Raw genomic sequence first — 109,277 nt, forward strand, 5'->3', positions numbered from 1 at the left:
GCAGCATCTTTTAGTATTTAAATTGGTCTTACCATATACGCAAAATTTCGCATGCATGAAAACGGAAGAACATACGAAGATTTCTGACCAGAGATTTCTGACTCTTGCCGAGGCCTTGCCGAAGTATTTAGTGGACAATCAGAGGGAGATCCGACACCATAAAATGGCAGGAAATGAAAAGAGCAACTTTTGTTAAAACAGGTTTTTTCGTGGATTTTTTGTGAAAAATATTGAGAAATGGCGAGCAAAGGAAACGAACACGGAAAATGAATTCTGAATACACTATAATACGACGTACATGACTGCATACCTGATGGCGCGATGGATTACGTCATGTTGCTCGGCAAAACCGTGGGCTCAGCCAATACTCGGAGACGGACATTTTACACGTCGTTTTACGAGACTTACACGAACTTGCTACGATTGTCCATCGATACTAACAAACAAAATGGCGGTCGACAGTCCAAGACCAGGCGAAATTCTTCGCCATTTAGCCTGCTCTTTGGCAGCTTTAAATCCAGCACCTTGGGAAAAGGTAAGAAGTATTGATTAGTGGGAAACAAACTCGACGGTTTTATAAAATTAGTTTGCTGTAATGCGGAATGCTGAAACGAGTAACCCCAAATTACGTCAAGCATTTTTTGGGACTCAGTAAGCTTAATTTTGTCAACTCCTTGCTATAAATTTCTTACGTGCATCGAACTTAGCAGATTAGTTTAAACATTGACATTTACTCGAATGGAACAACAGTTTTCTCAATTTGTTATGTTGCCTGAATAATTTACCTGTATCAAATTTAAGTTGAAAAGCAATTTTTAGTGTATCACAACCCAGGCTGCATTTGTGTTGGTTATGCTGAAGATCTTTGTGTGGATTTTATTAGCTAGTGTACTGTAGCATACTGGATTCATCATCACTGACATATGATCATCACTGCTAGCTGTACATGTATTTTTTTACACAATAGCATTTTGTTGTAGATCCTGCGGGGGGGGGGGAGGGGGGGGGTATTTTGCAGAATGCAGGATGCAGAATGATGGTCAGCGGTCTGCTTATGGTTAGCTTTCTCTCCAGTTTGCTTGCAGCTAGCTTCACCGACCCAGCCTAGTTTACTTGCGGCTAGCTTTCTCTCCAGTATTGCTTGCAGCTAGCTTTCTCTCCATTATTGCTTGTGGTTAGCTTTTATTTGTTGCTTAGGCCATTATACTCTTGCTGTTCGGTCATTCTGCCATTCCATTATTCTGCATTCTGCATTCTGCAAAATACCCTTGCCTTTGTAGATGATTTTGTTTGAAAACATTGATTCCTTTACATTACATGTAGCTGAGATTTACAATGTAGTACTCTACTGATAGACAGTGTCGCAACGCTGTACGTTAAATTTGTCAGTTTAGATGCAGTTAAACTTGGGCGTGGGCCTGTTTTCACTTCAAACTGTCTGAAGAGTCATAAAAGCAGGGTGTTCATTAGGCATCGGAGATCGGAGAATTCTCCCGCTACTACGTAGAATTCTCCGGCTAAATTCCAAAGGCCTGTACCTATTTTTTATTAAGATGCGAAACCTTTAGAAATCATTCTCCGGCTGAAAAACACTATTCTCCTGCTATTACAATTCTTAATGAAAACCCTGTAAAAGTGACATCATCGTGGAGACCTCTACAATGCTCTCTAATGCAGACGTTTTGCTCTGTCCCGTCAGTGTCCGTATTAGAGAGATTCAAATGTACTAACTTACTTACAATAATATTATGTTTTGGACGAAACAATTTTCATGTGTAAAATGGAGTACCAGAAGATATGGCGGTTTAATTTTATATTTGGTTTAAAGTTTTTCAAACCAGTTTGAATTTATTTCCCTTTGTTTCAGATTATGATAATGAATATAGGACAATAAAAAATAAAAATCAAACTGATTTGAAAAACTTTAAACCAAATATAAAATTAAACCACAATATATACATGTATGTTTTTACATGATTATATGTGTTGTGGTTTAAATTTATCTTTGGTCTAAAATTTTCAAACCAGTTTGATATTTATTTCCCTTTGCTTTAGATTATGATAATGAATTAGATTATGATAATGAATTAATTAATCAGAGACAATGAAAAATAAAAAAATCATACTGGTTTCAAAAATTTTAAACCAAATTTTTAAATTTTAAAAAATTTAAACCACAACATATAGAAACCTAGTCAGCTAAATATACAATGTTGTGTTTATTAGGTCAAGAAGCTAAGTCGTCTGTGCCCAGCCAATCCTTCTTCGTCCACTGATACGTTTATTCTTGATCAACGAGGCACCGATGGAATTCTTGCGCTGGGCTTGTTTGAACTCCACTCAAATTTACAATACCAGAAAAAGATAATGCCCTATTTGGTAGATGTACTGAAGGGTCTTCCAAATGCTAAATGGCTGGAAGCCAGGGAACCTGTATCTATAACGAAGAGTCCACTGGCAGGAGAATTTGCATTTTGTTTTGTGACACTTATGAGTGGACTGGCAGCTAAAGATAACAGTTTGGATGGGGACATCATCAAAATGCAACTTAGCTTGTTTAACACTCTAATTGAACAATGCTGTGCTTATCATGAGCTTGTAGAGCAGAAAAGAGGTGAGAGACCTTGTGTAAAATCTATTAAATTGCATTTACCGTACCAGCCTGAAGACGATGCTTCCTACATGTATCTTGTTCCATACCTAACTACCTTGCTTACCTGCTTATCTAATGTACATAGTACATTGTATGTGCCCATGTACCTGTACATGTACAAGTTTAGCCCTTTCAATTCCAAATTTCTCCAAAACTGCCTTGTTTTACCGTTAACTGATTTTTTGTCTGTGCTGTCTGTCTGTGTACATTTGTATATTTAATTGCCCACCTATCGGTCTTTTTTCTGTCTAAAATAAAATATTTTTTTTCAATTTTTTTTTTTCTTTTTTTTTTTTTTTTCTTTTTTTTTTTTTTTCAAAAACTCTTTTTTACGATTCTGTGTCTGTCTGTTTGTCTGTCTGTCTGTCTGTCTGTCTATCTGTATGTCTATTTATACCATGCCATAGAAAATACATCCAATCAATACAATACGTCTTTTTTTTTTATATACACACTCCCCTAAAGGCTGTATATATACAAAAAAAAAAAAATTCGGATATAAAAAAAAAAAAAAATGTACATTTGTATATTTAATTGCCCACCTATCTGTCTGTCTGTCTGTCTAAAATAAAATAAACTTTTTGCACATACATTGTATGTGGCCATGTACCTATACATGTACAAGTTTAGCCCTTTCGATTCCAAATTTCTCCAAAACCTGTGTTGTTTTACCGTCAAACTGATTTTTTGGTGCTACGATTCTGTCTGTCTGTCTGTCTGTCTGTCTGTCTGTCTGTGTATATTTAATTCCCCACCTATCTTAATCTATCTGTTTGTCTGTCTGTCTGTCTAAAAATAAAATAAACTTTTTGTTTCTTACATTATATAAACCAGTTCAGTTCTGGACTAAAATATTTAATTTTCATCCTGGTAGATTTATAATTTGAGTTAAGTACTAATAAACATTCTATATGTAAATTAAATATTGTTCTCTGATCTCTCGTCTTCCAGTAAATTTTTGTCGCACAACTGTCCCTCTCGTTCTTGGTGTGGCACAAGCCCTTGGTGTTTCCAGTGTGTACGTATCCGACCCCTCCCTGATCACCCAGTTATTGTTCCCTAACCACTCTGGCCATGCTACACCTGAGGAGCCTCAGCTACCAAAAGCATTGAGTCGATCTGCCCCAAGACGATTCTTGAGCTATCCACAGGGCAAGAGAGATGACAGTTATCATTTAACTGATTCACAGCTGAATAACCTCATTACTAAGGTTAGTACTAAGAGTGCACTGATTATGAGAGACAAGCAAGAGTGTTTTTGAGCAATTTTTGTCCACTGTTGTGCTGTTTTGAGCAATCTGTTCCAAACTATGAGATCCAGGGTGCCCAGCATAAAGTTTATATGAAAGAAATAAGATTACCTATCTGTTGCTCAAAGACAAAAGTTAGTCGCCTGAGGCACCCAGGCACCCTAAGAGCCCAGCTGTGCATTTAAGGTCAAACTTTCACTGAAAAAACTGATAACTGTGCAAATGTATGTTATTATGGACATGTTTAAGGACGGTGCCTCCTATTGCTACTGCGCACTTGTTCTGCGCATCACGCAATGAATTGATCACACTGGGCGCGCGCGCTTTTAATTAATTTGCTCGCTCAAAATGACGAATTCAACTACGCGAACAAGCGCGTGACTAAAAATCAAGAAAGTTTTCTCTGCGACGAAATCCAGTTTAAGGACATATCCTAAGCCAGGAACAGCGGAAAAGCAACATATCAGTAACAATTGACCGCTAACCACTGAAAATGGCTCACATTAACAGTTAAAAACAAATTGCTAAGCGCTTAACTTTACCCGCAATATAGCCGCAAACTGCTAACCGTGACAAATGGCGTAGTGCACGCGCGAGATGCAAATATCCAACTCGCTAGGGAGGGGATAGGAAAAATGTTACAGACCCCAAAAGCGATTTCATAGAACCTGAAAACAACTGGTATAACTTTTAAAAACGCGTGGTGACCCCTTCTTTTTATTTTATAAAATGTAAGTGGTAAGTCTATAGAGCACATATTTAATTTTTCATTAAGAGAAAAAAATTTAGGCCAATTTTCAGGCCGTGCAAGTGAGAGCTGCTAGAGTCAAAAATGGCTCAAACACAATTATTTTGTTAATAAAAACGTGGATCACGCAGTTCCGAAGACATTATTTGTTAGTTATTTTAAATATTGTTATATTTAATGTTGATTTTGTTCATGAAAAGCCAATTTCAAATGGAATTTGCAAGGAAATTGTATTTAGTTTTACTTTATTTTAAATGCCACGTCAGCACTTTTTTCCAGATTTCAAACCTAATTATCTCGAAAATTTGCGTGGCTACCCCCAGTTTTCTTTTCGAATTTTAGTAGCTCTTGGTAACATCTACATTTCTTGCAAAGTCATCGGCCGGGCAAAAATACTTTGTTATTAGTAGGCACCGTCCTTAAGTCAAACAATCTAGCTGAGGGGGCATTGGGGTTTGTGGTGCAGTATTTGCCAATGATGTTTCATGCAGTACAATGTATTGAATCAGTAATAATATTTTAATCTTGAATTTAATGCAGTATTGAGGAATTCTCTAAACCTGTGAGGCGTGTTTTCTTGGTATTTTGGTGGACAATAGTTTGAATACAAACTTCTACACTTTTTCCAACCATTTTAATCAATGGAAACATGCTGAAACAGTCTTTTTCTGTCACCGAATTTAACTATAACAGACTCTTTCAACAACCAGTTAAATGTCATGTCATCGTTTCTGCAGTCTATCCAGCTCGTTTTTTGCCTACATTATACTTGTACATGTTGAATGCCATACCAATTTTTGTTTTGAACAGGTTGAGCAATTGATTAGTACTCAAGTTCTCCAAGGCCTAGACAATGTCTTGTCAGACTGCATTCAGGTAATGCACTTATTGTAGAAAGTGATATGACGTTAAACTTTCAATACTTTGTATGTGACATTTTTTTTTTTGAAATGACTCTACCAATGTGCCAGCAGAGTTTGGTAGTGTGTTAGAGGTCAGACCCTCGTGGAAACTATACACAGGAATTAATCCTAGGAGGCAAGCGTGGCCGAGTGGTTTATGGGCGCTTGTGTCATAATCTGGAGGTCCCTGGTTCAAGACCTGCCCCTGTCACTAGCTGAATTTGTTTCTTGGTTAATAATGTCCCGAGTTCAAACCCTCGATCATGCTTTGTACATGGCTAACTTGTCTGCCTCCTGCCAGTTGGGATTTTTAACCTTGTTATGTTCATTTAAAATGTTTGTTTCCTGTTTCAGTGGCATAGCTTCATATCTCGAAGAGATATACATACATAGATACATACATACTTTATTGTATAGCTCCCCCTTGGGGGCTCTTCCACCATACAGAAATTAAAAAGTTAAAAAAATATATTTACAATAAAGAAGAAAAAAATAATCAGAAAAAGGGGTATAGTTGAAATAAAATTTGCAATTAAATTTCGTATTAACAATGATTTAGTTATACATAGACAAGTAAAAACGAACGATATAATTTCCCAACGTTTCGGCGACATCATGATGCAACAAATTCGATTGTCTTGTCAACGAGATGCTTTACATCAAGCAATTAACACTGAGTTTGAACGTGCAAACGGATTCTATCTGTTCCAAAGTATTTGTGTAGCCACCTCCGCTATGTAAATTTAAGTTATAACTCTTGAACTCGCATTTAGTTAATTTTCATTTGACCCTTGAAAATGGCGTCATGATGTCGCCGAAACGTCGGGAAATTATATCGTTCGTTTTTACTTGTCTAAGTATGCAATTAAAATTATGTACATTACAATTATAAAAGGGTATTTACAAATTTAAGGATATGAAGCATGCATGACCACTAGAAACATTTTTTTTTTAGTGTTGAGATCCTAAAATGGGATTGTGGTCAGGATTGTACAGGATCTTGTAGGATCCCAAGTATGATCCTAGTACATTTACATTAGCATCCTAGCAAGTAAGATCACATGAATTCCCATCTAGGATCATTTATGATCATATAAAATCCTGCATGAACTGGAGAGGATTTCAACTGGGGGAATTCTGACAAGGTCACACCCTATCAGTAATGAAGTTGATCTATAGTGAACTAATATTTTATTTGTTTCTATTCTCTGTACCAAGGCTGGAGCAGTACTGAACAAATTTCCATATCAGTCATTCAGCGAAGCTATAATGCTATCCATGGTCACGTTGTTGAGGGATCTTTGCCAGAACACACCAGGTACATGTACATGTATAATGCAGCTTAGAGCGGTTTTCACTTGAGTGTCAAAAGTAAATTGCGTTTGCTTTGGTTTTTCATATTACTACGTTTAGTGATTGGCTTAAAAATCTCGCACAACTTTCTCAGCCAATCAGGAGTAAAACCAAAACCAATCGTGACTCGCTCGCGAACAATTTCCTGCGCTTCGGGCCACCTATATGTATTTGCTTTGAGTTTTGATTGGTTCACTGGATTGTCTGTGTCCTTTGTGATTGGCCAGAGTAATTACTTTGGTTTTGGTTTTATGACACTCAGTTGAAAACTGCTCTAATAGGATAGCTGTTATTTTGCTGATCAAAGTCAAATTTAAAAGTGGCAGGAAGATTCCTTTGCTGGGAATTTTTAATTTTGAGAAATGATTCATAAACTGCCAGCGATAAAAATCAGAAGTTGAAAGTCATAGCTTTTGAAAGTCATCTGAGTTTCTTTTTCAATGTGGAGAGACTCGTACTGACTATTTATGACGCGTAATAATAATATATATTTTGCAGTTAATTTTTTATCTCAGTTAATTTTAAATTTTACCTAGTTAGTTTTTTTCTAACTAGTTAATTTTTTTTACTAGGTAAATAATAGGGTTAGAGTTAGGGTATGGGTTGGAGTCATATATTTTTAAAAAATAGTGGTTCATCCAACATTTCCTATGTGGCAAAGTGGTAAGGGGTTGGACAGCAAATCCAGAGGTCAAGAGTTCAAATCCAGTACAGGTTAGTAAAAAAAAAAAAAAAATAGATGGTAGTACTAAGGGGAGAGGGATAATATTAATAGCAGATAGTAAGGGGGGGGGGAGTGTTAGTAAAGATGGGGGGTAATGAGACATCAAGGGAGGGGAGGTGTATTACTTTTTCTACTTATTAAACTAGTATATAAAAAATAACTAGTTAGAAAAAAAAATAACTAGATAAAAAAAATTAACTGAGATCAAAAATTAACTGCAACATATACAACTGTAGTATAGCCTTGTAAACTATTTTTTTTGACTAGCATAATTGGTTAACCAGGTCAACTTGATTTTTACCACTGAAAGTTTAGGTATCATTAACATACTCAAAGCTCAATTTTATACTTACCAGCTAGGGCTGCAAATAATTTATTATTTTTTTTACTTGAAAGGACATGTAGGACATGTCCTACTAAGACACCATCTAGGTCGGACAAAACAAAATTGTGGTCGGACAGATTTGTATCATCGTTGCCATAAAATGATTTACAATCAAAAAATTGTCCGGACATCATGTCCGACCACACTTGGGATTTCGTCTGACATGAGCAAATTTTGGTTGGCCAATGTCCGATGAACGACTGTTATTTGCAGCCCTGCTTACACTGAATTATTAAATAAATATTTAATTAGTGACACCGTCACTTGAATTGGTGATCATCTATAATTCTTACTTTTAGGTATTTCTGTGAGTGTTGCAAGAAGAGCCCATGATGTTGGAAAAATGGTATTCACGACAGTGAAAGCAGAATTTCAGAAGAAATTTGAAAATACTGCTTCATCATTGCCATGGAAACTTCAAACTGTGTCAGCTAGTGTTGATTTGATGGTGTGGACAGCAGCTTTACAAGATGAGCAAGGTACTACATGAGCGTAGTATTATTTTGTACAGTAGATCTTTGTTGCTACAAAAAAAGGCTGATTTGTTTGATCACTAACTGAAAACTGATACCAACCATGCATTCAATAGATACTTCTCCCTTTATTATGAACTTTTGCTTAGCTTAATGGGGTATTGTACCTGGATTTGAATGAAATTTTAAGAGGTTTAAAGAAGGGATTGCAGAAAGAAAGAATGTTTTGAAACACCACCAGACAATTGACCCCTACGCAAGAGTAATCCAAACTTAATAATTCAGTTGGAGCAGTCCAGGTTCGATCCCTGCCTGGTGTCAGTGTGTTGCGTTCTTGGGCACGACACTTTTAATTACTTTCATTGTGTCTCTCTCCACCCAGGTGTATAAATGGGTACTGGTAAATTTACTGCTGGGGGTACCCTGCGATGGACTAGCATCCCATCCAGGGGGGAGTAGAAATACCCCTAGTTGCTTAATGCTACAGAAACTGGGATAAGCTCTGGCAAATGGGTCCCTTGGCTTGACTAAAGTACCTATCTTTTACCTGATCTTTTACCTGATATTAAGTCTGAATTTATTAAAGGCTGTCATGTGTGGTTTCTTTTGCAGATGGTGACACTCTTTGTCAGAATATTTCCGAGTTTTTGAGCTCCAATTTAGCAGTTTCTTTGTCCCAAAAAGGCAGTTGTCTCTTTGTATTATGTTGTTTGGAAGGCCTTGCTACATTGGCTGAGAAAATACCCTCCTTAACCAGGTAAGGACAAAGTATCATGTAAATCACAAAGTAAATAAATACAAACTATCACTGAACATCAATGATACTATCATGGTACCTTACACATTTACCTTACACATTTACCTTATACATTTGTGCTACAGTCAGTTGTTGAAGATAAATGTATGTAGTTTGAAAAGATCTTTGCCAAAATCCTTTATGATCTTTAAAAGAAGCTCAAAGATCTTGGAGGATCTTTACAAGAATATTGAAAATCCTTAAAGATCTTTGGCAAGATCCTGTCAAGAATACTGACTGAAGATTTTTTTAGGAACTTTGTTAAGTTCCTTAATAGGATCCTCGAAGTTCCTCATGAAGATCTAAAAGGATCCTTGAAAAACCACCTTGGATCTCCATGGATCATTTACAGCAATCAACATTGGACCTGTTCTTTAATGTACTTTCCTCCTGAAGTTATTTTCTACTCAAGTTGCAAAAAGACGTGTCAAGGCTGAAGAAGCCAACTTGAAAATCAGCTTCCAAATATTCAAATGTTAACATGTACATGTAATGTTCTGGCAAGCTTTTCATCAACTGATGGTTGATTTTTTGATGATTTTTGTAGGCCTGTACTAAACTCCCTAAAAGATTTTCTCCTTCAACCTGCTCCTTTGCTTGTCAAGTTATCTGAAACTGCAAAGAAGCCGACAGCAGCAAACATCGTGATGACAGTGTCATCTGATACTAATGACAAGTCTGTGACAGTTGGTCATTCATCTGGCTGGAAGAAAGATTCAGAAGATTCTCCTTATCATAAAGTTAGAAAGGTTGCTCTGGATAGTATCTGCAGGTGTGTTAAGATTTGATTCTCAGGTCATTAGTGCACTGTATACCAGTGATTTGATTTGGGAGGCACGGTGGCTTAATGGTTAGCACACCAAACTCCAGATCCAACCGTCCAGGTTTGAGTTCCGACTGGGGTCACTGTGTTGTGTTCTTGGGCAAGACACTTGACTCTCATAACGCCTCTCTCCACCCACTGCAGGTGTATAAATAGATACCAGCAAAATATTGCTGGCGGGGTACCCTGTGATGTACCAGCATCCAAAACAGGAGGGAGTAGAAATGCTCCTAGCCGCTTGATGCTATCGAAACCAGGATAAGCTTCAGCAGTATGGGCCACTTAGCTCAAGGCTTCCCATTTTATAATTTTATTTGGAAGGCATGGTGGCCTAATGGTTAGCGCACCGGTCTCCAGATCCAGGGGTCAAGATTTGAGGCCTGGCTCAGGTCATTGTGTTGTGTTCTTGCACAACTTTACTCTTACAGTACCTCCCTTCACCCAGGTGTATATCAGTAGCAGCCAATTTAATGCTGGGGGTGCGGGGGGGGGGGTAACCCTGTGATGGACTAGCATCCCATCCAGGGGGGAGTAGAAACACTTCTAGTTGCTAAATGCTGCAGAAACCGGGATAAGCTCCACCCCTGATGAGCTGCTTGGCTCAACAGCAGGCTATACCTTTGACCTTGACATGTACATTGTACTTTGGAGAGTTAGGAATTCAAAGACACAAGTATTACTTCTATTGTTTTATTAATTAACATTAGCTAGCTTAATTAATGCCATTATCTGTAACTTTATGTTTAAGGGCTCTTAAGTCTGGGCAAACCATTGACGAGAATTGTGTTCAAGCCTTCCTGGCATCTGTAGCCAACAGACTGTACATATCAGAAAGCAGTGATGGTAATTCCACTCTGATATCAACAAGTGCAATCTTGACACTGGGCTATGTGGCATTCATGCTTCATTCTGTGCCAAAGACGACAGAGTCCGTGCTGACGATCCTCCAACAGAGATTCTGTCATCCACCATCATCTCTGGACCCTTTGATTGTGGAGCAGCTGGGATATCTTATTCTTACAGGATCGGTAAAGTTAACCAAACACCTTTATTATGGTTTTAATATGTATCAATGTCTGAAAGTCAGATTGGGGTGCAAAGAAAATGGATTATCAGCGTACACTTCAAGCAAATTGGAACCATTGCGTTTATATGTGTACTAGCTACAGGGCTCGAGACTAGCAGTAGCCAACTAGCCAAAGGCTAGTAGAAATGCTGTTTTGGCTAGTAGATTTTGGGCTTTCACTAGCCAAAATGGCTAGTGGAAATTTCAGGCATTTCTGTGAAAAAAAAAAACACAAATTATAAACAGCTCTGAGAGAACAGAACTGACAAGTACAAGCTTACGGTTCTGAAAAGCGAACAAACAGTAACTTTTTTGGACTTTCCAGTGACAAAATGGACAAGTGAAAGAAAACTGTTTCTGCTAATTATTAGCCAGCCTGGGAAATCGAGGTTGTAATGTTAATCAGTGATTGGGTAAGGTTGCATGAATAACCAGGATGAGAGGTCAAGTATGATTCAAAAAAGGTTTCCTATACACATGTAAAATGCGGTTCCAATGGATATCCAATACTATTCAGCAGTGGGTAGGAGCAAAAAAAGCGAGGAAAACCAATTTTGTCTGATTTCTCATTGGCTTTAGTCCCAGGTGGCTTCAGGTAAAAAAAAAAAATCGTGCTTGAAAGTTCTGGCTAGTAGAATATTTGTTTTGGCTAGTGAAACCATGGCTGTCACTAGCCACTAGGCTAGTTAGCAATAAAGTTAGTCTCGAGCCCTGAGCTAGCCTGAAGGCCTCTCTCAGTGGTCTTTAAATTCATCTGCCAAGTGAAAAGTCTAAAAGTGTAACTTGCCCATAGGGCAAGTGATGGATAAAATCCACTAGCTTAAGATCATTGCCCTGTATGGCATTGCGCATCCTTACTGGGCAGAATTTTACGCATAATTTGCGCACGCACATAAACAAAATGGCGGCCTTTTTCTATGCGGCTTAGTACTTGAGAGAAGTAAATTGTTGCTTTCTCGTTAACGAGTATGGTGATCTATCAATTTTTTCTTATATTTTGGATGAGGCGATCAAATTCTTTCTGTAAAATGAAAACAGATCAATTCCTATGCTTGAAAAATAATTTATTGTTTAAAATGTGTACTTTGCCAGTACTCACAGAGGAATTATAAAGGAATTACACTGTATATGGAATATACAAGGTCTTCCTGCTCCTAAGTAAACGAATATGGTGAGCACCCTTTTTTATTTCAAAATTTAAGTTCCCTTAAAGTAATAAAACAGTAGGCAAAGTTTGGTTAAAAATCTTTGTTCAGTTCTATTTCAGGATAATGACCTTAACAGGGACATCCAGTAGCTCTGAGTTATTGGAAAGGACTTTCTTTGCATACTGCAGTGAGTCTATCTTTAGTGACCCACATTTTGACAAAGAAAATGTGACAAAAAAAAAAAAAAAAAACATTACGTTTTTGACTGGAAATAGTGAGTTTTTATAAGTTCTGACCTGGTTGCCCCACTAGGCTCGAACACAGACTTTTCTTAGACTGTTCTTTTTCCTATCCAGGGCTTTTTTACTAGATATAAACTTGTTTTTGAATTGCAGGAACAATGTTATCAACAGATCATGAACATGTTTATGAAGATCTCTATAGATGCAGGTTCAATGGCTTACTCGCCTGAACCATCCATTAACGATAAAACAGAGGGCTACAGGTGAGACTCAATACCATGGTAACCCTGTTGATGCAGTCCTTAAGAAAACAGTCCTGGTAGGCAGCTGGCACGCTGAGGACATGATGGGTTGACATCAGCTGATCCAGACAAAGCCATTTAGCTCTGTGCATGTCAGCTTTTCATTCAGCAAACCCGCAGTTCAAGATTTACCAACAAAACTGCTGCATTTTCACAACCAGCTAAATGACATTACCTAAATTAAATTGGCACATGTGTAATCCAGTAGCTCACTAAATATTGGCAAACTATTAATTTTGTTAAACAGATACCTACAGTATAATCAGTGTTTAAAATAGTGACACAAAGATCAATAACAAGCTTGTTGTTCTATCACATGACTAAACACGCCGGAGCCAAGTCTGCAAACAGGGTGTAATGGTACATGCTTTAGCTACATATTTGCTTTCCCTGGTTTCAAAAGTTCCCTTACAGTAAATCTTCATCTTGATATTGTACATGCATTTCTGAAATCCAAAGAGTTACCTAGTCATAATGTACATGTAAGCAGGCAGTCCAGGTTCGAGCCCTGGCCTGGGTCATTGTGTTGTGTTCTTGCCAAAACACTTTTAATTACTCTCATAGTGCCTTTCTCCACCCAGGTGAATAAATGGGTACTGGTGAACTACTGTAATGCTGGGGATATCCCTGCAAACTAGCATCCCATCCAGGGGAGTAGAAATACTCCTAGTCGCTTTCTGCTACAGAAACAGTGATACTGAGCGCCGGCCTGATGAGCCACGAGGCTTGAGCAGACTTTAGTAAGCAACATTCTGACCAAATAGGTAGCTAAATCCCCCATGTGCATGTAAATTTCATGCTTTGTTTCTATTCTAGGCACTGTGGTCTTGCTGTGATCAATGCCTTTTCCAATGTAGCTGCAAATCTTGAGGGAGAGGCACAGTTGCAAGACTACTTAGTGCGACTACTGGAGCTGTTTGTACAGTTGGGATTAGAGAGCAAAAGAGTCAGTGAAAAGGCTCCAGTTGCTTTTAAGGTAATACCATTTGCTGTGATTTTGTACATTGTTTACACCTCGTCAAAAAGTTTTAATGTGGAAATGTTGAGACAAGGCACTTTCAAGAGACGCAGACAAAATGTGAGTGTAATGTGATTTTTAAAAGTCAGTCTGAAGTGAAATCTCTTCTTGCAGTCTAGAGCTAGAGCAGAGACTTTTCACACAATACATAGCAAACTGTTTTGATACTAGTTGTCAAGGGCCAAGTACATGTACGTTCATGTAACTCTAACAAGAGAGAACATTTTACGATTTTAAAACTACTAATAAAACTAAACATAAAATAACAAGAACATAGAGTGTATGTGGTGAATATGTTCATTAAGAAAAAAAAAAACTTAACTTAACCAGTCCATTTTAACTTTAGGTTGTTATAATTTCTTAAAAAGACTGGGGTAAAGATTTAGCCTAAAATGCTAAAAAATTGCTTTCAACGAAAGCTTAATTCGCTCCCCACAAGAAAAATATTAATTTTAAGATCTGACCCAAAAAATTCATACTGATGACGTAGCTCTACATAGATCTGTGCAGTGTCTTTGATTAATTGATACTCAGTTTTGAATTTGCATACAAGCAACCAAAATACCTGTACCTTATTATAGGAAATTAATGCTTGTGTTAATTAAAGGGACTGTGTCACGTATTTAGCCAGATTTTTGAACAGCCAGAATTTATATTTGTGTCGTAGGAAACCTACAAATAATGGTCCATTTTTATCAAAAATTGCTATATTAGAGCACTGAAACTGTTAACAAACGTCTTTGGCTGCGGATGGCTTGGATGGAAATGGATTGCAGTTTGAAAAATTAAGGCTTAATTTTTCAAGTTGTTTCCACGCGTCTTCAAAATATCGATATTTAAAGCGGTAGCTTGATTTCTATCTGCAAATTAAGATTATATCTTCCTTTAAATGTTCAAAGGAGATGTTTTTCATGGGTTAAATTGCCTACCACTAAATATTCCAGAACAGTTTAGACAAAAATCTGTGAAATTCCCGTGACGTAGCCCCTTTAAGGTAATGCGAAGTACACAACAGGAACAAGTTTATTTTACACTTGTAGATGTTTACATGTACAATCTAAACCCAAAACAACGTTCGTGGTACTTTTCCCAAACAAGCATTCTTCACAGTATCAGTGACACCGGCAGATTTCTGCCCTGTTAAAATAAGGCTTTTACCCAGGAGTCAAGAACTACTGGACTGTATTGAGAAATTGAGACCGAAATAATGAAAATTAAGGTCATGGTCGTGGAATTAACGTTAACAAAAATTAGCGCGACTTAAATTAAGTAAACACTAATATTTGAAATTCGCGTTAATTTCATGAAGTGTTAATTTCCTATAATATGTTGAGACAATACAATAAAGCATTATGGGTAATTATGTGCCCTTATCATAAATGTAGGCCTCATCAAGTGCTGGAAACCTTGGTGTGCTTATACCTGTCATATCAATCGTCATGCAGCGTCTCCCGGTAATCAGTGACCCCAAACCACGCCTTCACAAGCTGTTCCGTGACTTTTGGCTTTACTGTGTTGTGATGGGTTTTGGAGTGGAAGGATCTGGTATTTGGCCACATGAGTGGTATGAGGGAGTTTGCCAGATTGCGTCAAAGTCTCCTTTACTGCTTGGCACAGGTCATCTAAGATCAGAGCTGATGTACAACTCGGCATTGAGAAATGATTCTGTGGCTCCAGTAAGTGATAAGTTTTATTTTCTAATGCTTTACATGTACCTTTGTGGAGGCACGGTGGTCTAAGGTTTAGCACTTTGGGTCCAGTTGTTCAAAGGATGAGTGGTGTTTCCCGCTGGCTGAGGAACGATTTAAGCAAAAAACGTTTTTCTCACACACGTCTGGGAGTCTGGGTGCTAGTGTGCGGGGCGTCTAGGTCACATAGTTTGACAGGGTTTTCAGTTTTTTTGTTGCCGTTCACCATTACCTGACTCCCCGCCCACCCTCCCCTTTTTGCAGTGTTGATAGCTGTATTGCCAGAGAGTCATTGGTTCTTTTTTCCTTTCTATTGTGTGAGGCGCTTGTTTGGGTTTGTCGTTTTTTTATTGACATTCAGTCATAGGACTTGTTTTTTAAGTTGAACATTTCTTCACAGTTGCTGGACAGTTGTCAATTTTTCAACCTAATTTTTAGGCGAGGACGTAGTCGAGCCTTATGTTGTAAAGCGATTTCGGATCACGGCTTCGTGTTAAGATGTGATGATTCGAACCGAGGAGGATTGGTAACAAAGACCATGGTTTGAGAGTTGTTTGCGTCCGCCATCTTGCTTGTTCGGTCGTGCATGTGAGAGTATTTCGCAGCCTTGACTCGAAGTAAGAGTAGTAGCTGATATTTTTTGCGCTCACTTACAAACATTCTTGTGATATCAAAGTACACAAAAAACTCATCGACACGCCGATAAGTCGAGGGACTAAACTAACTGATTGTGGTTTACGAGCTGGTGAGTGCTGTTTCGGCCGACCTTTGCCTTTCAAAACTAAAGTTGAACTGAATACAGAGCATCGAAAGAACTATAAGCACCATCAAAATTGAAATATTTGTGATTTGAACTACTGCCTGGCGACACTGTAAGACGAGAAGTGCAGAAGAAGTATATACTGCGACAACTGCAGCTGAGGTGAGCTTTCTTGCTTTTTAAAGTTTATATTTGCTTGTACTTTATTGAATACCGTAGTGATGAATAACATAATTGTCAAAGTATTTAAGGAATCGCAACAACGATTTTAAAAGTGAAATATCTGCCAGATGTTGTTATAGTTAAAATTTGCTGAAATTTATAGATCACCAAGCATTGAGAGAGCTCATTCGCGATCCCTTCTGTCAACAGAACGTTAATTTTCATATACTACAAGGTCAGATTTCAACAATGACATTGATTTTAATAATGTTGTACAAAGCAGCAGTAAATTTATATAAACAAATGATTGTAAAATATGGATACAAACAAACTTATTTCAGGATTTACTACTGATAACAGAACTACAATTGATCATATTTGGGTGTCTCGAAAACACAGACCTCGAAAACCACGACCCCAGACCCCAGACCTCGAAAACCCAGACCTCGAAAACACAGACCTCGAAAACCCAGACCTCGAAAACACAGACCTCGAAAACGCAGACCTCGAAAACACAGACCTACTAAAAACCACTAACGTGTCAAAAATACTGTAAACAATGTTTTTATTAAAATCCCCTAGTTTGTCGTTTCTATTTCTCTTGTTTAAAAACTGTTTGTTGCTAGTTACCGCGATATCCAAAAGTCGATATGAAAATGAGATGTATTAATCGGGCCTAATATAAACAGAAGTCGATCAGTCAAAGTACAAAATACAAAGGCACCCGAAAGCGATTGAAACTCACTGGCCTATCATAACAGATGATAATTATAAAATCGATGAGCAGATTAGCCTTCTTCGCAGACGTTTTTTGGGCTCGTCACGCGTTTCTCATTGCGAAGGAGGCTATGAGCAGATGTCACGCAATGGTAATCAGGTAACGGAAATCGACATTCGATAAAAACAAATTGAAATAAATGAATTTGAAAGAAATCAATGTGGTTCGCCAATGACTTCTCCAATTTCACTTCCAGGTGGCCCTTTTTGTAATAGCTGAGAAAGCTTAAACTTTCGAAAAACCGACATAGCTGAAAATTTTACCCCTCAATCTGAACATGTCTTAGCACTCATCGCACATGATTGCGTAGAAAAACGAAGCCAAGAGCCGAAAGGAGTGATGACTGAAGAAAGACCAAGAAAACACTACGCGCGAAGTGTCTCACATATCATGAAAGCTATAAACAACAGTTTCGGAAACAGTTACTGGTACATGGTGCTCATTGTACGTCTACAATAGTTATTTCAATGGTTTTTCTGATTTCAATATATCTTAGTTTTCGTAACACCCACGGCAAACTAGGGGATTTACAAATTTTTATTTCAGCCATAATTCCCTCTTCGTAAAGGCTGTCATTGTTTACAGTATTTTTGACCAATAGTGGTTTTTAGTAGGTCTGTGTTTTCGAGGTCGACTGCGTTTTCGAGGTCTGTGTTTTCGAGGTCTGGGTTTTCGAGGTCTGGGGTCTGGGGTCTTGGTTTTCGAGGTCTGTGTTTTCGAGACACCCATCATATTTATACAAATCTAAATAAATCAAGAGTCCAAACTGGTGTTATCGAGACACACCTCAGTGACCTTAAAGCTGTGTGGTTAACAACCAAAAAAGAGTAGATACTGTTTTGTAGGCTACGATCACTAGTAAATGATTTAAGAAGCATATAATGTACATGTAGAAAAAAGAAAATTTTAAGTGAATTCAGTGACTACTTATTTTGCATTAAATTGTTGAAGTTATTAATTTTGGTTTTGGTGTCTAAACAAATATGTGTTACACAATTATTAAATTTTTTAACTATTGATTCTTTCTTTTATTATGCTTACAGAACAGAAATAAAAACAACAACAACAAAAACATCTAAGATACAGTTTTCAAAGAATCCACTGACTGCTGTGTTTTGTCCTAATTGCTTCAATATGTTTTATCTGCACTTTGTCAAGAAGCACCATGAATGTGTGAATGAGGCTATTGCATTATTTTTGGAACTGGTTATTGGCCTCTACTCTGCCTCTGTGCAATATCTACATAATAAAAAAGCCCAATCATCACTATGGATGACAGATATATTTAAGCAAAACACAGTGAAAACCATGCATGTGGCAATAACACCAAAGTTTAACGGTGTAAAACATCTCTGGATTTACTACTGAAAGACCCTCAATACAAATTCATCACTGGCAAACCACTGTTTCAACTCTACTTCCTAGACTCCACTTGTACTGTATCAAAATTTTGGACTTATTGGACTTGCTTGCATCACAGATTGTACAAATAGTGCAAACAACTTTCAGCCTCATTTAAATTTAACAAGAGTTAATCAAGATACTATATCAACTTTACTTCCTGGAAACTTGTACTTTCTTGCACTGTGCCTTTTACCTGTAAATGATATTAAGTTTTTGGACTTACTCGACAAAGTGTACTTTACAGATTGTACAGTCATTGCAGACAACTGTCAGCTACATTTAAATAAGAGGCAATCCAGATACATTATTGCAAGACATTATTTTAAAGCCAAAGTCGTGGAAGTTTCCTTGCTCTCTAGTTCAGTTACAAAATATGTTGCAGTCCATTGTCAAAAGTCGTATAAAAGACATCTTATTAGAATTGCACAAATTAAATTGCCAATTTTGTGATCATAGCAGCTTATCATTTGCCTTTTATTAATTAACGTTAGTTAGAAACTAACCTTACCTTGAAATGCACAACTAAAAACACCACTGGTAAACAAAGTGCTGTATTTTTAATTTTTTTTTTTAACCTATCAAACCCATTTCCCCCCTTTATAGCAAATAACTCGGTGTCTCAACTTTCGACTTACAGCAGGGTGACCACTTTAAATGTATTCACATTATTTCTTGCAGAATTTATCCAATCAGAAGCTCTTCACAGCTTCTTATTGGAAAACGACTGCATGAAAGAATGCGAATTAATTAAAAGTGGTTACACATTTGGGCTCCTTGCTGTAAATCACACTTCAATCAACGATATCAATTTTGGCGTTCAACTACTTGGATATCTTTTGGACTCACAATTTTACTCAATAGACATTTTTGGCTTTGTCCGTGTAGATTGCCCATTTTAAACCACCTGATGCTGCCCAGAGAACTAAAAAAAAAAAACTAAAACAACTTAAACTATCTGAGTACCAAGAGCATTTGTTTGAATTTGAAAGAAATGATTCGCGAGAGTGATGCCACATAGTCTGAAAAGGAAGAACAGACAAACAAGCCCCAAAGGTCTACTGGCAGTTCTTTGTCTGGAATTCTTAACAAACTGACTTGGTTAACTGGAACGTCCTCGCCTTAGTATGCATTGCATACCGGTTATTTTCTAGTGTTGTTTACCAGTCGAGAGCTTTTTTCTAGTGTTGTTATGTGAGCTATAGTTCCGTTTTGTTATGACTTAAATAAAGGTCAGGCTGCGTGGTTCGGCTTGGCATTGCTCTTGTTGTGTGGTTTTGGCTTGGCATTGCTCCCAGTTGTGTGTGAGAAATAAGGTTATCCACCAAATAACACACTATCCAGCGGATAGCGTAGTATGTTTTGCCAACACTTATCCGCTGGATAGTGATTTATCCAGTGGATAGTGCTATCCACCCTTTTGACAATTGGGCCCTGGACTCTAGATGAGGCAGTCATGGTTCCAGGCCATAGCCAGGGCCATGCAGGGTTTGTACAGGTCATGGAAAACCTGGAAAGTCATGGAATTTTAGAATCTCATTTTCCAGGCCTGGAAAGTCATGGAATTTAAGTGTGGGTCATGGAAAGTCATGGAAAATGGAATTGATTGTACAAAATAAATTAAGGAAGGTTATGTTTTCTTGGAAAGGGTAAAAAGGTACCTGAAATCAAGATGATTTTTTTTTAAATTTTCAAGAAAAATGGTCAGATTTAGGTCATGGAAAACTTTGAAAAGTCATGGAAAAGGTCATGGAAAGTCATGGAATTTCAAAAGCTCAAAAGAGTACGAACCCTGTCCACAGCATTTTGTTTATGAGCAAGACACTTTACTCTTGTGGTGCCTCTCTTAACCCAGGTCTATGATTGTGTGCAAGCAAATATAATGCTGGTGATAACATACCAGTCCTTTCGATATAGTTTAAATATTTTATTAAGAAGTACCCTTCCCCTGGGATAACCCCTCCTACTTCAAGCACTTTGATTTGCTTAAGAATGAACAGTACACATCTATCGTTAGTCAATAAAAACATCAATTCTTCATGCCTTGAACCATTTGCTAGAAATATTTCTGTATCCGTAAAGGGAAAAAAAAACTTAAATTAAGACTTTGTACAGTAGTCTTTTTAGTAGTCTCCTTTGCAGCCATTATTTGGAGGCATTCTGTGATGACCCAAAATGGCTGCAGAAGAGACTACCACTTTAGACACTTAATTCTGTTATTTTTTTATACTTAACCAGGTCGAACTAAATGAAGTTCGTACAACTCTTTTGGAGACTGTGGGAAATCCTCCTGAGATTGTCACACTTGTTAACAAATTAAATTTTGGACAATGCACCTACTTACTGTCAGTGTACAGACTGGAATCACTCAGGGTTTCTTCAGATTCTGGAAATTTTTACTCCATCTTTGACTACTTAGAAGACAGGGCTATTGAAAAGGATAAGGCAGGTAAGACTATTGCTATCTTCAGTAGTAAATCATTGTCCTTACAACAGACATCTGTCTTTCAAGCTGGCAAATAGGCGCCGGTCATTGAACATTTGTCCAGTAAATATGAGGTTTTGACTGGCTTAAGGCTCAGTCTGACCGGACACACTGACTGTGGTCTTTTGTTACAATGTAAAATATACCAATCGCAAAGTTAGTTAATAATGGCTGCAATGCATAACGGCTAAGTTTCATCTGATTTTTTTCATTCGCAGTACCGATAGGTTGATATCCATACCTTAATATTTGATACCACGATACCAAGAAAATTCGAAAAAAAAAAACGATACTTTAGAGAAATATCTATGCTTTCCATATGTTATTGATACTGCACATGACCTGAGCCTGCGGTCTTCTGGTCAGCGCCTTATACTACCTCCACCAATTCCCTATATATTGGCTATTTTTTGCCAAAGGTCATGTTACATCTCATTTGACTCACTAATTTAAAATGTAGAGGACATTAAAACAAGAGATCCAGGGGCAGTTGTCAATTTTCGGGTTTAGGGTTAGGGTATCCAAGGTTTTTCAGGGTTTCCTTTGTACGTCCATCTGCATAGAATCTTGGCCTGCCATTTCTGAGGGCTCCGAATGGGTCTATTACCTCGAGCTTCCTGCGTTTCACCACAAAGGATTTCGCGTTAGTGCTTTGCATTGCTTTGCGGCATTATCCGGATTTTGAACAATTACTACAAATAGAAGCAGGCCAAAACAACAGTACTTCTTGTGTTCTCGCTCTCCTCGCGTGGGGAAGCTTGCCACCTATAACGTCTCAAGATCTATTTTCAACAATTTCCCCATGTTTCCCCGAACCATTCCGTTTGTGAAGCAAAGATAGGTGGTTTTTGTAACGTTGAATATCTTTTTTTTTCTAACGTTGAATATCGTTTTGACCAAATCAACATCGGGATTTGTTTTCTCCTAACCCATGACACGTAAGTACAGGGCTCGACGTTGCAACCTGTGGGGTCGCCAATGCGACTAGATTTGATCCAGTGGCGACTAACTTTCTACGCTTGGTCGCCAATCTGGCCACTAAAATTTTTAGATTTTTGTAATTTTTTTACACCCTGATGAACAGAGTGAATGTTCATTCAAACCAGCAAAGAATTTCTTTACACATTTTACGTAGAAAGCTGTTGAAACTGCTCTTACACAAAGTGAAATCCACATCTTTCCTCTCCTTGAGTACAGGAAGTCAGCCTGTTTCAAATAAATTAGTTTCTAAAATGAAATGTTCTGCTAGAAAAAAAAAAAGAAAACATTTACCGTTCGAAGTGTAAACGATGGTCTTTGTGGATTCAAGAATTCTACATTCGACAAGCTTTCCGTAAGTTGTTGAACAAGATTCCCGGCGTATCCAATTGAACGTTCGGTAATCGAACCCAATCGAACACAAATTGTTCGATTGGGTTCAGTAATCGAACGTAATCGAACTCACAATAAAATTTGGTCAATCAAACAAAATCGAACGTTCGATTACCGAGCAGTTGACAATCGAACAAAATCGAACGTTCGATTACCGAACAGTCGACAATCTTACTCAATCGAACATTCGATTACCGAACTCCTGTTTGTTTATATTGTGGACATTTTGTATGGTGCACCATCCCCCTGATTAGTCCTGCGTGATTTTCTTATCAAGAGACGGATTCAGAACAAAATCGAATCGGATTGAGTTCGATTGTGTTCGATTGTGTTCGATTGGTTCGAAAATCAAACTCACAGCAAACTAGATGTTCGATTTTGTTCGATTACCGAACCCAATCGATATCGGATTTTGCCTTGTGTGGCCCGAAGGCGAATAAGAGAGAATATTTTTATGTTTTCCATGTTCAGGATATTAAAGGTCAATTGATGTAAAGATTAAAGTTAAATTTTGTCTTTCATGACCTTTTATGCAATGCATTTCAATTTCGAATGAAAACAACCCGCTTCAGTTTTGAGACATTCCCGTGGTCATGGTGGTTTTCACGCATCGCTGGCTGTTCATTTAGGGCCTTTCCGCACTAGCAGACAAAATTGGAATTGTCCGTGACAAAACTAAAGGACAAATTTTGTCGCGACAATTTTTTGTCAGATAACTTGTGTCCGCACTCAAACTACTGATGCTTTACAAACCTATCAAATCTGACAGCTCTTGCGCGTCCTTGCTTTGCAGTTGGACATGTTTTTTGGCTTACAAATAAAAGAAAAACTTACTAGTGTCCTTCGTGAGTTTATTGTTTGCGAGGATTGTGACAATTCAGCATAGTTTGTTTCTTCAGAACGTGAATCCGGCCGGTGTCCGCTTGAAGGTCAAGCCGCCTTCGAGCGAGTGTTATCGGTAAACAAACTTTCCAGCGTTCTGCAGATTTAGGTCTTACAGAAACGGCCGGCTAGTGAAATTACAAGAGTAGTTTGAGTCCTAAATTCATCACGAAAATCAAATTAATGCAATTGCTGATGGCTGCATGACAGATGACTGGCAAGAATAACGCATTCTTGTTTATTTTGTCGATTTTGTCCAGTGTTTACGCGGGACAAATTTTGTCGGCGGTGCGTTTGAAGATTTGTCCGCTTCGGCCAAAATTTTTCAGGTCGCGACAAACCGTCTGCACTTGTAAAACGTTGGTGATGACAGAAAATTTGTCTGAATAAACAACTTTTTTGCCAGTGCGGATAGGCCCTTAGGCCGATGGCATACTGTATTTCGAGGACTGGGCTGGACTGGACTGGACTAGTAAAACGCGGACTAATAAAACGCGGACTAGTAAAACGCGGACTAGTAAAGCGCGGACTAGTAAAACGTGGACTAGTAAAACACGGACTAGTAAAACGCGGACTAGTAAAACGCGGACTAGTAAAACACGGACTAGTAAAACACGGACTAGTAAAACGCGGACTAGTAAAACGCGGACTAGTAAAACGCGGACTAGTAAAACGTGGACTAGTAAAACGCGAACTAGTAAAACACAGACTAGTAAAACGCGGACTAGTAAAACGCGGACTAGTAAAACGCGGACTAGTAAAACGCGGACTAGTAAAACGCGGACTAGTAAAACACGGTCTAGTAAAACGCGGACTTGTAAAACAAGCGTTTGTAAATCGGATAAAACTAAACGGTAACAGACATAAAAAAGAAAAACAATTTTATACGAAGGCGACAGTGCAATACTATATGTATATGTCTAGCAACGTTAAAAAAAAAAAATTGCCATTTATTTCTATGCTGTTTTATTCCGACGGTTTAGCGAGCGAAACAATTCCTGTTTAACCTAGCTTTTAGCTGCACCAGTTACAATCAAATTAAAAATTTTTGGCAGCGAAATAACATTTATTTATCACTAATTCATAGTCGTAATTTTGTTTCATCGAATCTTTTCGGATAGCGCCTGCTTTCTGTCACGCAACATGTCCAATGGTTAGCTTGTTCCCTTAAATTCGTTTATAAACATTCTGATAAAGGAACAATTTCCTTCCCAGCAAAAAGTGCAAAACGTTACTTTTTTCTAGCTTCAAAGCTAGATGCCCCGGAGTAGATAACAATTGTATTAAGCTTAACGTACGTGACGGTCATACGTACGCGACGGAAATGGGTCTGTTGACCTTTGATGTCGTCGAGGATTCGCGCCAAAATTCGACATAAATTTGCATTGTAATTGTCGCGCAAAGATGGCAGCTTCTTTCAAGCCGCCGTCTCTCGTTAAAAAACGAAAAACTCCTGTTAATTTTCCGCATTTCGAATGGAGGGACATATTTAAGTATAAAAGAAGAGCTTAGAAGTGGGATGTTTGGTTCAGTGTATCTGGTGAACTACGTAAAAGAAGAGCAAAATGTTATCGTAAAGAAAATGAAAGGAGAAGCGGCCGAGGCTAAACGAAGATTTGAGAAAGAGGCTGCAATACTTAACACGGTAAAGGGCCACAGAAATGTGTGTAAATTCCTAAAATTTTGCCAAGAACCGTACGCCATTATGATGGAGTACTCGTGTTTTGACTTCAATTTTCTTGAAGTTGACAAGAAAGTGAGTTCTCTTGAGGGTTTCATTCATTTCATTGATGCCGAGTTCGAGTTTGAGTCTTTCTCAGATGTGTTGCTGTTATGCGCAAGGGATGTTGTAACTGGACTAGACTATCTACATAGCCACAACATAGCCCATAGAAACCTTAAACGGAACCATACCCGATCCGCCTGATGACCTTGTACTGACTACCAGACTTCACCGACAATATCACAAGGCAGGTCAACAACAAACATCACCGGATATTTCAAATGTGTACTACCACGTCAACCCATTCTGCATCAGGGCGACCTTTCCTTCCTTCGAGCCAAATGTATGCCGAATACCGGCTGATCTTCAACCCTTTCTTCTACAAGAACACAAACAGATGATCGTACAAAGGCTTGGTGTAAGTTTCTAGTTGCATTGTGGTCTGTTATGATCATGTCACCATATCATGTCCCCAAACCTTCCAACATCTACAACAAACAAATCTTGAGACTTGAAACACCGACAGGAGAGTATTCGATGCGACGTCACGTTCCGCGATCTTGAACACATGAAACAAAACCTTCGAGCTGTGATTGGACATCAGAACGAGGTTTAAAAATAGCAAGGTCCAGATTCTCCAGTGAAAAGAAACGCAAACATTACAACAGTTTTTTAAGGAGCTGATCCTCTAATCGAGGTTGTAATTAATCGTGGAAAACCGTGAGATTTCGAGGTTAAATCGTGAGACCGTGAGATGTGTCCTGAAATCGTTAGCCTCACGACCAAATCGTGAGAGTTGGAAGGACTGTGTCCCGAGTATTTGAAAGCACCAGACATTGAAAACTAAAACTTTTGTATTCGTTATTGACGACTCTGAACTGTAAAAAGGACTGTGTAGCATCTGGGATCGTTTGTTTACAATATTATATAATACAGATTACAATGACGTTTAATTAGATTATGAACCTTATTTGTAGATTTATTTGTATTGCATACGTTACTGTTTGGAGTTATGATACCTCTTATTTCGAGGTAAACTTTTTCATTGTTATTGACGACATTGAACTGTAAAGAGAGCCGTTTAGCATCTGGGATTGTTAGTTTAGCGAAATAGTCCTAATTCAGTTGCATTACAAAACGGAAATTGAATGCCCTAGTTTTCAAAGTTATGCAGTGCTACAAATTATATTTTATAAATTAAAATGTTGCAAGATTGATATTGCTATTTAACACAATGATGTTCATTTCTAGATACAACTATTACTTACATGTAACAAAATTATATGATCTGATTACAATGAGTCACGCTAAATTAGATTGTGAATCGTATTTGTAGATTCATTTGTATTGTATACATTAATGTTAGGAATTATGATACAGTACCTCATTTCATTTTTTAAGTTCTTTGAATAGTAGGTGATCGTGTTAATAAAGTGAACAGTTTTGTTGTGTTTTACTAGTCCGCGTTTTACTAGTCCGTGTTTTACTAGTCCGTGTTTTACTAGTCCGTGTTTTACTAGTCCGCGTTTTAATAGTCCGCGTTTTACTAGTCCGCGTTTTACTAGTCCGTGTTTTACTAGTCCGCGTTTTACTAGTCCGTGTTTTACTAGTCCGTGTTTTACTAGTCCGCGTTTTACTAGTCCGCGTATTACAAGTCGGCGTTTTACTAGTCCTCATTTTACTAATCCAGTCCAGTCCAGTCCAGTCCGCGAAATACAGTATGCCTAGGCCGATGTACATGCTGTGATATTTTCAGGCTGGCCCGGCTCATGAAAAGCTATCGGACTGCTCGGATTTCTAGCTCAATGAAACTGCTTTATCGATAACACAAATTTGTAGCGTGTAAAAATGATCAAACAAATCAGAGAAAACCTCCAATTCCCATGGCATGCAAACTGAATAAGTTTCACACACAAACTCAGGCGTGCAGTTGTTACACATGAATGAGCACAAAAACCCTGTGACGCACGTACGTTCTTCCGGTATTTCCTCTTATATATTTATTTTCTAAAGCTAGTTTCAGTAGTTTTAATGACAAAAAATGACTCAAAGCTTACACAATAAACAATTTTTCTCTTATACACTGAAGATATATATTTTTTTTGATTAAAAAAGAAATCTAACGGAACACGGCAAAGTGATAACCTTTATCTGCCCTTGAAATAATACTGCTTTTATTATTGAAAAAATTTGGCGACTAGAAAATTTTTGCTGGCGACCAAATCTGAAAACTTAGGCACCAGCTGGCCCCAAGGTTTTTTTCTGAAAGTCGAGCCCTGAAGTAACGTGTTTTATTCACATTTACACCTGCTTTGGCTTAGCAAACAGTAGCTGCTAACGTGGAGAACAACAGATTTACCAAGTTTCCCTGACAACCAACAAAGTTGAAATCTAGATTTTTTTTGTGTACCTTCCCAACACTAATGTCTTGGTTGCTAGAGAAATTTGGTATGTTGTCCTTTGTCTTACATATGAACAATATAGCTAAGCGTTTCACATGCGCTGCCAATCAAAACGTTTGGTTTTCTGTGTGCGTCGCTCCCCGCACCCTCATACCCAGGGTCTTTATTTTCCCACGACCAGCGGTCAGGAAACGAGCTTGTTTTGTCAAGCCTGCACAGCAGGTAGGGGGCTAGCAGCGAGGCCTGGAACCGAGTTTCGATGATTGCCCCGGTAAAGAAATTTGGCCGAGTGAGACTAAGTACTGGTTTAGTTGAAAATGAAGATGGCCCACACAAATGGCGGACTAGACTTTCTGAAGGCCCGTTTCCAGTCATAAACATTTTGAGAACTGTTTCGGGTATTTCATGTTCGAACATCAAAGGGAAGGAGGGGGGTGAATAGGGGCGTGCAAATCCACCGATTCTATTTTTGTTCAGATCCGAATCTGCATCACTTGAAAACTTTGTGTGGGATAGTTTCACTGCATCGGACAGTATAGATGTTGTTTTTTGTGCCAAATTTTAAAAAAGTTTCGTTTCATTGCTTGTTTTTGGGACAAAAGTGATCCGAACTTCATCTGGTATCCACAATCTGAACATTCCGACATGAAGAGTCCGAAATCTGGGTGAAAATTCTCAGTTAATCTGCGATCCGCTGTGTTTTAGAAATCTGCGAATCAGTTCAATATATCGCAAAAATCCACAATCCATTCGCTTTTTGAGGCCAAATCCGTCGATCCACGAACCTCTTTACCCCCCTCGGGAAGGTTTGGCCATTTTCTGTCGGAATTCTCGGTTATTACGAATCATCGTAGATTAAATTTCTGCTGCAAACCTGCGAGCGGGAACACCATAAGATTGCCTTTTTATCCTTGTGTATGAATGAATGAAATGAATGAAAACCTTCTTTACCCTCGGTATTATGAAGCGTGTTAGGCCTCTAGCAAGTAATGCTAATTAAACCGAGTAAATAAATACATGGAAAAAAAAAATGAAAATAGATTTCAAAGTTCTTAAGTACTGTATTACAGCAAAATATCACACCAGCTTATTTGTAATTGTGTTATGTGCTGGACAAGCTGAAAATCCTCATTTCTGTGTTCTTGGACTTAATGCCACGATGGTAAGGGTAGCCATTTTCAAACTACTGAATACTGAAGAAAATTACTATTAAGGTCTTACCCCCATCCCACTTTACCTGAACCTTCCTTATTGTCTTGAGTTCTATTTCTTTACAGAAACTTGACCCACTAGGTCTAACTTGGTTCCAAGGCTTAGAGAAATAAAAAAGGAGTTATTTTTCCATCTCCTCAATATGACTTGGTTTTGTATAATTATATGGAATTAAAATACAGTATACTGAAATAAATATATCAAATCTACCAGTGTTTTTTATTTTGTTTTGCACAAGTTACATTTTTCCTTGTCGAGTAGTGGTGTAAGCATGCACATGAATGTTTTCAACAATTTGCCCTACAAAGCCGCATATATTTACTTTTGAATTAAGTATGTATTCCTGATAATGGACTTCATTAAAGAAGGAGGTAAGGTGACCTTTCAGGTGAGATTTGAAACTTGCAGACTAGGAGGTTGGTTGTTTCGCAGCACAATACTCCAGTCAGCCACCTAAACCTTAGTGACCTAGATGCTAGACAGATGGGCTGAGGACTTCAACAGTGTGCTCAAACCGCCCTGCAGCGATCAATGACCAAGCGATTGCACACCTCCCTAAATTGACAATTAACACAGAGCTGGACACCCCACCTACATACGAAGACGTCAACAAAGCCATCAAGCAGATGACCACTGGGAAAGCTCCAGGCCCTGATGCTATTCCTGCTGAGGTATACAAGACAGGTGGCAGAACCATTCGCAGTCAGCTGACAAGCCTGTTCCAGTCTATGTGATACCAAACGCACCTGCTACAAGAATTCAGGGATGCCACAATCGTGCACATCTATAAACGGAAGGGTAATCGCCAGTCCTGCGATAACCACAGAGGAATATCCCTCCTGTCCATAGCAGGCAAGATCCTGGCCCGTGTTCTGCTCAACCGTTTGCTGGAGTACCTGGAGCAAGGACTCCTTCCTGAGAGCCAATACGGCTTCCGTGCGGGTCGAGGGACCAATGACATGATCTTTGCTGCCCGTCAGCTCCAAGAGAAGTGCATGGAACAGCATCGTGACCTCTACACGACCTTCGTTGACCTAACTAAGGCCTTTGATACAGTCAGCCGGGAAGGCCTTTGGAAGATCATGGAGAAATTCGGCTGCCCGAGCACATTCATCACAATCGTCCGCCAATTCCATGACGGCATGATGGCCAGAGTTCTCGATGATGGTGAACTATCCGAAGCCTTCCCAGTGACCAACAGAGTCAAACAGGGTTGTGTTCTGTCCCCGACGCTGTTCAGCTTGATGTTTCTCGGCAATGCTGTCTGACGCCTTCAGGGACTGTGATCCTGGCCTCAACATCAGGTACCGGTGCAACGGAGAACTGTTTAACCCCAGGAGGTTGCACGAAGGTGAAGGAGACTGTTCTCAGAGACTTTCCCTTTGCTGACGACTGTGCCCTCAATGCCAGCAATGAGCAAGAAATGCAAGCGGAGATGGACAGCTTTTCCACAGCCTGCAACAACTTTGGCCTCTCAATCAGCACCAAGAAGACGGAAGTAATGTACCAGCCAGCCCCGAACAAGCAGTACCACGAGCCACAGATAACGGTGAACGGACAGACACTACATGCAGTAGAGACTTTCACATACCTAGGCAGCACACTCTCTTGCAATGCGAACATTGACGCTGAGATCAACAACAGAATCTCCAAGACATGCGGCGCCTTTGGGAGGCTACGGGAGAAAGTCTGGGAGAGAAGTGGAATCAGCCTTAATACCAAGCTTAAAGTCTACCATGCTGTGGTCCTCACCACCCTACTCTATGGCTGCGAAACCTGGACTGCATACAGACGGCATGAGAAGCTGATCAACCGCTTCCATCTGAGGTGCCTCCGAAACATTCTCCACATTCACTGGCAGGGCAAAGTCCCGGGCACAGAAGTCCTGAAGCAGGCAGACCTTCCCAGCGCCATAACCATCATGCGCAAGGCCCAGCTGAGATGGGCAGGCCACGTCTCTCGCATGCCAGACGACCGCATTCCAAAGCAGCTCTTCTACGGAGAACTCTGCTCTGGCAAGCGTACAGTTGGAGAGCAACGAAAGCGCTACAAGGACAGTCTGAAAGTCTCCCTAAAAGACTTTGACATCAGCACTGAGTCCGCCAATGCATCACCAAAGGAGTCCAGGCAGCAGAGAAACGCAGGTCCCATCAAGCCGAGGAGAAGCGAGCAGTACGCAAGGGAAGAGCCGTCAGAGGACGAAGGACGAAGGAGACTGTTCTCAGAGACTTTCCCTTTGCTGACGACTGTGCCCTCAATGCCAGCAATGAGCAAGAAATGCAAGTGGAGATGGACAGCTTTTCCACAGCCTGCAACAACTTTGGCCTCTCAATCAGCACCATACAAAGGACGAACAACATACAAAGGACGAACAACACAGTGACCATTGTTTGATACATTTTCAGTGAAAAAATTGATGGGTTCTAAATGGGGTTAAAATGTTACTGGCAGTGCCTTATTATTACTGCATTTCTGTTTCCCCCAACCCCACAAATGATCTGTAACTGTTTCCTGGTCAGCAGCAAAATTATCTGAAAGTTGATTTTTCTTCGAACAAGTAGTGCAGTTTAGAAACAAAGGTTTCTGTGCACTTCAGGCGGTTTCAAAGGAATCAGAAAAATGGCTTAATACACCGCGACATTGCTCCTTCAACCCCATTGAATCCCCTCAATAAAGTCATTGAATTTTGCCCATTTCATTCTGCGTGTTTTGTCTCATTTAAATCCCCAGCTTGGCATAGCCAAGTGATTGAAAGATGTGTGGCTGTCTCCTCTGAACTTAACTCTAACCAACGGCTACCTTTTTCGCCCTTCTAACTATCAGAGTCATATCCTCAATAACCCCCTTGCAGGTTTTTCTGCAGAGGCCCGCTTGAAAGTCTATTAACATTTTGAAGGATAAGACAATTGATGAATGGAAGACTCTGCACAGCTCCCGCTCGGGCTCTGCTATTACTCCTGCGTTGTCTGGGGTACAACTTACGTGGAGTCCCATGTGGGTTAAGGCAACAAGGTCACTGTCCTATATTACGTGAAGTTAGCCGATATTCTTTGCGGGGGTTCCCCTTTTGATTCATTGTCTTCAAAGAATTCGGGCGCCTCCGTTTCCGCAAGTTTATGTGCGGATCTTAATCCTTTTAAAGTCTGTCACGCTACGTTTCCTCATTCCTAATTTCTGTTTTTGTTAGGATGGGGTTTTAGTATGGGGTTCTTCTCTTTTTGAGGATGGGCATTTTTGTGCGGGTTTTGTGGTCTCTTTCATGGTATTTTAGGGTTATCCTCAACACGAGACTGTTGGTGCCCATACTCAACAATAGGTGTGAGGGAGACAGGTGAGAATAAAGAAATGATTGGTTCCTTGATTTTTTTTTAGCAAAGGGGGTGGGTCATTTAATTTTTAACCCCCTATCAGGGGTGGGTCAGTCAGTTTTGAGCCAGGAGGAAGGGGTGGGTCACAAATTTTCGAGCCACCACTTTTTCAATTGCTCCGGCCCACCCCCCCTGGTACTTATTGACCAGTCCCTTATGAGTGAAGTGAATTTTCAGGTTTCTGTTGGTTTGAAAAGATCGGCCACAGATTGAACAGGTAGTGTCAGATGGATTTTGGAATATCCAGAAAACAAGTCGTTTCTTGCATTCAACACGTTCCTGGTAAATTTCACGACTTGTACACGCTCCATGCCAAACGCCTGAATAACACAAAAATAAATATTTCACACAAGCAAAGCGCAGAGTATTAGTAAATATTTTTAAAAATAGGTACATAGCTACAGGCGAGCGATCGCGTGGGTCCAACGTAGTGGTAGTTTTTTAAAATAGCTTGGACATATCCAAGTGTTATTTGGTTTCGCTATGTGATTATTCAGCCTTCTCTTCTAGTAAAACAAGTTCGAATGAAACAAAATATACATTTTACTCTAAACAGAGAGCAGAGTGTTCGGGCTAAACGAGTGATGAGTAAACATCAAATCTTGCGTGACCGTGACAACGCCGGAGCCAGCTGGGCCGCGTGGGTCTGGAACGATTTACCGACAAAACGACAACAAAATCTGACACAGATTATGAACCGGCTACGCACGGTTAATTATACATTTCACTCTGAAACAGAGAGCAGAGTGTTCAGATTAAACGAGTGATGAGTAAACATCAAATCTTGCGTGACCGTGACAAACGCCGGAGCCGGCTGGGCCGCGTGGGTCTGGAACGATTTACCGACAAAACGACAAAATCTGACACAGATTACGAACCGGCTGCGCACGGTGAATAAGTATTTAAGACTTAAGTCTTGTTTACGGTGCAAGCGAAACAAGACCGAACAGCCAAAAAAAAATTCGGTCTTTATACAGACTAAGACTCAAAAAGCATTCATATAACTGTTTGTTGATTTATCTCTACACCTGAACATATCAGGTAAATAAAAAACATACTTGTCTCAGCTGGTACAGATATTAACAGGCTTGATTACTTGCTGGCAATTTGCGATATATGTGGCAGGAACAGTCTGCCATATTGGAATTGCCGACAATTTACGAAAAGTGCTCGAGTCGGAAACTCGTTCCTAGTACTGCTCGGCTGTCCTGAGCGGTAGGATTTAGGCACAACCCTCAATCTCGAGCCCAGAGTGACCCCCAGCTCCGCGATCCGTCAGCGGTTGGTCAGCGGTAGGGTCGCCGGGACTCACTCTGGGAAACTGAAATGTATTTCTTTGTTTCTATTGGTCCTCACAGAACAATAGAAATCAACACGAAAGTCTGAAAATCTTCACGGAAGTAAACCAAACCGGAAACCCTGGAAAAAATGTTTTGTTTTCCATGGTCAAATGTTTAGAAGTATCACCTTAATTTTGTAAAACACCTAAGTATTTGTGATATGCCGCTAAATAAATGAAGTATTTTCTAATTATAGCCTTCTCATTGAACTCGAAAGATACCATGAATAAAAAATGATAACCTTCAAACGTCAATTCTGAACGGAGTTTTAAAACAACAACGACGGCGTCACCAAGGTAAGGTCGATTGAAAACTCAATTTATAGTTGACTTACAAATTTCGCTAGAACTACTGTTTTCAATCAAATCTCCGTTTCGGTTGAAAAACTGAATATCGCAGACAGTGTTCGATTCAAAATAATAACTTATAACGCAGAATTTGAACATTACGCGTTGTTGGTTTGCTGAAGAAAAAGAATTTATACAATTGTGTGCACGTGAATTGTGGGCACGTGCTGAGTCGCCGAAATGCTAATTACACATTTTGAAAAGCGTTGACCGGTGTGGCCTTCAATATTACCGCCATTCGACGAGGAAAAAATTATTTGCTCGAAAACATGCAATCTATCCTGAAAAGATGCGCTGTCACCGAGAAGCCTCTGAAATATACGAGAGTCGCCAAACAAAAATTTTTACAATAGAACAATAGCTTGCCCATGCGTTGGGCATTATGTAAATTTCTTAGCCGTCACTGCAAAACAACAACGGACACACGCACACAGTCTTCACAGACGGAATTCTGGAAGGCTAACAAGACCTTTGATTTAAAACAAATATAGCAGTATGCTCAAGAAAGAGACTAAAGGAAATCAAAACTCTCTCTTTGTTAACTGCAGAACGTTGTTGTTACTTTTGTTGCTTCGATAAACACCAGTTCTGTCGATACTGTGTTAGAAATAGTTCATCTTTCTCGATTTACTTCCGTTCTGGGAAATTTACTTCCGCTTAGACCTAAAAGCATGCGCAATAAAAACCGGAAGTCCAAGGTTCTACCTGAAATCGACCTGAAATAGACCATATTCACGATAGCCGCCATGATGGTTTTCATATTATAATGCAAATTAGCCACGTTGTCTGCCGGGGGGCAAACATTGAAATGATGCCGTTTCTCGGAAAATCGGCTCGTCAAAAAAGTGAACTGTCTTCACCAAAATCACATTTGAGATCCAGGTTATGGAATAATGATATCATTATTGAGGTACGTTTGAAAAAGTTGCCCGATAACTTGACTTGTTAGCTACGCAAGCCGTTTTATTTTTGTGAAAGCGCCGAAATTGCGTAAAACTTAGAATATTATTACAACAATATTGAAACTAAAGCATGGTATGAAAAAAAATATCGGACATAATAAGAAACCAGCTGAAATTTGTCCATTTAAGCTTGTTTGCCCCCTCAGAAATCACGTGTCTAATTTGCATTATAAAGCGAAAACGAACATGGCGGCTATCGTGAATAAGACCTATTGATCTGATCCATTCCAGTTTCCCAGAGTCTGTCCCGTACCGCTGACCGACTAGACGGACTCTGGGCTCGAGATTGCACAACCCTCTGTCTGTGTTCAAATGAAGCCGAAATGACGCTCTACCCATAACTCTTCGCGGGGTGCTGTCCAACCTCCTCTGACCGCAGCCAATATTATTTCGAGTGATGGCGGGGTTAACATATCCAGTTAAATTACACAAACTGGAACTTTCTGACACGGAAATCGAAGATTTAATTCGTTCAAAAGTGCAAGCCATTTGCAATTCAATTCATCCGCAAATCGATGCAAAACTGAACCAGGCTATCAACCACGTAAAAACGCTGCTTGCGGTAAAAACAAACAAAGGAGACGAGAGCTTGGACCAAAGGCGAAGTACATCGATTTCACATCATCAAGAGTCGGGTGTAATACCAGATAAATCAACAAGCCCGCAAAAAGCAGCTTCACAGGACCCAACATATGTCCCAGACCAGAATGCGGCCTATCACAGAGAACAAGAGATACTATTCAGCCTTTTGATCAAGCACGGGGGATTGGATAATCGACATCTGGGAATAAAAGATGGAATCCTAATACGAAACGGTATTCAACTTACACATCAAGAGTTGTGTAACACAGTGGATGAAGCCACGAAATTCTTTTTGCAGAATTTTGATGTACCGGATGGATCCATCTCAAGTGGCACTATTGTTAGAAACGAAATCAGAGAAATATATGAAAAATGCTTGCTAGTGGTGACCAAGCGGAAAGCTGTATCTGAAACGTTTGCAGATAACATTCTTGACAAGAAGGTTTACAAAAGGTGGGCAAAACACGTCGAAATGATAGCTTCGTTTGGTGCCTTAGCGGCTGCTCTGAAAAAACTCCTGTAAGGAGTACAAGAACGTCATTGTCTGGCAGATTTGATAAAATTATCTTGTCAGGATAAAACAGGCAAACATATTTGTTTATTTCAATAATGCTAATTTCTGTGGCTTTATTAAAACAGAAGTTTAATTTAATGCAAAAGTTAAGTATGTTTTCCCGGGTATATTGATTTAAAGATCCATTTTAGCACCCCGACATAGAGAAAAATCTCTTTTTGACTCAGGGAAATAAACGCAGTTTTCATCCCTTCTAGGAAAGATTTCACAAAGATGTTCATTGCATGATGCACACAGCACGCAGTTTATTGTCAGTAAATAATAACTAAAGAAGGCCTCAGGGCATTTACTGCATTCGAGACAGTGTCTCGAATTTTCTAACAGGGTTGCTGAAAAGTTCGCCACGGTATTTTAGTGCCGAAATGAAAAATGAGCGGATTTTGAATTGTAATTCACGACAACTTACTTGGCTTGTGATACAATAACATCGTAAAAGTACTTGCTTTAACTAGAGAGTTTTATTTAGAATAAAGGTTTCAATTTTCACAGAATTTTAATGTTTACGTGTATCTTAGTTTTTAATTAGTGTTACCAATTAGTGTGTAAAACTCTAGAACGATTGACACTTAAATAAAGTTTACTACCACTACTACTGTTACTTGCTGTACTTGTATAATGTTAGTAAAATTACTGTCCACCAGTATTTTCTACATTTAGTTCCACCTGTCAACGTGGCAAGAAATCCAATTTACTTTTTTCTCAGCGCGCGAGCGGGCGAGATGAACCAAATCCAGCAATCTGATTGGTTCCGGGGGCGGGTGGAATTTTCCGATCTTGACCGCGGTCAACGGAACGGGCGGGATGCAGTTTTGCGTGACGAACTTACCGCGCGAAATTATTTTGTAGCGGTGAAAGTTTTGCTCTCTAAAATCAAAAAAGCTGCTCACCAACCGTTGTTAATGGAAAAGGACTTCATCTTCATACTAGTGGAATTAAAGGTCCTGAAGATCTTCAAAAGGCGAGTATTCATTTCTTTTATCGGCAAAATCGAGTGTTAGTTTACCGTTCGTAGTTTGTCGTTGTTTGCATGTACGTTTCGCAATGATTTTCACGCCACTTCGGTAAACTACACCAGTTCTCATGATCAGACTCCATTTACGAGTTAAACTGCCTTCTTTATCCGTCACTTTTTGCCAAAACAAAACACCGTGACTATTTGCTATCATTCAAGAAAATGAGATTCTTTTTATTAAAAACGGTCAAATTAGTTATCGCATACTACGCATTTTATTCAGTTTCACCGTTCGCACTGTTTATCAGAATAAAATTCTGCTGGGAATCAACGCAGAGATTAATTTTGTTTAAGACATTTAGCTTGAGAAACTGCTTTTGAGAGAAATAGGCTTACACCCGGCGAGCAGTTTCGTCGGGAATTTTTATCGGAAAGCCGAAATCAATTTAAAAGCGTTTAGTTTTGTGCTACATTTATTTATTTATTCATTTGCTTTTCTTAACCCTCTGCAGTGTAAATTAAATATGTTGAACCTTTTTTTAGTACTGTTCATTTTAAGCGAAGATTCTTCACTCTTGCTAAACCCGTTCATCGAGTCGGACTCAACATTGAAATCAAATCCGCGCGTATACAAACAAAGATTTTGCGACACGATTTTTCTCGGTTTCTTTTCCAAACAAATTAAAGTAGGAAAAAAAAAACGTTATGTGCCGGCCTAGGTCGGTTCGTATTGGGAAAAACTGTACCTGAGGTCTTGAGTACGGCCCGAGGCCGCAGGCCAAGGGCCCTGCTCAAGACCTCGGGCCGTACTCAAGACTCGGGTACAGTTTTTCCCAATACGGACCTCCCGGCCGGCAAATAACATATATTTACCTTTCTTTACCAAACTTTCTAGAACCATCCGTTATCCACCCTTTGAACAACTGGGCCCAGGTGTACAGCGTTCAATGTAACGTTCATTAGTTACTTAGTTGCTGCAATAATCGCCTGACCGATAATATAAAAATAGTGACCTTGAAACTGTTATTTCGGTTTACATTGTACACCGATTTACGAAGAGATCAGTTTTGTGTGAGAGCCTTGGTCTGTCTGAATTCCAGTTACCGCCAATTCCCGGTATCCAGAAATTAGTGATGGATTTCTGTCTTCTATCAGCGAAGCGAGTTGCTCAAAAGTTGTATTCATTGCTCCCGTAGACAATCCAGTTTCCCTTAATTTTCCCGTTCCGACGAGTGGAAAAATTTAACGTCTCAGCTTGGCGTCAAAACCTAGTGTCACACAAGCGGCGCGAGAAAGTTCGAATGCTCTAAGTCACGGCTTCTAACCTTCTCAAGAACAGTTAAACCGAAGTTCTCTTCTTTCGCAGGCTCTAAAATGTCTGACTGTCGGTATGTTCTTATGACCTTATAGCACGCATCCTCACACAATTGCTTGTTTCGCGCACGTACTGTTGTTTACATTTTGCACACGTTATTAAATAGATAACATTGGATGTACAGCACATGGTGTTCTCTCTAAGTTTTACTGTTATTCTATTACTTGTGCTGGTAATTTCCTCTGCGAACGTCCCATACGATTTACAACACGCACACCTTGGGTCCGTACCGCAAGGCCAAAATCCTGGCTTTCTACTATGGTCAGGTCTGCGACGTTCACGGTGTTTTTGTGTGAAATGAATCTTAAGGCTGCGGCTGCTCCGAAAGATGCGACCACAAACTCTGCATTTGGTTTCACTGCGGTCAGGTGTTGTGTAAATGTTGGGAAGCTGGGATGCATGAGCAACCAGTTGGGCTGGTTCTCCGCTGCTTGGTGGTGCAATGCGTGTGCTTGTACATGTAAGTATCTGTGTCAGATTTCTGCCTTTGCGGTATGTAATAAGTGGAGGTCTCTCAAAAACGTTCTTGCACCTGAGAGATGCGTTTAGTATTTGATGGTGTTCTTTCAGGATACTCTTTAGCCACGGGAGAGCTGGGTTGTATGTAACAACGAGTGGTACCCGGTTGTTGTTAGGCATCTCAGTGTGTGTTCGCCTTCAACGCTTCTTGTCTCGTTATTCGCGGTGCTCTCGCAATGAAATCCTTGATTAGTCCATTTTAATAACCACTATTTAATAGAGTTCCGTGTAATTCGCGCACTTTCTTCTCAAAGAATTCATTTCTGGAACAGATACGGCGGAGTATCAGGGCCAAGCTGTACGGTATTGCAGTTTTGGTATGCCGTGGATGGCAGCTGGTCCAGTTGAGGTATTGCTGGGTGTCTGTGGGCTTGCTGTAGAGGTCTGTTTGGATTTTGCCGTTTTCTAAGATGACTGTTACATCCAAGAATGGAATAGAATTGGTTGACACTGTCTGTTCGAACTTGATGTGAGGGTCAAAGTTGTTGGTTTAACTTCAGTTTGCCAAATGTCCGGATGAAAAAAATGAAAAATGTCATCAATGAACCTGAACCATACAAGGGGTTTCCGTGTAGTATGTTCAAGTAGTTGTTGTTCTAAATGCCCCATATACAGATTGGCGTACGTCGGAGCCATCTTTGTTCCCATTGCCGTACCAGTTTGTTGTACGTAATGGTTCCCTTGGAATGTAAGATTGTTACATGTGAGCACTAGTTCTATGAAGTTCAAGATGGTGTCAACTTTGTTGTTGTTGTAGTTATTATGACGTGGAAAGTGCTCGCATGCTTTTATTCCATTAGCGTGCGGTATGTTGGTGTATAGGGATTTAACGTCCCATGTTACCAGGAGTGTGTCAGAGGGTAGGGTTTGGTAGGGTTTGTTGATTTCCTGAAGTTTGCATAGAAAATCATTCATCTTTTAAGTAAGAAGGTAATTTCTGGACCAATGGTTGGATTTGGCCATCTACCCATTTCGAAATATTAGTGGTTGCCGATTTGATTGTGTTACAAATAGGTCGGGCAGGCGGAGGGCGTTGTGGCTTATGAATCTTTGGCACATACATATGCCTGGTCGAGCGTTTTCCACTATCAGGAAATTAGCGGTGGTCTGGTCGATAACGTCCTTGGCCAGGGCGCCGTGTACTGCATCTTTAACTTTGTTCACGAAGTCGCTGGTTGAATCAAGTGGTACACGATGGTAGACTTCCTCTCCATTTTGATCTTTCCCGTTAAGCTGTTTGTAGGCTCCGTCAAGATAATCTTTACGGTTTTGCACCACAACTGCAGCTCCTATATCCGCCTGAAAGATTACAATGTTTCTGTCCTGTTTAAGGGTTTTGATTGCGCTGCGTTCTTCCTTAGTTACGTTAGAACGAAGTCGGCTGGTGGGTGGTCGTCCCTCCAGGATGGCTCTCCACCACATTGATAAAGCAGTCTAAGGCTTGGTCCCTACCACCACTCGGAGTCCATGCAGATGGTTTTTTGTAGACGTTTTTCTGCGTTGCACTGGTATGTTCCTCATCCGCAAAGAATTCTCTTAATCGCATGCGATGGCTCCATTTTTTTTACATCTGCTATTATTGCTATTGTTGGAGTGGGTACAAATTTAAGCCCTTTACTCAAAATGCTTACTTCGTGTTCTGTCAAATCACGATCAGAGAGATTAACGACGGTTTTGTGGTTGTTCATATTGGGCCTAACCTCGATTCTGCGCCTACCTCTGTGTTTACGTCTTCGTTGTTTTAATAATAATTATAATAATAATAAATGGGTAGCATATCGACAGGTGTATTTGGTGTAGCATTAATACTGGAGTCAATGCCTCGGGTTTTGGTGGCGGCGAACACACCTGTGGAAGATGCAATTGGTGAGGACGACTGCGCGCCTGTGTAGTTGTTAGCTGCTTGTTCTGGTTGTTTTCTGTTTCAGTGTTAAGGGTTTGTAGGGCATTTGCGATCTTGGCTTTAATTCACAGCTTACCAATTCCGCCTCTTGCAAATCTGAAGTCTTTGAACGAAATCGCTCACTTCAACTGTGTCAGATTGCTTCCCCTTTATAAACTACAATTTGATTGGTTCTTATAGTACCTGAAACCTGATTGGTGTGACAAACAAACATACTTCACTGACTGACTGACTGACTGACTGACTGACTGACTACACGGTCCATCACGCCGGCTAAGAGCTATTTTTGAAAAAATAACTCAAAAACCTATTTGCAGGCTTGGTCTTTACACACTCAATGGGCCCTTTGCAACTAACAGTGACACGGCACAAAATCCGCTATGCCAGAGGGCAAGCTTTACTCTGGGACATTCAAAACAAAGGAAAATCAAGCATGACTGGTTAAAGTTTTGGATATCCCACCGCATTGCTTGCCCTCCAACAAGGTGTTATTTTGTACCATGTGATCATTAGCTGCAAAAATTACATTCATTTCCAGTGGTAGTGACATCTAAAACTGAAAAATTCTATACTAAGGAGGTAGTTCTGCAGCTCAAGATCAGGCCTGTGTCTCTGAATGTTACTCTGTCTTGAATTTTCATGTGCAAGTAACAACACTGACAATAACTATAGTAGTATTGTGCAACAGTTTTTGCAGATAAACTTCAGGTTTTATTATTTTTGCCAACATTTCAGGAATCTGGCAGTGTATTTCCGCCGTTGGGGACAAGGTTTTCTCAGTCTTTCTGAACGTCATGTCCAACAAGCCAAGAACGACTGATAGAGAGACAGAACTGGAGAGACATGCACAGTTTTTGCTTGTCAAATTCAATCACCTTCAAAAAAGAATCAGACGTGTTGCAGACAAGTACCTGTCTTCATTTGTTGACAAGTAAGAAAATGGAGATACATGCAGTCATATTTTATCAATTTGTAGGTAAAAGCCATTTTAAAGCTATTTTATAATGGAAGCCTCCACCCAGAGTTCCAGCCTTTGTCCTTTTTTTAGGCGATGACGTCGCCTATATGTTATCGCCCGGTGGACAGGTCGTGTTACGATTACTCCAACCGAGTAGCACTGGGAACTATGCACTTTTACTCAGTTTCGGTATGCCATCTTTGATTGTTACGAGTACGAATCAACTTAGAGCATCCATCGGCAAAACCATTAAAAAAAAAAAACAGTTAAACAGAGGTTTGGAGTCAGGAGAGAGTGAAGTACTGGATAATTGCGAGCTCGCTTACAGAACTTTTTTTTTGACCGTTGTACGTGTATTTAAAATCGGTATACGTGATAGCAGACTAAGTTGACTAAAGCTTGAATGAATTTGACGAGTGAAGGCCGGTTAGTGTCATAACTTTTGAGACCGTTCTAAAAGGCCAGCCGATGGCAGTATCTTGATTAGATTGCAAAGGTGAGCTATCTGATCTTTGTTTGCTTTGGCGTGCATTGTTATCGATAATATTCAAGTTTAAGTTAATTTATTTCCTTTTTCCTTCGTGACTCGCCATCTTCCTTTTTCTGCTTTTGATAATATTTATCTCAAGCCATTAAAAATGAAACAGTGACGGTATCCGTTTTCCTATTTGTACGAGAAACCAGAATTCTAAAAGAATTTCTACCCAATTGCTGATTTAGCTGAACTAAAATGTTTTGTTTGATAAGTTGCATAAATATATGTTAGTGATTCTAGTAAGCGGTGTTGACTTGATAACATTACAATACGGAAATGTCACACAATCTTCAGTATTGACTTGGTGTGGAAATCAATCCTGGGCCTTTCTTTTGCTTATACTTATTTTATCATACTGTATGTATGTAATGTATTGGAAGTTCGTTTTGTAGTTAAAGCAAATAAAAATTAAAATGAATAACAAATGCAATTTCTGGGATCATTGTAAAACGTCATCGCCTGTGCATGCATGTATGCGTGCCGTTTATTATACCATTTTTGACAGAAAAGGTAACCCCTTTTACATACATAGGGTAGAAATACCAACATGTATGTACCTTTTCTCTCTTCTACATTTTCCCCTTGAATAACCCCTTAAATATTACGATAATTCAACCATTTGACATTATAAGTTGATAATTGTCTAATGTTGCTTTTTCCCTCTGTACTATAAAGGTTTCCACACCTATTGTGGAATGGCAGAGTCCTTCACTTTATGTTGGATCTGCTGCAGGAATTGTCCAAGTGTCTAAACTATCCAGTAAGTTTGCAAAAGTAAACAATGTTGCACATGCATTTGGATGTGATGGATACTGATAGCCTTGTCTTGAGTAAAAAATAACCCTACCTTTTGTTTAAAAGCAGTTCAGCTTAGGATCAACCCTAAACCCTTATGTGGAATCTCAGACGTATCTAGTGGAGAAAGAATTGATTGCGTGAACAGAGACATTTGTTTACAAAGGCTAGACAACCAGCAACAATAATTTATCTAGTATTCTAAGCTTGTGACATCAGTTAAGGGTTATCAAACTATTATAGTTATCACAGACCATACCGTAAAACTGATATTTAGTAATGGCCAGTGATGTATTTTCTCTCTAAAATTACTGTAGAACGAAAACCATCAGACTATTGAGATCAAGGTTCCGAGTTCTGTGCCGTTCAGACTGATTGTTCCTGAAGAGATGGACGGCCGTGAAGGCACAGTCAGTGATTTTGCCGCTCGTTGCAGTGGTATAATATCAGAGGCGATCAAATGGGCGCCAGTGACAACAAGATCATTACTGCAGGTGGGCTGGGTTAATAAATTATGTAGCTGTAAGCTGCTGTATGTTCTAATACCCCCCCCCCCCACAACCCCTTCTTTTTGGTACAGAAACCATTTGTCCGTCAGCTTCGATCCTGGAGCCGCCATCTTGGCCGGACTACTTAGCAAGAGAAATCTGGAGAACAATAATATTCTGTGTACTGGGATGGAGGAAGGGTGTACATGATCCTCTTCCCCAATTTCTCTCGCAAAATGCTGTTGTGAATTGTAATAACGCTCTAAAATATTCACCATTAAAATATTCACCATTAAGCACATACCAAATGCTCCAAAATGGGTTGCCACCAAAAATCATCTTTAGCAATTCCTTAGAAGCTGCTCTAGATCTGTAGTTAAGAAGTACCCCCCTTAAATGACAGAAAAGAATGTGATAATACTGCTTATTACAAAACACGATAATGTGTTATTACTGTACAATTTACGATAGCTCGGACTAATTGCAAAATGCAGCAAAGTATTATTGCAATTTGCGATAGCAACGTTTTTACAATTCACGACAACTGTTATTACAATTTACGACAGGTATAACAATTCATGACAGTACACACCAATGGTGAAATATGATTTCAAAGCAAAAGATGGAACGACTTTTCTACTACTTTAGTCCTAACAGAGCTTGCTACACAGTGTATTTGATTTTAGAGTTCAGTGTCTCTTTTGTGGCAATGTGTGTGTGTGTGTGTTCTCATACAATACACTTACTTCTTACTTCTTTCTAATATACAGGATTATATCATGGAACTTGAGAACTCCTCTCAGGGTGTGTCACATCACACTGGTCTGGCCCTTGCTACAGAGAATGTTCTGCAGTGCGCCGGGTTGAACCCTTCCTCTGTAGCTGTTAGTAATGTGCTCCTTGACAAACGTCCAACCTGTGTTAAACAGGATACTTCTCAGTTGGTGTCAGGACTTACATTGAGGAGTAGATATCTGGGAGAGGTAAACAGAACTTATTGCGGTAAAATCCGTTGTATTGAAAATGGGGCAAACGTAATGCAAAATACGTAGTTTGTGTGAGATTTCAGTCAAGGTTGTTAACAACCGTCGTATAGTTTTGTAATAAAAATTTCATTTTTCTCTCAACTCTACTATAAAAGAACACTAGAGAGCCTTTGCCATTTTCAATGCCATCGAAAATGTTAAAACTGTATGGCGAAGCAAAATCTTATTGCATTGCTGTAAGTTGCCTTAGTGAGTAGCCTTACTGGATGTCTGTTTAGTTACCCTTTAGCAGTTTCACAGTGAACTATTTTGTTTAGACACACTCCGGGTAAAATATAATACCGAAAGTCTCATATGTAAACAAAAGCAAAGGTGTGGCTTTATACTTCAACCTATTACCTGCCGCCTTATCGTGGACAATTTAAACAGTTTTTTCTGCAGAAGAAATTAAAGCAAATTTAAATAGTTGATTTGATGAAATCAACACTTTGCTTAGTCTCCTTCGCAGCCGTTGTTTGGCTCGTCACGCAACGCTCGCTCCCCCACCAGTGGGGAGAAGTGTTGCGCGACAAATCAAATAGTGGTTGAGAAGGAGCCTACACTTTCCACAGGAATTGTAAATCCTAATTTGCATTAGAGCATTTTTTTGATTGAGTGTCATAAAACCAAAACCAAAGTAGTTACTCTGACCAATCACAAAGGACACAGACAATCCAGTAAACCAATCAAAACTCAAAGCAAATACATGTAGCTGGCACAAAGCGCGGGAAAACGTGCGCAAGCGAGTCATGATTGGTTTTGGTTGTAGTTCTGATTGGCTGAGAAAGTGGTGCGAGATTTTTAAGCCAATCACTAAACGTAGTAATGTAAAACCAAAGCAATCGCAGTTAACTTTCACTCAAGTGAAAACTACTCTAAAACACAATTGTTAAGTCTTAATTCACTACGTTAGATAAGCTTTCTTTTTGGTATTTCTCTTTTTGTAGATTTTTGGAATGAGGGAACTCCTAGCCTGTCAGACTTCTAACAATCAAGATGTGAACAGTGCATTATCAGCCAATTTAAACAAGCAGTTAATGGAGGCAAAATCAAGCACAGAAGATGCCTTTGTGGCAGCCATGTTCAGAGCTTCGGCATTTCTTGTCACGTCAGAAGGTACAGTGAACGTTACTAGAGCTGTCACAAAACATAACATTTTTTCTAAGGATGAAAATCACCTAAAAGCAATCTAAAACTTCAAAATTTTGTTTTTCAAAAGGGCTAAAAATCAAATTCTTAAAAGGGGATAAGCATTAGAATTACATACATTTTTTTTTTTTTGGGGGGGGGGGGAGTACAACATTTTTGCATGAGTCACAGGCATACCAACACTTCTCATCTTGTGCTCCAACATGCCCTTGGGAAAACAATCAAAAATATCCTTTTAGGTTTTGTGGAGGAGCTTTAAAAGGGTACTACCTAGCGGCCAAAAAATGTCCCGTCTGCTAGGACAAGTAGGTTTTACTGCCTGGCAAGAAACTTTTCTTGCTGACAAGTTTGCCTTATGGGCAAGGGCTCAGGCAAGCAATCTGTCGACTAGATCATAAAACATAGGCACGCTAAGCGTGCAGGAATTAATTTTTTCAATTTATGGGGTGGCTTGGAGTGAGACTGTGTGAGACTAGGTGATTGTCCTGTTAGGATGGTTTATATCATGATTCTTTAAATCTGCTTTGATCGATGCTTTATGTAATTTTTACTACGGTCAGGAAAGTTATCCTCTTCAAAACAAACGTTCGAATAGCGCGAATAACAATTTTGTGTCGGCCTTTTGCTGACGGCGTGTGCGTTGTAAGCTGGCGATTGTTACGAAAAACATGTTTTAATCCAGGGTTAATTCACAACTCACCAATTCCGCCTCCTATAAAGCTAAAATCTTCAAACGAAATCGCTCACTACAACTGTGTCATACGTACTTCACTGACTGACTGACTGACTGACTGACTGCACGGTCATCACGCCGGCTAAGAGGTTATTTTTGAAAAAATAACCAAAAATGTAAACTATGGCAAGCAATTGTCGCGGGCATGTGGCAGCTGCCTGTAGAAACGATCCAATATCTTTAATCACTGGAAACCTTATGGTCAATAGTGTTTTATTTTCGTTCAGCTGTTGATCGTCAGCTGCTTCACAATGTGTGCTGGGCTCCAGCTGATCTGTTCACCGAGCTGTCCATGTCTACTGCTGTATCCTGCTGGGAGTGGATTATGGGGGCACGACAAGACCTGGAACTGCCGGTAAGTTAAATTAAAACTTGAACGGTCTCGAAGTTAAGGCATACAACCAAGGGCAGGAGAAAGTCAAAGTGGTGCAAAGGGCGGGAAAACGTGAAACAGATGCATAAAACGCAGGAAAACAGGTACCGTTAACCTGTGCCAAGAGCGGGAAAAAAGTCAAACCATTTCTAAGCGTGGGAAAGCGTCGAACCAGTGTAAAGTGCGGGAAAACATTCAACCAGTGCGAAGCGGGGAGAAAGGTGAACCATCTGAAAGCGTAGGAAAGCGTGGAACAAGTATAATGCGCGGGATAACATGCAACCTGTGCCAAGGGGAGGAAATGTGTGTAAGCCAAATTATGATATATTGGTTTTGATTTTACTCCTGATTGGTTGAAAACATGCAGCATGTATGCTGTGCCTTCGTTGGAGCAAATTGCTCAAGATTTTTAACCAGAGTCTAGCATATTAGCATAAAGCCAAAGCAAACATTGTAATACAATCATGCATTTTCAGATTTTAAGTAAAATCAGTGCAGCTTGGCAGTGGACAGTTTGCCGTCGTGTTGGTTTATTTGCCAAAGACTTGAAGGTTGACAGCCCATTAGCAGCCTTTTCTGACAGCAGATCCCCACCCACTCCCCCTAATGTTGCTCCACACGACATCTGGATCAAGTTCCTTGCACGGAGGTTTGAAGTTATCAAGTACTACAGTTATGACCAGGTGAGCTATAGAAGAACTTGGAAGAGGAAGAGGCCTTCTAAAACGTAAATTAAATAATCGTGGCAACGTTGTTAGCCTGCGAGCAGGCTCACCTTGGGGCACGCGCTAGAGCGACACGGGAGCGGCGTTTATTAGCACCTCTCCACCAGTCTCTTCCCCACCGTATTACTTCCCTCGCCACTCGCGAGTGCGGCAAGATATATTCGCGCGTGCCCCAAGGTGAGCCTGCTCGCAGGCTACAACGTTGTTGACAGGTGGTTTTCCATTAAAAACACGAAGAGTGACACAGTTCTGAAAACAGCAAGTCTGGGATAGGGTTGCGATTTTCGGTGTTTAGTCTAGTAAAGGGTCGCGAAATCAGCTGAACAGGATTTAGTATAGGGTAAGGGTTCAGAGCCCCAGCGGCACACCCCCACCCAAAAATATATAGAGTACCCCTCCCCCCGGGTTGCAGCAAGTTATGGTGAAAACATTATTCAGAAAATTACAGAACTTTGTATGGTTTCGCCATATTGGTGTAGACCAATATGACCAAGAATTTTGTGTAGTTAAAGAGCACGGCACGCGATGGTGGGATATTACAAAAATGTTTCTTTGAAAGCAGTTTCTGCAGCTTTCCTCCATTTATAGAGTTGAACCCTCAACCCAACCCCACCCCACTACTCCTTCCCCGTATTATGAACAGATATACATAACTGTTCATGTACTTTCAATTGTACTATTCGTAGGTGGAGATATTTGCCACAATGCTACAGCGATGCCTTCCACTATGTGTTGGTAAAAGGAATATTCTGTCACGTCACATTTCCGCCCTCAGAGCCAGGTTTAGATTGCTTCATCTTGGCCTGTCCATGCTACAAGGAGACTTCTTAACCAACTCAGTCATGAAGAATGTTCTGCGAGAGAGGATATACTGCAATGCTTTGGACTGTTTCAGGTACAATACCTGATCATTTTTTATAATGTCTCACAGATGGTACGCGTGCTATCATTGGTCAATCTTGTGGACCGTATTCTACTGCAAGGCACTTTTTAAGCGCATTTCACTTCAACCGTTTTCCTTTCTCCATAGCGAGAGATATGATAAACATTTTTCTGACCTCATTTCCTTGGACCATACTATAATAAAACCAATCCTTGATTTTTCCATCGATTTATGACCCGCGAGCTTCGCGCTTCTGTGATAAATTGACGGGGAAAACTCGGTCCCCTAATGTTGCAGTACATAGATTATGATTGACCTCCCTGGGAGTGCGTGCAAGTGAAATTGCTGAAATCACAAACCAAAACTTTCAATTACTTTCACTGAACAATTTGTTAAATAGATCGGTCTTTGGGTTACCGGTATGCTAAAATAATAAGACAGCTGCTCTCGGTTCCTATCTGCTTTTGATTGTTGGTGATCAGCTTATTGAAACCTAGGGCTTGTTGTCTAATTTTTAAATAGAAAACAATTAGAGAACTAAACTGATTCGCGGATTTCCAATGGAACACGATTGAGGGTCTCTTCTAGTGGAGTTTATCACAGATTTTTTTTTTGAGTATTTGGTCGTTTCTCGGTTTTGTATTTTCACGCGCACGTAACAGGCAATCATTGACAGTTTACAGATCTATGTAGAGCTACGTGAACAATATGGATTTTTTTTTGGCCGAATCTGAGACGTCTCTTGAGCGAGGGCTGAAGAGAAACACCTATTTACCACTGATCAATTAATATTGTTTTGTCATTGTTGACAGCATTGAACCCATGTGGCCTGTGAGTAAGGATGCAGAGCTGCGGGAAGACATTCAAGTGTTGATAAAGTTCTGGCAGGCCATGCACTCTGACAAAAAATACATGAAGTACTTCATGGTAGCGGCCCCTGTAGATGCTACTCAGCTCTTGCCTCATACCCCCTCAGGAGGGTCCCAGTACACAAGTGGCTCATCTGGCTTAGGGCCTTATCTGCAGGTACGTTAAACATGATCCTGTGGTTGGACTTGTGTAGTCTGTGTAACAGGTACTTCTATAGGTGCAGGTTAAATGCTAAAAGCAAGAGTGAAGTTTTGGGTGAAGTGGAGAGATGGAGAAATAAAAGAAAGAAAACAGGGATGTAAAACCGATAAATGCTACTTATTTGTAATACTGAATTACTGTAATTATTATTACTTAGAAACATACTCACCTTTGTCCCAGGGACATAAGTGAGTACAAGTGAAGAGTTTAATTGAGCCTCTAAATAAGGACCTTTCCTGAAAGAGGACACTGAGTTTAGGTCCCGGTCCCAGGCAAACAGTAACTTACGTCACTCCAGTACCACTTCGACTTCTTTCTAAATGCATGGTTTTCATGATACGTTCAAGTAACGTTCAGCCCTATTGAAGTCAAAGTAATGTTGTATAAATTCTTCCTAGCCTTACGTTGACTTTTGCATTGCATGTGCAATGCATTATTCGCTGCAATGCGACTTTTTACACCTTGTCTGCAACTGCGTATTCTGTTTTGTTCCCTTATTTGTTTCACTTTTCTCTTTGTGTTTTGCTTTGATATTTGACTGCCAATTTTTTTTTCTGTTGCGAGGCAGGCTTTGCGAGGGTCTTGGTAGAACACGAGGTGAATAAGAGTCACGTGCGAAATACACGTGAGTCACTCGTGAGTTACTTGCAAGTCACGTGCGGGTCACATGCAAGTCACGTGCGAGTCACACACACGAGTCACTCCCAAGGCAAGTGTTGCGTTCTACAAAGATCCCCTCAAAATCGTCCGTACTGCCAATACTAATCAACATACAGCTAATATTGCCTAACGACATTGTCACAGGGTCAAGGAAGACGCAACTCATACGGGCTTTTTATGGCAGAAATGGTAATGCATTGCACACCCGAAACTGCACTGATATCTGTAAGATGCATGCTTGCACATAGCTATGCCTGCTTTTTTACGACATTTCTTTATTTTTTTGCTTTGATTTTCTTTGAGTTGAAAACTGTTATTTTGAGGTGGCTTTTCGAATTCGAAGACAAAACAGCACTATTTAACAATCAGACTGCAAGCTTGAGATTTCTATCGGCTGACAGTTGGCGAGGGGCGAAGCCCCCAATCAACTATCAAAGTCAATAAAAACCTAGAGCGGGCAGTGTAATTGTTTTGGCATAACCGAGAGCGACACATTAAACATCAAAAGAACTGATTTGTTCATGATTTTGTTTAATGGTTCGGCCTCAATGCCGGCCACAATGCAGCGCACGCTCCGAGAGCCCACTGTCAATCGATAGTAGCTGCATGTAGCTGCATGTAGGTGCAGATAGCAAGTTTCCAATATTCAGTCACTGGGTAATGCTAAAAGGAACATTGTCTTCAGTTTCACAATTGTCTTCAGGATTAGTTAATTCTGACTATAAATCTAGGTACTATAGCTTATCAGGTGGCACTTTACCTTAGTTTCTCTAGCATGAAGTGACTAGGAGCATTTCCACTCCCCCCTGGATGGGATGCTAGTCCATCACAGGGTTACCCCCCAAGCATTCTATCAGGTTGCCTAAACAATTCACCATTTTTTATTTTGTGGAGAGTAACACTGACAGTTAACAGTCAGGACACCAAAAGCCTGAAGTGTATACGTAATTGCGATTGCGTTTTTTCTGTTCTCGAGCTCAAAATGTGAGTTTAAAGCACAAAATTGTGACTGGTAGCCTTTGGTTTGTGCTTTGCTTTAGGGTAATCGCTGGATGAACACCATACCGCTGTCCAGCAGTCTGTCGTCTCGTCGCTCAGCCACAGGAACCTCAGCTGGCAAAGAAACCACAGGTGGCCAACACGTATTGAAGGATTACTTAAAGCGACGTAACCTCATTCTAGCTCTGGTTCGCCGAGAGATTGAAAGGCTCTCAACCTGGCATAACCCCATGGCTCGCCCAGAGCTAAACTTTACTGGCTTGGTGTCGCTGGTGAACTGGGCCAACCAGACAATTTTTACCGAGAGGATCTGGAGAGACCTAGTGCGGCTGGCGTGGCATATTTCACCGGATATTGCTGTTTTTCTACCAGCAAGGTGCGTTGTCTTTAATTCCTTCAGCTTCAAGAGTGAAAAAAAAAAAACCACACACAATAAACAACTACATGAAAGTACTGCTCAATAGCTTTCATACGAATGGTCACATACTAGGGTTTCATCCAGAGACGTAAAAGTTAGAACCACCTTGTACGGCATAATAAACTGTACCACATGAAAGTACCGCTCAATAGCTTTTATCTGAATGGTCACACATTAGGATTTCATCCACAGACTTAGGGCCTGTTTACATGGAGGGAGGGTGCCCCGGCTAACCGAGTTACCCGGCTAGAAGGGATGAAACATAGCCCGCCTTTACATGCAGAATTCACAGCCCTTCTACCCGAGTTGAGACAGCGTCATTGAAGCGTGTCACGGCGTGGGAAAACAATCTAGCTCCAAATGATTAAAAAACATGGCTTTTTACTAAATAATCAAGGCTAGCCATGTTTAAATAGCACTGTTTGGGTCCAGAATTTATACGTTTTATGCCACTAACTTCAAATTTAATTTGAGAACACGCGTGAAGACTTATCCCGGGAAGCCGGGATAGCCCGGGCATAACCGTTTACATGGCAAAAAGCTAACCCGCCTAGAAGGGTGCCCCGGGCAAGCAGACCGAGTGCCCCGGCAAGGCGGGTTTCCCGTCTTGCATGTAAACGCTTCGATACGTTCTCTTAAGAAACGTATGAAAAGTTGGCTCGCCCAGGGTAGCTTGGTTAGCCGGGGCACCCGCCTTCCATGTAAACAGGCCCTTAAACATTAGAACCACCTTGTACAGCATAAAAACAGTACCACATGAAAGTACTGCTCAGTAGCTTTTATCTGAATGGCCACACACTAGGGTTTCATCCACAGACTTAAAACTAAGAACCACCTTGTACAGCATAATAAACAGTACCACATAAAAGTACTGCTCAATAGCTTTAATTTGTGGTCATACACTTTGGTTTAATCTACATTCTTCCAAGTTAGAACCAACTTGTGCACCATAAACAGTAACACAAAAGAGTACCGCTCAGTAGCTTTCATTTGAATGGTCACACAGTAGGGTTTCATACACAGGCTTAAAAGTTAGAACCACCTTGTACAGCATAATTCAAAGTACTGCTCAGTAGCTTTTACGTTAAGCGGACACGCTCGGGGCGTCGTGTAGTGTCCGTAATAGCGAAAGTCCGTAATAGCGGGAGTCACTTCCAGTCAAACCTCTTTCGCCGGGGATCTGGATTTTGTCCGTAATAGCGAGTGTCCGCAATAGCGGGGTGTCCGCAATGCGAGAGTTGACTGTAATTGAATGGTCACCTACTAAAGTCTAAAGACCTTATTATTTGTCTACCTTTTACTGAAGATAAGATACAGTAACTATTTCGCCACGGTGGCTCCATACATGATTGCTGTTCTAACTAGACGTTGTATAACGTACTCTGTAGGTTCAAAGAAATATCAGCAGTTCACAACGAGGTTAGCCGACTAGTCAGGATCCATCCCACAGCTGTATCAGATTTACTAGAAGCTATCCAGGTGAGGCGGAACTTAGATTCGCAGAACAAGCCTCCTGGAAAGCTTATTAGATGCTTTGGAATCCAATGTACCAACTAACGTATCTTGTTGTTTTGAACCTAAAGGCCTACTCTGGGACCCAAAATCGCCTAAAGTCGCCTTAAGTCGCCCAAAGTTAGGGCGACTTTGGGTCCCAGAGTAGGCCTACCTTAACGCAGCGATCTCTTTAAATAATGAACTCGTGTATCCTCGTTGTTGAACGTTATCGCTCTTTTGACTAGGAAAAATTAAAATAGTCAAAGGTAAAAGGAACGCCTACGTTTTGAGCCTATTGACTCAACAGGCCGGCCTTTATCACCGGGTTACGCAGGATAAGACGGCTAGGAGAATTTCTTCTCTCCCCTGAAGGGGATGCTAGTCTATCGCAGGGTTATCCCCGAGCATTTAAATCGCTGGTTCCCATTTATTCACCTGGGCCCGGTTGTTCAAAGCACGATTAAGCTAATCCAGGATTAGCGTGAAACTTGATTTCAATTTTATAACATTTCGTTGAGACTTTCAGTTAATATTTTCTGTCCCCCAGTTTTAAACGTGGACCATCCTCAAACTTCACAAAACATTAGCTATGGAAAACCCTTTAAAACAAGGGAAATTAAAACCTCGATCATCTTTTAATCCTGGGCTAGCGTTAATCGCCTTTCGAACAACCCGGCCCTGGACACTGTGAAATTAATGTGTCTTACCCAAGAACACGACGCAGGCTAGGACCGGTCAGGGATGAAAGCCTGGCCGTTCGATCTGGAGTCTGGTGCACTCAACATTAGGTCACCGTTTCGTTGTATCATTGTATACTGTTTTCACGAAAATTCTTTGAATATTTCTCTCAGTATCTCGTCACGGAAAAGAACATCAAAGCCGACATTCCAGAGTTGACGCATGTGCTGTGCTGGTCGGCCATTCCTCCTGTCCAGGCCATGGCATACTTCTCGCAACAGTACCCACCCCACCCCCTGACAGCACAGTATGCATTTCGTGTGCTCCAGTCCTTCCCGCCGGACGCCATATTGTTGTACATTCCTCAACTGGTGCAAGCCACTCGGTATGACGCACTTGGGTTCGTTAGTGAATACATATTATGGGCTGCACAACATTCGCAGCTTCTTGCTCATCAGGTAGGGAAGAACTCTTTAAAATATGAATATAAAAAATACCCTGAAAAAATGATAATGGTGTCAATCTGTGTAGGTCACAAACAGAAACGTTTCGGGCGTAGCCCTTCAGCGTGAAACCGTTACATTTTGTTTTTTGCGCTACTGTATATTTTAAAAGATGCAGCGCGCGTAAGGAAGTCAGACCCTCGCCTAGTTTTAATATCAAAAAGCTTTTGTTTATCGGTTTGTTTACAAGTTGGTAGGATTTTTGTTAAATGTTTTCAAAACAACTCCACCTTATGTACAAATAGTTGCAACACCACAGAAACGTAGGCTCTTACCTAGTCTTTCGTTCTTCTTGTCTTCAAGCGGTGCGTGACTAACCATAAAACGGCTGCAAAGAATGATAATGATATATAATGATAATGCATTTATATAGCGCATTTTTCATATGTATATGTTCAAATGCGCTTTACACATATTGTAATTTACTACACAATTGCAAAGGCCGGACCACAACACCGGGAGCTTCGTGCCCTACTCTTTGCGAATAGTGTGTGGCTTCTTTAACGTCCCCTGTTATAAGATTGAAGGTACAGGAGACGGGACCTACGGTTTATCGTCCTTTTCCGAGAAGACTAGAATGTCTAACCATTTGCAGATGAAATTACAAAGGCAGCACATTCTCCTCAGTTATTTTAAGACCCTGAGTGTTGGTCCGGTCTGGGGTTCGAACCCACGACCTCCCGCACAGCAGTCCGGCGCTCTACCAACTGAGCTAACCAGGCGGCGGTTTTTTCTCAAGAAAAGTACATATCTTAAGTTACATAAGAATCTATTAAAAAATACATAACGATAAGAAAACTAGATATTATTATACTTAAAAGTTAACTCTATTTTTTAGATTTTTAGATTTTTTTGAAGACGTTCTTTTGACTGGTCACGCAATATTTCCTAAGATTTCGTGACTAAACTGAAGAACTACGTACGTGGCTACAGAAACTGTAGTCTCCTTCGAGGCCGTTGTTTGGGCTCGTCATGCAACATTCCCTGTCCCCACTGGGCAGAAGCGTTGCGTGACTACCTAAATAACGGCTGCAAAAGAGACTACAGAAACTGAGACAGTTATAGTCTAAGAACACTTGGAATAATGAATTATTGCATTACAATACATCTTACACAAGAATCCTAGTTTTCAAACTTCTTCAAGCTGAGAAAAGGAATATGTAAGATCTTGAAGTTTGAATTTTATCCATTCTTTTGATTTTTTTCTCTCCAGCTAATCTGGAACATGAAAACCAACGTGTTCACTGACGAGGAAGCACTTCACAAAGATCCTGAAATAGGCGTTCACTTAGAAAACCTGATTGACCGGATCACAAACTCGTTATCGGGAACAGCGCTGGATTTCTACAAGAGGGAATTCGACTTCTTCGATAAAGTCACTTCAATATCTGGAACAATAAGGTAGAAACACAGCTTGCAGAAAAACCGGCTTTTGGAGCACAATAAACAGTTCTTTAATCACCGTTAGTAGAAAGTAGGCATGTTTTACTGGAAATACGCGAATCTGATTTTTTTATCTCATCGTTGTCGCGCCCGTTGCCCTCAGAAGGGAAAGCTGTTTTTGATTTACCCTTATACTGATCACTAAAAACTCATAGAAAATTTGGACTTTTTCTCATCTTGCTACAATCCTAGACAAAAGTCCTGGGACACTTAACCACTTCGACGAAAAATTGACATTGTATTGACCTCCCCCTCCCCACCCCCAATTCAATGTTGGTTTCTATCCATCATAGCGTGGGACAATATCTCAACATTGTTTTGGGGGGAAAGGGGGGCTCGGGAAATTAAACAATGCGTTCTTAATGCAAAGGGAATGGTCACTGAGCACTATTTCTTTAAGTGTCCCATGGATTTTTGTCTAGGATTGTATTTGTGTGCGAAAAAATCGGGATTGTCTTTGCGTCCGAAAGAAGGTTGCATAGGTTTAAAATATGTTTGTTCTAGCAGTTATTTGCACAAATGTTTGTGAACAGTTACAGCATGTAACAAGAAAGCTCTATTTGGAGTTCTTTTCGAGCCACAAAGTGTAGCTGATGGAATCCGTTCCTTGGGAGAAATTCACTGTTTTTTCTGTTGCTTTCTTTTGTGAGTCTTTGAGCGCCCAAATACAAGCTTTGCGAACTCTTTTCAGTACAACATGGTACACTAATGTCAGGGATCGTTATTGCTTTCCATCTTTATTATTCTTTGCCAAGAAACAGCGCCTAAGTGTTCAAAACCATCATATTTCCTCTCAGAACTGTAAGTACCCTGAACAGTGCTCGACCGGAAACGCAACAGTACTCGCATGATTCTTTGAGCTAAAATATTTAGAACGTGCTCATTTTCATTGGGATTTCATCTCAGCATATCAAGAATAGTGTATTCAATGCCAGGACGTTCGATAGTTGTAACTGGTTCTTCGTTTAATCACTTTTTTAACAGTACTCACTCGTAAACCAAGAGTAGAATAATTAGCATATATTATTTATCTCAACGCTTGTTCACCGAGTACTGTGAGAAATTGAGCAAAACGTTTAGCATCGTTTATGAATACTTCATAAAGGGTTCCTATTTGAATATTCAATCGGTTTAGCTGCGTTTCACGCATATATTTCTGAGCTAGGGCATAAAAAAGCGGAAAACAGTGGCGAGTACTGTTGTGAGAAATGTTAGCGTATCTCATTATCTCATTACAACAGAACAGTGGCACTTATCTTCGTGTCAAATTTCAGCTGAACAGACATGTTCAATTATTAACAGCCAAAAGAATGGTTTCTTTTCAATGACCAAAAAGAGATTTGCCTGTTTGAGAAGAAAACTCGCTGTAGAAACCCTGTCAAGTTTGTTTTGTTGCGATAAAGATATCGTTTTGGGGGCTTTCCGACATAGTCCTCATGTCTGATGAAGGCGATATATTTATCCCTATTGACTCGAATCTGTTCAAAAAGTGATGAGTTAATCGATTTTGTCTCAAAACACTGTCCTCTTTATACAAAGATACAGTTAGAGCGACCACAAATCCAAATAAGCCCTGTTTCTCTGGCCTTTTTTTAATAATTCACCCACCCCACCCCCCTTATTTTCTGGTGTCACGTGTCACGTCTTTTATGCCGTGGACCTACATTTGCATTAAAAACGTTGATATTTCATTGAAATAATACATGTGCAATCGCGTTATAGCCAAAAATAGCGAGTTCAGTACCGAACTCACAAATACAATCCTAGACAAAAGTCCTGGGACACTTAACCACTTCGACGAAAAATTGACATTGTATTGACCTCCCCCTCCCCACCCCCAATTCAATGTTGGTTTCTATCCATCATAGCGTGGGACAATATCTCAACATTGTTTTGGGGGGAAAGGGGGGCTCGGGAAATTAAACAATGCGTTCTTAATGCAAAGGGAATGGTCACTGAGCACTATTTCTTTAAGTGTCCCATGGATTTTTGTCTAGGATTGTATTTGTGTGCGAAAAAATCGGGATTGTCTTTGCGTCCGAAAGAAGGTTGCATAGGTTTAAAATATGTTTGTTCTAGCAGTTATTTGCACAAATGTTTGTGAACAGTTACAGCATGTAACAAGAAAGCTCTATTTGGAGTTCTTTTCGAGCCACAAAGTGTAGCTGATGGAATCCGTTCCTTGGGAGAAATTCACTGTTTTTTCTGTTGCTTTCTTTTGTGAGTCTTTGAGCGCCCAAATACAAGCTTTGCGAACTCTTTTCAGTACAACATGGTACACTAATGTCAGGGATCGTTATTGCTTTCCATCTTTATTATTCTTTGCCAAGAAACAGCGCCTAAGTGTTCAAAACCATCATATTTCCTCTCAGAACTGTAAGTACCCTGAACAGTGCTCGACCGGAAACGCAACAGTACTCGCATGATTCTTTGAGCTAAAATATTTAGAACGTGCTCATTTTCATTGGGATTTCATCTCAGCATATCAAGAATAGTGTATTCAATGCCAGGACGTTCGATAGTTGTAACTGGTTCTTCGTTTAATCACTTTTTTAACAGTACTCACTCGTAAACCAAGAGTAGAATAATTAGCATATATTATTTATCTCAACGCTTGTTCACCGAGTACTGTGAGAAATTGAGCAAAACGTTTAGCATCGTTTATGAATACTTCATAAAGGGTTCCTATTTGAATATTCAATCGGTTTAGCTGCGTTTCACGCATATATTTCTGAGCTAGGGCATAAAAAAGCGGAAAACAGTGGCGAGTACTGTTGTGAGAAATGTTAGCGTATCTCATTATCTCATTACAACAGAACAGTGGCACTTATCTTCGTGTCAAATTTCAGCTGAACAGACATGTTCAATTATTAACAGCCAAAAGAATGGTTTCTTTTCAATGACCAAAAAGAGATTTGCCTGTTTGAGAAGAAAACTCGCTGTAGAAACCCTGTCAAGTTTGTTTTGTTGCGATAAAGATATCGTTTTGGGGGCTTTCCGACATAGTCCTCATGTCTGATGAAGGCGATATATTTATCCCTATTGACTCGAATCTGTTCAAAAAGTGATGAGTTAATCGATTTTGTCTCAAAACACTGTCCTCTTTATACAAAGATACAGTTAGAGCGACCACAAATCCAAATAAGCCCTGTTTCTCTGGCCTTTTTTTAATAATTCACCCACCCCACCCCCCTTATTTTCTGGTGTCACGTGTCACGTCTTTTATGCCGTGGACCTACATTTGCATTAAAAACGTTGATATTTCATTGAAATAATACATGTGCAATCGCGTTATAGCCAAAAATAGCGAGTTCAGTACCGAACTCACAAATACAATCCTAGACAAAAGTCCTGGGACACTTAACCACTTCGACGAAAAATTGACATTGTATTGACCTCCCCCTCCCCACCCCCAATTCAATGTTGGTTTCTATCCATCATAGCGTGGGACAATATCTCAACATTGTTTTGGGGGGAAAGGGGGGCTCGGGAAATTAAACAATGCGTTCTTAATGCAAAGGGAATGGTCACTGAGCACTATTTCTTTAAGTGTCCCATGGATTTTTGTCTAGGATTGTATTTGTGTGCGAAAAAATCGGGATTGTCTTTGCGTCCGAAAGAAGGTTGCATAGGTTTAAAATATGTTTGTTCTAGCAGTTATTTGCACAAATGTTTGTGAACAGTTACAGCATGTAACAAGAAAGCTCTATTTGGAGTTCTTTTCGAGCCACAAAGTGTAGCTGATGGAATCCGTTCCTTGGGAGAAATTCACTGTTTTTTCTGTTGCTTTCTTTTGTGAGTCTTTGAGCGCCCAAATACAAGCTTTGCGAACTCTTTTCAGTACAACATGGTACACTAATGTCAGGGATCGTTATTGCTTTCCATCTTTATTATTCTTTGCCAAGAAACAGCGCCTAAGTGTTCAAAACCATCATATTTCCTCTCAGAACTGTAAGTACCCTGAACAGTGCTCGACCGGAAACGCAACAGTACTCGCATGATTCTTTGAGCTAAAATATTTAGAACGTGCTCATTTTCATTGGGATTTCATCTCAGCATATCAAGAATAGTGTATTCAATGCCAGGACGTTCGATAGTTGTAACTGGTTCTTCGTTTAATCACTTTTTTAACAGTACTCACTCGTAAACCAAGAGTAGAATAATTAGCATATATTATTTATCTCAACGCTTGTTCACCGAGTACTGTGAGAAATTGAGCAAAACGTTTAGCATCGTTTATGAATACTTCATAAAGGGTTTCTATTTGAATATTCAATCGGTTTAGCTGCGTTTCACGCATATATTTCTGAGCTAGGGCATAAAAAAGCGGAAAACAGTGGCGAGTACTGTTGTGAGAAATGTTAGCGTATCTCATTATCTCATTACAACAGAACAGTGGCACTTATCTTCGTGTCAAATTTCAGCTGAACAGACATGTTCAATTATTAACAGCCAAAAGAATGGTTTCTTTTCAATGACCAAAAAGAGATTTGCCTGTTTGAGAAGAAAACTCGCTGTAGAAACCCTGTCAAGTTTGTTTTGTTGCGATAAAGATATCGTTTTGGGGGCTTTCCGACATAGTCCTCATGTCTGATGAAGGCGATATATTTATCCCTATTGACTCGAATCTGTTCAAAAAGTGATGAGTTAATCGATTTTGTCTCAAAACACTGTCCTCTTTATACAAAGATACAGTTAGAGCGACCACAAATCCAAATAAGCCCTGTTTCTCTGGCCTTTTTTTAATAATTCACCCACCCCACCCCCCTTATTTTCTGGTGTCACGTGTCACGTCTTTTATGCCGTGGACCTACATTTGCATTAAAAACGTTGATATTTCATTGAAATAATACATGTGCAATCGCGTTATAGCCAAAAATAGCGAGTTCAGTACCGAACTCACAAATACAATCCTAGACAAAAGTCCTGGGACACTTAACCACTTCGACGAAAAATTGACATTGTATTGACCTCCCCCTCCCCCACCCCCAATTCAATGTTGGTTTCTATCCATCATAGCGTGGGACAATATCTCAACATTGTTTTGGGGGGAAAGGGGGGCTCGGGAAATTAAACAATGCGTTCTTAATGCAAAGGGAATGGTCACTGAGCACTATTTCTTTAAGTGTCCCATGGATTTTTGTCTAGGATTGTAGTTAGATTCATTTACTATTTCTCCGTTTACTTTACGACAAGTTTAAAAGTCGTTTACAGTCAACTCTCTCTCTTTACGTACACCTCTACAAGACGGACGCCTGGTGTTGGTGCCGTCCCTGCCACTTGTCAGTTATTTTACTTTCACTAAACTAAACTCCACATAAGACAGACACTTCTCTAAGACGGACAGTTGGAACCGGTCCCAACGGCGTCCGTTTTGGAGAGACATGACTGTACTTTAACTCGTTAAGTTTCAAAGAACAGGAAATTTTATGCGTACTGGGCTCGTAGGTAAGGAATTTTCACTGTAAAACTACTTTTTCTTGCCTTCCTTTATGTACCACAGACCGTATCCAAAAGGCCCAGAGCGAAAACAAGCCTGTCTTGAAGCGCTGAGTAAGATCCAGGCCCAGGAAGGCGTGTATCTTCCAAGCAACCCGGAGGCCCTGGTGCTGAATATTGATCACAACTCTGGGACTCCCATGCAGAGTGCAGCCAAGGCCCCATTCCTCGCGCGGTTTAAAGTCAAACACTGTGGCATTCAAGAAATGGAGAACATTAACACTTCAAAAGGTAAACACTAGAACCGTGATATGAACACAAATTCTCTCTACCTTTCGCCGTCCTTTCTTATGAAACGAGTTGGGAGAATTTTATGATGTATTTATTACCCTGGTATAAAAGGTAAAGTCTGCGTTCGAGCCTAGTGGCCCATCAGGCTGGAATTATTACCACTCCCCCCTGGATGAGATGCTAGTCCATCGCAGGGTTACCCCCAGCAGTAAATTCGCCGGTACCCATTTATACACCTGGGTGGAGAGAGGCACCGTGAGAGTAAAGCGTCTTGCCCAAGAACACAACGCGGTGCCCTTGTCAGAGCTCAAACCCGGACCGCTCGATCAGTCAGTTAGTCTAGCACACTAACCATTAGGCCACCGTGCTAATCGTTACCCTGGCATAAGCGGGCGTAAAAACTGACTCGTTAATCTCGAGCTTTTCTTTGATATTCTGCAGATTTTTCGTCGTCAGACAGTGAGGACGAAGCAGACAAAGCCAAGATCTACTGGCAAGCCGCCATATTTAAAGTTGGTGATGATGTTAGACAGGTAATTTTCGAGTTCTAATCCTAGAGATTTCCTGATATCCCTCTCCCCTCCACCTCCATCCTTAAACAAAGAGACGTTTGGTTGAACGTCATGAGGATCGTGGGTTAAAAACTTCCCCAAAAGAGAATCGAAAACTGTGGAGTGCTTTTAGGTCCGGGAAACCTCTCCTTTTCCATTTTAGAGTGTAATACCAGAAATGTTTGTGACACGTGTTTTCACTACCTAGAAGCAATCACAGAGACGTTTTGCGATTGATTTGACTTCCAAACGATTTTTTCCACAATAAAAGCCTCCCTTTCGTTCATCATTTGCAGAAAACTTTGTTTCATTTTGCAACAGTTAAGCTCGTTCAAATGATAAGCATCCCAATTTACACAACTAACAAACGTCCCTTGTTTGTTTTTCAGGATATGCTGGCGTTGCAAGTCATCTCGCTGTTTAAAAACATCTTTGAGCAAGTGGGACTGGATGTTTATCTCAAGCCTTACAGAGTTGTGGCTACTGCACCTGGGGTATGTAAGCAAACAACATAACTTGAATGATGGATTATCAAGTGAAAAAACGGTGTAGGAATTGATTCCTTCCAGCAAAAGCAAGGTTAATGCCAGCTGTTCCACATCAGAATTTTATGAACTTTTGTCTTTGAATTTGGCCTAGATTTTCCAAATGTGTCTTTAACTGTGTCATGTCTTAGTTTAGTCTATTTTATAAAGTTTTATTAAATACTTGGTATAAAACTTAATGTTAGCGAAGAAATTACTTCCATGGATCTAAATGACAAAACCATAGCTTCGTTACAAACAAATATGTCTCCCGGGCATAATAATTTAAACAAACGAGATTAACTTTGAAAACTATTCAGCCTAACAGTTTGTCAGAAATCCATATCGCAATCTATTTTAATGTTTAATTTTGGCCATCCGTACGTTCTGAGGTATTTGCTGTGATGTTGAAAAGTTCCTTTACTGTTTTAAGTGGCTTGTTTTTATATTTCAGTCAATTTGGTGGCCATTTTCTTATGAATAAATTTGGCATGACACATTTCCTTCTACTATCCTTTTTAGTGCAGAATGCACTATTGTGATGGTTTGGTGGGTTGGCGTTTGCTAAACCCCTAAACCACTAAACCACTAAACCACTAAACCACTAAGCCACTAAACCGCTAACGCGGTGTAAACTTTTAATCGCCAATTAATTAATTAATTAATATCAATTAATTAATTATTTCTGTAAAGGGGGGAGGGGATGGAGAGCACCTGACCGTGTGCCCTTGGTAAATCGGGGAGTCCATTACGATACTTACAATTGAAGAACTCAAGGTATATATTTGTTTCAGAAAGCACTATGCTCTCCTTGTGGTACAATTCTTTCTGGAAAAAAATACTTTGTGCTAAACGCATGCGCAGATCAGTCTTCATCACGAACATTGCGTTTTTCTTCTGCAGAAGGATTCGTGTAGACTCCGTGGCCCCAAGTTAAAACCACAAATTAATTGAATTAGACAGTAAGGCGTCATAGCAGATCATGTGAAATAATTCTTGATATGGCAATGCTGTTTTCTTAGAAAAGGTGATCTAGCATCTCATAATTAATTGATAACCTGATAACATCTGTGTTATAATCAATGTCGCCTTCTTTGCAGAAAATAAATCACGTTACCATAGACATCATGTTACATCCGTTTTCGACAAAAACAAAAGTATGTTACATGTTTTTGACAAAAACAAAAGTATCTCGTTTGCTGTTTCAATAACAAACTGAAATTCAAGCTATCGAAAATTAAAATAACAGTGACGTGTTTAGAAATTTTGTATTAAAGCCTAACGTGGTGTGCTTTTCAATGCGGTTGAATTCCTGTAGAATCCGTGGCGTTAATTTAATTAGACTTAAAAGGCATCACAGCGATCTGCGAGAAAAAAACAAGAATATCATGTTACATCCGTCACTTCCTTTCCTTTTATTTGTTCTCCATCAGTTGAACTAACCTCCGTTTTATTTTGTAAAACCTCTGCCGCTTTAGTGTTTGAACATGCTTTCGTGACGGTTCCGACATTTCTTGAAAGAAATCTTCACACTACGTGCTTCTCGGCTTCATGCTTGAGTGAGCGTGTGACGTGTTCACAGCGCTTTCGTAAATCGTAATTAGGTATGCAAAAACTTGCACCGGGATTTTCGGCGTGAACACCTGATAACCAGGAAACAAATATCCTAGCTGTACTGCGTTTTAAAAACCCTTTCGAAAAGATGTTTTTTTAATAGATTTGTTCTTTAGTTTTGAGAATCGTCTTTCGTGCAGTTTAAACCGTAACTTTTAAATTAAACAAATGTCATCGATGTCGCCGTAAAACAAACAAAAAACAAGAGTTTCATGTTACGGCATTTTCAAGGAAAACAAAAGTATTTTGTTACAAACGAACAAAAGTGTCGTGTTACGTTTGCAAAGATTAACGTAAGGAACACCTAGGAAAGAATACAAGTAGCCTGTGAACAGTTTTTCCGAAAGTAAAGTAAAGCAAATAAACACGAACATATATAAAACATCATACTTTCAATTGTTCCATATTGCATTCTGCACTTACCAAATCATCGAGATTTTTTCCTCTCACATTATTGTAATTTCTTTGCTGTATGATTTGATTTGTTTTTAGAACGGCGTTATTGAATGTGTACCCGATTCCAAATCACGTGATCAACTTGGCCGTCAAACCGAGGTGGACTTGTACGAGTATTACCAGAAGACATACGGTGATGAAAGCTCTTCAGCCTTCCAGCAGGTATGACTATGTGAAATATACTAACAAACACACAAAAATCTTCATATGTTAGACTTCGATTCATCACCGACAGTCTTTGGAAGTCTTGCAATCATCTTGCAAATTCTTCTGGTCATCTTCGATGATTTGCACGGTTATTTTGCCGTTGGCGAAAAATGTCTGTCTAGGAAAAGTAGGGTAAATTACTTTTACCGGCCTCATAAAACCTTCACACTTAACCTTGCGGTGTAATGTATCTAGAAGAATACGTTGCCACCCGTTTAATTTCTTTTTTTTTGCGTGTTTCTCTGCGTCATACACGTGTAAGCTAAGCGGACCATTTTTTTTACTTTTTTCGTGTTGATTTTCCAATCTTCCTGACCATTTAAGGAGCCAAACAATCGTGCAACTTTATATGCAAGCAATCGGCTTTGATACCTCTCTACCTTAAACTAAATTAATTGATGTCTTCGTTTTGTTGATGGTTGTTTGGCTGTTTTCAGGCTCGAGCTAACTTTATCAAAAGCATGGCTGCATACTCCATTGTCAGCTTCCTGCTGCAGATCAAAGACAGGCACAATGGAAACTTGATGCTTAACAGAGCTGGACATATCATCCACATAGGTACGCTGTATTCTCTATTCTTTTCCTTTACATACATACATCACTTTTATTTACCCTTGGATTTGCAGAGTAGCTTATACAGCTAATATTTCCGAGCATTTTAACAGTACACACAGTACAACGGGCAAAGACCAGACCACAACACCGGGTACTTCGTGCCCTACTCTTTACGATAAGTGCGGGGGTTCTTTTACGTCCCCTGCTGACTGTCACACTGAATTTGCAGGAGAGAGGGACTACGGTTTATCGTCCTTATCCGAGAAGACTAGAATATCTAACCATTTGCAGGTGTTGTTGCAAAGGCAGCATATTCTCGTCAGTTATTTTAAGACCCTAAGTGTTGGTCCGGTCTGGGATTCGAACCCAAGACCCCCCGCACGGTAGTCCGGCGCTCTACCAACTGAGCTAACCGGTCAAGGAGCCACGTCCTTCATAATCCGTCTCAATCTTGCCTAATCTCAACCATCCCTGTTCCTTTTTGGTTTATTATTACCTCTTTGGTGTTTTTTTTTTTTTTTTACTTTAGAAAACTGTAATGTTGAGTTGTTTCCTTTTTTCTGTACCTTTATAAAACAGATTTCGGGTTCATGTTTGAATCGTCTCCTGGAGGCAATCTTGGTTTTGAACCTGACATGAAGCTGTCTCATGAAATGGTGATGATTATGGGCGGAACAATGGAATCACCTACATTCAGGTAACGAAAAACAGCGAAAAAATATATCTACGGTGGATAAACATGTTCAACGTGCATTCCAAACTTTTTACCTCCAGTTTGTAGTATTAAGCCATTCTTCTCCTGAGAAGTTAAATGAGTTAGAGTCCATTTGGATAAGTAAGTTGCGCACTAGTGAGCCTGATGGCCTTAATAGGGTTGATCCGTGTGCATTACGCACCGGCGTTACTTAATTTTATAAATATCTCGACACACCCTATCTGTACTGTAATATCATGTTACTGGTCGTTGCCATTTCAAATGTTACTACACTGAAGAGGACCGTTACGGTCGAAAGGCCTATGTAGTTTATTAAAATCGTAGCTGTATGGCGATACACAATTTGTTCTTTTTAGTATATTTTTTACCTCCACAGCGGTCAAACGCAAAAATTGACGTCACATCCCGTCTTCGCCGCCTCGAACTTTTGACTCGAAAGTGGGAAAACTTTTGTAAGAAATTGTTAAAGAAATAGTACGGTGAAAGAACATTTCAAGCTGGGACACTCAGTGGAGATGAATTATCAAATTTCCAATCCATAAGCGGCGTATAAATCTTATCTTTCCAGGGACGGCGTAAACGTTTGGCTTTATAGCGAAAGTTTTCGGCATTTAAGATTTGTATGGAAAATTTTTGGCGGGAATTACACAGGAACTGCGCACGCGCGCTGCGTTTGACCGCTGTGTGGAGTTACCCCTTGCCACTGTTTCAAAACGAGTCTACGTGCGAAACCATTCATATGAAAATTAGTTTCACCTACAGGTCCATTTTCATGCTAATTTAAAGTCATTTTCATTTGAATGGTTTCGCACGTAGACTCGTTTTGATACAGAGGCAAAGGGTAACCCGGGAATGGCAAATTGACTGGATTTTGGTGAATATCGAAGCAGTCTTTCCCTTTTGCTTTCTCTTTAAACCTTCTCCTTGTTATCCCTGCTGGCTAACAAGTTAACCCAGGGGTTTACTTTCAGAGCCGCCGACGAAATAACGGTTATGAATACTTGAAATAGGACACTCACAAAAAAGGTAGAAACGTTGATGTGTTGATGTATTTTATTGCAGATGGTTCGTGGATCTGTGTGTTAAATCTTATCTTACAGTCAGGTATGTTAAACAACTGAAGAAAAGTATTATCACCTTTTCTTATTTTTTATAGCATTCTTGCGTTCATAATTTACCATCATAGTTAAGTGTTAACTGTTATCTTTCCCCTCCTGACAGACCTTACCAGGAGGCAATCGTGTCCCTTGTAGCGCTTATGTTGGACACTGGCCTGCCATGTTTCCGGGGGGAGACACTCAAGAGACTCAGGTGTGTAATAAACACGGGGTTCGTACGGGTCCTGGAAAACCTGGAAAGTCCTGGAATTTTATTGTGACACTTTCCAGGACTGGAAAGTCCTGGAAAAGACTACCGGTCCTGGAAAGTTTTGGAAATCTGTTTACATCAAGAAACACCAGAATTCACAGAACTAACATTATAAGAAATGTACAGACAGTAAGAAGAAATAAAAACTATTGAGATCTTGGGAGTGAAGGGTTTAAAGGTGAATTTGGAGTCCCGGAAAAATCAATCTGAGTCTTTGAAAAGTCCTGGAAAATTGTTTGTGAAAAAGGGTACGAACCCTATTAACAAGATCAGTTGTCTGTAATTAAATGTTTGAAAAATAGTTCCAGTAAAAATATTAACAACGTACCTTGTGGGTGAAAATCTACTTAAAAGGACAAATTAATTCATCGTACTGACAAAATATATTATCCATATTTATTATGAATTGTATGAATACGTGTATATGTAAGAATTTACAGTTTAATCTCAGTCCCTCGTCAATTTTTCGTTAGGGACTGGTCAATAAGTACAGGGGGGGGGGGGGGGGGGGGGGTGGGCCGGAGCAGAAAGGGGGTGGGTCATCAGTTTTTGAGCCCTCGAAAAGGGGTGGGTTATGTAATTTTGATCTTCACGTAGGGGGTGGGTCATCTTATTTATTCACTAACTTTTAACTGTTATAGTTCCAAGAAATGTGGTATTCATCAGCATATGAAATTGATAAATTTCTCCATGTAAGCAGTTTTAAATGAATTTCTAGCGATTTCAAAAGGCCCAAATATAAAAATTTCCCGGGGGAGCATGCCCCCCCCCCCCTCCACCGCCCTAGATGGCTTGTAATCATATCATCAGTTTTACCTGACTCTTTTCAACCTGCATAAATTCACGCTGGGCTTTAGGCCTTTTAATACCAGTAAACTCTTTTCTCAAACAATTTGCAAATATTAATGATGGACAGTGGTTGTATTTTATGTCATTAATTTCTGTATAAAAATATGAACTCTTCAATAATTGATTGTGAATTAATATCATATACTGATTCAGTTTTTTGCATATGTTTGTGTCTAAATTTCCGCATGGTCTTTACACACAAATATGTGGAAAACTTGGAAATATGGAACAGCAGTGTCCATCAGGGAAAATGTCTAGTATGTAGGGAATTTCACTTTAAAAGCTGAAGTCAAATAAAAAAACTCCAACCCCTCACAGATGATAAAGAAATGATAGGTCCCTTGATTTTTTTTTTAGCAAAGGGGGTGGGTCATGTAATTTTCAACCCCCTGTCAGGGGTGGGTTAGTCAGTTTTGAGCCAGACGGAAGGGGTGGGTCACAAATTTTCGAGCCACCACTTTTCCAATTGCTCCGGCCCACCCCCCCTGATACTTATTGACCAGTCCCTTACTTTCACACTAGCTCCCATACATGTTTTGCAGCCACGTTAGTCAATTGAAAGAGGCGGTTCTTGTTGTACGGTGCCTTTTAACGTTATTTTTGTTCTTTGTTTGTCGTGTTTTTTTTTTTCCTAAAGAGCGAGATTCAGTCCTGCACAGAGCGAACGAGAAGCAGCTGCCTACATGGTGAAGGTCATCCGAGACTCCTACTTAAATTACAGGTGAGGAAGATGTCAGTACAAGTCATCCTAGCTGTACCTAATGCGCGCCACTTGCGACCACTTCAGTTTTGAGTCAAAGCCGGATAAAAATGAGACCGGGAGTCGGCAAGGGGTCGACAGGAATCAAGCGGCAGTCGAACAAAAGACGGAAAAAAATCGGACGTGTCGAACGAGAATCGGACGAGGGACGGACGAGAATTGAGGAATGAGAGTAGGGAGAGGGCCGGTTTTCTAAACTAACTTCAGAAGTAATGGGAGTTGGGGGAGTTGGGTTGTGGGGGGCTTAGTTTCCTATACTTTTCATTAGAGAGCTTTTTGTAATTTAATATATTTGAAATTCTACTTTTTCCTTCACAGAACCCGAGTTTATGATTTGATTCAGCTGGCCCAGAATCAGATCCCTTGTTAGAACTTCGAGCTTCATTGGGCTCCAGAAATTACTCGAATTTCATTGTTTGTATGTCAAATGCTTTCTCAGATCTCACTGGTCTCCAGTACTTGCTCGGATTTCACTGGTCTCCAGTGTCCAGTACTTGCTCGGATTTCACTGGTCTCCAGTACGTCTCGAATTTTACTGGTCTCCGGTACCCAGTACCTTTTCGAGCTTCAAACACCAGGAGAATCTCAGTGTTAGACTGTGTACAGCCGTCCCACTCCCCTCAGGCTATCTTAATGTCCGTTGGCAGTAATCGTCCTTAAATATCAACATTGAAACTCTCCTTTCTACACTCTGTATTTTGTATACTACCAGTGGGGAGAATTTAACTAATTAAGAGAGTTCCTTGGTGACCTGCATTGTAATGATATTTAGGGGAGAAAATCGATTTTATTATTAGCGCTGAAAGACTTAATTCTGTATATATGATAATTAAATTATCAGTAAGAATATATTGAACATATTGTAAAAAGGAAAAATGCTGTAAAGAAAAAAGTTGAAGAGAAAGATATATTATTCCAGAGCCAGAGTTTGTGTTATTCCTCCTGGGCCCGGGTTGTTCAAAGAATTGATAAAGTAATCCACGGTATAAATCACTATCCAGTGGATAGTGTAGTAAAAAGCGATTTTTCCGGGGCCAGGTGAACTTGAATGAACTATATATCTGAAAAAAAGTATTCAATTTGCCTTTCCGTTAAACTTACCGCACACACTCGGTTGCCCGGCACCGCTACACCGTGCTAAAGAGCTCCAATAAAAGCGAAACAGCTGTCCACGGTTGCCATCCTGTTCTATCGGTTCTAGTCGTGGTGTTGTCTCGCAAAGTCTACTTTTTTCACGCAGTATGATCAGCCTTGCTATTGTTTGTTATGTTAAAACGTTGCATTCGCCACGTTAAAAACGAGAAGACATCTTCTGGGACGCTACTGGAAACAATATGGCGTCTGATCTTTGTCCGACAAGTGACTGTCTGAGGACCTGCACCAGAGTTTTTGAAGAACAATAGTGAAATATATGTTAAACTGGGATGAGTTACGAATCGAAATTTAAGAATTAAGGGGGCGGGGGTTGCGTGAATTTCACCGGCCTTCAAAAATCGCTTATTCCCAAGCGCTCCTCTGCAACGATAAAAAGTAATGTTGAAAGCAAATTCATGCAAACTTACAGTAGAACCCCGGTAACTCGAACTCGGATAACTCGAACAACCCTGCTAACTCGAACAAACTTCCATTTCCCTTGAATCTGAGCTTACTTTTCAGTCATTTTTACTCGGTTAACTCGAACTCGGATAACTCGAAAACCCCGCTAACTCGAACTAAATTTCGTTTCCCTTAATCAAAATTTGGGTCAAATTTACCCCAATAACTCGAATTCCGGTTCGTGCAACTTGCCACGGATGCCCAATGAAAGATTCTATTAGCTCTTCTCACTTAAACGAACACTACAGCAATTTGATCATGTTTAATTGAGCAACGAACAGTTCACGTATTCAGTGACAGCCTTTTTCTACTCTTATCATAAGAATTTATAATCGTGTTAGAGTTTCTGACGAGATAAGTTTAATTTGCACTGTACTGTATACTGAAGTGCTGAAAAATCAGTAAACTATCAATTACTAACTTGGCAAATTAAATATTCAGTCGACCCCGATAACTCGAAACCCCGCTAATTCGAACTGTTTTTCGTTTCCCTTCAGAGTTCGAGTTACCGAGGTTCTACTGTATTTCTTAACCGCAAAATTTCTCTCCTTGTCTAATGGATATAAGGGAAGGAATTAAACGAAACGCGCAAAACAGCGAACGCGGGCCAGTAAAGGAACGCGAAGCCCTGCATTATTCAAGTTAAGACAGTAAGTTCATAGCTTCTCTGTCTTCTCGACTTCAAACAACGTGCGCAGAAAGAACCGAAAGCAGGCGGTCTAACTGATTGATCTCCGTTAGTAGATTTTGTGGAAAATGTCTTAACCGATCTGCGTCTAAAGAACACGAGTGGATTAGAACAATACGCGAAATTGTAATTTCATTCTTTAGATTGAACGGGTGGGTTACTGAAAAAGAAAATAATTTTAATAGCGAAGCGCGCAAGATCTAAAAATAGAATGCAAATGAATATAACCGGCCCACCTGCCCACGAGACTCAGAAAACATGAGCGTGTTCTGGGAGAAATAGAAGGAATATAGGCGAAGTTTTCGTTTTATGAAAGTGTTTTAGGAACACCGGCTGTTTTTGGAAAGTGTTTAAGGAAAATCGTCCGCCATTTCGGGTTGTTTGTCTATGTTTTGTCTGAGTCGTGAAGTCACTTGCGCGCTTCGCTATTGAGAGAGAAATGGAGTAGAAAGAAGTGAAAAAAATAAATAAAAAAAAATCGGCTATCATCCCGGTTTTCTGACTTTGTTTTGATTCAATCATCATAGAAGTCCTATATCATTTCTTTCTTCCCATTACACTTTTTGTTTCCGACACACAAATCACGTCTTTCAAATAAATGCTAATAATTCCGTAGCGCTGAAGTGCAAAAATCTTTGAACAATACAAACTTGCGAGGGTTACACGTCAAAATCTCCCAGGGGTATTCAAAAATTCAGCCACGTGAGAGTGGATTTTAATCTTGCCCGTTTAAAAATCAGCGGGCTTCAGTTTCGTGATCGAAGTTTGAGTCGGTGGTGAAACGGACCTGAAATGCATCAACACGAGATTAAGGACGAAAATAAGGAAAGCCCAGCGGATCTGAAAATGGCTGCGTCAAATCGCAATCCGAAGTGCACGCGCTGTAGAAATCACGGCATTTTGTCAGACCTTCGCGGGCACAAGCATCAATGCCGATTTAAAGACTGCAGTTGTATGGATTGTCGAACTGTAGCTGAACGACAGCGTTTAACAGCGGCCAGGATCGCGCTGTTTCGACAACAGAAGGGCAATGAAGGTGATATGATAGTTAATACTTCTGAACTGGAGCAGATGGAAGCAAGTTTTAACGGATGGATGAACGGTGAAGATCACCGCGAAAATGGTAAGTGTAAAGTTCCGTTCGTAAGCATTTGGTCAGAGAGTTGTAACACTTTGTTGTCGTGTAAAGTACATACACATGAAATTCTAAGAGCTAACTCATTTTCGTTGCTGCAGAAGTCAAGTTGTATTACAGTAATTGTGAATTGTTCAATTAACGTTCAGCTAAAGTTCTGCGGCGCAAAATTATCTTTCCTAGCTTTGAAGTTTTAGCCAACGGAAATACTGACTACTTAATTTTTGTTACAAATCGTAAACTCGGGTTCTCTTCATTATAAAAGACCTTTCGATGTTCTTGCCTTTAAACGGCCAATGCTTTGAGCTCAGAAAGAAAAGGCTTCGATTACAATTAGGTATGATAATGAAACAATTTCGTTTATGGAAGATTCTGCTTTACACTTTTCCTTTCACTGATACCGGCTGATACCATTCAAAGAATCTCATTGATCACTCGTCAAATTGCTTCGTTTGTTGTTGTATAATTTATTCTTAGCTTGCGCAAGTTTGCAACTTTTGCCAAAAAGAAACCAGTCGTTACATTAAAGTAAAGGCCAAATTAATCTTGCACATTTGAAAAATCGGACATGGTAAGCGCTTTTATAAAGGAAGTCGCCATTTTGGTTATGCGCAAACAACTTCCGTTACACGTTCAGAAGAACGTGCTCGCAGCTGAGAAAAGAGATTAATTGATCCGTTTTATTTGTTAATAAAAACAGCAAGGATCCGGTAAAGAATGCCATTCATATATAAGCTATAATAACTTTTTTTTAGTTTTTATAACGCTTACAACTCAAACATTTGTTTAAAAGAAGAAATGTCATAATCAATCTTTGCTTGAAAGATCAATTAAATTCCAGGACTCTACAACAAACTTTAAAAAGCCTCATTTTTATACTTTTTACGCAGTAACCAGCGAATCAAAAGGTGGGATAGCAATTTTTTTACTCGATTTAACAGATATGATTTCAATTTGAGTTGTTTTCGAAATGTACTTCTCTAGAGAAAGAACTGTCATATGCCGACAATATATACCGAACACTATTTATGTAACAAGTTTCGTCGAGATTGCTCAATTTTAAACAACCCTCTTTTAACAACTTCTCTTCATACAAAAAATGCAATGCGAAATTGGCAAAAGAGAAAAAATTAGTATGATGATATCAAATATCGGCACTACTTTCTTGTTTATTGTACCCGCTTACCCAACAACAATTACTGTTGAGGTCTTTGATGGAAACAAGTACTGCAAACCTCGACGCGCGTACATTAATCAAAGATTCTTAGCCGCGTAATTAATGCGCCTACTAAATCAGTCAAGGTCTTTAAGAAGTTTTAAATATAAAAGTTGTGATAACTCTAGGTTTTTCCTCAGATTCTACACTACAGACAATTTTCTAGAGCTTGATTCCCGTTGTGTAAACGTTCTCATGGATTAAATAATTAAGTCTCTCTTTTCATATTCACGGCCGCAATTTGCGCTTACAGTGAAACAATGCACATTTGCTTACGTCGGCATTTTTCATTTTCGATCTGGCTTCCTTTCTTATCTTTCCGAATACGGCGGATTTCAAAAGAGATCATTTCGCTTTTAAAACTACATTGCTTTGTTTTAAGAATCCCCGATCAGTAACGAAGTTCGATTGTGAAAAAAAAATTGTTCAGTTTGAGTTCGGTTCCTGAGATACGTGACACTTATCTTTTATTCTTTCACAGATGTGTGTTCGCAATTTGTGTTTTCAATACACCTGTAGCGTTCTTCTTTTCAATCTAAATTTACTTCTTTTGGCGTCTTTTGACGTAAAGTACCGCCTTCCCCTGTAATCGGCTTTCAATTGAACGGTATTCCTTTCAAAAAGCAGTCCTTTGTTCACGTTTCAATGCTACAAACGCAACTGAGAGCGAAAGATTAAAACAATAAAAGCGACAGGCCGCTAATTGAAGGCACGCTCCGTTGCTCTCGAACGTTTTAAGCCAGGAAAAGTTACTCAAAACTTGCCAGTAAAAAGTGAGAAGATAAAATCAGGAAACCAGCGAGCACGTGCTTTTATCAATTTCAGATCCTAAACCGGAAAACGTAAAATCTGATTTTGTTCATGTCCGTAATCAACGATCATTGTTCCAAAATCCCTTTATCGTGTAATTGGACAGACTCACATGCACTGAACAAAAGTTTTGCATTCCTCAAGTTCCTATAGCAATTAAACGTTATTGAATTTATACAAGGTGTTCCGGTCTGTTAGATTAAAATTTTATTAATATATCTGTGTACACTTGGCTTGCCGAAATCGTGAGAATTTGACCCACGCTAAGCTGGGCATAAATTGAACGGTAAAGACTTACAATGAACTCTGTGAGTCCAGGAGTCTTTCATCATCGTTCATTTGACAAAATGTTAATGCGAGATCATCGAAGTTTTCCTCTTGGTAAGTTCACGCAACATTACAATTCTGTAGTTGATTAGTACTTCCATGGGTAAGCTATTGAGAGTCATGACTGAACATCTTACAACAATGAATGAATGAACGAAAATTATGGAACATCGTGGCTTTTTTCCGGTGTGTTCGTTAACGAAGCCATAAACTGCGCTCTGTTTTGGCCAAACCATATTTACGTTGGTTGGATTTTCTGTCTTCCTTTGAGGGAAAGAAACGTTTTTCGATTGGTTTGGTTAAGCAAGTTTTTCAACTAGCATAAAACTTTGTCGAACGATTGACTAGGCTGAAGTTTCCCAACTGAACATAATTTGAACCGTTTTACGGTGAAAATACTTTTTTCAACTAAAGCAATTGCAGGAATGTTTCTCGACAGAAGGACTCGAAAAAACAAAAAAGGAAACGGTTGACTGTCTACCGAACTGTTTTAACAACAAATGGTTGGAAAATTGTGGCTCTTGTCATCATATCATAAACTAAAACCATGTAGTTGTACATGAGGTTGATATTTTTGGGAAGGTCTAAATCATATACGTTCATATACGTTCTTCAAAATACCAATGTAAGAAAAATGTGTCAACGATACGATGTAGGATTCGTTCATTTTGCCATGCAGGTAGAAGCTGTGATTTGTACTGCAGTAACTACCGAAGATTTTAAGAAAAGAGGTTAAAGTTTTGTCAACTCTGATTCGTTTGATTGAGTTCCTTATTCGATTGTCATTTAGCTTAAATCTTTAACTATCAAACATGACTGTGGTTTTTGTTCAGGAAATTTTTTGTCTGCTAACCGCTCTGCATATCAAATTTGAACAACCTATTGAATAAGAAACTAAGAAGCAATTAACATACAAAATTATCTTTCCATCTTTGGTTAAAGATTGTTCAACTTAGGAAATTGCGTATAATATAATATAATATTACAAAAGATAACGAATGAGTTGCGATTGGCGAGGATGCACAAGTTCATTATAGGATTCTGTTGTGTTCTATGGAACAGAATTCATCGAAAGCTGAAATTCAGTTTACAATAATAGGTCCGCAATGTGTCCAATGTGTCTACAGCAGCTTGGGTTTGTATGGTCCTTGTGCAGAAATGCGTAAAATGCCAGACACGACGACGTTTTTTCTGTCTCTTGTAGCGATGTAGCCTGCGTTGCAGACGAACAATACCCCGGGATAGTCCTATACCGGGGTTTTGTTCGTCTGCAACGCAGGCTAGTAGCGGTGATAATATTTGTAGTGTTTTCTCTTGTTTGACGCTAAATTTTGTCACCAGTGTAACATGTAAGCTATTCTGAGTTTATCCGTGCTTGTCTGATTTACAATAGCGCCTTCAAAATGCACGATTCTGTGCAAAATGTAAACGATTACATTGATTATTTGCAATACTTAGTTATTTATCATTTTGAAGGTTAAAAAACTGCCATGACGTTTTTGGGAAGACGACATTTTGACTATCAATGAGACTTTAATACGGGATCGTGTGTCGCGCCTGTGTTGAAATGTTGAAGTGAGTAGTAAGATACATACAATGTACATGAACAAGGGTTAACGCACCAGCTTTCCAAATTCACTACGGCGGTTTATTTACCAAAACGAACTTTAGTTTTAATAGCTACCTTAGTGTCTCAAATGCTTATCAACGCGACAATTCAATTTTTAGAATCTTAGTGACCATTTGAGGTTTGTAAATAATTCATTATATAAGCTTTCCATTATTTTGTCTAGGCCTGCTAAAACGTAAAAACAGTGGCGGACGAGAAACCAGTAACAGCAACAGCCCCGATAGTTCTGACAGTGATTACAGCAGCGGGCCATCTTCAGTGACCAAGAGACCCCACGTCGAGTCCCCCCTGACACTTCCCACGATTACTCCATCCCCGACGGATATCCTCAGAAGGGCGTTTCCTGATATTTCGACCATGGTGCTGGAACACGTGTTAAAAGGTTGTAATGGCAACGTGCTTCAAGCGATAGAAGTCATCGTGCAATACAACGCAAGTAGACCGCTGACGAACGGAATTCTTGGTCAGCCGAATGTAATGCAGGCTCAATCTCCGAGCGATATTACTGCCCAGGCTCCTCCTCCTCCTCCTCCTCCTCCTCCACAACCTCCGCACGCTCAAGTACCGACTACAGGATCCATGCCCCCGCTGTTTAAATTTAACTACGTCAATGGACAATATAGGTATCTTATGCCGCCATCTTTGATGCCTCTGACGCCATACATGCTCCCCACACACAATGGCTTGGGACTGCCGTTTCCTCAGTTTCCAGTCGAGTTGCAGAATCATCAATTCAAGCCAGTGGAGAACGGAGCGGAAGCGGAAGTGAATGGAGAAGGTGTAAACGGGGACACAAAACCGATTATCAATGGATACACTACGGGTGTTTGCAAAGGATGCGGACAGGAAACGAGTCATGACGAAAATTTGTGTGCGAACTGTTCAGCATCGTTCAGTCGCAAATGAACACTTTCGCTCGATTACATTTTTAATATTTTTAAAGTTGTTTATTATATGAATTTTTACGATGAGTAGATCTCATCAGAGATTTTATGACATTTTTATAAGACGAGTAAATTTCGTAATGTGGATTTCCACTGTAAAAGTAAATATTGTTTATATTTAACTGTAATTGCAAAGCTTTGTTTTATTTGTGAAAAGCGCTTAAATTTAAATAGTTTTATAATTTATTTTCTTCGAACTATTGTATGTAAGAATTTTGGATAGACATACTTCGACTGTTAATGTTTTGGAAAAAAAATTGCAAGGTTTTACAACTTTCATTCATTTGGATCTAAGTTTCCAAATCAAAAGTTGTTTCAAGATGATTAATATTTTTGGAAAACGAAATGTTTTTAAAAATGTATTTCGCTACGCTGCATGGAGTGAAGTTTAAAAAATGCGAGAATTTAATGATAAAAATGCTGCAAGTTTAATAAGAACGAAGGAAAGCCAACGCTTTTATAAAAAATAAAGTAATATTTGAACAAAATCATAAAATATATTGATGTCTCGTGGGAAAGGGAAGAGGGGAGCTAAACTTTCTGCTTTTCGTACCTTTTTATTCTTTTTTTCCTGCCTCTTTGTGTTATTTACATTGCAAAGTATTATGCAATGCTAAATTGTTTAATAGCCAATGAAAGATAAAAGCTTAAGGCTGGTTCTCATATGATCGCCCCGATCGTCTCTGTCGCCTCTGTCATGTCGCTTCAAAAAGTTTGCTTGCGATCGGGGCGATCATATGAGAACATCACAGAGACGATCGGGGCGATATCGCGATCGCGTCGATCGTCCCTGTTCTATCCGGGCGATCGGTCGCAGACCGCGGCGATCGCGAACGATTATATGAGAACTACTTTCACAGAGGGGGACGATAGAAGCGATCCAAACTGTCCCATGGTGCATCAGTATTACCCAGAACTACGTTTCCGTTTGGGCTCCCTTTTGCGTCTTAGCCGTAAAATAATAAGAAGAGAAGATTGGAGGCCACGGGTTTTTTCTTGCATCGAAGGCTGCCATAAGCGATGTCGGAGTTTTGAAAAAACACACGTTCGTCGATCGGAATAAAATCGAATATTCATATGTGGGAACAAAGAAAAGATCATGAATTATTATCTTGTTTGTTCATAGCTAGTAGAGGTAACTATGGTTTGTTTAACCCTATTTTGCATAAACCAGACGATCGGGGCGATCATATGAGAACCCCCTGATTGCTTCCAATTGCTTCGATCGCCGTTCTGCCGTTCTGCTTGATCAAGAAAAGCTTTTCATTTGCATTCAAAAGTTAACAAATTACATTTCAAAACACATGTTGCTGTTCACTGTTTTTCGAACATCTTCTTTCGAACGATGCCCGGTGAAAATTGTTAGCATGACAGGTTGATAACACATTACTTAACTGGGTAAGAGTAATTTTGGATTAAAGTCAACTCTCTCTTAACGGACACCTCTATAAGACGGACACCTGGTGATGGTCCCTGCTATTTACAGTATTACCGTTTGTAATGAGCAAACGAGTCGAATTTCTGATATTATTTTGTTTCACTTTATAGGTTTTGCTAAAGTAAGCGACTTAAACCAGACGTGTATTCGTAGTGCATAGCCGTTGAGCTTTATCATCTCAAAATTTCTGGTGTCATGTTACCTCGACTCTCTATAAGGCGGACACCTCTCTAAGACGGACAGTTGGGGACGGTCCCGACGGTGTCCGTCTTAGAGAGAGTTGACTGTATTAAAAAACACATGCAGATGAACAAGTAGTCAATTTATACGAATCTCAAAAATAACTGAACATCATTCAGGTGAAAACCTGATAACAAAACTACTAACGATCGATCTCCTTTCAGATTAGGACTATCAAATTGAAAACAAAACCTTTATACCATAAGAAACGCACAATGATGCTTCCTGACAAGTTTTTTTTTGCAAGCAAATTTCTTTGTTGTGGGTTAGTTGATGATGTCATAGATAGTGACCACAACGAACAGTTCAATTGAAACCGGTTTTTCGAGAAGCCATAAGTAATATTCTTTATACATTGGAACCCCGATATAACGATCTTCGATATAACGATATTCCCGATATAACGATGAATATGTTATGTCCCGGCAATAGTAAAATGTATGGGACGGAACCCCGATATAACGATTCCTCGATATAACGATATAATTTTATAATTTTATAATTTTGGCACGATTCAACTGCAAAAGTTATAAGTGTTAACTCGGCGATGGGAGCAACTCCCGGAGGGGGTGGGGGGTACTCCTTGGAATTTTTTGTGGGGGTGTGCCGCCCGCATCTCCAAATCCAGACCCAATTTCAGACCAAAAAATGCCATTTTCCACACCCGGTTTCAGACCTGACCTTCTTTGTAGATTAGTAATTAAATCTATCACAAGTTGTAACAAATAAAGCGTTACGGTTACAAATGTTCGCACTGGCTTTGTAGTACGTGATTAAGCATAGCATATGCATCAGTGCTGAACGGAACTCAACGTAACAAAAATGAATAGGTAAAATTTAGCTGGTATATTTTATCTATTTCTCTTTCACCAGTTACTCGCTCCGGTTGCTGGGAAGAAAAATAAGCTTATAAGCTTTCGTGAACGTTCCCCAGATAACCATACCCGTTTTCAAACCAAAACGGCTCAAAGACCATACCCTTTGGGGCTGCACATAAGTATATACCTGATCATATAGGGGAGTACCCCCCCCCCCCCCCCCGGGAGCAACTACGAGTAGGAAACAAGACATACAGTCGAAGCTCTCTTAACGGACACTCTCGTAAGCGGACAGCCCTACTTACGGCCGCCTTGTTTGAAAATTGAAACCCTGTTTTAACTCCCATACAAACTCTGTATTTTTACATTCTCGTAAGCGGACATTCCCGTAAGCGGCCGCGGACACTTTCAGAGATTACGGCTTAGACTTTTTCTTTGTTTTTAAGCTCCCGTAAGCGAACATCCCCAAAAATCCTATTAAAAACCTCTGTATCTTGTTTTTACAATGGTTTTACAGTAATTACAGTACCATATTTTAGTGTTTGTTTTGTCGTCATCCACGTCCGGTTACATTTCGAAACACCACTTTCATGCATATTAGCATTATGTTAGCTGGGCAAGCTCCCCTAAGCGGCCATATATCCCCTCTAGTGGCCGCTTACGAGAACCATTCTCGTAAGCGGTCAGCTCCAGTTGCGGACACTTTTTTCGCGTCCCGAGGGTGTCCGCTTAGGAGAGCTTTGACTGTATTAATGCCACAAGAAACAGCATTGCATGATTCGGGTGGCAAGTGAAAGAACGGAACCTGACTAAGTGCACGGGTTGTCAGTTTAATAGGCAATTTATCTGCGTCAGCTCTCAAACAAGCGTTATTCAGATCTGCTACACCGTGCTTGCTATCACGTAGCATATTAAGTGACTGCATCGAAACATTCTTTATAAACGGCTGTCAACAAGCCATATTAGAATTATTATTCTTTAGTCTTACAACTCAACTGCAAAATTTTCATAAGATTTCAATTTAGTGGTGAATTCAGCGATGGATGTTACAAAAACAGAACAAGACATATTCATGCCACAAGAAACACACGACAATCCTTTCGACATTACCTTGGTCGTCGAAGATGGCAAAGAATTCAAAGCTCACAGAAAAGTTCTTTCAGAGGCAAGTCCTTTCTTTGAAAAGCTGCTAAACACTGACATGATGGAGTCTAAGAAAGGAGTGGTTCGATTGGAAATGCTAACCAAGGCTGGTTTACGAGCTGTGTTGGAGTTCATTTACACCGGTGACGTTCAGATATTGACTGAAGATGATGCTCGGGGCCTGATCGAGATGGCTGACTATTTGTTTATTCTACCATTAAAGACTCTGGCTGGGAGAGTTTTAGCACAGACGTTGAATACTTCAAACTGTATTTCAACACTCTATTATGCAGAAAGATATCGATGCGAAGAGCTTGCTTCGGGCGCCAAAAAATTCATCCATGCAAATTTCACCAACGTAGCAAAAGCGGAAGAGTTTTTGAACATGTCGAGCGAAGAAGTTAACCAGTGGATTTCAAGTGACGAAATAAATGTTAGCGCAGAGGAAAATGTGTTTAAGATCATTCTAGCATGGATTGATCACAACAAAAGCGAGCGAGAGAAGTATTTCGCCGATTTATTTCGTCAGGTTCGGCTAATTTATGTATCGCGTGACTATCTGCTCAATGATATCGTGACAAATGATCTCGTGACCGATAATGCGTACTGTATTGAACTTGTGGAGGCCGCTATGAAGGCAATTGACTCAAAAAATTCTGGAAATGTCTCGTTTCCGCCTCCCAGGAAGTCACTTGAGACTCCCGTAATAGTTGTTAGTATACAGAAAGACTGTAAAGAGGTCGATCAACTCCTGTGTTATGCTCCCCGTACAAAAACGTGGTACAAGTTGCGTGACTTTTCACCGCCGATGAAGCCGTTAAAGCAAATGGTATCTTGTCACGGTACATTGTATACTTTCTTTGAAAGCCAGACTCAGAAGCGTGACTATAAACTATTACGCTATGATTCATTCTTTGATCGATGGGCGGACGTACCGTACAAAGTAAAAAGAGATTTACAGCAAATTTTTGTCATTGATAACAATGAAGATGGAATTTGCGCTCTGGAATCAGAAAATGAAATATCTTGCCCCGATTGTGTTTCTTTGCATTCTTGCAGTGGGCCTGAGCGAGTGTCAGAGTTTTCTCGTTGTGGGAAACAACATCTTTCCTACATCACGAGGTACAAACCAGAATCGAACTCCTGGGAAGACATAGCAACATTTGATTTGGGTTTAAGGACAGATATTTGCATTGTCGCAAAAGACAATTTTATTTATTTCATTGGTGGCGAAATTCGAGGTACCAACAACGTCCTAACAGATGTTGACAGGTATGATCTCAGCGCAAGAAAATGGGACAAACTGGCTGATCTTCGAGAAGCAAGGGCAAAAGCTTCCGGAAGCGCTGTACCAGGGAAAATTTTCATTGCTGGTGGACAGTCAAAGGGCACTAGTTTTTCTCCTTATACAGGTCGATATGCTTATACTTGTGAAGTGTACAACGAAGTAACAAATGAATGGCAATTAATAGCAAGATCAATGAGGTCACGTTCTGGCAGCATTTTGTGTGTTGATGAGAAAGTTTATGTCACGGACTATTTGTGGTGCGACTGGGGAGAAAGAGGAGAAATTGAATGCTATAACTCTGACAGAAATGAATGGCATGTCATAACTAAAATACCTGTTCCAGCTCTCCTATATAAAGGGAGGGATGTGTTTCATGTACGATCCTGTTCAATGAGAGGCTTTATAGGAAGTATCCTTCAGTGGACACAGGAGTTGTTTATCATTTACAACTAGTAAACCAAATGGTAGAAATGCTGCCAAAGGCGAAGAATGATGTAGAAATATGCTTGCAGTAACCCGGGGGGGGGGGGGGGGTACTCCCATAAATTTCGGATAGGGGTGTGCCGCCTTTTTAAGGGTATCAATTTAAAAACCGAAAAATGACACCCTATTCAAGGGGAGCAGAGGCATTCCGTGACGACCCAAATAACAGCTAACCGTGCACGGCAAGACACAAATCTTTATAAAATCGCTTTACTAATACCTGAACAGAAAATTCAGTTTTAAGATACCTTTTTTTTCGTTTAGCTGGACGTTTATTTTAGTTAATAGAATTTAGGTACCCTATCTAAGGAACACACCGGGAACACATTGCTAAAAGGAGCAAAAATGATACCCTATTTAAGGACCGAGAACCTCAAAAACCATACCCTATCGGGAGGCACATACCTATAAAGGCCACATATGGGAGTACCCCCCCCCCCCCCGCCATGAACTGTACTGCTTTTTATGTTTAAAACGGTTAAGTATTGTAAAACTGAACTGAGATTTAATATTACAACAAGCCATATTTGTAGCGATATCAAGGAAGTATAATCATACGTTAAAGGAGACTTATTGAAACTGATATTCTTTAACTATACTAGAAATAGCTTAAGGTTAGCAATGCAAGGTGTCGTAGGATTAATAAAAGTTCAATAGGCATGTACTACTACATACTTCCTCAGGAAGCGATTTATGATTTAGTCTGCCGACCCAAGAGTTCAGGCAGGATCCCCTTTTGTGTGTACTTTCGGTCATGTATGGTAAGCCATATTTGCAGCGATATCGAGGAAGAATAAACATACAGAAAAGGAGACTTGTGGAAACTGATACTCTTTAATAAAACTATACTACTGTAGTAGTAGCCAAAGGTTAGGAAGTGCAGGCAAGATCGATGCAAGGTGTCGTAGGATTAATAAAAGTTTAACAGACTTGTACTATTACATAATTCTTTACGAAACGATTTATGATTTAGTCTACCGACCCAAGAGCTCAGAAAGGATCCACTTTCAGTCATGTATGGTGACGCACAGCACTGGCAGTGGTTATGGCAAAAAGTTTTACGCCAGGCCACACCCCCTGTTGCGTGACACACAAAGTTTCGCGCAGGCCTTCATGATGTCGGTTTCAAATTGCAAGTCACACCAGAAGTCGCAGCAGTAAAATTAGACTGAAGAGAGTTTCGAGTCGATTCGAGTAAACTTTTTAACAAATTTTCCCTTGAAAAGCATAAAAAAGCCCCATAAAGTAATCCTTTGTCGATTATAATTAGAAAGCTGCCTCGCTCGGAAATTCCGGAAATTCCGGGTGGGATGAAAATAGAACACCACTTTTCGGTTCGTCCCACTGGAAAATTCCCAGCGTGCGTGGCCGGCGTTCAACGGGGACCATCAAATTCGGTGAATTATGAAAATAACCTCTTAAACAATGAAGGAGCATTTCAATAACACACCAAATACAAAAGAAGGTACGGATGGCCAAAAGCGACGAAGATTGAAACAGATTGCGCTATGGGTTTTGAAATGTTGTTGGGCAGAACAGTTTTCAAAGTTGGTCTTCTTTGCTTGTAACTTTAAATTATAATGCCCGGGAGACACATTTGGTTGCAATGAAGCTATGGTTTTGTCATTTACACTCTATAAAAGTATATATTTCTTTGCAAACATTATGTTTCATAGCGAGTATTTGGCAAAACTAAATAACATAAACTTAACTCAGCCGTGACTACACAGTCCCTTTAAGGAAGCCAACTCTGGCCATGTCCGATTTGAAAGTCCGTGATTTAAAGGAGAAGTTCATTCCAGAATTTCCATTTATTTTCTTTACGCCAATAAAAAGGTTTATACAAAGATATGTTATTCACCAAAATTTCAGCATCCAACGTGCACTATAACTTTACGAAATCTTTCTTAAAACTCGACAACTAAACGCCGCCATCTTGGTGCTGGTAATGTATGCGTGATGTCAAAGAGCTCAGCCTGGAGTTTGGCGAGAAAATTTTAATAGTCGAAACTCCTTGTTTTTTGTATTTTTTAAAGCTCTGTTTGAGCAAAATGGAGTTGCACAAACAGGCATTTTGACAAAAAAAATCCACTACGAAGAAACAAGGAGTTTCGAGTATTTAAATTTTCCCGTCAAACTTCAGGCTGAGCTCTTTGACGTCACGCATACATTACCAGCTCCAAGATGGCGGCGTTCAGTTGTCGAGTTTTGGGAAATATTTCGTAGGGTTATAGCGCCCGTTGGAGGCTAAAATTTTGGTATATAACATATCTTTGTATAAACTTTTTATTGGCGTAAAGAATAAATGGCCATTCTGGACTTCCAGTCGTTTTATAGACTCAAATTCTACTCAAATTGGCTGACAATTGATATGAACACTCTACGCATGCCCAAATTCTTTGTCCCTTAGAAGAGTCAGTCCTTATAAAACTGATTGAATACTATTAACTTCAATAAAAATTAATTTATTTTTTGTCGGTTAAGTATTCTGCTAAAAAACAATATCGGCATAATGCAATATTTTCCAGTACAGCTATTTTCGTATTCTTTGCATACCGTTGTATATATTAAATTACTTTTCACCCCACAAGAACAGTTCACAGTATCATATCTTTATATTATAAATTAAGCTTTTTTATCTTTCGTTCTAAATATCTTCTTGGTGAAGTCTTCCCTCATTTTGCTTTATAAAATATCCCATATACACTGGAAATGCAGACAGCAAAACGTACAATTCCTCATGAAGACAGCTCATACGACATAAGTGATTGGACATCGTTATTTCACCATTATCGTTGAAATACAAAATTCCATCAATGACAAATAACCCGTAAAGTATAAACAGTGAAACAGCAATGTTTGAGCAAAATAGAGAACATCGTTTTGAACAGCTTTGTCTGCGTTCCATAACGGCCACTCGGCTAAACATGTATGAACGAAAACCAAGATACCATGAGCCGAAAAATATAACTGCAGTTGGGACATAAAATGCTGCGAAGTCATTCTTTAAAATAGCGTATTTAAAGTCTTCGTAAGCGAGTTGAGGACTAAAGCAGTTCTCGCTCCTACAAAGTTCATACCTTCGCCCGTAGTGCACCAACAATATGGACGAAATTACAGCGAAAATGATGATATTCCGTTTCGAGTTTAACCGTTGTTGCATGGGTTTTCCCAAAGCTGCGGCTAACATCAACGCTGCCAACGAATAAATTGAGAAAAACGAGAAAGTCGTCGCTGAAACAACCCAAATATGTTGCCTCGTTAGCTCAACAGCAGCATGAGTTATAATATTCCAAGTGTTCAGAAATAATTGCACTAAAACAATGTTGTTCAATCTTCCAGGCGAGGACCAAGAATTGTAGACCCAGAAAAACAAAACTGCATTGTTCAGAAGGCCACAGATATAAAGTATAAAAACCACGGAAGACATTCGACTCTCTCGAGCTTGACAAAGTTAATTTTCTTCGCTACAAGATGCACTTTTTTCAAATCCACGTGTCAATAATATTTAAATGCTTTTTGAGGCTATATATTGTAATTGTATAGTGAATTTGCATTATGCGCTCCAACAAAACACCCAATATTTGCTCATAAACTAGTCCTAGATATTGCTTTTACTGTCATTATTAAAGGGGCTAGGTCACGGTACTTAAGGTTATTGTTATTATTTCAAATTGGCTGAGCAAAAGTCTTTTATTGGCAAATTCACGGACACATAACAAACAAGGATGATTTTTGGGCATTATTAATGACACTTTCATACCGATGGACAACTTGAAAAATGTCGGGCCGACGTTTTTCAATAGGCCTTATTCGTATTCTCGGTATTGGACTGGAACTAGCTTGCAATGGAGGCTCATGCGGGTAATCTTTTCAAATGCAAATGACTTGAAGCTGTTTTTAATGATATTCCCCCGCATGAGCCTCCATTGCAAGCTAGTTCCAGTCCAATACCGAGAATACGAATAAGGCCTATTAAGTTTGTCCGAACGCAACCCGTTTAATCTTCTCGATTTTTGCCTATCCATGCCCCTTTTTGGCCTTTCTTTGTTTCTTTTGAGTTCTTCTACAGGTTTAAGCCGTTATTGTGATATTTCAGTTAATTCTATGACTAGTTGGTCTGTGCCGAAAATTGCCTAAAATTGCGTGACGTAGCCCCTTTAATCTGTATTTTCGGTAACTAGGCCCTCGCACATAAATATCTATGCTCGTTTTTTAATTTAATGTTAGATAATGGTATTGAAACTTTCGCTTTAAACTATTAGTAAGAGCGGTTTTCATATGACTGTCCAGGGTAATTTGCATTTGCTTTGGTTTTGCATTACTTCGCTTAGCTATTGGTTTGTAAACCTCCCGCCACTTTTTCCACCAATCAGAAATAAAACCAAAACCAGTCGTGACTCGCTCGCACACGTTTGCCCGCGTTTCGCGCCAGCTACATGTATTTGCCTCGAGTTTTGATTGGTTCATTGGATAGTCTGTGTCCTTTGTGATTGGCCAGAGTGATTACTTTGGTTTTCGTTTTACGGCACTCAATCGAAAGTCGCTCTACAAGTAAAAGTTGAGGGAATAATTTCCCTATAACACTTTTTAATCGTTTAAAAATCAATGAAAAACATTTGTTCTATAAGTTTTGTTTCGGTTATATTTTCAGTATATCAAAAAAAATTTAATCAAATGCTTCTATATCCCGCATTAAAAGGCGGCCAAAGTACTCTCACAATGAAATTAAAAAAATGCTTACTACATAATTATTTTTTTTTTGCCATTTATCCCTAAAATGTATTACAAACTATAATTTTCTTTGTTTTAGATGGCTGCATTCGTTTTCCCTCGTTTTTCAAATCAATTACAGCGTATTGATTTGACTTTTGAGTTCATAATGATTGATTCATTGACAAAAGAAAAAGCCTCTTGATGTACTTAAAGAAAATTCATAACCAATGTTGAAAATTAATAGTTTTATTTTATTTCACTTCTGACACTATGAATTCACATCGAAGTACTACAAACGGCGATTTTATTCTCGTATCATGAAATTTTCGCAAAAAGCAAAACATATCAAAAGGAAAAATTGCGACAAAGGGGAAAATTGATGTGGCGAAAATTTCTTGTTAAATAAGATACTGGTATGTATTTAGCCCGAAAAAGACTATAGCATTTATTTTAAAAGTTCTTAAAGTTCATTACTGGTTTTTCAGTATTCTTACATTCATTTCTGGACATGCTCAGAAATTATACCAGGCTTCTGAGAGAAAATGACGTGCACGAACTTTTACTCGGGAACTAACGAACAATTAGTCGGGGCGAGACGAAGTAAACAAAGCAGAAAAATCGATAAACATTCGTCGCGCCGGATATCGCCGCGCGGTTTTCTTCGTCCCGCCTCGACTAATTGCTCCTGGTTTTCCGAAGATTCACGCAAGCTAGGCAAATGCATTATATATAAAGTAAAGTGAACAGCTAGTACATTTAATGCAACATGCAGTTTAATCTATCCTGCATCCTAGACCAGTTGACCACCAGTAAATTTGCCAACAAAATGAATGTTTTTTTCCTAATCACATTTGTTCACTTATCGACATTTTGCTAATTTTCGTTAGCTTTTAAAGACTACTGCTAAACAGCACTGAAGTCAAATTTCACGGTAGACAGTATTCGACATCCAAACCCCATATAACATTGAGTCACATAAAACTGTAGAACATGAATACTGAAATCCTTTACACTCACATGAAAAACCCTTCAAGCTTGTTGTTGTAGCTTAACTTAGCTTATATACACCGAAAAAAAAAAGACAAAAATACAAACAAGCGTACTAAATTAATTGTATAACAACTGATACTCGCTACAGTCCTTCTCCGTAAGTTGTTCGCGTGAAGCACATTTAGTCACACCCTCCTTCATTGCTTCATTATATATTAAGTTATTCTCTCGCAGTTTTTCCAGTGAATTGGTAAACAATGGACTCCTCTGTCTCGCCTTCTGTAACACGCACCTCCGTGCGACTTCGCAGTTCAAGTCTCTCATGTTCCTCTGGGTTATCTGCAACGAAAAGTAAAAAACATTGATTTATCGTGCTACGTACAATTGTGTCGTTTCTTCGTTCGTTCGTACAGTTCGTCCGTCCGTCCGTTCGCTCATTCATTTGTTTGTACAGTTATAAGATATTCTTGTACATGCAGATCAAGAACGCTTTAGAAGTGCATAGATAGAATTAACAGTCACAGTCGTTGTAAAAGGGAAGCATACTTTACTTAGTCTTACGAAATTTAGAAAATTACCCGCCGCGGTTCATGTTCTCCATAATCCTATAAATTTTGCGAGTTCAAGTTGTTGCTGTTTTGAAGAGGACAGCTAAGAATTGTACCAAGACTCATAACACACGTGCACCCCTGTAGTTTAACTTATTAACTCTTGTTTGGTGACTTTCTCGTTGCCGTTTGCTTTAGCTTTCCAATGATTAGAGTCAATAGTGCACCCAGCAACAGCGAAACAAAGAAATCAGAAACACGTCAGTGATTTGTGCGTGGCAACCAGGCACGCACAGCAAAAGCGCATATGACACTAATTCATGATTGGTTTTCAACTAGCATTCATTTAGACGACATTCTTGAACCAGTTTCAGTCGGATTTAGCAAAAGTAAAACTATGAAGGCCGTTCTGCCGTAAGTTACGGTAGTTATTTACCTGTGGCTGGGATAGCATGCGACGGCGCGTACAAGAAAACCATTGAAAACACGTACGTATTCCACATGCCATAGATTCCAGTGAAAAGTGCACCTGTGGGAAAAAACATCAATCAATTAATCAATCAACCAATCAGCCAGTCAGTCGGTCAGTCAGTCAGTCAGTGAGTCAGTCAGTGAGTCAGCCAGTCAGTCAGTCAGTGAGTCAGTCAGTGAGTCAGTGAGTCAGTCAGACAGTCAGTCAGTCAGTCAGTCAGTCAGTGAGCCAGTCAGTCATGTCAGTCAGTCAGTCAGTCAGTCAGTCAGTCAGTGAGCGTGCAGTCAGTCAGTCAGTCAGTCAGTCAGTCAGTCAGACAGTCAGTCAGTGAGTGGGTCAGTGAGTCAGTCGGTCAGATATTCAGTCAGACAGTCAGTCAATCAGTCAGTCAGACAGTGAGTGAGTGAGTGAGTAATAGTAATAGTAATAGTATATCTTTATTGCGCCTTACTCTCCAAAGGGAGGTATTGGTCTGTTTACAACAAAGGTTTTAACATTTACTAATACATTTAAGAAATAACAAAAATTTGATTCTTATACAACTCATAATGTCAATATATGTAAAAATTAAATAAATTATAATGTTCATTGTGCTTGTAAGTTAAGAAGCTCTTTCCTTTTTTGAAACATTGAATGTATATATTTACCTATTATTTTTGATGTATGTTCATTGTCAGCTCTAAGTAGGTACTTAATCCTCTCGTTCTCACTTAAATATATGTACCTTACATCAACCTTTGAAATGTGAACATAATTCATGTCTTATTGTTGTAAATCCCTGGCAACACATCAAAAAATGTTTTTCGTCTTCTACACAATTTTGTTTACATACCAAGCATGTTCTTTGCTCTACTGGGATTGATGCTCCTTTATTTTCATATTTTCCAGTCTGTATTCGTAATGTATGACATCCTAATCTAAGCTTTGTCAGGCTTATTCTGTGCGCTGGGTTTTTAACTGTTGTTAGGTAATTCTCAAATTCATAGCTCTTTTTAACTTCCTTGTGTGTAAATTTTTCAGTGAGTGAGTGAATCAGTCAGTCAGTCAGGCAGTCAGTCAGACAGCCAGTGAGTCAGTCAGACAATCAGTCAGCCAGTCAGTCAGCCAGCCAATCAATCAATCAATCAATCAATCAATCAATCAATCAATCAATCAATCAATCAATCAATGTCAGTCAGTCAGTCAGTCAGTCAGTCAGTCAGTCACCACACAAAAGAAAACAGTTGAAACAAAAGTAAACTGAACAGAAACTAATCCACTATAAAGAATCCAAACTGGAGGCAGGCGGACCAGTCGGCTACTGCTTTACAATTTGTGTAGTATTCAATTTTCCGTAGCCTTAGCAAACCGCTCAAGGAACGTCTTATATTCGAGCCGAAAATTCGATGCTGTGATGACGTAGCTCTATTACAGATCCATGCAGTGTCTCTGATTGGTTGTTGTTCAGTTTTTGAATTTTCGCGCGAAAGTAACAACCAATCAAAGACACTGCACGGATCTCTGTAGCGAAACGTCATCAGTATGGAATTTTTGGGTCGAATTTCAGACTTTTCTTGAGCGGGGTAAGCCCGTAAAAAGAAAACTTTCGTTTTTACGCATTTTTTCCTTTACTATTTCTTACTTGAAATCTCAACAGTCGATTCTTCATCTCCAAATTTCCACTGAGCTTCGTTCACACTACTAATGATAAAGAACACCACAGTGAGCCCAGCGCACAGGACTGTAACCACCATCAGGAACTCAAAACGGTAAATCAAGCCCTATAAAGAAAATAGAAAGGAAAAATTCTAAACAACAGTTTCTTGAGTCATGGAGTTAACTGGTACAACAGTCGTCTCTAAACAAGCTGACAGTGTGCAAAAAGTAAAATTATCTTCATGTGATGAGAGCGCAAGCGAGTTCCATTTGGCGGAAAGACCTTTGACTTCGCTAACCATCGACAACTCTCGTAAAAAAACGACACACGTTTTTTACTCTTTCGTGCAACTCTCATCAAATCGGTCAACTCTCGTGAACTTCCGTGAACCCTCGGCAACCCTCGTTAATTCTTGACAACTCTCGTTAACTCTCGCGAACCCTCGTTTACTCTCGACAACTCTCGTTAACTCTCGCGAACCCTCGTTAACTCTCGACAACTGTCGTTAACTCTCGCGAGCCCTGGTCAACATTCGTCAACCCTTGACAACTCTCGTCGACCTTCGTCCATCTTTGACAACTCTCGTCTACTTTCGTCAACCCTCGTTAACTCTCGACAACTCTCGCAAGCCCTCGTCAACATTCGTCAACCCTTGACAACTCTCGTCGACCCTCGTCAATCCTCGTCAACTCTCGTCTACTTTCGTCAACTCTCGTCGACTTTCGACAACCCTCGTCGCCTTTCGACAACCCTCTTCGATTCTCGTCAACTCTCGTCAGCTCTCACCAACTCCCGTAAACTCTCGTCAGACTCGTCAACTCTCGTGAACGCTCGTCAACCCTCGTTTTCGTAGTGTTTACCTACCTGATATTGTAGCTGCCTCGCCCGAGACATAGTCGGAATAGCAGCTCTTTTGCCGCGGATATTCCAGAACACTCTGAATATCATAACACAAAGGAAAAGGAAGTACAAACAAGCACAGACAGCGGCGAAAATGATAAAGGCGTACTGCATCGAGTTAAGAAGATTAACTGTTGATGAAAACCTACAAATCATTTATGTTTTTAAGAAAATATTTTTAACGGTTACTTTAGCTAGGTTTTAGTATAATAAAGGTGAATTTATCTTTGAAATGAAGCAGAATCAAAAAGTCAGTTCCACTTCGAGGGACTGTGACACGGATTTAAGCTAACTTTAGGCATGGGAAATGACCATCAAATTTGTTGAAATATAAAAATAATCTCTTAAAAGCAGTAAAGAAACATTTTAATGACACAGCAATACAAAAGAAGGTACGGATGGCCAAAAGCGACGAAGATTGAAACGGAATGCCATCTTGTTTGCTTGTAACCAAATCCTTCTCTCGAGCGTTAAAATTTAAAGGCTTTAAATTTTAACGCTCGAGAGAAGGATTTGGTTGGGTTCCACTCATTTCAAGCTATGGTTCTGTCATTTAGATCCATAGAAGTAATGTCTTTCCAAACATTAAGTTTCACTTAACTCAACAGTGACAACTGTAGTCAAAAATACAATGAAACATTGTTTGAGCCCGCAGTTTTTCGGCAGAGGTCGCTAGGTTTGTTACCGAGAGAGACTGTCACCGAGAGAACTGTCTGTCAGGAGTACTCGCGCGTGTTCATACCATATTTTGATTCGGAAACTATTCGAGCGCGCGTTTCTACGACGTTCTGTCGACTCTATGCTATTGTTGCCATTATATGAAAGGATACAGCCAGGTCGCTTCCAAGTTTCGTCGCCCAGATTGAGTAGAATGGATTATGTAGCTGATAGCCCCTGAAATGACAAATAAGATACATACACAAATGTGAATACTAAAAGCTAGCTCGCACCAAAAATATCGAATTAATGAATAAAAAATGGATTCTTTGGTTATGCATGTAGATAAATGTGGATAGATAACAGACGGCAATAAAAAATAAACAGGGGAAAAATGAAAATTCTTGAATAATTTTAAGCGGTAATAAATGCAGTAAGGGCTGGATCATTAGATTTTTGATGGGGGGTTGCATGAATTTTAGCTGCTCGATTCTTTTTATACAATTTTCCCAGCCTTACAGGTTATTATTTTTTTTTCATAGCAGCTTTGCTCGATTTGTTTTCGACTCAGTAGGCCTTGATCGATATTTTTTGGGGGGTATTTGCACAACCCCCTCCCCATCAAAAATCCAATGATCTACCCCTAAAAGGAAACCCTTTCAATTCGCAAACAGGTTGATTCGCAAAGGAAGCCCAATTAGTGCAAAGAAGGCGTGCGCACGAAATTGGCGCGAAAGCGTGCCAACGCCGAAAAAATGGTGACCGTGCACATTAGTCAGCTACAATAATATACTGTACAAAGACTACAAAGAGCTAAGGAATTTCAAATCTTTAAGTGTTTACATGAGTAAAAACACTTCCAATATCGAACGGCTTCCGGCGAAAGAAAGTTCGAATATAGTCAACAAGGGAAGAAATCCTATAAACGTGTCAAAGATTTCTGTCTACGACATGAAGGTTTTTTAACTGGCTACGCCGAATATGAAGGTAGGAGTTTTTTACGCTATGTATGAATTAAGTCTTGAATTTGACAGATAAACTGAAAAGAAAATCTGCAGGATAACGTTCCGATTTAGTGCCATTGACCTTGTAAAATGTCAGCTACGGAAAAACGTGAAAACACAGACATTGCATTTTGATTACCGTCGAAGGCAAGTTTTAAACTTCATGCAGACTTTAAGTTCTAAACAAAACTCTTCATCTTCATGTATCAGTGTTTTCAATCAAAGATGAAATGATTTAAATCTGCGATTGTAACTATCTGAATGGCAATATTGAACTTTCGTTGGCAAATATAAGCTAATAATTACAATATTAACTTCAATTTTACAGGGAAGCGATAGAACTGGCGCCATCTTGGACAGACGACTAAAATCATGGTAAAAAACACTCTTCAATGGATCTACCAATCCACTATATTGGAACAACACGTAAGTATTTTAAAAATCCTTTTTGTATGCATTAAAAAGGCTTAGTTACACACATGGTTAAAGGGGAAACATGTTTTCATCTTAATTTGCAAGTGAAACTATACTTTGCCTAAAGGCATGGCTATCAAAATTCTGAATTCTTTGTTTTTGTTTTCAAAAGGTTTCTTCCTGGTGTTTAAAAGTGTAAAATCAGAAATTCATATAAAGTAAGAAAATTGATATAAAATTTTTAGGGAGGAAAAAATATTACATAGCTACATTATGAATATTTATTGGTTCATTTCTAATCTAAATTAATTTATTATTTACAAATTCAAACTATTTCACACTTGATTCAGGCATCCATAAAGTAGTTAGAAAAGGTTATGAACAGGAGGGGAGGGGGCCGGGAGGGACTTGTTTACCTACCACCCCACCCAGGTGGGTGGGTACAGCTATACATACATGTAGGCTTTGTTTAGTTTGCCTTTTTGGTCTGAAATGGGGTTGGCCAGAATTTTTCCTTTTAACATAAAGGACTTTGAAGCCCTAACTATATGTATCAGATGCGTACTAATGTAAGAGGCCTGAAAACAGATTATCGGTTTTTGGGTACAGTAGGGGTGTCCAATGGTAAATGCGAGACTTTGTGAGACGGCAAGGCTGATATCTTTTCTGCGAGCCCAAGACCTTTTTTGTCTTGCAAAGGAAATCGAGACTCTGAGAAGGCGTTAAAGAAAAATTTCATGACTATGAGTCCCCTGAAATTTGGCTAAAATTTTGCTAGACACGCATTTTTTGAAGGACCATTCCCCACCCCTTACAGTATGTCTGAAAATGGGTTGTAAAATTGGGTGTTACGAAAACTAAGACCCTCGAAAACGAAGACCTAAGACCTAAGACCCGGTCTTAGTTTTCGTAGTACGAAAACTAAGACCCCAGGTCTTAGTTTTCGTACTACGAAAATTAAGACCCCAGGTCTTAGTTTTCGTACTACGAAAACTAAGACCCTATATTAAAATCAGAAAAACCATTGAAATAACTATTGTAGACGTACAATGAGCACCAGTAACTGTTATTTTAGCTTTTAATATGTGAGACACTTCGCGCGTAGTGTTTTCTTGGTCTTTCTTCAGTCATTACTCCTTTCGGCTCTTGGCTTTGTTTTTCTACGCAATCGTGTGCGATGAGTGCTAGTTTGCAACAAATTTCCCCGTCGAAAGAGCGATAGGAATAGTTTAGGGCCTCAATAGGTTTAAGCAAGCTGAATTCGGGCGCGTACTCTCTTTGTTGCGTGACAGAAGTGTACAATAAAAGAACATGTTCTTTGAATAACTGTTTTATCTTGTTTTGCATGCGCTACACAGTTAGCAGATCTTTTTCCTAACGGAAGAAGGTCATTTTTGATTGGAATACCGTAATAGCTGAGGAAGCTTAAACTTTCGAAAAACCGACATAGCTGCAAATTTTACCCCTCGATCTAAACATGTGTCTCAAGTTTCGCGCCAAAATGTTTACTTCTGCCTCACGTGCGATAGCCGACCTTCGACCTCAATGGCTGAAAGCAAGCTATTGTTCGGTCACACCACCAACAACAATTTCGAAGATCATGTTCTTTTATTGTACACTTCTGTCACGCAACAAAGAGAGTACGCGCCCGAATTCAGCTTGCTTAAACCTATTGAGGCCCTAAACTATTCCTATCGCTCTTTCGACGGGGAAATTTGTTGCAAACTAGCACTCATCGCACACGATTGCGTAGAAAAACAAAGCCAAGAGCCGAAAGGAGTAATGACTGAAGAAAGACCAAGAAAACACTACGCGCGAAGTGTCTCACATATTAAAAGCTAAAATAACAGTTACTGGTGCTCATTGTACGTCTACAATAGTTATTTCAATGGTTTTTCTGATTTTAATATAGGGTCTTAGTTTTCGTAGTACGAAAACTAAGACCTGGGGTCTTAATTTTCGTAGTACGAAAACTAAGACCTGGGGTCTTAGTTTTCGTACTACGAAAACTAAGACCGGGTCTTAGGTCTTAGGTCTTCGTTTTCGAGGGTCTTAGTTTTCGTAACACCCTTGTAAAATTGCATATTGATCTAAAATAGGCTAGCTGTTTCAAGATGCGGGATGCATACTCCCACCAAAATTTTCATTGCGTATCATGCACCCTCTCCCCTCCCAACTTCCTGGACACTCAGAGTCAGGAATAGACATACCTCTCACAGAAGTCGAAAACAAGCAAAGAGACACATCCTAATCCAATTGCACCGATCTGCTTCCAGTATGACTTGAGCCTGTTTCTTTCTGGCTGGTCCTAATAAAAACAAACTTTAATTAGTAACATAAATTCTACTGGTTGCTATAAAAGTTCTATTTATGTTACATCTGAGAAATGCAAAAGTGTATGCAATTTTTGCCACAGTGGCACTGGGATATGGATTTGGGGTACTAGCAGAATCAGCACATAGAAAACAGTGGACGAACCCAACAATCAGATTTGTGGGATTTCAAAACAAAAAAACTGAGTGCCAACTAAATTAATATATTTCTTTGCTTTTTAAATTTATTTTTCCTTTGTAAATAGGTACTAAATAGATTTTTAATATGGGAAGTGCCTCGCATGCGTACTCATGTCCAGTTCATGTTCTCCCCTTTGGGAAATACCTTTGCCTTTTTCTTTAATTTTGTATTTTTTAGTTATGTATATTTATGTCATTTTCCTTATAAATTTGTTAGTATTTAATAACATACCACTAGATGCTCGCCAGTGAAAATTATCCAAAAGCACATGAGCATGCCGTAGAACAATCCTTGACGTATGTCAGAAAACAGCAACATAAACGGCATGTTCAACCACAAGGTCAGCCACTCAAAGGGAACTGAAAAGATGATAAATTATAATTAATAACAATAATAATTATTACTATTAACATAATAATAAGCATTTTTAATAGTCCATGAACCATCATTCAAAAATTAAGGATCAGGCTTTTAGCCAGGATTTAAGAAGTGGGACTCCAAAATTTTTATAAGGCCTGACTTTGTCCCTATAGCCCGGGAGGGGGGGGGGGGGGAGGGTACTCCCATATGTGACCTATATAGGTATGTGCCGCCCGATAGGGTATGGTTTTTGAGGTTCTCAGTCCTTAAATAGGGTATCATTTTTGCTCCTTTTGACAATGTGTTCCTGGTGTGATCCTTAGATAGGGTACCTAAATTTTATTAGCTAAAATAAACGCCCAGCTAAACGAAAAAAAGGTATCTTAAAAATGAATTTTCTGTTCAGGTATTAGTAAAGCGATTTTATAAAGATTTGTATCTTGCCGTAAGCGGTTAGCCGTTATTTGGGTCGTCACGGAATGCTTCTCCTCCCCTTGAATAGGGTGTCATTTTTCGGTTTTGGGCCTTAAATAGGGTATCAATTTTCGCTTTCTTTATCCTTAAATAGGGTCAGGGTTTAAGAACCTTGGCGGCACACCCCTATCCGAAATTTATGGGAGTACCCCCCCCCCCCCCCGGGGCCTTTAGGAGGGCCTGAGGAGCATACAAGGTGTTTTTCTGCAGTTATGAGTGCAAAGGTATCTAAAGATTTCCAAATTTGATAAAGAAAAACCTCAGTATACAGTTATTCATATTAATTTTCTCTAGTGGCTGTCCATAGGACTCCTGGACTCCCACCTGGCTAAAAGCCTGAGTGTTAAGAACACCCATAAGAAGGATTCGATGAAAGACAAATCGAAAGTCTTGCACTCTAAACTTTTCGATTCAAACGTTTGTCATCTTTCAAGTATTCAAATGTATTCAAATCACTGTTTGTTGAAACTTACAGTTCATAAATGCTGTAGCAACACCCAATGCAAAAAGTGCCCTGCAAAAATTAACAGAAGGAAAAATTAATTTGCATCAGCTGGAAGTTGATTTGTTGTAAAATACCTACATGTACATTGTACCTACTCCAGCGATTATTACAGTGCTTGCAACTACTTCAACTGGGCCAGTGGCAGCAACTGGGCCAGTGGCAGCAACCTATAAATTGGAATTATATATAGCAAACAAGAATGGAATTCTAATTAATCATTACAAAAAGTGGGATCATCTTCTCTTTTGGCTTTCTCGATGTTGATATTAACAATAGTTAAGTAAGCCTAAGTTGATGCTTTTGTTTTTGACTTTTTGACCTTAGTTAACAATTTTTCTTTGTTTTTTAATGCAGTTTTTCTTTTCTTTTTTGTCTTATTTTTGCACATAATTTATAACAAATATTTATATACTGTATCTTTTAGTAGTGTAGCTATATTTTGTAAGTAGAGTGGCATTTGTATCAGTATTGTAAGCCGAGCAAGAATTTGTAATGTATTGTAATTAGGGTACCTGTATTAGTTCTTTTTTGTTGTTGTTTGTCTTTTTTGTTTTGTAAGCTTTGTGTAAAAATATCAATAAAAATTAAAAAAAAAAAAAAAAAAAAAACTGCGTCAGTGGAAGCCAAAACAGATGCGACTGAGAACAAAGGACAGTGACTTTTTTCATAAATGGACCAATAATATTAAAGCATCTAGACAATGTACTGACAACAAATTTAACAGCATAATGAAAATGCAGACACCTAAAGAGACTGAATTGTTTCAATTCTACACGTCCGGGGTTTTTAATGGTTACTGTTTGCCAGTCTTAAAACAAGTTTTGAAGTTAAAGAACAATTTGCCCCCCAGGACAGGATCTGTAAAGAATAGACAGTATTGAAGAGTTGGTAATATAACAACTCAAGTACCGGTAAATAGACCCCTATTTGCCTTTGATTGGTTCCAAATTTTGCAAAAGAACTGTTGCCTCTAAAGATTGACCAATAATTTCTTTCAAGTGGCTCTGTAAAGTAGGCACACTGCCAAAAGCATTTCTAAACAATTTGATTTGTTATGCTTCAATTAAAACAGGATCATTAATTTTGAATAAGACTACATGTATATGAGATGCAGCTCATACTTACTTTTCAAGAAGAACAGGAGCTCTGCTTAGTTTCTTGACTCTCTTAGCAAACCAAATAAGTATTATAATACTAATTGGCCCAACAATTGTCTTGATTGTAAACCACATTCTAGTGAAACCTCCATTTTGATGAATTTCCTAAAAATTGAACACAATGTACTGTAAGGGAAGCCTCGAGCCAAGTGGCCCATGCTTGTTGGAGCTTATCCCAGATTCCGTAGCACTAAGCGGCTAGGAATATAAATTTTCTACTCCCCCATGAATGGGATGCAAGTCCATTCTAGGGTATCCCCCTAGCATTATGACGCGGGTACCCACCTAAGACTAAGTGGAGAGGGCCACTATGAGAGTAAAGTGTCTTGCCCGAGAACACAACACAATGATCCCGGCCAGGGCTTAAACTCAAAGCACTTGATCCGGAGTCTGGTGCACTAACTATTAGGCCACCGTGTCTCCCACAATGTACAGTGCATTCATGCAATTTATATGTTTTTTCATTTCACAACTTTAAGATGTCAAACAATATAATTCTAATGGAGAACAGCTATATTGAGCTAGAGGTGGGAGGGGCATGAGCCATATGATTTGTGAGTGTTTCTGAAGCTTCATAAAGTTCTCTTTCTTTTAGTTAACTACAGGATGGTATTAAAACCAATATGGCTATAAATGCCTGAGTGTGTAAACTACCACATACAGCGGTATATGCACTGATTTTACCTCCATGCAACTCACCACAAAGTTGATTTCCGTGACTTTTCCAATTTTGTCGTTTATTTTTCTAGCTGGTATTCTTATATTGACCAGGTATTCTTCATAATGTACAGCACCGATTTCAAAGAATGGGATTTCCTCGCAATTGTAGAAACCGTCATCGCCTCCAGACTACAACAACAAAAGCAAATTATTTAGTATAATTTATATATCTCAAAATAAATCTCATCTTTCTAACAACACAAACCAATCAACCCAACCAATCCCTGGAAATGGTTTACCCTAAGAACACTGCTTTCTACACTCAGGGTATCGACAACATTGAGGAAGGGGGGAGGGTGGAAGAAATTGCAGCATACAAGCAAACAAGTGATATCTTGAAGTTAACTGAAACACAAATTACTCTGCTTTTAAGGGAAAATTTGTTAAAAAGTTCACTGGAATCAACTCAAAACTCTCTTCAGTCTAATTTTACTGCTGTGATATCTGGTGTGACTTGCAACTTGAAACTGACATTGTGAAGGCCTGCGCGAAACTTTGTGTGTCACGCAGCAGGGGGAGTAGCCTGGCGTAAAACTTTTTGCATAACCACTGCCAGTGCTGTGCGTCACCATACATGACCGAAAGTGGATCCTTCCTGAGCTCTTGGGTCGGTAGACTAAATCATAAATCATTTCCCAAAGAATTATGTAACAGTACAAGTCTGTTAAACTTTTATTAATCCTACGACACCTAGCATCGATCTTGCCTGCACTACCTAACCTTTGGCTATTACTACAGTAGTATAGTTTTATTAAAGAGTATCAGTTTCCACAAGTCTCTTTTACTGTATGTTTATTTTTCCTCGATATCGTTGTAAATATGGCTTGTTGTAATAATAAATCTCAGTTCAGTTATTTTACAATACTTTACCGTTTTAGACATAAAAAAATAGTACAATTCATAAAGTTGCTGCAAGCATTTTACAGGATTGTTCTTCCCTTTTGGCAGCCTTTCTACCATATTGGTATACTAGTTAAGAACATTATCCTGTAGTAGAAAGTACATCATTCTATGGTTACCTCTGATTTGGTAAAATGGCAGATAAGTGGCCTGCTTTCATGAGCTTCGGCAAATTTTTCCCATGTTCCATTTGTTGCAGTTCTGTAAGCCATGTTTGCGTCATATGTAAAAGTTGGCGCCTCTTTATCTGGAAAAGGAATACAATACTTTATAGATCTTGTTGGTAACCAGAGCCAACAATAACGGAACTTCATGTACATGTAGCTACATGCTGAAAAATATTGAATTTCATAAAAAAAGATACAATCAAATCTGCAACATGTACATTTAAGTATAGCTCCCTAAAAAGTACTTTTAAAAATTTTTGAAACTCCTTGGTGTTCAGGTATAACTCACAGGAATTCTCTTATAATTTGCGGTAATTGTGGTTTTATAAGCTACTTAAAGTAACGAGCCTCCTGAAAGTGGCAACTCTCTCAAAAAAGCAAAATTAATTACAAAAGGGCGGCTAAATCTGAACGTAATGAGGATTGTTACTTTCAGAACATTACTGACAGTAAAATATAAATTATATAATTATTATATAATTGAGGGGGCATTGGGGTTTGCAGTATTGTGGTATTGCCAGTTTTTCTTGCAGTATTTCAATCTAGAATTGCAGTATTCTCCAAATCTGCGGGAAAATTTTCTTTTAGCTTTTTGGGCAATGATGGTCATTATTAATAAAAACTTATCCTTTACTTTTTTATTACCATTTTAGCCATTTCTGGGCATTTTGAAAGCAAGCTGAAACAGTCTTTTTTGTCACATATTTAAATATACAATTGAGCTGTTTTAATAGCCAGTTAAAAGGCGTGCCATCATTTTCACTGTCCCACCGCTTGTTTTTGTCTTGTTTTTTTTTTCTGCCATTGCATCAACGAATCCACCAGCTACATGTATGCAGGGTTACCATGAAATTGCGGTATTTCGGAATTTCCGAATATTGTTGTGTTCAGCCCCCCCCCCTCCCACCACCCCAATGTTCCCCTCACTGTTTATTGTTTCATACTGACCTCCTTCGTAATGATATTCCGGTGCATATTCAATCTCCAACCTGATTGATGTAGCTATGAATTGGAACCAGCGAGACATTGAAAGACCAGGATGGGGAAAACGAATTGCAAACACAATTTGCTCTGGTCGGATGTGTTGAGTTTCCGCTTCTTTTATGTTATTGAGCCTATGACATACTGCAGGATCGTAAAAAGTGTCCTTTGAAGACGCCCCGGATGGTGCAACACAAATGTTTGCAATGTGTGGTGTAGCAGTGGATGGGGCTGGAGCTGTAAAGAGATTGATAAAATGTTGTAAGATACGGTTAACAAAGCAAGCCTAATTGGTAAATTAACCCAATTGTTACAGTTTATCATTCCATGTAGTTCTTGTACGGGAGCGGATCCAGGATCTTTCAAAGGGGGGGGGGGGGAGGTAGCTGTTAACAAATATTTTGTTTACTACCGGTATTTTATTTTAGACCCAGGTTTTTTTATGGGAGGGGGAGAATGTTAGCAAATATTTTAACTCAATTTTAGCTAAAGTTTTCAATGATTTCCACACCTTACCCAGTGTCACTGTCCTTATTTTCTATATTTTCATGTTTTCTTGTGGATCAAGGCTGGTGGCTAACCACCCAATCAACCCCCTCCCCCTGGATCCGCCCCCGCTTGTAAATATGTACATGTAGTTTTCTCATCATTAATTTAAGTCCATCCATTTCACAAGGCAAAGGGTAGGGCAAAGTCTGCACTAAAGGCAAGTGGCCCACCAAGCCGGTGATTATCCCGGGTCGCCCACTACCTCTCAGAACGAGCTAATTCATTGGTTCTTAAAACAATAGATAACAGGTGACAACAATGCCCCTAGCCTTGAATAACAATAGAGGTAGTGTTTACAGCGGGCAAATGAAAATAGAGGTTCCAGAGAGGTAGTGTCTTACTGATTATCCCAGTTAAGGTAGCATGAAGTGACAAGGAGTATTTTTACTCCCCCCTGGTTGGGATGATAGTCCAGGACAGCAATACCCCCCAGCATAAAATTTGCCAGTACCCATTTATACACCTGGGTGAAGAGAGGGACTTTGAGAGTGAAGTGTCTTGCCCACAAACACAATGCAGAGCCCAACCAGGACTCGGATCCAGACCATTAGGCCACCACACCTATCACTACACATAGGTTCCAAGGCTGTGCTCTAGCGGTGCCCGGTCGCCTCAGGCGACTAACATTTGCCTCGGGCGACCGGAAAACTGGTCGCCCGGCCGGGCACCGCCCCTGTTCGCCGTCCACATGTAGTGTAGAGGAGAAAATATTTTTGCAGATAATTCAGGGAAAATAGCCCAACGAATAATACGCTTCCGGCGCGTCGAGGGAAAAATACAAATCAAAAATTTAATATAGAATGGAGATTAAAAGGATTAGCGGATTATAAAGCTGATAAAATTTTTTTAGTTAATGGATTTATAAATGAATCAATATTTATTAAAGAATTTAACGTTAAAGGCGTCGGACAAAGGTAAAATGCAGTGGCCGTAAATAGTAAATCACTTCGCGTAAGAAAAAAATAAAAAATTGCAGTTATTGATCATCAGCGCAAAAACATAAATTTTTTGGCTCTTTCGAAACCGGAAAAGTTCATTAAGATTTTGCCCTAACTTCTCAGGCGTTTTATAAATAGATAAGGTAAAAAATTACGAAAAGGTAGAAATTAATTTTTGCGCGAAAATTCAGGTTCGTATGACAGCATACTGGAATCACATTTTTTGACTCACAAATAGTGAGTGTGCTGAAATAAAATCAACAACAAATTTTAATTGGTTATATATTTTTTTTTAAATTTATATAAACAGATAATATTAATAAATTAAATAATAAATTAATTGAATAATTAATTATTTGGGCGACCAACCTGAAGGGCTGGGCACCCTACCTGGCAGGGTTGGGAGCCCGAAGGGCTCCCAGAAAATTTCCTTAGAGCACAGCCTTGGGTTCAGGTAAAGTCTGTTATTAACACACAAGAACATGTGTTTAATTTCGTCAATGATGAGAGAACTTACTGAAAACAATATGGAATAATAAACTCTTGCCCATGTCTTTATCTCTGTGTTGGGGCAAATTAACCCATTACACTCTATACTATCATTGCCAAGGAAACCGGAGATTTCCTTATACAGACAAACCTCCCTTAAACGGACACCCTTAGGACCAGAAAAAGTATCCCCTTAAAAAAGGTGTCTGCTGTAGGAGGTTTGAAATGAATTACGTACTTGTACCGTAATGATTCGATTTAGCGCCCTCCTTCCAATAAGCGCCCCCTTCCAAATAAGTGACCCCCTTCGAATGTGTTTTTGTCAATAGGTGCCCCTATTCTAATAAGCACCCCAATGCTTATTAGCGCCCCTACTCTAAAAAGCCCCCTATTGTGGATAACTGCCCCTACTGAAGTCATCAACATCGAATAGATAAACTCAAGAACATTCACCGTACCGTACACGCATATTTTTTTACTGCTAAAATGAACAATTCTTTTAAAATTAACTGAACTTTCAACAATTTGTAACTCTTACAGTTTCTGTTATTGTTAGTTATTTTACGTTTTGTTTTGAACATTTGGTTGTTTCTCAAAAAATTAAATTAGCACCCTGTCCTGAATAAGCGCACTGTCTCAAATTAGCGCCCTCCCTTAAGGTGCCAAAAGTAAATAAGCGGCCCGGGCGCTAAATCGAATCATTACAGTATGTGGCTGGACCATTATTAGCATCCATTATTAGTATACTATACTAGTGAAATCGCTACCTTTTACATATCTCGATCCAGCATGAAAATGATACCCCTTAGTGGGATCTCCCCACAATTTAGTCCACTGAAGAGAGAACTGCACCCCCCCCCCTCCCCCCCCCACCCTCGACCAGTGCCCCTAACTATATTTGCCTGGAACTCGTAGCTCTAACTCTGTTAAGAAATAATTCCTCGCGAAGCGAGGCCGAAGGCCGAGCGTAGCGGGGTGTATAATTTTGTCCCTCAAAGGGCTCAGGCGGGATGAAATCTCGTGTGGAGTTTACGGTCATATTTGTGAGCTTGGTGTCTGGCGGAAATGACGTCACACGGCCGCGCGCTGGTGGCCTCACGGTGTGAGCGTCGAACTTCAAATCAGATCTTCGGGACTGAGGGCGTGGGTTCGAATCCGGCTAAGGTTTTTCTTTTTTCTTTTTTTTTTTTTTTTGTGGGTTCGAATCCTGAGCCTTTCATTTTTATTGTTTTTCTTTTCGGATTAAAATAACACTGATTTCCACATAATACTCCCTCAACGCCTATTCAGGCTATAAACCTTTCATGGCCATCAGGGGCGCGCGGGCGGAGGGTTCGAATCCTCCTGCCGTTCGTTCTTCTTTTTTTTTTTAATGCCCTGAAATAAATGTCCAAAATGCGAATATCCAATAATTTGTCGATGATTTTGAAAATAGCCTGCGCTTCCCAACGCTTTATACCTCTTTACGAACCAGAAAGAGCCGCCATTTTCAAAGCGGAGTAGACCCTGGGAACGAGGGTGTCGCGGCCATGTCCGTTACTAGGCAACAATAACAAATCACCGGTTAAAACCGGTTATTTATAACACCCCCACTCCCTCCCCAACCCAGAGCTTCGCGAGACCCTGCGAGTCACGTATTACTAGTATTATACTCTTGTTAGAATTCCCACTTGCTTCATATCCCCAAATCAGACCTGCAGATAATTTATTTATTTATCTACCAGGCTGTACATTTTGCTTAATGCCTACTCAAGCATCAAAAAAACTATTACAATCGCACCATAATACCGCAGGCTGCTACAAATGAAAATAGCTTATTGTACGGCGATCAAAATAAATCATTTATTTCACTCAAGGTTAATTATAACCATTCTTCAAAAGCCAAAACAAAATATTTTTGTAGCTCTCCTAAATCGATAATCACTTGTAATTGCTGTTTGTTTCTCTAACATTCCCCAGGTAGAGAACTACAATTAATTTTGACTCAATCAACAATTCAAATTTCATAAAACGACTCATCTAAAATTTGATAAAACGTGTGATCATCAAATTAGGCCCAGGGTCACGATAAAATGACCTCACAAGTCTGAAAATTCTACACATAGCTGTCAACTTCTCAGGATTCGCATGTTCCACGATTTTAGCTTCTTTTCTTTCATGATCTTTACATTAGGTCGAAAGTGGCAGTATATTTGTGTATATTTCAATCCAAGTTTGATGAATTACCACTTATGATAAAGTTGCTCATAAGAGAATTCTCTTCATCGACCACTCGAGTAATTCAAATCGATACTTTGGGCGATTTTAATAGCGTTCAGTTGAGCTAGAATCTATCTTCTATTCCACAGACACAACAGCTTCTCGACGAATACCTCGAAAAAGCAATGTTACAAATCGCGACGGAAAGCCTTATAGCATGTATCAACTCAAACAGTCGAACAGCTTTACTTAAAAAAAATTCGCTTCGTATAGCCGCATATTTTCACACAAAATCATTGACTTTTCCACTCACCTATTTTCCCTCCGACCGCAAAAAACGTCACCAAAATGCCCACCGAGAGTAATGCGAACGCTATCAATTGTCGCAGACTCAATGTTTCCAAGATCACGGCCATTTTGTATAGCAGAAATGTTTACCTCTCGTAGGAACTCGCTCGCCGGATCGAGCTCTGAAATTAATCGCATCGACGAGACTCTAGCGCGCCACTTTTATGAACACGAAAATAAACTTTCAATAAAGCATTAACCAATCAGAACACAGATATGCATTATTACTTCACACCCTGCGGGGTCGGGCTGAAAACAATACTTCTTGAAAAGGAATCAATAAGGTGTTCATTTTCTTTTGAAAGCGGAATAGTTTTAGCACATTCCAAACTCGGGACATCACAAGAATCTCCGACGGGACGCACAGCTTATTTCCTGACGGCGCGCTGTTGCGGCGATTAGGGGTTTTAAAGAATTTTCATTCACTGATATGAAATTTTCATAGTTATCATCATTAAATAATCTTGATTGGATTGTCTGGCGGGTTTAATATTTACACACGAAGATTTCATTTTTCACGCGTGACCATTTTTTGGGCGTTGGCCGGGGTAGCTTTTTATCGGGCATCCTATCGGAGTCACGGAACATGTCGGCGTAATTTCGCCCCATTTCATTTCCTGATTCTTTCTTTCTTGATATAGTGGTGCTCTCTGTCAAAACGTGTTCTAAACGGATACTATAAAAACTACTTTCTTTATCTAAGGAAGATGAGGGAGAATCTAAAAGTTTTTTTATCGATATCGCAAACTGCAGAAAACCCGCAAACTCAAGCTTTACCGGAATACCAGCCTGTCAATCAAAAGAATAATACAATACTTGTTAATTTAAATGAATTCAGTGGATGTCAAAGCTAAAACGTTGCACCATATAACTGGAAGCTATCAAGTTCCGTATTTTGAAAATCAAAAATTACCTAAACTTTGTCAAATCTTGTTATCAAAAATATTGTTTTCCTTGTTCACCGGCATATCTATGAATATATATGAATTTATTCAGAGGATGTAAAAACTATCAATGTTCCGTATTTTAAAATTCAAGAATTATCTAAACTTTGTCAAATCTTGTTTATCAAAAATCTTGTGTTTCTTGTTCACTCCCATGGCATTCGGTCCTGGCGATTGTTCTATGCGTTTGCCACATTAAAACGTGCGAAATCATAGCGCCTAGCCGCCGTAACAATATAAGAACGCTTACACAAAGACACTGAATCACAAAATCGCTCCACAGGCCGGCGGTCGCTCCGCAAGAGGAAATCATGCCTTCGCTTACCGCACGGGGGGGAGGGGGGGGTTGAAGGGCGGGGCTTAACGCTCACTGCAAGGTTTGACAGTACCTTAATTCCCAGTATTTTTTATTCGCGAGTTTATTCTTTTCCAAGGCTTACAGATTAGACCGGACCATTATGGGAAGAACGCGGCCGAAAATAAGCCAGGGTTGGGTTTACTAACAGAATAAAATCCAGAATAAATCTTAGTTTTGTTTCTAAATGTTTAGTAAGTTTAAATCCCGGATCAGTGTTAGGGCCTGTTTATGTGGAGGAGAGTTGTCCCTGGAAGGAGGGTTACCCTCCATACCGAGCCACCCCAGGCGAAAGAGCTTTTCATATTTTTCTTTATAAATAGCTGCGAACCGTTTACATGAGAAATTGCAAAGTTGGCTCGGGGGGCAGGGTGACCCTGGGTGGAGGGTCACTCGCTTTGAAGGGAGGGTGATCCTGGGGAGCGAGCCAACTTTTTTCCATATAAACAGTTTGGTTATTTTTGCCTCGCCTACCAGGGACAAGTTGACACATACGGAGCATGCGCAAAAGCTAAAATCAGCAAAAACAAAACTGCAGATAAATTGAAATCGAAGTCGGCGGTAAATTAGTCCAAAAAATGGTCTTTGTCGACGATTCAGCGTTCCTGATTTTAGAAAAAGCAGCCATAATAGATGTTTCAAAACAACTCTCGCCAGTCTTTTGAACCGAGAGGGCCAAGTTTTGGCTCGGTCAACAGGGACAACTTTCTCATCTAAACGCATGGCAAAAGATGGCTCGGGGGAGAGGGTAACCCTCCTACCAGGGACAACTCTCCTCCATATAAACAGGCCCTTAATCGGCTTTGATACAGCCAAATCCTCCGTAATTGTCACGCAACGCCCAACTCGTCCCGCTGGGAACTGGGTGACATAAAAGTTGCAGCGTGTTGAGCACACCTGCTGTTTGCTGGTTAAGGGACATTACAAAGAAAGTGATGGATGGTGGATTGAAGTAACCTAAAATATTTTAAAAGTTTTTTTTTAAAAAAAACAGGTGCCCAAAACTTTGTGGCCGTCCCCTTATCGTGGGTTAAAAAACATTTGGCCCTCCCCAAATGGGAGCTAAAAAAAATATTAGCCCTTCTTCAAATTTGGCGGCCCTCCTCCTCCCCCCCCCAGTAATTAATGATCGCTCCCTAACAGTTAGCAAATATTAGAAACCCATAAGAGTTGAAACGTGTAACTCCATATGATTCATATTGTACAAAGCGTTTGCACATTTATTTGTCATTACGTGTATAAACTCTTCGTGTTTCCAAATATGTTATTTGGCAAAACTGAATATTCAAACGCTGTGAGCGCGCGCTACACCATATGAGTTTCTGCAAATATATAATGTCTTTGTTCTCTTGAATAACTGCAGTGCAAAGCAGTCCCTATATTGGCGTGGGATTGAGGTTCGCGTGGCGCGTGGGACTGGAAAGAGACGCAAAATATTCCTTCTCTCAACTCGTCCCAAGACTTCGCTCTTCCGCCCCTGAGAGAGAGGACCCTGGGAACAAGTTTTGCATTTGGCACTTCCCGTATGCATATACTTACAACATCAGTAAAAAGAGTTATCGCCGACATTATTCAACGAAAATTTAATATAAACTCGGTTGTAACAAAAACAAAAAATACGTTTAAAAAATAATATTAATAAATTTATTTGCTTTT

The 109,277-nt window shown here is 39.6% G+C and overlaps 5 protein-coding genes and 1 non-coding gene across 7 annotated transcripts; 3 read left to right on the top strand and 3 right to left on the bottom strand.

The window, feature by feature from the left end:
• The first annotated feature begins 249 nt into the window (after positions 1-249).
• Positions 250-69,848, top strand: LOC144639216 (phosphatidylinositol 4-kinase alpha-like). Of its 2 annotated transcripts, XM_078498491.1 has the most exons (37): positions 250-535; positions 2,227-2,614; positions 3,605-3,864; positions 5,462-5,527; positions 6,772-6,871; positions 8,315-8,494; positions 9,101-9,245; positions 9,832-10,056; positions 10,856-11,135; positions 12,717-12,826; positions 13,682-13,841; positions 15,269-15,559; positions 20,911-21,121; positions 41,405-41,600; positions 42,838-42,922; positions 43,275-43,451; positions 44,216-44,428; positions 45,418-45,586; positions 46,580-46,707; positions 47,202-47,408; positions 48,137-48,345; positions 49,146-49,359; positions 50,209-50,253; positions 51,105-51,439; positions 52,870-52,960; positions 53,827-54,111; positions 55,370-55,557; positions 61,103-61,329; positions 61,771-61,862; positions 62,270-62,374; positions 64,511-64,636; positions 65,119-65,239; positions 65,816-65,933; positions 67,014-67,055; positions 67,173-67,262; positions 68,806-68,889; positions 69,247-69,848. In XM_078498491.1, exons 1-37 carry the CDS (start codon positions 299-301, stop codon positions 69,296-69,298), a joined length of 6,252 nt encoding a protein of 2,083 aa, XP_078354617.1. In that variant the 5' UTR covers positions 250-298; the 3' UTR covers positions 69,299-69,848. The 2 variants fall into 2 exon arrangements, with proteins under 2 accessions (XP_078354617.1, XP_078354619.1); XM_078498493.1 differs by lacking the exon at positions 50,209-50,253 and having other exon boundaries at positions 255-535.
• Trnag-acc (transfer RNA glycine (anticodon ACC)) lies at positions 65,581-65,654 on the bottom strand. Its single transcript has one exon. It is a non-coding gene; the product is annotated as a tRNA-Gly (tRNA).
• A 2,156-nt stretch (positions 69,849-72,004) lies between the features above and the next one.
• On the top strand, positions 72,005-77,236 carry LOC144637876 (doublesex- and mab-3-related transcription factor A2-like). Its single transcript, XM_078496969.1, has 2 exons — positions 72,005-72,335; positions 76,494-77,236. The coding sequence occupies exons 1-2, from the start codon at positions 72,005-72,007 to the stop codon at positions 77,234-77,236; spliced, it is 1,074 nt and encodes a 357-aa protein (XP_078353095.1).
• A 3,570-nt stretch (positions 77,237-80,806) lies between these two features.
• LOC144639030 (kelch-like protein 21) lies at positions 80,807-82,654 on the top strand. Its single transcript, XM_078498295.1, has one exon. The coding sequence runs from the start codon at positions 80,810-80,812 to the stop codon at positions 82,652-82,654; it is 1,845 nt and encodes a 614-aa protein (XP_078354421.1). The 5' UTR covers positions 80,807-80,809.
• A 2,469-nt stretch (positions 82,655-85,123) lies between these two features.
• LOC144638961 (uncharacterized) lies at positions 85,124-86,160 on the bottom strand. The gene has a single exon (XM_078498238.1). The coding sequence runs from the start codon at positions 86,112-86,114 to the stop codon at positions 85,332-85,334; it is 783 nt and encodes a 260-aa protein (XP_078354364.1). The 5' UTR covers positions 86,115-86,160; the 3' UTR covers positions 85,124-85,331.
• A 2,373-nt stretch (positions 86,161-88,533) lies between these two features.
• Positions 88,534-106,628, bottom strand: LOC144639236 (protein wntless homolog). The gene is made up of 13 exons (XM_078498523.1): positions 106,288-106,628; positions 101,767-102,036; positions 100,771-100,898; positions 99,731-99,880; positions 99,000-99,136; positions 97,843-97,883; positions 96,767-96,894; positions 96,232-96,329; positions 92,777-92,840; positions 91,911-92,054; positions 91,032-91,170; positions 89,375-89,467; positions 88,534-88,729 (listed from the first exon to the last, which is right to left on the bottom strand). Exons 1-13 carry the CDS (start codon positions 106,388-106,390, stop codon positions 88,611-88,613), a joined length of 1,614 nt encoding a protein of 537 aa, XP_078354649.1. The 5' UTR covers positions 106,391-106,628; the 3' UTR covers positions 88,534-88,610.
• Positions 106,629-109,277: the final 2,649 nt, after the last annotated feature.

This window comes from Oculina patagonica, chromosome 14 (assembly GCF_052425735.1).
Source record: "Oculina patagonica isolate OP01 chromosome 14, crgOcupat, whole genome shotgun sequence".
In the NCBI taxonomy this organism is placed as follows: domain Eukaryota; kingdom Metazoa; phylum Cnidaria; class Anthozoa; order Scleractinia; family Oculinidae; genus Oculina; species Oculina patagonica.

Excerpts from the sequence above, each read along its gene's own strand:
- LOC144639216 (XM_078498491.1), top strand. The coding sequence starts at position 299 with ATGACTGCATACCTGATGGCGCGATGGATTACGTCATGTTGCTCGGCA. Across the intron at positions 2,615-3,604 it reads GCTTGTAGAGCAGAAAAGAG|TAAATTTTTGTCGCACAACT; the intron begins GTGAGAGACCTT and ends CTCGTCTTCCAG. Across the intron at positions 9,246-9,831 it reads AAAATACCCTCCTTAACCAG|GCCTGTACTAAACTCCCTAA; the intron begins GTAAGGACAAAG and ends TGATTTTTGTAG.
- LOC144637876 (XM_078496969.1), top strand. The coding sequence starts at position 72,005 with ATGCATCAACACGAGATTAAGGACGAAAATAAGGAAAGCCCAGCGGAT. Across the intron at positions 72,336-76,493 it reads TGAAGATCACCGCGAAAATG|GCCTGCTAAAACGTAAAAAC; the intron begins GTAAGTGTAAAG and ends TATTTTGTCTAG.
- LOC144639030 (XM_078498295.1), top strand. The coding sequence starts at position 80,810 with ATGGATGTTACAAAAACAGAACAAGACATATTCATGCCACAAGAAACA.
- LOC144638961 (XM_078498238.1), bottom strand. The coding sequence starts at position 86,114 with ATGTCTTCCGTGGTTTTTATACTTTATATCTGTGGCCTTCTGAACAAT.
- LOC144639236 (XM_078498523.1), bottom strand. The coding sequence starts at position 106,390 with ATGGCCGTGATCTTGGAAACATTGAGTCTGCGACAATTGATAGCGTTC. Across the intron at positions 102,037-106,287 it reads TGCGGTCGGAGGGAAAATAG|CTCCAGCCCCATCCACTGCT; the intron begins GTGAGTGGAAAA and ends ATCTCTTTACAG. Across the intron at positions 96,330-96,766 it reads TCACTGGCGAGCATCTAGTG|GACCAGCCAGAAAGAAACAG; the intron begins GTATGTTATTAA and ends TGTTTTTATTAG.